Source organism: Cetorhinus maximus, chromosome 10, assembly GCF_964194155.1.
Source record: "Cetorhinus maximus chromosome 10, sCetMax3.hap1.1, whole genome shotgun sequence".
Classification (NCBI taxonomy): domain Eukaryota; kingdom Metazoa; phylum Chordata; class Chondrichthyes; order Lamniformes; family Cetorhinidae; genus Cetorhinus; species Cetorhinus maximus.
The window spans coordinates 60,154,220-60,298,398 of NC_135888.1; the positions used below are offsets into that span (position 1 = coordinate 60,154,220).

At 45.6% G+C, this 144,179-nt stretch overlaps 1 protein-coding gene across 2 annotated transcripts; it reads right to left on the reverse strand.

The window, feature by feature from the left end:
* Positions 1-54,375: 54,375 nt before the first annotated feature.
* LOC144685236 (matrix metalloproteinase-21-like) lies at positions 54,376-100,330 on the reverse strand. Of its 2 annotated transcripts, none has more exons than XM_078549670.1 (7): positions 100,177-100,330; positions 97,079-97,778; positions 87,441-87,580; positions 83,991-84,132; positions 80,682-80,957; positions 66,146-66,318; positions 54,376-54,544 (listed from the first exon to the last, which is right to left on the reverse strand). In XM_078549670.1, the coding sequence occupies exons 1-7, from the start codon at positions 100,324-100,326 to the stop codon at positions 54,500-54,502; spliced, it is 1,626 nt and encodes a 541-aa protein (XP_078405796.1). In that variant the 5' UTR covers positions 100,327-100,330; the 3' UTR covers positions 54,376-54,499. The 2 variants fall into 2 exon arrangements, with proteins under 2 accessions (XP_078405796.1, XP_078405795.1); XM_078549669.1 differs by lacking the exon at positions 54,376-54,544 and adding an exon at positions 58,599-59,833.
* Between the last annotated feature and the right edge of the window lie 43,849 nt (positions 100,331-144,179).

Below are 144,179 nucleotides of genomic sequence, written 5' to 3' on the forward strand. Positions count from 1 at the left end.
CAGATTAATGTGCGTGTGGATCCCCCTCGCTGGGCCGAGCAGTACTTCTGACAAGAGCAGGAATTGAAGAGGTTGTAGCGTGAGAAAGAACATTTTGGATATGACACACACACACCTGAAAACCGAGACAGTTTAATTCTCAGCATGTGTGTGTGTGTGAGGATTCACTTGTATGTGTGTGTGAGGATACGCGTGTGTGTGTCTGTGAGTATTCACGTGTGTGTGTATATGTGTGTGAGGATTTACGTGTGTGTGAGGATTATCTTGTGTGTGTGTGAGGATTTGCGTGTGTGTGTGAAGATTTACTTGCGTGTGTGTGTGAAGATTAACTTGTGTGTGAGTGAGGATTCATGTGTGTGTATCTGTGAGTATTCACTTGTGTGTGTGTGTGTGTGTGTGAGGATTCACGTGTGGTGTGTGAGGATTAACTTGTGTGTGTGATGATTCACTGATGTGTATGTGAGGATTCACTTGTGTGTGTGTGAGGATTCACTTTGTGTGTGAGAATACACTAGTGTGTGTGTGTGAGGATTAACTTGTGTGTGTGAGGATTCACTTGTGTGTGTGTGAGGATTCACTTGTGTGTGTGTGTGAGGATTCACCTTGTGTGTGAGGATTCACTTGTGTGTGTGTGAGGATTCGCGCATGTGTGTGAGGATTCACACGTGTGTGTGTGAGGAATCACTTAGGTGTGTGCGCAAGGATTCATGTGTGTGTGTGAGTAATCATTTGTGTGTTTGTGTGTGTGTGTGAGGATTCACTTGTGTGTGTGTGAGGATTCACTTTGTGTGTGAGGATACACTAGTGTGTGTGAGGATTCGCATGTGTGTGTGAGGATTCACTTGTGTGTGTGTGAGGATTCACGTGTGTGTGAGGATGCGCGCGTGTGTGTGTGTGAGGATTCGCGCATGTGTGTGAGGATTCGCGCGTGTGTGTGTGTGAGGAATCACTTAGGTGTGTGCGCAAGGATTCATGTGTGTGTGTGAGTAATCATTTGTGTGTTTGTGTGTGTGTGAGGATTCACGTGTGTGTGTGAGGATTCACTTGTGCGAGTCTGTGAGGATTCAGGTGTATGTATGAGGATTCACTTGTGTGTGTGTCTGTGAGGATTCATTTGTGTGTGTGAGGATTCACTTTATGTGTGTGTGAGGATTCGCGTGTGTGCGTGTGAGGATTAACTTGTGTGTGTGAGGATTAACTTGTGTGTGTGTGAGGATTCACGTGTGTGTGTGAGGATTTACTTGCGTGTGTGTGGGGATTCGCGTGTGTGTGTGAGGATTAATTTGTGCGTGTGTGAGGATTCACGTGTGCGTGAGGATTCACGTGCGTGTGTCTGTGAGTATTTACTTGTGTGTGTGTGAGGATTCACGTGTGTGTGTGTGTGTGAGGATTCACTTGTGTGTGTATGTGAGGATTAACTTGTGTGTGTATGTGAGGATTAACTTTGTGTGTGAGGATTTGCGTGTGTGTGTGAGGATTCACAAGTGTGTGTCTGTGAGTATTCGCTTGTGCATGTGTGAGGATTCACGTGTGTGTGTGAGGATTCACGTGTGTGTGTGTGAGGATTCACGTGTGTATGTGTGTGAGGATTCACGTGTGTGTGTGAGGATTCACATGTGTGTGTATGAGGATTCACTCGTGTGTGTGTGTGAGGATTCACGTGTGTGAGGATTCACGTGTGTGTGTGAGGATTCACCTATGTGTGTGTGAGGATTCACGTGTGTGTGTGAGGATTCACTCGTGTGTGTGTGTGAGGATTCACTTGTGTGTGTGAGGATTAAATTATGTGTGTGTGAGGATTTGCGTGTGTGTGTGAGGTTTTACTTGCGTGTGTGTGTGCGTGAGGATTAACTTTTGTGTGTGTGAGGATTTGCATGTGTGTGAGGATTCACTTGTGTGTGTGTGTGTGAGGATTAACATGTGTGTGTGAGGATTCACGTGTGTGTGAGGATTCACATGTGTGTGTCCGTGAGTATTCACGTGTGTGGTGAGGATTCATGTGTGTGTGTGAGGATTCACATGTGACGTGTGAGGATTCACATGTGTGTGTGCTGATTCACGTGTGGCATGTGAGGATTCACGTGTGTGTGTGAGGATTCACATGTGGCGTGTGAGGATTCACGTGTGTGTGCTGATTTACGTGTGGCATGTCAGGATTCACGTGTGTGTGTGAGGATTCACGTGTGTGTGTGTGTGAGGATTCGCGTGTGTGTGAGGATTCACTTGTGTGTGACTGTGAGGATTCACTTGTGTGTGTGTGTGTGTGTGTGTGAGGATTCGCGTGTGTGTGTGAGGACTTACGCGTGCGTGTGAGGATTCGCGTGTGTGTGTGTGAGGATTCACGTGTGTGTGTGAGGATTCATGTGTGTGTGAGGATTCACGTATGTGTGTGTGAGGATTCACTCGTGTGTGTGAGGATTTATGTGTGTGTGAGGATTCACATGTGTGTGTGAGGATTCACCTGTGTGTGTGAGGATTCACTCGTGTGTGTATGTGAGGATTTACGTGTGTGAGGATTCACTTGTGTGTGTGTGTGTGATGATAAACTTGTATGTGTGTGAGGATTAAATTGTGTGTATGTGAGGATTTGCCTGTGTGTGTGAAGATTTACTTGTGTGTGAGGGTTAACTTTTGTGTGTGTGAGGATTCGTGTGTGTGTGAGGATTCACATGCGTGTGTGTGAGGATTCACGTGTGTGTGAGGATTAACTTGTGTGTGTGTGTGAGGATTCACAAGTGTGTGTCTGAGTATTCACTTGTTTGTGTGTGAGGATTCACGTGTGTGTGTGAGGATTCACGTGTGTGTGTGAGGATTAACTTGTGTGTCTGAGGAATCGCGTGTGTGAGGATTCACGTGTATTTGTGTGAGGATTCACTCGTGTGTGTGAGGATTTACGTGTGTGTGAGGATTCACTTGTGTGTGTGTGTGAAGCTTAACTTGTGTGTGTGAGGATTAAATTGTGTGTGTGTGAGGATTTGCGTGTATGTGAGGATTTACCTGCGTATGTGTGTGTGAGAATTACCTTTTGTGTGTGTGAGGATTCGCATGTGTGTGAGGATTCACTCGTGTGTGTGAGGATTAAGTTGTGTGTGTGAGGATTCGCGTGTGTGTGAGGATTCACGTGTGTGTGTGAGGATTCACTTGTGCGAGTCTGTGAGGATTCACGTGTCTGTGTGTCTGTGAGGATTCACTTGCGTGTGTGTGAGGATTCACTTTGTATGTGTGTGTGAGGATTCGCGTCTGTGTGTGTGTGAGGATTCACTTGTGTGTGTGTGTGTGTGAGGATTCACGTATGTGTGAGGATTCGCTTGTGTGTGTGTGAGGATTCATTCGTGTGTGTGTGAGGATTTACGTGTGTGTAAGGATTCATGTGTGTGTGTGTGTGAGGATTCACGTGTGTGTGTGTGAGGATTCACGTGTGTGTGTGAGAATTCACTCGTGTGTGTGTGAGGATTTACGTGTGTGTGTAAGGATTCACGTGTGTATGTGTGTGAGGATTCACGTGTGTGTGTGTGAGGATTCACTTGTGTGTGTGTGAGGATTCACTCGTGTGTGTGTGTGAGGATTTACATGTGTGTGTGTGAGGATTCACGTGTGTGTGTGTGAGGATTCACGTGTGTGTGAGGATTCACTCGTGTGTGTGTGTGTGAGGATTTACGTGTGCGTGTGAGGATTCACGTGTGTGTGTGAGGATTAACTTTGTGTGTGAGGATTTGCGTGTGTGTGAGGATTCGCATTTGTGTGAGGATTCACGTGTGTGTGAGGATTAACTTGTGTGTGAGTGAGGATTTACGTGTGTGTGAGGATTCACGTGTATGTGTGTAAGGATTCACGTGTGTGTGTGTGAGGATTCACGTGTGTGTGTGAGGATTCACTCGTGTGTGCGTGAGGATTTACGTGTGTGTATGAGGATTCACTTGTGTGTGTGTGAGGATTAAATTGTGTGTGTGTGAGGAATTGCGTGTGTGTGAGGATTTACTTGCGCGTGTGTGAGAGGATTAACTTTTGTGTGTGTGAGGATTCGCGTGTGTGTGAGGATTCGCGTGTGTGTGAGAATTCACTTGTATGTGTGTGTGAGGATTAACTTGTGTGTGTGTGTGAGGATTCGTATGTGTGTGAGGATTCACATGTGTGTGTGTGAGGATTCACTTATATGTGTGTGGGGATTAATTTGTGTGTGTGTGTGAGGATTAACTTGTGTGTGTGAGAATTTGCGTGTGTGTGAGGATTCACAAATGTGTGTCTGTGAGTATTCACTTGTGTGTGTGTGAGGATTGACGTGTGTGTGTGTGAGGATTCACGTGTGTGTGTGTGTGTGAGGATTCACTCGTGTGAGGATTTACGTGTGTGTGTGAGGATTCACATGTGTGTGTGAGGATTTGCGTGTACGTGAGGATTTACTTGTGTATGTGTGTGTGAGGATTACCTTTTGCGTGTGACTGTGAGGATTCACTTGTGTGTGTGTGTGTGTGTGAGGATTCGCGTGTGTGTGTGAGGACTTACGTGTGCGTGTGAGGATTCGCGTGTGTGTGTGTGAGGATTCACGTGTGTGTGTGAGGATTCACGTGTGTGTGAGGATTCACGTATGTGTGTGTGAGGATTCACTCGTGTGTGTGAGGATTTATGTGTGTGTGAGGATTCACATGTGTGTGTGAGGATTCACCTGTGTGTGTGAGGATTCACTCGTGTGTGTATGTGAGGATTTACGCGTGTGAGGATTCACTTGTGTGTGTGTGTGTGTGTGATGATAAACTTGTATGTGTGTGAGGATTAAATTGTGTGTATGTGAGGATTTGCCTGTGTGTGTGAAGATTTACTTGTGTGTGAGGATTAACTTTTGTGTGTGTGAGGATTCGTGTGTGTGTGAGGATTCACATGCGTGTGTGTGAGGATTCACGTGTGTGTGAGGATTCACTTGTGTGTGTGTATGAGGATTAACTTGTGTGTGTGTGTGAGGATTAACTTGTGTGTGTGTGAGGATTTGCATGTGTGTGAGGATTCACAAGTGTGTGTCTGTGAGTATTCACTTGTTTGTGTGTGAGGATTCACGTGTGTGTGTGAGGATTCACGTGTGGGTGTGTGAGGATTCACGTGTGTGTGTGTGAGGATTCACATGTGTGTGTCAGGATTCACTCGTGTGTGTGAGGATTCACTCGTGTGTGTGTGAGGACTAACTTGTGTGTGTGAGGAATCGCGTGTGTGAGGATTCACGTATATTTGTGTGAGGATTCACTCGTGTGTGTGAGGATTTACGTGTGTGTGAGGATTCACTTGTGTGTGTGTGTGAAGATTAACTTGTGTGTGTGAAGATTAACTTGTGTGTGTGAGGATTTGCGTGTATGTGAGGATTTACCTGCGTATGTGTGTGTGAGAATTACCTTCTGTGTGTGTGAGGATTCGCATGTGTGTGAGGATTCACTCGTGTGTGTGAGGATTAAGTTGTGTGTGTGAGGATTCGCGTGTGTGTGAGGATTCACATGTGTGTGTGTGAGGATTCACTTGTGCGAGTCTGTGAGGATTCAAGTGTCTGTGTGTCTGTGAGGATTCACTTGCGTGTGTGTGAGGATTCACTTTGTATGTGTGTGTGAGGATTCGCGTCTGTGTGTGTGTGAGGATTCACGTGTGTGTGTGTGTGAGGATTCACGTATGTGTGAGGATTCGCTTGTGTATGTGTGAGGATTCACTCGTGTGTGTGTGAGGATTTACGTGTGTGTAAGGATTCATGTGTGTATGTGTGTGAGGATTCACGTGTGTGTGTGTGAGGATTCACGTGAGTGTGTGAGGATTCACTCGTGTGTGTGTGAGGATTTACGTGTGTGTGTGTGTGAGGATTCACGTGTGTGTGAGGATTCACGTGTGTGTGTGAGAATTCACTCGTGTGTGTGTGAGGATTTACGTGTGTGTGTAAGGATTCACGTGTGTATGTGTGTGAGGATTCACGTGTGTGTGTGTGTGATGATTCACGTGCGTGTGTGTGAGGATTCACTCGTGTGTGTGTGTGAGGATTTACATGTGTGTGTGTGAGGATTCACGTGTGTGTGTGTGTGAGGATTCACGTGTGTGTGAGGATTCACTCGTGTGTGTGTGTGTGTGTGAGGATTTACGTGTGCGTGTGAGGATTCACGTGTGTGTGTGAGGATTAACTTTGTGTGTGAGGATTCACGTGTGTGTGAGGATTCACGTGTGTGTGAGGATTCACGTGTGTGTGAGGATTAACTTGTGTGTGAATGAGGATTTAAGTGTGTGTGAGGATTCACGTGTGTGTGTGTAAGGATTCACGTGTGTGTGTGTGTGTGAGGATTCACGTGTGTGTGTGAGGATTCACTCGTGTGTGTGTGAGGATTTACGTGTGTGTATGAGGATTCACTTGTGTGTGTGTGAGGATTAAATTGTGTGTGTGTGAGGAATTGCGTGTGTGTGAGGATTTACTTGCGCGTGTGTGTGAGGATTAACTTTGTGTGTGAGGATTCGCGTGTGTGTGAGGATTCGCGTGTGTGTGAGAATTCACTTGTATGTGTGTGTGAGTATTAACTTGTGTGTGTGTGAGGATTCGTATGTGTGTGAGGATTCACATGTGTGTGTGTGAGGATTCACTTATATGTGTGTGGGGATTAATTTGTGTGTGTGTGTGAGGATTAACTTGTGTGTGTGAGAATTTGCGTGTGTGTGAGGATTCACAAATGTGTGTCTGTGAGTATTCACTTGTGTGTGTGTGAGGATTGACTTGTGGGTGTGAGGATTCACGTGTGGGTGTGTGAGGATTCACGTGTGTGTGTGTGAGGATTCAAGTGTGTGTGTGTATGAGGATTCACTCGTGTGTATAAGGATTCAATCGTGTGTGTGAGGATTTACGTGTGTGTGTGAGGATTCACGTGTGTATGTGTGTGAGGATTCACGTGTGTGTGTGTGAGGATTCACGTGTGTGTGTGTGTGAGGATTCACTCGTGTGTGAGGATTTACGTGTGTGTGTGAGGATTCACGTGTGTGTGTGAGGATTCACGTGTGTGTGTGTGAGGATTCACGTGTGTGTGTGAGGATTCACATGTATTTGTGTGAGGATTCACTCGTGTGTGTGAGGATTTACGTGTGTGTGTGAGGATTCACGTGTGTATGTGTGTGAGGATTCACGTGTGTGTGTGTGAGGATTCACGTGTGTGTGTGTGTGAGGATTCACTCGTGTGTGAGGATTTACGTGTGTGTGTGAGGATTCACATGTGTGTGTGAGGATTCACCTGTGTGTGTGAGGATTCACTCGTGTGTGTATGTGAGGATTTACGTGTGTGAGGATTCACTTGTGTGTGTGTGTGTGATGATAAACTTGTATGTGTGTGAGGATTAAATTGTGTGTATGTGAGGATTTGCCTGTGTGTGAAGATTTACTTGTGTGTGAGGGTTAACTTTTGTGTGTGTGAGGATTCGTGTGTGTGTGAGGATTCACATGCGTGTGTGTGAGGATTCACGTGTGTGTGAGGATTCACTTGTGTGTGTGTATGAGGATTAACTTGTGTGTGTGTGTGAGGATTAACTTGTGTGTGTGTGAGGATTTGCGTGTGTGTGAGGATTCACAAGTGTGTGTGTGAGGATTCACAAGTGTGTGTCTGAGTATTCACTTGTTTGTGTGTGAGGATTCACGTGTGTGTGTGAGGATTCACGTGTGTGTGTGAGGATTAACTTGTGTGTCTGAGGAATCGCGTGTGTGAGGATTCACGTGTATTTGTGTGAGGATTCACTCGTGTGTGTGAGGATTTACGTGTGTGTGAGGATTCACTTGTGTGTGTGTGTGAAGCTTAACTTGTGTGTGTGAGGATTAAACTGTGTGTGTGTGAGGATTTGCGTGTATGTGAGGATTTACCTGCGTATGTGTGTGTGAGAATTACCTTTTGTGTGTGTGAGGATTCGCATGTGTGTGAGGATTCACTCGTGTGTGTGAGGATTAAGTTGTGTGTGTGAGGATTCGCGTGTGTGTGAGGATTCACGTGTGTGTGTGAGGATTCACTTGTGCGAGTCTGTGAGGATTCACGTGTCTGTGTGTCTGTGAGGATTCACTTGCGTGTGTGTGAGGATTCACTTTGTATGTGTGTGTGAGGATTCGCGTCTGTGTGTGTGTGAGGATTCACTTGTGTGTGTGTGTGTGTGAGGATTCACGTATGTGTGAGGATTCGCTTGTGTATGTGTGAGGATTCATTCGTGTGTGTGTGAGGATTTACGTGTGTGTAAGGATTCATGTGTGTGTGTGTGTGAGGATTCACGTGTGTGTGTGTGAGGATTCACGTGTGTGTGTGAGAATTCACTCGTGTGTGTGTGAGGATTTACGTGTGTGTGTAAGGATTCACGTGTGTATGTGTGTGAGGATTCACGTGTGTGTGTGTGAGGATTCACTTGTGTGTGTGTGAGGATTCACTCGTGTGTGTGTGAGGATTTACATGTGTGTGTGTGAGGATTCACGTGTGTGTGTGTGAGGATTCACGTGTGTGTGAGGATTCACTCGTGTGTGTGTGTGTGAGGATTTACGTGTGCGTGTGAGGATTCACGTGTGTGCGTGAGGATTAACTTTGTGTGTGAGGATTTGCGTGTGTGTGAGGATTCACATTTGTGTGAGGATTCACGTGTGTGTGAGGATTAACTTGTGTGTGAGTGAGGATTTACGTGTGTGTGAGGATTCACGTGTATGTGTGTAAGGATTCACGTGTGTGTGTGAGGATTCACTCGTGTGTGCGTGAGGATTTACGTGTGTGTATGAGGATTCACTTGTGTGTGTGTGAGGATTAAATTGTGTGTGTGTGAGGAATTGCGTGTGTGTGAGCATTCGCGTGTGTGTGAGAATTCACTTGTATGTGTGTGTGAGGATTAACTTGTGTGTGTGTGTGAGGATTCGTATGTGTGTGAGGATTCACATGTGTGTGTGTGAGGATTCACTTATATGTGTGTGGGGATTAATTTGTGTGTGTGAGGATTAACTTGTGTGTGTGAGAATTTGCGTGTGTGTGAGGATTCACAAATGTGTGTCTGTGAGTATTCACTTGTGTGTGTGTGAGGATTGACGTGTGTGTGTGTGAGGATTCACGTGTGTGTGTGTGTGTGAGGATTCACTCGTGTGAGGATTTACGTGTGTGTGTGAGGATTCACGTGTGTGTGAGGATTTGCGTGTACGTGAGGATTTACTTGTGTATGTGTGTGTGAGGATTACCTTTTGTGTGTGACTGTGAGGATTCACTTGTGTGTGTGTGTGTGTGAGGATTCGCGTGTGTGTGTGAGGACTTACGTGTGCGTGTGAGGATTCGCGTGTGTGTGTGTGAGGATTCACGTGTGTGTGTGAGGATTCACGTGTGTGTGAGGATTCACGTATGTGTGTGTGAGGATTCACTCGTGTGTGTGAGGATTTATGTGTGTGTGTGAGGATTCACATGTGTGTGTGAGGATTCACCTGTGTGTGTGAGGATTCACTCGTGTGTGTATGTGAGGATTTACGTGTGTGAGGATTCACTTGTGTGTGTGTGTGTGTGTGATGATAAACTTGTATGTGTGTGAGGATTAAATTGTGTGTATGTGAGGATTTGCCTGTGTGTGTGAAGATTTACTTGTGTGTGAGGATTAACTTTTGTGTGTGTGAGGATTCGTGTGTGTGTGAGGATTCACATGTGTGTGTGTGAGGATTCACGTGTGTGTGAGGATTCACTTGTGTGTGTGTATGAGGATTAACTTGTGTGTGTGTGTGAGGATTAACTTGTGTGTGTGTGAGGATTTGCGTGTGTGTGAGGATTCACAAGTGTGTGTCTGTGAGTATTCACTTGTTTGTGTGTGAGGATTCACGTGTGTGTGTGAGGATTCACGTGTGGGTGTGTGAGGATTCACGTGTGTGTGTGTGAGGATTCACATGTGTGTGTCAGGATTCACTCGTGTGTGTGAGGATTCACTCGTGTGTGTGTGTGTGAGGATTAAATTGTGTGTGTGAGGAATCGCGTGTGTGAGGATTCACGTGTATTTGTGTGAGGATTCACTCGTGTGTGTGAGGATTTACGTGTGTGTGAGGATTCACTTGTGTGTGTGTGTGAGGATTTGCGTGTGTGTGTGAGGATTTGCGTGTGTGTGTGAGGATTCGCGTGTGTGTGAGGATTAAATTGTGTGTGTGTGAGGAATCGTGTGTGTGTGTGAGAATTAACTTGCGTGTGTGTGAGGATTCACGTGTGTGTGTGTGAGGATTCACGTGTGTGTGTGAGGATTCACGTGTGTGTGTGAGGATTCACTCGTGTGTGTGTGTGTGAGGATTCACGTGTGTGTGTGAGGATTCACGTGTGTGTGTGAGGATTCACTCGTGTGTGTGTGTGAGGATTTACGTGTGTGTGTGAGGATTAACTTGTGTGTGTGAGGAATCGCGTGTGTGAGGATTCAACTGTGTGTGTCTGTGAGGATTCACTTGTGTGTGTGAGGATTCACTTGTGTGTGTCTGTGAGGATTCACTTGTATGTGTGTGCGGATTCACTTGTGTGTGTGCCTGTGAGGATTCACTTGTGTGTATGAGGATTCACTTGAGTTGTGTGTGTGTTTGTGAGGATTTGCGTGTGTGTGTGTGAGGATTCACTTGTGTGTGTGTGTCTGTGAGGATTCGCGCGTGTGTGTGAGGATTCACGTGTGTGTGTGTATGAGCATTCACTTGTGTGTGTGTGTGAGGATTCACTTTGTGTGTGAGGACACTCTAGTGTGTGTGCATGTGTCTGTGAGGATTCACGTGTGTGTGCGTGAGGATTCACGTGTGTGTGTGTGAGGATTCGCGCGTGTGTGTGCGGAATCACTTAGGTGTGTGTGCAAGGATTCATGTGTGTGTGAGGATTCACTTGTGTGTGTGTGTGAGGATTCACGTGTGTGTGTGTGTGTATGTGTGTGAGTATTCACGTGTGTTTGAGGATTCACGTGTGTATGCGTGAAGATTCACTTGGGTGTATGTGGAGTGTGAGGATTCACTTATGTCTGTGAGGATTCACTTGTGTGTGTGTGTGTGAGGATTAGCATGTGTGTGAGGATTCACTTTGTGTGTGTGTGAGGATTCACGTGTGTGTGTGTGAGGATTCACTCGTGTGTGAGGATTTACGTGTGTGTGTGAGGATTCACGTGTGTGTGAGGATTCACGTGTGTGTGTGTGAGGATTCACGTGTGTGTGTGAGGATTCACGTGTGTGTGTGAGGATTAACTTGTGTGTGTGTGAGGATTAAATTGTGTGTGTGTGAGGATTCGCGTGTATGTGAGGATTTACTTGCGTATGTGTGTGTGAGGATTACCTTTTGTGTGTGTGAGGATTCGCGTGTGTGTGAGGATTCACTCGTGTGTGTGTGAGGATTCGCGTGTGTGTGAGGATTCACGTGTGTGTCTGTGAGTATTCACTTGTGTGTGTGTGAGGATTCACGTGTGTGTGTGTGAGGATTCACTTGTGTGTGTGAGAGGATTAAATTGTGTGTGTGAGAATTAACTTGCGTGTGTGTGAGGATTCACGTGTGTGTGTGTGAGGATTCACGTGTGTGTGAGGATTCACGTGTGTGTGTGAGGATTCACTCGTGTGTGTGTGTGTGAGGATTCACGTGTGTGTGTGTGAGGATTCACGTGTGTGTGTGAGGATTCACGTGTGTGTGTGAGGATTCACGTGTGTGTGTGAGGATTCACTCGTGTGTGTGTGTGTGAGGATTTATGTGTGTGTGTGAGGATTAACTTGTGTGTGTGAGGAATCGCGTGTGTGAGGATTCAACTGTGTGTGTCTGTGAGGATTCACTTGTGTGTGTGAGGATTCACTTGTGTGTGTCTGTGAGGATTCACTTGTATGTGTGTGCGGATTCACTTGTGTGTGTGCCTGTGAGGATTCACTTGTGTGTATGAGGATTCACTTGAGTTGTGTGTGTGTTTGTGAGGATTTGCGTGTGTGTGTGTGTGAGGATTCACTTGTGTGTGTGTGTCTGTGAGGATTCGCGCGTGTGTGTGAGGATTCACGTGTGTGTGTGTGTGAGCATTCACTTGTGTGTGTGTGTGAGGATTCACTTTGTGTGTGAGGATACACTAGTGTGTGTGCATGTGTCTGTGAGGATTCACTTGTGTGTGTGAGGATTCACGTGTGTGTGTGTGAGGATTCGCGCGTGTGTGTGCGGAATCACTTAGGTGTGTGTGCAAGGATTCATGTGTGTGTGAGGATTCACTTGTGTGTGTGTGTGAGGATTCACGTGTGTGTGTGTGTGTGTGTGTGTGTATGTGTGTGAGGATTCACATGTGTTTGAGGATTCACGTGTGTATGTGTGAAGATTCACTTGGGTGTATGTGGTGTGTGAGGATTCACTTATGTCTGTGAGGATTCACTTGTGTGTGTGTGTGAGGATTAGCATGTGTGTGAGGATTCACTTTGTGTGTGTGTGTGTGGATTCACTTGTGTGTGTGAGGAATCATGTGTGTGTGTGTGAGAATTAACTTGCGTGTGTGTGAGGATTTACGTGTGTGTGTGTGAGGATTCACGTGTGTGTGTGAGGATTCACGTGTGTGTGAGGATTCACTCGTGTGTGTGTGTGTGAGGATTCACGTGTGTGTGTGTGAGGATTCACGTGTGTGTGTGAGGATTCACGTGTGTGTGTGAGGATTCACGTGTGTGTGTGAGGGTTCACTCGTGTGTGTGTGTGAGGATTTACGTGTGTGTGTGAGGATTCACGTGTGTGTGTGAGGATTCACTCGTGTGTGTGTGTGAGGATTTACGTGTGTGTGTGAGGATTAACTTGTGTGTGTGAGGAATCGCGTGTGTGAGGATTCAACTGTGTGTGTCTGTGAGGATTAACTTGTGTGTGTGAGGATTCACTTGTGTGTGTCTGTGAGGATTCACTTGTATGTGTGTGCGGATTCACTTGTGTGTGTGCCTGTGAGGATTCACTTGTGTGTATGAGGATTCACTTGAGTTGTGTGTGTGTTTGTGAGGATTTGCGTGTGTGTGTGTGAGGATTCACTTGTGTGTGTGTGTCTGTGAGGATTCGCGCGTGTGTGTGAGGATTCACGTGTGTGTGTGTATGAGCATTCACTTGTGTGTGTGTGTGAGGATTCACTTTGTGTGTGAGGACACACTAGTGTGTGTGCATGTGTCTGTGAGGATTCACGTGTGTGTGTGTGAGGATTCACGTGTGTGTGTGTGAGGATTCGCGCGTGTCTGTGCGGAATCACTTAGGTGTGTGTGCAAGGATTCATGTGTGTGTGAGGATTCACTTGTGTGTGTGTTTGAGGATTCACGTGTGTATGCGTGAAGATTCACTTGGGTGTATGTGGAGTGTGAGGATTCACTTATGTCTGTGAGGATTCACTTTTGTGTGTGTGAGGATTAGCATGTGTGTGAGGATTCACTTTGTGTGTGTGTGAGGATTCACGTGTGTGTGTGTGTGAGGATTCACTCGTGTGTGAGGATTTACGTGTGTGTGTGAGGATTCACGTGTGTGTGAGGATTCACGTGTGTGTATGTGTGAGGATTCACGTGTGTGTGTGAGGATTCACGTGTGTGTGTGAGGATTAACTTGTGTGTGTATGAGGATTAAATTGTGTGTGTGTGAGGATTCGCGTGTATGTGAGGATTTACTTGCGTATGTGTGTGTGAGGATTACCTTTTGTGTGTGTGAGGATTCGCGTGTGTGTGAGGATTCACTCGTGTGTGTGTGAGGATTCGCGTGTGTGTGAGGATTCACGTGTGTGTCTGTGAGTATTCACTTGTGTGTGTGTGAGGATTCACGTGTGTGTGTGTGAGGATTCACTTGTGTGTGTGAGAGGATTAAATTGTGTGTGTGTGTGTGAGAATTAACTTGCGTGTGTGTGAGGATTCACGTGTGTGTGTGTGAGGATTCACGTGTGTGTGTGAGGATTCACGTGTGTGTGTGAGGATTCACTCGTGTGTGTGTGTGTGAGGATTCACGTGTGTGTGTGTGAGGATTCACGTGTGTGTGTGAGGATTCACGTGTGTGTGTGAGGATTCACGTGTGTGTGTGAGGATTCACTCGTGTGTGTGTGTGTGAGGATTTATGTGTGTGTGTGAGGATTAACTTGTGTGTGTGAGGAATCGCGTGTGTGAGGATTCAACTGTGTGTGTCTGTGAGGATTCACGTGTGTGTGAGGATTCACTTGTGTGTGTCTGTGAGGATTCACTTGTATGTGTGTGCGGATTCACTTGTGTGTGTGCCTGTGAGGATTCACTTGTGTGTATGAGGATTCACTTGAGTTGTGTGTGTGTTTGTGAGGATTTGCGTGTGTGTGTGTGTGAGGATTCACTTGTGTGTGTGTGTCTGTGAGGATTCGCGTGTGTGTGTGAGGATTCACGTGTGTGTGTGTGTGAGCATTCACTTGTGTGTGTGTGTGAGGATTCACTTTGTGTGTGAGGATACACTAGTGTGTGTGCATGTGTCTGTGAGGATTCACTTGTGTGTGTGAGGATTCACGTGTGTGTGTGTGAGGATTCGCGCGTGTGTGTGCGGAATCACTTAGGTGTGTGTGCAAGGATTCATGTGTGTGTGAGGATTCACTTGTGTGTGTGTGTGAGGATTCACGTGTGTGTGTGTGTGTGTGTGTGTATGTGTGTGAGGATTCACGTGTGTTTGAGGATTCACGTGTGTATGTGTGAAGATTCACTTGGGTGTATGTGGTGTGTGAGGATTCACTTATGTCTGTGAGGATTCACTTGTGTGTGTGTGTGAGGATTAGCATGTGTGTGAGGATTCACTTTGTGTGTGTGTGTGAGGATTCACTTGTGTGTGAGGATTCACTTTGTGTGTGTGTGAGGATTCACTTGTGCGTGTGTGTGGATTCACTTGTGTGTGTGAGGAATCATGTGTGTGTGTGTGAGAATTAACTTGCGTGTGTGTGAGGATTTACGTGTGTGTGTGTGAGGATTCACGTGTGTGTGTGAGGATTCACGTGTGTGTGAGGATTCACTCGTGTGTGTGTGTGTGAGGATTCACGTGTGTGTGTGTGAGGATTCACGTGTGTGTGTGAGGATTCACGTGTGTGTGTGAGGATTCACGTGTGTGTGTGAGGATTCACTCGTGTGTGTGTGTGAGGATTTACGTGTGTGTGTGAGGATTCACGTGTGTGTGTGAGGATTCACGTGTGTGTGTGAGGATTCACGTGTGTGTGTGAGGATTCACGTGTGTGTGTGAGGATTCACTCGTGTGTGTGTGTGAGGATTTACGTGTGTGTGTGAGGATTAACTTGTGTGTGTGAGGAATCGCGTGTGTGAGGATTCAACTGTGTGTGTCTGTGAGGATTCACTTGTGTGTGTGAGGATTCACTTGTGTGTGTCTGTGAGGATTCACTTGTATGTGTGTGCGGATTCACTTGTGTGTGTGCCTGTGAGGATTCACTTGTGTGTATGAGGATTCACTTGAGTTGTGTGTGTGTTTGTGAGGATTTGCGTGTGTGTGTGTGAGGATTCACTTGTGTGTGTGTGTCTGTGAGGATTCGCGCGTGTGTGTGAGGATTCACGTGTGTGTGTGTATGAGCATTCACTTGTGTGTGTGTGTGAGGATTCACTTTGTGTGTGAGGACACACTAGTGTGTGTGCATGTGTCTGTGAGGATTCACGTGTGTGTGTGTGAGGATTCACGTGTGTGTGTGTGAGGATTCGCGCGTGTGTGTGCGGAATCACTTAGGTGTGTGTGCAAGGATTCATGTGTGTGTGAGGATTCACTTGTGTGTGTGTGTGAGGATTCACGTGTGTGTGTGTGTGTGTGTGTGTATGTGTGTGAGGATTCACGTGTGTTTGAGGATTCACGTGTGTATGTGTGAAGATTCACTTGGGTGTATGTGGTGTGTGAGGATTCACTTATGTCTGTGAGGATTCACTTGTGTGTGTGTGTGAGGATTAGCATGTGTGTGAGGATTCACTTTGTGTGTGTGTGTGAGGATTCACTTGTGTGTGAGGATTCACTTTGTGTGTGTGTGAGGATTCACTTGTGCGTGTGTGTGGATTCACTTGTGTGTGTGAGGAATCATGTGTGTGTGTGTGAGAATTAACTTGCGTGTGTGTGAGGATTTACGTGTGTGTGTGTGAGGATTCACGTGTGTGTGTGAGGATTCACGTGTGTGTGAGGATTCACTCGTGTGTGTGTGTGTGAGGATTCACGTGTGTGTGTGTGAGGATTCACGTGTGTGTGTGAGGATTCACGTGTGTGTGTGAGGATTCACGTGTGTGTGTGAGGATTCACTCGTGTGTGTGTGTGAGGATTTACGTGTGTGTGTGAGGATTCACGTGTGTGTGTGAGGATTCACGTGTGTGTGTGAGGATTCACGTGTGTGTGTGAGGATTCACGTGTGTGTGTGAGGATTCACTCGTGTGTGTGTGTGAGGATTTACGTGTGTGTGTGAGGATTAACTTGTGTGTGTGAGGAATCGCGTGTGTGAGGATTCAACTGTGTGTGTCTGTGAGGATTCACTTGTGTGTGTGAGGATTCACTTGTGTGTGTCTGTGAGGATTCACTTGTATGTGTGTGCGGATTCACTTGTGTGTGTGCCTGTGAGGATTCACTTGTGTGTATGAGGATTCACTTGAGTTGTGTGTGTGTTTGTGAGGATTTGCGTGTGTGTGTGTGAGGATTCACTTGTGTGTGTGTGTCTGTGAGGATTCGCGCGTGTGTGTGAGGATTCACGTGTGTGTGTGTATGAGCATTCACTTGTGTGTGTGTGTGAGGATTCACTTTGTGTGTGAGGACACACTAGTGTGTGTGCATGTGTCTGTGAGGATTCACGTGTGTGTGTGTGAGGATTCACGTGTGTGTGTGTGAGGATTCGCGCGTGTGTGTGCGGAATCACTTAGGTGTGTGTGCAAGGATTCATGTGTGTGTGAGGATTCACTTGTGTGTGTGTGTGAGGATTCACGTGTGTGTGTGTGTGTATGTGTGTGAGGATTCACGTGTGTTTGAGGATTCACGTGTGTATGCGTGAAGATTCACTTGGGTGTATGTGGAGTGTGAGGATTCACTTATGTCTGTGAGGATTCACTTTTGTGTGTGTGAGGATTAGCATGTGTGTGAGGATTCACTTTGTGTGTGTGTGAGGATTCACGTGTGTGTGTGTGTGAGGATTCACTCGTGTGTGAGGATTTACGTGTGTGTGTGAGGATTCACGTGTGTGTGAGGAATCACGTGTGTGTGTGTGAGGATTCACGTGTGTGTGTGTGAGGATTCACGTGTGTGTGTGAGGATTCACGTGTGTGTGTGAGGATTCACTCGTGTGTGTGTGTGTGAGGATTCACGTGTGTGTGTGTGAGGATTCACGTGTGTGTGTGAGGATTCACGTGTGTGTGTGAGGATTCACGTGTGTGTGTGAGGATTCACTCGTGTGTGTGTGTGTGAGGATTAACTTGTGTGTGTGAGGAATCGCGTGTGTGAGGATTCAACTGTGTGTGTCTGTGAGGATTCACTTGTGTGTGTGAGGATTCACTTGTGTGTGTCTGTGAGGATTCACTTGTATGTGTGTGCGGATTCACTTGTGTGTGTGCCTGTGAGGATTCACTTGTGTGTATGAGGATTCACTTGAGTTGTGTGTGTGTTTGTGAGGATTTGCGTGTGTGTGTGTGTGAGGATTCACTTGTGTGTGTGTGTCTGTGAGGATTCGCGCGTGTGTGTGAGGATTCACGTGTGTGTGTGTGTGAGCATTCACTTGTGTGTGTGTGTGAGGATTCACTTTGTGTGTGAGGATACACTAGTGTGTGTGCATGTGTCTGTGAGGATTCACTTGTGTGTGTGAGGATTCACGTGTGTGTGTGTGAGGATTCGCGCGTGTGTGTGCGGAATCACTTAGGTGTGTGTGCAAGGATTCATGTGTGTGTGAGGATTCACTTGTGTGTGTGTGTGAGGATTCACGTGTGTGTGTGTGTATGTGTGTGTATGTGTGTGAGGATTCACGTGTGTTTGAGGATTCACGTGTGTATGTGTGAAGATTCACTTGGGTGTATGTGGTGTGTGAGGATTCACTTATGTCTGTGAGGATTCACTTGTGTGTGTGTGTGAGGATTAGCATGTGTGTGAGGATTCACTTTGTGTGTGTGTGTGAGGATTCACTTGTGTGTGAGGATTCACTTTGTGTGTGTGTGAGGATTCACTTGTGCGTGTGTGTGGATTCACTTGTGTGTGTGAGGAATCATGTGTGTGTGTGTGAGAATTAACTTGCGTGTGTGTGAGGATTTACGTGTGTGTGTGTGAGGATTCACGTGTGTGTGTGAGGATTCACGTGTGTGTGAGGATTCACTCGTGTGTGCGTGTGTGTGAGGATTCACGTGTGTGTGTGAGGATTCACGTGTGTGTGTGAGGATTCACGTGTGTGTGTGAGGATTCACTCGTGTGTGTGTGTGAGGATTTACGTGTGTGTGTGAGGATTCACGTGTGTGTGAGGATTCACCTGTGTGTGTGAGGATTCACTCGTGTGTGTATGTGAGGATTTACGTGTGTGAGGATTCACTTGTGTGTGTGTGTGTGTGATGATAAACTTGTATGTGTGTGAGGATTAAATTGTGTGTATGTGAGGATTTGCCTGTGTGTGTGAAGATTTACTTGTGTGTGAGGATTAACTTTTGTGTGTGTGAGGATTCGTGTGTGTGTGAGGATTCACATGCGTGTGTGTGAGGATTCACGTGTGTGTGAGGATTCACTTGTGTGTGTGTATGAGGATTAACTTGTGTGTGTGTGTGAGGATTAACTTGTGTGTGTGTGAGGATTTGCGTATGTGTGAGGATTCACAAGTGTGTTTCTGTGAGTATTCACTTGTTTGTGTGTGAGGATTCACGTGTGTGTGTGAGGATTCACGTGTGGGTGTGTGAGGATTCACGTGTGTGTGTGTGAGGATTCACATGTGTGTGTGAGGATTCACTCGTGTGTGTGTGTGTGAGGATTAACTTGTGTGTGTGAGGAATCGCGTGTGTGAGGATTCACGTGTATTTGTGTGAGGATTCACTCGTGTGTGTGAGGATTTACGTGTGTGTGAGGATTCACTTGTGTGTGTGTGTGAAGATTAACTTGTGTGTGTGAGGATTAAATTGTGTGTGTGAGGATTTGCGTGTATGTGAGGATTTACCTGCGTATGTGTGTGTGAGAATTACCTTCTGTGTGTGTGAGGATTTGCATGTGTGTGAGGATTCACTCGTGTGTGTGAGGATTAAGTTGTGTGTGTGAGGATTCGCGTGTGTGTGAGGATTCACGTGTGTGTGTGAGGATTCACTTGTGCGAGTCTGTGAGGATTCAAGTGTCTGTGTGTCTGTGAGGATTCACTTGCGTGTGTGTGAGGATTCACTTTGTATGTGTGTGTGAGGATTCGCGTCTGTGTGTGTGTGAGGATTCACGTGTGTGTGTGTGTGAGGATTCACGTATGTGTGAGGATTCGCTTGTGTATGTGTGAGGATTCACTCGTGTGTGTGTGAGGATTTACGTGTGTGTAAGGATTCATGTGTGTATGTGTGTGAGGATTCACGTGTGTGTGTGTGAGGATTCACGTGTGTGTGTGAGGATTCACTCGTGTGTGTGTGAGGATTTACGTGTGTGTGTGTGTGAGGATTCACGTGTGTGTGTGAGGATTCACGTGTGTGTGTGAGAATTCACTCGTGTGTGTGTGAGGATTTACGTGTGTGTGTGTAAGGATTCACGTGTGTATGTGTGTGAGGATTCACGTGTGTGTGTGTGATGATTCACATGCGTGTGTGTGAGGATTCACTCGTGTGTGTGTGTGAGGATTTACATGTGTGTGTGTGAGGATTCACGTGTGTGTGTGTGTGTGAGGATTCACGTGTGTGTGAGGATTCACTCGTGTGTGTGTGTGTGAGGATTTACGTGTGCGTGTGAGGATTCACGTGTGTGTGTGAGGATTAACTTTGTGTGTGAGGATTCACGTGTGTGTGAGGATTAACTTGTGTGTGAGTGAGGATTTAAGTGTGTGTGAGGATTCACGTGTGTGTGTAAGGATTCACGTGTGTGTGTGTGTGAGGATTCACGTGTGTGTGTGAGGATTCACTCGTGTGTGTGTGAGGATTTACGTGTGTGTATGAGGATTCACTTGTGTGTGTGTGAGGATTAAATTGTGTGTGTGTGAGGAATTGCGTGTGTGTGAGGATTTACTTGCGCGTGTGTGTGAGGATTAACTTTGTGTGTGAGGATTCGCGCGTGTGTGAGGATTCGCGTGTGTGTGAGAATTCACTTGTATGTGTGTGTGAGTATTAACTTGTGTGTGTGTGAGGATTCGTATGTGTGTGAGGATTCACATGTGTGTGTGTGAGGATTCACTTATATGTGTGTGGGGATTAATTTGTGTGTGTGTGTGAGGATTAACTTGTGTGTGTGAGAATTTGCGTGTGTGTGAGGATTCACAAATGTGTGTCTGTGAGTATTCACTTGTGTGTGTGTGAGGATTGACTTGTGGGTGTGAGGATTCACGTGTGGGTGTGTGAGGATTCACGTGTGTGTGTGTGAGGATTCAAGTGTGTGTGTGTATGAGGATTCACTCGTGTGTATAAGGATTCACTCGTGTGTGTGAGGATTTACGTGTGTGTGTGAGGATTCACGTGTGTGTGTGAGGATTCACGTGTGTATGTGTGTGAGGATTCACGTGTGTGTGTGTGAGGATTCACGTGTGTGTGTGTGAGGATTCACTCGTGTGTGAGGATTTACGTGTGTGTGTGAGGATTCACGTGTGTGTGTGTGAGGATTCACGTGTGTGTGTGAGGATTCACGTGTGTGTGTGAGGATTCACTCGTGTGTGTGTGTGTGAGGATTCACGTGTGTGTGTGTGAGGATTCACGTGTGTGTGTGAGGATTCACGTGTGTGTGTGAGGATTCACGTGTGTGTGTGAGGATTCACTCGTGTGTGTGTGTGTGAGGATTAACTTGTGTGTGTGAGGAATCGCGTGTGTGAGGATTCAACTGTGTGTGTCTGTGAGGATTCACTTGTGTGTGTGAGGATTCACTTGTGTGTGTCTGTGAGGATTCACTTGTATGTGTGTGCGGATTCACTTGTGTGTGTGCCTGTGAGGATTCACTTGTGTGTATGAGGATTCACTTGAGTTGTGTGTGTGTTTGTGAGGATTTGCGTGTGTGTGTGTGTGAGGATTCACTTGTGTGTGTGTGTCTGTGAGGATTCGCGCGTGTGTGTGAGGATTCACGTGTGTGTGTGTGTGAGCATTCACTTGTGTGTGTGTGTGAGGATTCACTTTGTGTGTGAGGATACACTAGTGTGTGTGCATGTGTCTGTGAGGATTCACTTGTGTGTGTGAGGATTCACGTGTGTGTGTGTGAGGATTCGCGCGTGTGTGTGCGGAATCACTTAGGTGTGTGTGCAAGGATTCATGTGTGTGTGAGGATTCACTTGTGTGTGTGTGTGAGGATTCACGTGTGTGTGTGTGTATGTGTGTGTATGTGTGTGAGGATTCACGTGTGTTTGAGGATTCACGTGTGTATGTGTGAAGATTCACTTGGGTGTATGTGGTGTGTGAGGATTCACTTATGTCTGTGAGGATTCACTTGTGTGTGTGTGTGAGGATTAGCATGTGTGTGAGGATTCACTTTGTGTGTGTGTGTGAGGATTCACTTGTGTGTGAGGATTCACTTTGTGTGTGTGTGAGGATTCACTTGTGCGTGTGTGTGGATTCACTTGTGTGTGTGAGGAATCATGTGTGTGTGTGTGAGAATTAACTTGCGTGTGTGTGAGGATTTACGTGTGTGTGTGTGAGGATTCACGTGTGTGTGTGAGGATTCACGTGTGTGTGAGGATTCACTCGTGTGTGCGTGTGTGTGAGGATTCACGTGTGTGTGTGAGGATTCACGTGTGTGTGTGAGGATTCACGTGTGTGTGTGAGGATTCACTCGTGTGTGTGTGTGAGGATTTACGTGTGTGTGTGAGGATTCACGTGTGTGTGAGGATTCACCTGTGTGTGTGAGGATTCACTCGTGTGTGTATGTGAGGATTTACGTGTGTGAGGATTCACTTGTGTGTGTGTGTGTGTGATGATAAACTTGTATGTGTGTGAGGATTAAATTGTGTGTATGTGAGGATTTGCCTGTGTGTGTGAAGATTTACTTGTGTGTGAGGATTAACTTTTGTGTGTGTGAGGATTCGTGTGTGTGTGAGGATTCACATGCGTGTGTGTGAGGATTCACGTGTGTGTGAGGATTCACTTGTGTGTGTGTATGAGGATTAACTTGTGTGTGTGTGTGAGGATTAACTTGTGTGTGTGTGAGGATTTGCGTATGTGTGAGGATTCACAAGTGTGTTTCTGTGAGTATTCACTTGTTTGTGTGTGAGGATTCACGTGTGTGTGTGAGGATTCACGTGTGGGTGTGTGAGGATTCACGTGTGTGTGTGTGAGGATTCACATGTGTGTGTGAGGATTCACTCGTGTGTGTGTGTGTGAGGATTAACTTGTGTGTGTGAGGAATCGCGTGTGTGAGGATTCACGTGTATTTGTGTGAGGATTCACTCGTGTGTGTGAGGATTTACGTGTGTGTGAGGATTCACTTGTGTGTGTGTGTGAAGATTAACTTGTGTGTGTGAGGATTAAATTGTGTGTGTGAGGATTTGCGTGTATGTGAGGATTTACCTGCGTATGTGTGTGTGAGAATTACCTTCTGTGTGTGTGAGGATTTGCATGTGTGTGAGGATTCACTCGTGTGTGTGAGGATTAAGTTGTGTGTGTGAGGATTCGCGTGTGTGTGAGGATTCACATGTGTGTGTGTGAGGATTCACTTGTGCGAGTCTGTGAGGATTCAAGTGTCTGTGTGTCTGTGAGGATTCACTTGCGTGTGTGTGAGGATTCACTTTGTATGTGTGTGTGAGGATTCGCGTCTGTGTGTGTGTGAGGATTCACGTGTGTGTGTGTGTGAGGATTCACGTATGTGTGAGGATTCGCTTGTGTATGTGTGAGGATTCACTCGTGTGTGTGTGAGGATTTACGTGTGTGTAAGGATTCATGTGTGTATGTGTGTGAGGATTCACGTGTGTGTGTGTGAGGATTCACGTGTGTGTGTGAGGATTCACTCGTGTGTGTGTGAGGATTTACGTGTGTGTGTGTGTGAGGATTCACGTGTGTGTGTGAGGATTCACGTGTGTGTGTGAGAATTCACTCGTGTGTGTGTGAGGATTTACGTGTGTGTGTGTAAGGATTCACGTGTGTATGTGTGTGAGGATTCACGTGTGTGTGTGTGATGATTCACATGCGTGTGTGTGAGGATTCACTCGTGTGTGTGTGTGAGGATTTACATGTGTGTGTGTGAGGATTCACGTGTGTGTGTGTGTGTGAGGATTCACGTGTGTGTGAGGATTCACTCGTGTGTGTGTGTGTGAGGATTTACGTGTGCGTGTGAGGATTCACGTGTGTGTGTGAGGATTAACTTTGTGTGTGAGGATTCACGTGTGTGTGAGGATTAACTTGTGTGTGAGTGAGGATTTAAGTGTGTGTGAGGATTCACGTGTGTGTGTAAGGATTCACGTGTGTGTGTGTGTGAGGATTCACGTGTGTGTGTGAGGATTCACTCGTGTGTGTGTGAGGATTTACGTGTGTGTATGAGGATTCACTTGTGTGTGTGTGAGGATTAAATTGTGTGTGTGTGAGGAATTGCGTGTGTGTGAGGATTTACTTGCGCGTGTGTGTGAGGATTAACTTTGTGTGTGAGGATTCGCGCGTGTGTGAGGATTCGCGTGTGTGTGAGAATTCACTTGTATGTGTGTGTGAGTATTAACTTGTGTGTGTGTGAGGATTCGTATGTGTGTGAGGATTCACATGTGTGTGTGTGAGGATTCACTTATATGTGTGTGGGGATTAATTTGTGTGTGTGTGTGAGGATTAACTTGTGTGTGTGAGAATTTGCGTGTGTGTGAGGATTCACAAATGTGTGTCTGTGAGTATTCACTTGTGTGTGTGTGAGGATTGACTTGTGGGTGTGAGGATTCACGTGTGGGTGTGTGAGGATTCACGTGTGTGTGTGTGAGGATTCAAGTGTGTGTGTGTATGAGGATTCACTCGTGTGTATAAGGATTCACTCGTGTGTGTGAGGATTTACGTGTGTGTGTGAGGATTCACGTGTGTGTGTGAGGATTCACGTGTGTATGTGTGTGAGGATTCACGTGTGTGTGTGTGAGGATTCACGTGTGTGTGTGTGAGGATTCACTCGTGTGTGAGGATTTACGTGTGTGTGTGAGGATTCACGTGTGTGTGTGAGGATTCACGTGTGTGTGTGTGAGGATTCACGTGTGTGTGTGAGGATTCACATGTATTTGTGTGAGGATTCACTCGTGTGTGTGAGGATTTACGTGTGTGTGTGAGGATTCATGTGTGTGTGTGAGGATTAACTTGTGTGTGTGAGGATTAAATTGCGTGTGTGTGAGGATTTGCGTGTATGTGAGGATTTACTTGCGTATGTGTGTGTGAGGATTACCTTTTTTGTGTGTGAGGATTCGCGTGTGTGTGAGGATTCACGTGTGTGTCTGTGAGTATTCACTTTTGTGTGTGTGAGGATTCACGTGTGTGTGTGTGAGGATTCACTTGTGTGTGTGAGAGGATTAAATTGTGTGTGTGTGAGGATTTGCGTGTGTGTGTGAGGATTCGCGTGTGTGTGTGAGGATTAAATTGTGTGTGTGTGAGGAATCGTGTGTGTGTGTGAGAATTAACTTGCGTGTGTGTGAGGATTCACGTGTGTGTGTGTGAGGATTCACGTGTGTGTGTGAGGATTCACGTGTGTGTGTGAGGATTCACTCGTGTGTGTGTGTGTGAGGATTCACGTGTGTGTGTGAGGATTCACGTGTGTGTGTGAGGATTCACGTGTGTGTGTGAGGATTCACTCGTGTGTGTGTTGAGGATTTACGTGTGTGTGTGAGGATTAACTTGTATGTGTGAGGAATCGCGTGTGTGAGGATTCAACTGTGTGTGTCTGTGAGGATTCACTTGTGTGTGTGAGGATTCACTTGTGTGTGTCTGTGAGGATTCACTTGTATGTGTGTGCGGATTCACTTGTGTGTGTGCCTGTGAGGATTCACTTGTGTGTATGAGGATTCACTTGAGTTGTGTGTGTGTTTGTGAGGATTTGCGTGTGTGTGTGTGAGGATTCACTTGTGTGTGTGTGTCTGTGAGGATTCGCGCGTGTGTGTGAGGATTCACGTGTGTGTGTGTATGAGCATTCACTTGTGTGTGTGTGTGAGGATTCACTTTGTGTGTGAGGACACACTAGTGTGTGTGCATGTGTCTGTGAGGATTCACGTGTGTGTGTGTGAGAATTCACTTGTATGTGTGTGTGAGTATTAACTTGTGTGTGTGTGAGGATTCGTATGTGTGTGAGGATTCACATGTGTGTGTGTGAGGATTCACTTATATGTGTGTGGGGATTAATTTGTGTGTGTGTGTGAGGATTAACTTGTGTGTGTGAGAATTTGCGTGTGTGTGAGGATTCACAAATGTGTGTCTGTGAGTATTCACTTGTGTGTGTGTGAGGATTGACTTGTGGGTGTGAGGATTCACGTGTGGGTGTGTGAGGATTCACGTGTGTGTGTGTGAGGATTCAAGTGTGTGTGTGTATGAGGATTCACTCGTGTGTATAAGGATTCACTCGTGTGTGTGAGGATTTACGTGTGTGTGTGAGGATTCACGTGTGTGTGTGAGGATTCACGTGTGTATGTGTGTGAGGATTCACGTGTGTGTGTGTGAGGATTCACGTGTGTGTGTGTGAGGATTCACTCGTGTGTGAGGATTTACGTGTGTGTGTGAGGATTCACGTGTGTGTGTGAGGATTCACGTGTGTGTGTGTGAGGATTCACGTGTGTGTGTGAGGATTCACATGTATTTGTGTGAGGATTCACTCGTGTGTGTGAGGATTTACATGTGTGTGTGAGGATTCATGTGTGTGTGTGAGGATTAACTTGTGTGTGTGAGGATTAAATTGCGTGTGTGTGAGGATTTGCGTGTATGTGAGGATTTACTTGCGTATGTGTGTGTGAGGATTACCTTTTGTGTGTGTGAGGATTCGCGTGTGTGTGAGGATTCACGTGTGTGTCTGTGAGTATTCACTTGTGTGTGTGTGAGGATTCACGTGTGTGTGTGTGAGGATTCACTTGTGTGTGTGAGAGGATTAAATTGTGTGTGTGTGAGGATTTGCGTGTGTGTGTGAGGATTCGCGTGTGTGTGTGAGGATTAAATTGTGTGTGTGTGAGGAATCATGTGTGTGTGTGTGAGAATTAACTTGCGTGTGTGTGAGGATTCACGTGTGTGTGTGTGAGGATTCACGTGTGTGTGTGAGGATTCACGTGTGTGTGTGAGGATTCACTCGTGTGTGTGTGTGTGAGGATTCACGTGTGTGTGTGAGGATTCACGTGTGTGTGTGAGGATTCACGTGTGTGTGTGAGGATTCACTCGTGTGTGTGTTGAGGATTTACGTGTGTGTGTGAGGATTAACTTGTATGTGTGAGGAATCGCGTGTGTGAGGATTCAACTGTGTGTGTCTGTGAGGATTCACTTGTGTGTGTGAGGATTCACTTGTGTGTGTCTGTGAGGATTCACTTGTATGTGTGTGCGGATTCACTTGTGTGTGTGCCTGTGAGGATTCACTTGTGTGTATGAGGATTCACTTGAGTTGTGTGTGTGTTTGTGAGGATTTGCGTGTGTGTGTGTGAGGATTCACTTGTGTGTGTGTGTCTGTGAGGATTCGCGCGTGTGTGTGAGGATTCACGTGTGTGTGTGTATGAACATTCACTTGTGTGTGTGTGTGAGGATTCACTTTGTGTGTGAGGACACACTAGTGTGTGTGCATGTGTCTGTGAGGATTCACGTGTGTGTGTGTGAGGATTCACGTGTGTGTGTGTGAGGATTCGCGCGTGTGTGTGCGGAATCACTTTGGTGTGTGTGCAAGGATTCATGTGTGTGTGAGGATTCACTTGTGTGTGTGTGTGAGGATTCACGTGTGTGTGTGTGTGTATGTGTGTGAGGATTCACGTGTGTTTGAGGATTCACGTGTGTATGTGTGAAGATTCACTTGGGTGTATGTGGAGTGTGAGGATTCACTTATGTCTGTGAGGATTCACTTGTGTGTGTGTGAGGATTAGCATGTGTGTGAGGATTCACTTTGTGTGTGTGTGAGGATTCACGTGTGTGTGTGTGTGAGGATTCACTCATGTGTGAGGATTTACATGTGTGTGTGAGGATTCACGTGTGTGTGAGGATTCACGCGTGTGTGTGTGAGGATTCACGTGTGTGTGTGAGGCTTCACGTGTGTGTGTGAGGATTAACTTGTGTGTGTGTGAGGATTAAATTGTGTGTGTGTGAGGATTTGCATGTATGTGAGGATTTACTTGCGTATGTGTGTGTGAGGATTACCTTTTGTGTGTGTGAGGATTCGCGTGTGTGTGAGGATTCACTCGTGTGTGTGTGAGGATTCGCGTGTGTGTGAGGATTCACGTGTGTGTCTGTGAGTATTCACTTGTGTGTGTGTGAGGATTCACGTGTGTGTGAGAGGATTAAATTGTGTGTGTGTGTGTGAGAATTAACTTGCGTGTGTGTGAGGATTCACGTGTGTGTGTGTGAGGATTCACGTGTGTGTGTGAGGATTCACGTGTGTGTGTGAGGATTCACTCGTGTGTGTGTGTGTGAGGATTCACATGTGTGTGTGTGAGGATTCACGTGTGTGTGTGAGGATTCACGTGTGTGTGTGAGGATTCACGTGTGTGTGTGAGGATTCACTCGTGTGTGTGTGTGTGAGGATTTATGTGTGTGTGTGAGGATTAACTTGTGTGTGTGAGGAATCGCGTGTGTGAGGATTCAACTGTGTGTGTCTGTGAGGATTCACTTGTGTGTGTGAGGATTCACTTGTGTGTGTCTGTGAGGATTCACTTGTATGTGTGTGCGGATTCACTTGTGTGTGTGCCTGTGAGGATTCACTTGTGTGTATGAGGATTCACTTGTGTGTGTGTTTGTGAGGATTTGCGTGTGTGTGTGTGTGTGAGGATTCACTTGTGTGTGTGTGTCTGTGAGGATTCGCGCGTGTGTGTGAGGATTCACGTGTGTGTGTGTGTGAGCATTCACTTGTGTGTGTGTGTGAGGATTCACTTTGTGTGTGAGGATACACTAGTGTGTGTGCATGTGTGTGTGAGGATTCACTTGTGTGTGTGTGTGAGGATTCACGTGTGTGTGTGTGTGTGTGTATGTGTGTGAGGATTCACGTGTGTTTGAGGATTCACGTGTGTATGTGTGAAGATTCACTTGGGTGTATGTGGTGTGTGAGGATTCACTTATGTCTGTGAGGATTCACTTGTGTGTGTGTGTGAGGATTAGCATGTGTGTGAGGATTCACTTTGTGTGTGTGTGTGAGGATTCACTTGTGTGTGAGGATTCACTTTGTGTGTGTGTGAGGATTCACTTCTGCGTGTGTGTGGATTCACTTGTGTGTGTGAGGAATCATGTGTGTGTGTGTGAGAATTAACTTGCGTGTGTGTGAGGATTTACGTGTGTGTGTGAGGATTCACGTGTGTGTGTGAGGATTCACGTGTGTGTGAGGATTCACTCGTGTGTGTGTGTGTGAGGATTCACGTGTGTGTGTGTGAGGATTCACGTGTGTGTGTGAGGATTCACGTGTGTGTGTGAGGATTCACGTGTGTGTGTGAGGATTCACGTGTGTGTGTGAGGATTCACTCGTGTGTGTGTGTGAGGATTTACGTGTGTGTGTGAGGATTAACTTGTGTGTATGAGGAATCGCGTGTGTGAGGATTCAACTGTGTGTGTCTGTGAGGATTCACTTGTGTGTGTGAGGATTCACTTGTGTGTGTCTGTGAGGATTCACATGTATGTGTGTGCGGATTCACTTGTGTGTGTGCCTGTGAGGATTCACTTGTGTGTATGAGGATTCACTTGAGTTGTGTGTGTGTTTGTGAGGATTTGCGTGTGTGTGTGTGTGAGGATTCACTTGTGTGTGTGTGTCTGTGAGGATTCGCGCGTGTGTGTGAGGATTCACATGTGTGTGTGTGTGAGCATTCACTTGTGTGTGTGTGTGAGGATTCACTTTGTGTGTGAGGATACACTAGTGTGTGTGCATGTGTCTGTGAGGATTCACTTGTGTGTGTGAGGATTCACGTGTGTGTGTGTGAGGATTTGCGCGTGTGTGTGCGGAATCACTTAGGTGTGTGTGCAAGGATTCATGTGTGTGTGTGTGTGTGTGTGTGTATGTGTGTGAGGATTCACGTGTGTTTGAGGATTCACGTGTGTATGTGTGAAGATTCACTTGGGTGTATGTGGTGTGTGAGGATTCACTTATGTCTGTGAGGATTCACTTGTGTGTGTGTGTGTGAGGATTAGCATGTGTGTGAGGATTCACTTTGTGTGTGTGTGTGAGGATTCACTTGTGTGTGAGGATTCACTTTGTGTGTGTGTGAGGATTCACTTGTGCGTGTGTGTGGATTCACTTGTGTGTGTGTGAGGATTCGCATGTGTGTGAGAGGATTCACGTGTTTGTGTGTGTGTGAGGATTCACTTGTGTGTGTGTGAGGATTCGCATGTGTGTGAGAGGATTCACGTGTTTGTATGTGTGTGAGGATTCACTTGTGTGTGAGGATTCACTTTGTGTGTGTGTGAGGATTCACTTGTGCGTGTGTGTGGATTCACTTGTGTGTGTGTGAGGATTCGCATGTGTGTGAGAGGATTCACGTGTTTGTGTGTGTGAGGGTTCACTTTGTGTATATAAGGATTCACGTGTATGTGAGAGGATTCACGTGTGTGTGCTTGTGAGGATTCATGTGTACGTGTGTGCAAAGATTCACTTGTGTATGTGGGAGGATTCACGTGTGTGTATCTGCATGTGTGTGAGGATTCACTTGTGTCTGTGTGTGTGTGTGCGGATTCATGTGTGTGTGTGTGTAGGTGTGTGTGAGGATTCATGTGTGTGTGTGTGTGCGCGAGAGGATTCAAGTGTTTGTGTGAGGATTCACTGTGTGTACGTGTGTGTTTGTGAGGATTCATTTCTGTGTGTGTGTGAGAGGATTCACGTGTGTATGTGTGTGAGGGTTCACTTGTGTGTATGTGTGAGGATTAATTTGAGTGTTTGTGAGGATTCACTGTGTGTGTGTGTATGAGGATTCACGTGTGTGTGTGAGGATTTACTTTGTATGTGTGTGTGAGGATTTACTTGTGTATGTGTGTGAGGATTCACTTGTGTGTGTGTGAGGATTCACTGTGTGTGAGGATTTATGTGTGTGTATGTAAAGATTCATGTGTGTGTGTGTGTGTGTGTGAGAGGATTCGCTTGTGTGTGTGTGAGGATTCACTTGTGTGTGTGAGAGCATTCCCTTGTGTGTGTGTGTGTGTAAGGATTCACTTCTGTGTACATGTATGAGGATTCTCGTGTGGATATGTTTGCGTGAGGATTCATGTGTGTGTGTGTAAGGATTCACGTGTGTGTGTGTGTGCGTGTGAGAGGATTCACTTGTGTGTGTGAGAGGATTCACTTGTGTGTGTGTAAGGATTCACTTCTGTGTACATGTGTATGAGGATTCGCGTGTGTATGTGTGTGTGTGAGGATTCACGTGTGTATGTGTAAGGATTCACCTGTGTGTGTGTGTGTGTTTGAGGATTCACTTGTGTGTGTGTGAGGATTCACTATGTGTGTGTCAGGATTCACTTGTGTGTGTGTGAGGATTCGCGTGTGTGTGAGAGGATCCATGTGTGTGTGTGAGGATTCACTTGTGTGTGTGTGAGGATTCACGTGTGTTTGAGGATTCATGTGTGTATGTGTGAAGATTCACTGTGTGTGCGTGTGTGTGCAGATTCACGTGTGTGTGTGTGCGAGAGAATTCATGTGTGTTTGTGTGAGGATTCACGTGTGTGTGTGCGTGTGAGAGGATTCACTTGTGTGTGTGAGAGGATTCACTTGTGTGTGTGTGTGTGTGTAAGGATTCACTTCTGTGTACATGTGTATGAGGATTCGCGTGTGTATGTGTGTGTGAGGATTCACGTGCGTATGTGTAAGGGTTCACCTGTGTGTGTGTGTGTTTGAGGATTCACTTGTGTGTGTGTGAGGATTCACTATGTGTGTGTGAGGATTCACTTGTGTGTGTGCGTGTGAGGATTCACGTGTGTGTGAGAGGATTCACATGTGTGTGTGTGAGGATTCACTTGTGTGTGTGAGGATTCACGTGTGTTTGAGGATTCATGTGTGTATGTGTGAAGATTCACTGTGTGTGCGTGTGTGTGTGCAGATTCACGTGTGTGTGTGTGTGCGAGAGAATTCATGTGTGTATGTGTGGGGATTCACTCTGTGTGTATGTGTGTGTGTATGTGTGGATTCACTTGGGTGTGTGTGAGGATTCACTTGGGTGTATGTGGTGTGTGAGGATTCACTTGTGTGTGTGTGTGTGTGTGAGGATTCACTTGTGTGTGTGAGGATTCACTTGTGTGTGTGCGGATTCACTTGTGTGTGTGTGTGAGGATTAGCATGTGTGTGAGGATTCACTTTGTGTGTGTGTGTGAGGATTCACTTGTGTGTGAGGATTCACTGTGTGTGTGAGGATTCACTTGTGCGTGTGTGAGGATTCACTTGTGTGTGTGAGGAATCATGTGTGTGTGTGTGAGAATTAACTTGCGTGTGAGGATTCACTTTGTGTGTGTGTGAGGATTCACTTGTGCGTGTGTGTGGATTCACTTGTGTGTGTGTGAGGATTCGCATGTGTGTGAGAGGATTCACGTGTTTGTGTGTGTGTGAGGATTCACTTGTGTGTGTGTGAGGATTCGCATGTGTGTGAGAGGATTCACGTGTTTGTATGTGTGTGAGGATTCACTTGTGTGTGAGGATTCACTTTGTGTGTGTGTGAGGATTCACTTGTGCGTGTGTGTGGATTCACTTGTGTGTGTGTGAGGATTCGCATGTGTGTGAGAGGATTCACGTGTTTGTGTGTGTGAGGGTTCACTTTGTGTATATAAGGATTCACGTGTATGTGAGAGGATTCACGTGTGTGTGCTTGTGAGGATTCATGTGTACGTGTGTGCAAAGATTCACTTGTGTATGTGGGAGGATTCACGTGTGTGTATCTGCATGTGTGTGAGGATTCACTTGTGTCTGTGTGTGTGTGTGCGGATTCATGTGTGTGTGTGTGTAGGTGTGTGTGAGGATTCATGTGTGTGTGTGTGTGCGCGAGAGGATTCAAGTGTTTGTGTGAGGATTCACTGTGTGTACGTGTGTGTTTGTGAGGATTCATTTCTGTGTGTGTGTGAGAGGATTCACGTGTGTATGTGTGTGAGGGTTCACTTGTGTGTATGTGTGAGGATTAATTTGAGTGTTTGTGAGGATTCACTGTGTGTGTGTGTATGAGGATTCACGTGTGTGTGTGAGGATTTACTTTGTATGTGTGTGTGAGGATTTACTTGTGTATGTGTGTGAGGATTCACTTGTGTGTGTGTGAGGATTCACTGTGTGTGAGGATTTATGTGTGTGTATGTAAAGATTCATGTGTGTGTGTGTGTGTGTGTGAGAGGATTCGCTTGTGTGTGTGTGAGGATTCACTTGTGTGTGTGAGAGCATTCCCTTGTGTGTGTGTGTGTGTAAGGATTCACTTCTGTGTACATGTATGAGGATTCTCGTGTGGATATGTTTGCGTGAGGATTCATGTGTGTGTGTGTAAGGATTCACGTGTGTGTGTGTGTGCGTGTGAGAGGATTCACTTGTGTGTGTGAGAGGATTCACTTGTGTGTGTGTAAGGATTCACTTCTGTGTACATGTGTATGAGGATTCGCGTGTGTATGTGTGTGTGTGAGGATTCACGTGTGTATGTGTAAGGATTCACCTGTGTGTGTGTGTGTGTTTGAGGATTCACTTGTGTGTGTGTGAGGATTCACTATGTGTGTGTCAGGATTCACTTGTGTGTGTGTGAGGATTCGCGTGTGTGTGAGAGGATCCATGTGTGTGTGTGAGGATTCACTTGTGTGTGTGTGAGGATTCACGTGTGTTTGAGGATTCATGTGTGTATGTGTGAAGATTCACTGTGTGTGCGTGTGTGTGCAGATTCACGTGTGTGTGTGTGCGAGAGAATTCATGTGTGTTTGTGTGAGGATTCACGTGTGTGTGTGCGTGTGAGAGGATTCACTTGTGTGTGTGAGAGGATTCACTTGTGTGTGTGTGTGTGTGTAAGGATTCACTTCTGTGTACATGTGTATGAGGATTCGCGTGTGTATGTGTGTGTGAGGATTCACGTGCGTATGTGTAAGGGTTCACCTGTGTGTGTGTGTGTTTGAGGATTCACTTGTGTGTGTGTGAGGATTCACTATGTGTGTGTGAGGATTCACTTGTGTGTGTGCGTGTGAGGATTCACGTGTGTGTGAGAGGATTCACATGTGTGTGTGTGAGGATTCACTTGTGTGTGTGAGGATTCACGTGTGTTTGAGGATTCATGTGTGTATGTGTGAAGATTCACTGTGTGTGCGTGTGTGTGTGCAGATTCACGTGTGTGTGTGTGTGCGAGAGAATTCATGTGTGTATGTGTGGGGATTCACTCTGTGTGTATGTGTGTGTGTATGTGTGGATTCACTTGGGTGTGTGTGAGGATTCACTTGGGTGTATGTGGTGTGTGAGGATTCACTTGTGTGTGTGTGTGTGTGTGAGGATTCACTTGTGTGTGTGAGGATTCACTTGTGTGTGTGCGGATTCACTTGTGTGTGTGTGTGAGGATTAGCATGTGTGTGAGGATTCACTTTGTGTGTGTGTGTGAGGATTCACTTGTGTGTGAGGATTCACTGTGTGTGTGAGGATTCACTTGTGCGTGTGTGAGGATTCACTTGTGTGTGTGAGGAATCATGTGTGTGTGTGTGAGAATTAACTTGCGTGTGTGTGAGGATTCACGTGTGTGTGAGGATTCACGTGTGTGTGTGAGGATTCACGTGTGTGTGAGGATTCACTCGTGTGTGTGTGTGTGAGGATTCACGTGTGTGTGTGTGAGGATTCACGTGTGTGTGTGAGGATTCACTCGTGTGTGTGTGTGAGGATTTACGTGTGTGTGTGAGGATTAACTTGTGTGTATGAGGAATCGCGTGTGTGAGGATTCAACTGTGTGTGTCTGTGAGGATTCACTTGTGTGTGTGAGGATTCACTTGTGTGTGTCTGTGAGGATTCACTTGTATGTGTGTGCGGATTCACTTGTGTGTGAGCCTGTGAGGATTCACTTGTGTGTATGAGGATTCACTTGAGTTGTGTGTGTGTTTGTGAGGATTTGCGTGTGTGTGTGTGAGGATTCACTTGTGTGTGTGTGTCTGTGAGGATTCGCGCGTGTGTGTGAGGATTCACGTGTGTGTGTGTGTGAGCATTCACTTGTGTGTGTGTGTGAGGATTCACTTTGTGTGTGAGGATACACTAGTGTGTGTGCATGTGTCTGTGAGGATTCACTTGTGTGTGTGAGGATTCACGTGTGTGTGTGTGAGGATTCGCGCGTGTGTGTGCGGAATCACTTAGGTGTGTGTGCAAGGATTCATGTGTGTGTGAGGATTCACTTGTGTGTGTGTGTGAGGATTCACGTGTGTGTGTGTGTGTGTGTGTGTGTGTGTGTATGTGTGTGAGGATTCACGTGTGTTTGAGGATTCACGTGTGTATGTGTGAAGATTCACTTGGGTGTATGTGGTGTGTGAGGATTCACTTATGTCTGTGAGGATTCACTTGTGTGTGTGTGTGTGAGGATTAGCATGTGTGTGAGGATTCACTTTGTGTGTGTGTGTGAGGATTCACTTGTGTGTGAGGATTCACTTTGTGTGTGTGAGGATTCACTTGTGCGTGTGTGTGGATTCACTTGTGTGTGTGTGAGGATTCGCATGTGTGTGAGAGGATTCACGTGTTTGTGTGTGTGTGAGGATTCACTTGTGTGTGTGTGAGGATTCGCATGTGTGTGAGAGGATTCACGTGTTTGTATGTGTGTGAGGACTCACTTGTGTGTGAGGATTCACTTTGTGTGTGTGTGAGGATTCACTTGTGCGTGTGTGTGGATTCACTTGTGTGTGTGTGAGGATTCGCATGTGTGTGAGAGGATTCACGTGTTTGTATGTGTGAGGGTTCACTTTGTGTATATAAGGATTCACGTGTGTGTGAGAGGATTCACGTGTGTGTGCTTGTGAGGATTCATGTGTACGTGTGTGCAAAGATTCACTTGTGGTGTATGTGGGAGGATTCACGTGTGTGTATCTGCGTGTGTGTGAGGATTCACTTGTGTCTGTGTGTGTGTGTGCGGATTCATGTGTGTGTGTGTGTAGGTGTGTGTGAGGATTCATGTGTGTGTGTGTGTGCGCGAGAGAATTCAAGTGTTTGTGTGTGAGGATTCACTGTGTGTACGTGTGTGTTTGTGAGGATTCATTTCTGTGTGTGTGTGAGAGGATTCACGTGTGTATGTGTGTGAGAGTTCACTTGTGTGTATGTGTGAGGATTAATTTGTGTGTTTGTGAGGATTCACTGTGTGTGTGTGTATGAGGATTCACGTGTGTGTGTGAGGATTTACTTTGTATGTGTGTGTGAGGATTTACTTGTGTATGTGTGTGAGGATTCACTTGTGTGTGTGTGAGGATTCACTGTGTGTGAGGATTTATGTGTGTGTATGTAAAGATTCATGTGTGTGTGTGTGAGAGGATTCGCTTGTGTGTGTGTGAGGATTCACTTGTGTGTGTGAGAGCATTCCCTTGTGTGTGTGTGTGTGTAAGGATTCACTTCTGTGTACATGTATGAGGATTCTCGTGTGGATATGTTTGCGTGAGGATTCATGTGTGTGTGTGTAAGGATTCACGTGTGTGTGTGTGTGCGTGTGCGTGTGAGAGGATTCACTTGTGTGTGTGAGAGGATTCACTTGTGTGTGTAAGGATTCACTTCTGTGTACATGTGTATGAGGATTCGCGTGTGTATGTGTGTGTGTGAGGATTCACGTGTGTATGTGTAAGGATTCACCTGTGTGTGTGTGTGTGTTTGAGGATTCACTTGTGTGTGTGAGAGGATTCACTTGTGTGTGTGTAAGGATTCACTTCTGTGTACATGTGTATGAGGATTCGCGTGTGTATGTGTGTGTGTGAGGATTCACGTGTGTATGTGTAAGGATTCACCTGTGTGTGTGTGTGTTTGAGGATTCACTTGTGTGTGTGTGAGGATTCACTATGTGTGTGTCAGGATTCACTTGTGTGTGTGTGAGGATTCGCGTGTGTGTGAGAGGATCCATGTGTGTGTGTGAGGATTCACTTGTGTGTGTATGAGGATTCACGTGTGTTTGAGGATTCATGTGTGTATGTGTGAAGATTCACTGTGTGTGCGTGTGTGTGCAGATTCACGTGTGTGTGTGTGCGAGAGAATTCATATGTGTTTGTGTGAGGATTCACGTGTGTGTGTGCGTGTGAGAGGATTCACTTGTGTGTGTGAGAGGATTCACTTGTGTGTGTGTGTGTGTGTAAGGATTCACTTCTGTGTACATGTGTATGAGGATTCGCGTGTGTATGTGTGTGTGAGGATTCACGTGCGTATGTGTAAGGATTCACCTGTGTGTGTGTGTGTTTGAGGATTCACTTGTGTGTGTGTGAGGATTCACTATGTGTGTGTGAGGATTCACTTGTGTGTGTGTGTGTGAGGATTCACGTGTGTGTGAGAGGATTCACATGTGTGTGTGTGAGGATTCACTTGTGTGTGTGAGGATTCACGTGTGTTTGAGGATTCATGTGTGTATGTGTGAAGATTCACTGTGTGTGCGTGTGTGTGTGCAGATTCACGTGTGTGTGTGTGTGCGAGAGAATTCATGTGTGTATGTGTGGGGATTCACTGTGTGTGTGTGTGTGTGTGTATGTGTGGATTCACTTGGGTGTGTGTGAGGATTCACTTGGGTGTATGTGGTGTGTGAGGATTCACTTGTGTGTGTGTGTGTGTGTGAGGATTCACTTGTGTGTGTGAGGATTCACTTGTGTGTGTGCGGATTCACTTGTGTGTGTGTGTGAGGATTAGCATGTGTGTGAGGATTCACTTTGTGTGTGTGTGTGAGGATTCACTTGTGTGTGAGGATTCACTGTGTGTGTGAGGATTCACTTGTGCGTGTGTGAGGATTCACTTGTGTGTGTGAGGAATCATGTGTGTGTGTGTGAGAATTAACTTGCGTGTGTGTGAGGATTCACGTGTGTGTGAGGATTCACGTGTGTGTGTGAGGATTCACGTGTGTGTGAGGATTCACTCGTGTGTGTGTGTGTGAGGATTCACGTGTGTGTGTGTGAGGATTCACGTGTGTGTGTGAGGATTCACTCGTGTGTGTGTGTGAGGATTTACGTGTGTGTGTGAGGATTAACTTGTGTGTATGAGGAATCGCGTGTGTGAGGATTCAACTGTGTGTGTCTGTGAGGATTCACTTGTGTGTGTGAGGATTCACTTGTGTGTGTCTGTGAGGATTCACTTGTATGTGTGTGCGGATTCACTTGTGTGTGTGCCTGTGAGGATTCACTTGTGTGTATGAGGATTCACTTGAGTTGTGTGTGTGTTTGTGAGGATTTGCGTGTGTGTGTGTGAGGATTCACTTGTGTGTGTGTGTCTGTGAGGATTCGCGCGTGTGTGTGAGGATTCACGTGTGTGTGTGTGTGAGCATTCACTTGTGTGTGTGTGTGAGGATTCACTTTGTGTGTGAGGATACACTAGTGTGTGTGCATGTGTCTGTGAGGATTCACTTGTGTGTGTGAGGATTCACGTGTGTGTGTGTGAGGATTCGCGCGTGTGTGTGCGGAATCACTTAGGTGTGTGTGCAAGGATTCATGTGTGTGTGAGGATTCACTTGTGTGTGTGTGTGAGGATTCACGTGTGTGTGTGTGTGTGTGTGTGTGTGTGTATGTGTGTGAGGATTCACGTGTGTTTGAGGATTCACGTGTGTATGTGTGAAGATTCACTTGGGTGTATGTGGTGTGTGAGGATTCACTTATGTCTGTGAGGATTCACTTGTGTGTGTGTGTGTGAGGATTAGCATGTGTGTGAGGATTCACTTTGTGTGTGTGTGTGAGGATTCACTTGTGTGTGAGGATTCACTTTGTGTGTGTGAGGATTCACTTGTGCGTGTGTGTGGATTCACTTGTATGTGTGTGAGGATTCGCATGTGTGTGAGAGGATTCACGTGTTTGTGTGTGTGTGAGGATTCACTTGTGTGTGTGTGAGGATTCGCATGTGTGTGAGAGGATTCACGTGTTTGTATGTGTGTGAGGACTCACTTGTGTGTGAGGATTCACTTTGTGTGTGTGTGAGGATTCACTTGTGCGTGTGTGTGGATTCACTTGTGTGTGTGTGAGGATTCGCATGTGTGTGAGAGGATTCACGTGTTTGTATGTGTGAGGGTTCACTTTGTGTATATAAGGATTCACGTGTGTGTGAGAGGATTCACGTGTGTGTGCTTGTGAGGATTCATGTGTACGTGTGTGCAAAGATTCACTTGTGGTGTATGTGGGAGGATTCACGTGTGTGTATCTGCGTGTGTGTGAGGATTCACTTGTGTCTGTGTGTGTGTGTGCGGATTCATGTGTGTGTGTGTGTAGGTGTGTGTGAGGATTCATGTGTGTGTGTGTGCGCGCGAGAGAATTCAAGTGTTTGTGTGTGAGGATTCACTGTGTGTACGTGTGTGTTTGTGAGGATTCATTTCTGTGTGTGTGTGAGAGGATTCACGTGTGTGTGTGTGTGAGAGTTCACTTGTGTGTATGTGTGAGGATTAATTTGTGTGTTTGTGAGGATTCACTGTGTGTGTGTGTATGAGGATTCACGTGTGTGTGTGAGGATTTACTTTGTATGTGTGTGTGAGGATTTACTTGTGTATGTGTGTGAGGATTCACTTGTGTGTGTGTGAGGATTCACTGTGTGTGAGGATTTATGTGTGTGTATGTAAAGATTCATGTGTGTGTGTGTGTGTGTGTGAGAGGATTCGCTTGTGTGTGTGTGAGGATTCACTTGTGTGTGTGAGAGCATTCCCTTGTGTGTGTGTGTGTGTAAGGATTCACTTCTGTGTACATGTATGAGGATTCTCGTGTGGATATGTTTGCGTGAGGATTCATGTGTGTGTGTGTAAGGATTCACGTGTGTGTGTGTGTGCGTGGGCGTGTGAGAGGATTCACTTGTGTGTGTGAGAGGATTCACTTGTGTGTGTGTAAGGATTCACTTCTGTGTACATGTGTATGAGGATTCGCGTGTGTATGTGTGTGTGTGAGGATTCACGTGTGTATGTGTAAGGATTCACCTGTGTGTGTGTGTGTGTTTGAGGATTCACTTGTGTGTGTGTGAGGATTCACTATGTGTGTGTCAGGATTCACTTGTGTGTGTGTGAGGATTCGCGTATGTGTGAGAGGATCCATGTGTGTGTGTGAGGATTCACTTGTGTGTGTGTGTGTGAGGATTCACGTGTGTTTGAGGATTCATGTGTGTATGTGTGAAGATTCACTGTGTGTGCGTGTGTGTGCAGATTCACGTGTGTGTGTGTGTGCGAGAGAATTCATGTGTGTTTGTGTGAGGATTCACGTGTGTGTGTGCGTGTGAGAGGATTCACTGTGTGTGAGAGGATTCACTTGTGTGTGTGTGTGTGTAAGGATTCACTTCTGTGTACATGTGTATGAGGATTCGCGTGTGTATGTGTGCGTGAGGATTCACGTGCGTATGTGTAAGGATTCACCTGTGTGTGTGTGTGTTTGAGGATTCACTTGTGTGTGTGTGAGGATTCACTTGTGTGTGTGTGAGGATTCGCGTGTGTGTGAGAGGATTCACGTGTGTGTGTGTGAGGATTCACTTGTGTGTGTGAGGATTCACGTGTGTTTGAGGATTCATGTGTGTATGTGTGAAGATTCACTGTGTGTGCGTGTGTGTGTGCAGATTCACGTGTGTGTGTGTGTGCGAGAGAATTCATGTGTGTATGTGTGAGGATTCACTGTGTGTGTGTATGTGTGGATTCACTTGGGTGTGTGTGAGGATTCACTTGGGTGTATGTGGTGTGTGAGGATTCACTTGTGTGTGTGTGTGTGTGTGTGTGTGTGAGGATTCACTTGTGTGTGTGAGGATTCACTTGTGTGTGTGAGGATTCACTTTGTGTGTGTGTGAGGACTCACTTGTGCGTGTGTGAGGATTCGTGTGTGTGTGAGAGGATTCACGTGTGTGTATGTGCGTGTGTGTGAGGATTCACTTGTGTCTGTGTGTGAGGATTCACTTGTTTGTGTGTGTGTGTGTAGGTGTGTGAGGATTCATGTGTGTGTGCGCGAGAGGATTCAAGTGTTTGTGTGTGAGGATTCACTGTATGTGCTTGTGTGTTTGTGAGGATTCATTTCTGTGTGTGTGCGAGAGGATTCACGTGTGTATGTGTGTGAGGATTCATTTGTGTATGTGTGAGGATTCACTGTGTGTGTGTGAGGATTCACTGTGTGTGTGTGAGGATTCACTGTGTGTGTGTGAGGATTCACATTGTGTGTATGAGGATTCACGTGTGTGTGTGAGGATTCACTTTGTGTGTGAGGATACACTAATGTGTGTGCATGTGTCTGTGAGGATTCACTTGTGTGTGTGAGGATTCACGTGTGTGTGTGTGTGTGAGGATTCGCGCGTGTGTGTGCGGAATCACTTAGGTGTGTGTGCAAGGATTCATGTGTGTGTGAGGATTCACTTGTGTGTGTGTGTGAGGATTCACGTGTGTGTGTGTGTGTGTGTGTGTGTGTGTGTATGTGTGTGAGGATTCACGTGTGTTTGAGGATTCACGTGTGTATGTGTGAAGATTCACTTGGGTGTATGTGGTGTGTGAGGATTCACTTATGTCTGTGAGGATTCACTTGTGTGTGTGTGTGTGAGGATTAGCATGTGTGTGAGGATTCACTTTGTGTGTGTGTGTGAGGATTCACTTGTGTGTGAGGATTCACTTTGTGTGTGTGAGGATTCACTTGTGCGTGTGTGTGGATTCACTTGTGTGTGTGTGAGGATTCGCATGTGTGTGAGAGGATTCACGTGTTTGTGTGTGTGTGAGGATTCACTTGTGTGTGTGTGAGGATTCGCATGTGTGTGAGAGGATTCACGTGTTTGTATGTGTGTGAGGACTCACTTGTGTGTGAGGATTCACTTTGTGTGTGTGTGAGGATTCACTTGTGCGTGTGTGTGGATTCACTTGTGTGTGTGTGAGGATTCGCATGTGTGTGAGAGGATTCACGTGTTTGTATGTGTGAGGGTTCACTTTGTGTATATAAGGATTCACGTGTGTGTGAGAGGATTCACGTGTGTGTGCTTGTGAGGATTCATGTGTACGTGTGTGCAAAGATTCACTTGTGGTGTATGTGGGAGGATTCACGTGTGTGTATCTGCGTGTGTGTGAGGATTCACTTGTGTCTGTGTGTGTGTGTGCGGATTCATGTGTGTGTGTGTGTAGGTGTGTGTGAGGATTCATGTGTGTGTGTGTGTGCGCGAGAGAATTCAAGTGTTTGTGTGTGAGGATTCACTGTGTGTACGTGTGTGTTTGTGAGGATTCATTTCTGTGTGTGTGTGAGAGGATTCACGTGTGTATGTGTGTGAGAGTTCACTTGTGTGTATGTGTGAGGATTAATTTGTGTGTTTGTGAGGATTCACTGTGTGTGTGTGTATGAGGATTCACGTGTGTGTGTGAGGATTTACTTTGTATGTGTGTGTGAGGATTTACTTGTGTATGTGTGTGAGGATTCACTTGTGTGTGTGTGAGGATTCACTGTGTGTGAGGATTTATGTGTGTGTATATAAAGATTCATGTGTGTGTGTGTGTGTGTGTGAGAGGATTCGCTTGTGTGTGTGTGAGGATTCACTTGTGTGTGTGAGAGCATTCCCTTGTGTGTGTGTGTGTGTAAGGATTCACTTCTGTGTACATGTATGAGGATTCTCGTGTGGATATGTTTGCGTGAGGATTCATGTGTGTGTGTGTAAGGATTCACGTGTGTGTGTGTGTGCATGTGAGAGGATTCACTTGTGTGTGTGAGAGGATTCACTTGTGTGTGTGTAAGGATTCACTTCTGTGTACATGTGTATGAGGATTCGCGTGTGTATGTGTGTGTGTGAGGATTCACGTGTGTATGTGTAAGGATTCACCTGTGTGTGTGTGTGTTTGAGGATTCACTTGTGTGTGTGTGAGGATTCACTATGTGTGTGTCAGGATTCACTTGTGTGTGTGTGAGGATTCGCGTGTGTGTGAGAGGATCCATGTGTGTGTGTGAGGATTCACTTGTGTGTGTGTGTGTGAGGATTCACGTGTGTTTGAGGATTCATGTGTGTATGTGTGAAGATTCACTGTGTGTGCGTGTGTGTGCAGATTCACGTGTGTGTGTGTGCGAGAGAATTCATGTGTGTTTGTGTGAGGATTCACGTGTGTGTGTGCGTGTGAGAGGATTCACTTGTGTGTGTGAGAGGATTCACTTGTGTGTGTGTGTGTGTAAGGATTCACTTCTGTGTACATGTGTATGAGGATTCGCGTGTGTATGTGTGCGTGAGGATTCACGTGCGTATGTGTAAGGATTCACCTGTGTGTGTGTGTGTTTGAGGATTCACTTGTGTGTGTGTGAGGATTCACTTGTGTGTGTGTGTGTGAGGATTCGCGTGTGTGTGAGAGGATTCACGTGTGTGTGTGTGAGGATTCACTTGTGTGTGTGAGGATTCACGTGTGTTTGAGGATTCATGTGTGTATTTGTGAAGATTCACTGTGTGTGCGTGTGTGTGTGCAGATTCACGTGTGTGTGTGTGTGCGAGAGAATTCATGTGTGTATGTGTGAGGATTCACTGTGTGTGTGTGTATGTGTGGATTCACTTGGGTGTGTGTGAGGATTCACTTGGGTGTATGTGGTGTGTGAGGATTCACTTGTGTGTGTGTGTGTGTGTGTGTGTGTGTGAGGATTCACTTGTGTGTGTGAGGATTCACTTGTGTGTGTGAGGATTCACTTTGTGTGTGTGTGAGGATTCACTTGTGCGTGTGTGAGGATTCGTGTGTGTGTGAGAGGATTCACGTGTTTGTGTGTGTGTGAGGACTCACGTGTGTGTGTGTGTGTGTAGATTCATGTGTGTGAGGATTCACTTTGTGTATATAAGGATTCACATGTGTGTGTGTGAGAGGATTCATGTGTGTGTGTTTGTGAGGATTCATGTGTACGTGTGTGCAAAGATTCACTAGTGTTGTATGTGAGAGGATTCACGTGTGTGTATGTGCGTGTGTGTGAGGATTCACTTGTGTCTGTGTGTGAGGATTCACTTGTTTGTGTGTGTGTGTGTAGGTGTGTGAGGATTCATGTGTGTGTGCGCGAGAGGATTCAAGTGTTTGTGTGTGAGGATTCACTGTATGTGCTTGTGTGTTTGTGAGGATTCATTTCTGTGTGTGTGCGAGAGGATTCACGTGTGTATGTGTGTGAGGATTCATTTGTGTATGTGTGAGGATTCACTGTGTGTGTGTGAGGATTCACTGTGTGTGTGTGAGGATTCACTGTGTGTGTGTGAGGATTCACATTGTGTGTATGAGGATTCACGTGTGTGTGTGAGGATTCACTTTGTGTGTGAGGATACACTAATGTGTGTGCATGTGTCTGTGAGGATTCACTTGTGTGTGTGAGGATTCACGTGTGTGTGTGTGTGTGAGGATTCGCGCGTGTGTGTGCGGAATCACTTAGGTGTGTGTGCAAGGATTCATGTGTGTGTGAGGATTCACTTGTGTGTGTGTGTGAGGATTCACGTGTGTGTGTGTGTGTGTGTGTGTGTGTGTGTATGTGTGTGAGGATTCACGTGTGTTTGAGGATTCACGTGTGTATGTGTGAAGATTCACTTGGGTGTATGTGGTGTGTGAGGATTCACTTATGTCTGTGAGGATTCACTTGTGTGTGTGTGTGTGAGGATTAGCATGTGTGTGAGGATTCACTTTGTGTGTGTGTGTGAGGATTCACTTGTGTGTGAGGATTCACTTTGTGTGTGTGTGAGGATTCACTTGTGCGTGTGTGTGGATTCACTTGTGTGTGTGTGAGGATTCGCATGTGTGTGAGAGGATTCACGTGTTTGTGTGTGTGTGAGGATTCACTTGTGTGTGTGTGAGGATTCGCATGTGTGTGAGAGGATTCACGTGTTTGTATGTGTGTGAGGATTCACTTGTGTGTGAGGATTCACTTTGTGTGTGTGTGAGGATTCACTTGTGCGTGTGTGTGGATTCACTTGTGTGTGTGTGAGGATTCGCATGTGTGTGAGAGGATTCACGTGTTTGTGTGTGTGAGGGTTCACTTTGTGTATATAAGGATTCACGTGTGTGTGAGAGGATTCACGTGTGTGTGCTTGTGAGGATTCATGTGTACGTGTGTGCAAAGATTCACTTGTGGTGTATGTGGGAGGATTCACGTGTGTGTATCTGCGTGTGTGTGAGGATTCACTTGTGTCTGTGTGTGTGTGTGCGGATTCATGTGTGTGTGTGTGTAGGTGTGTGTGAGGATTCATGTGTGTGTGTGTGTGCGCGAGAGGATTCAAGTGTTTGTGTGAGGATTCACTGTGTGTACGTGTGTGTTTGTGAGGATTCATTTCTGTGTGTGTGTGAGAGGATTCACGTGTGTATGTGTGTGAGAGTTCACTTGTGTGTATGTGTGAGGATTAATTTGTGTGTTTGTGAGGATTCACTGTGTGTGTGTGTATGAGGATTCACGTGTGTGTGTGAGGATTTACTTTGTATGTCTGTGTGAGGATTTACTTGTGTAAATGTGTGAGGATTCACTTGTGTGTGTGTGAGGATTCACTGTGCGTGAGGACTTATGTGTGTGTATGTAAAGATTCATGTGTGTGTGTGTGTGTGTGTGTGAGAGGATTCACTTGTGTGTGTGTGAGGATTCACTTGTGTGTGTGAGAGCATTCCCTTGTGTGTGTGTGTGTAAGGATTCACTTCTGTGTACATGTATGAGGATTCTCGTGTGGATATGTTTGCGTGAGGATTCATGTGTGTGTGTGTAAGGATTCACGTGTGTGTGTGTGTGCGTGTGCGTGTGAGAGGATTCACTTGTGTGTGTGAGAGGATTCACTTGTGTGTGTGTAAGGATTCACTTCTGTGTACATGTGTATGAGGATTCGCGTGTGTATGTGTGTGTGTGAGGATTCACGTGTGTATGTGTAAGGATTCACCTGTGTGTGTGTGTGTGTTTGAGGATTCACTTGTGTGTGTGTGAGGATTCACTATGTGTGTGTCAGGATTCACTTGTGTGTGTGTGAGGATTCGCGTGTGTGTGAGAGGATCCATGTGTGTGTGTGAGGATTCACTTGTGTGTGTGTGTGTGAGGATTCACGTGTGTTTGAGGATTCATGTGTGTATGTGTGAAGATTCACTGTGTGTGCGTGTGTGTGCAGATTCACGTGTGTGTGTGTGCGAGAGAATTCATGTGTGTTTGTGTGAGGATTCACGTGTGTGTGTGCGTGTGAGAGGATTCACTTGTGTGTGTGAGAGGATTCACTTGTGTGTGTGTGTGTGTGTGTAAGGATTCACTTCTGTGTACATGTGTATGAGGATTCGCGTGTGTATGTGTGTGTGAGGATTCACGTGCGTATGTGTAAGGATTCACCTGTGTGTGTGTGTGTTTGAGGATTCACTTGTGTGTGTGTGAGGATTCACTTGTGTGTGTGTGTGTGAGGATTCGCGTGTGTGTGAGAGGATTCACGTGTGTGTGTGTGAGGATTCACTATGTGTGTGTGAGGATTTACTTGTGTATGTGTGTGAGGATTCACTTGTGTGTGTGAGGATTCACTGTGTGTGAGGATTTATGTGTGTGTATGTAAAGATTCATGTGTGTGTGTGTGTGTGAGAGGATTCGCTTGTGTGTGTGTGAGGATTCACTTGTGTGTGTGAGAGCATTCCCTTGTGTGTGTGTGTGTGTAAGGATTCACTTCCGTGTACATGTATGAGGATTCTCGTGTGGATATGTTTGCGTGAGGATTCATGTGTGTGTGTGTAAGGATTCACGTGTGTGTGTGTGTGCGTGTGCGTGTGAGAGGATTCACTTGTGTGTGTGTAAGGATTCACTTGTGTGTGTGTAAGGATTCACTTCTGTGTACATGTGTATGAGGATTCGCGTGTGTATGTGTGTGTGTGAGGATTCACGTGTGTATGTGTAAGGATTCACCTGTGTGTGTGTGTGTGTTTGAGGATTCACTTGTGTGTGTGTGAGGATTCACTATGTGTGTGTCAGGATTCACTTGTGTGTGTGTGAGGATTCGCGTGTGTGTGAGAGGATCCATGTGTGTGTGTGAGGATTCACTTGTGTGTGTGTGTGTGAGGATTCACGTGTGTTTGAGGATTCATGTGTGTATGTGTGAAGATTCACTGTGTGTGCGTGTGTGTGCAGATTCACGTGTGTGTGTGTGCGAGAGAATTCATGTGTGTTTGTGTGAGGATTCACGTGTGTGTGTGCGTGTGAGAGGATTCACTTGTGTGTGTGAGAGGATTCACTTGTGTGTGTGTGTGTGTAAGGATTCACTTCTGTGTACATGTGTATGAGGATTCGCGTGTGTATGTGTGCGTGAGGATTCACGTGCGTATGTGTAAGGATTCACCTGTGTGTGTGTGTGTTTGAGGATTCACTTGTGTGTGTGTGAGGATTCACTTGTGTGTGTGTGTGTGAGGATTCGCGTGTGTGTGAGAGGATTCACGTGTGTGTGTGTGAGGATTCACTATGTGTGTGTGAGGATTCACTTTGTGTGTGTGTGAGGATTCGCGTGTGTGTGAGAGGATTCACGTGTGTGTGTGTGAGGATTCACTTGTGTGTGTGAGGATTCACGTGTGTTTGAGGATTCATGTGTGTATGTGTGAAGATTCACTGTGTGTGCGTGTGTGTGTGCAGATTCACGTGTGTGTGTGTGTGCGAGAGAATTCATGTGTGTATGTGTGAGGATTCACTGTGTGTGTGTATGTGTGGATTCACTTGGGTGTGTGTGAGGATTCACTTGGGTGTATGTGGTGTGTGAGGATTCACTTGTGTGTGTGTGTGTGTGTGTGTGTGTGTGAGGATTCACTTGTGTGTGTGAGGATTCACTTGTGTGTGTGAGGATTCACTTTGTGTGTGTGTGAGGACTCACTTGTGCGTGTGTGAGGATTCGTGTGTGTGTGAGAGGATTCACGTGTTTGTGTGTGTGTGAGGACTCACGTGTGTGTGTGTGTGTGTAGATTCATGTGTGTGAGGATTCACTTTGTGTATATAAGGATTCACATGTGTGTGTGTGAGAGGATTCATGTGTGTGTGTTTGTGAGGATTCATGTGTACGTGTGTGCAAAGATTCACTAGTGTTGTATGTGAGAGGATTCACGTGTGTGTATGTGCATGTGTGTGAGGATTCACTTGTGTCTGTGTGTGAGGATTCACTTGTTTGTGTGTGTGTGTGTAGGTGTGTGAGGATTCATGTGTGTGTGCGCGAGAGGATTCAAGTGTTTGTGTGTGAGGATTCACTGTATGTGCTTGTGTGTTTGTGAGGATTCATTTCTGTGTGTGTGCGAGAGGATTCACGTGTGTATGTGTGTGAGGATTCATTTGTGTATGTGTGAGGATTCACTGTGTGTGTGTGAGGATTCACTGTGTGTGTGTGAGGATTCACTGTGTGTGTGTGAGGATTCACATTGTGTGTATGAGGATTCACGTGTGTGTGTGAGGATTCACTTTGTGTGTGAGGATACACTAATGTGTGTGCATGTGTCTGTGAGGATTCACTTGTGTGTGTGAGGATTCACGTGTGTGTGTGTGTGAGGATTCGCGCGTGTGTGTGCGGAATCACTTAGGTGTGTGTGCAAGGATTCATGTGTGTGTGAGGATTCACTTGTGTGTGTGTGTGACGATTCACGTGTGTGTGTGTGTGTGTGTGTGTGTGTATGTGTGTGAGGATTCACGTGTGTTTGAGGATTCACGTGTGTATGTGTGAAGATTCACTTGGGTGTATGTGGTGTGTGAGGATTCACTTATGTCTGTGAGGATTCACTTGTGTGTGTGTGTGTGAGGATTAGCATGTGTGTGAGGATTCACTTTGTGTGTGTGTGTGAGGATTCACTTGTGTGTGAGGATTCACTTTGTGTGTGTGTGAGGATTCACTTGTGCGTGTGTGTGGATTCACTTGTGTGTGTGTGAGGATTCGCATGTGTGTGAGAGGATTCACGTGTTTGTGTGTGTGTGAGGATTCACTTGTGTGTGTGTGAGGATTCGCATGTGTGTGAGAGGATTCACGTGTTTGTATGTGTGTGAGGATTCACTTGTGTGTGAGGATTCACTTTGTGTGTGTGTGAGGATTCACTTGTGCGTGTGTGTGGATTCACTTGTGTGTGTGTGAGGATTCGCATGTGTGTGAGAGGATTCACGTGTTTGTGTGTGTGAGGGTTCACTTTGTGTATATAAGGATTCACGTGTGTGTGAGAGGATTCACGTGTGTGTGCTTGTGAGGATTCATGTGTACGTGTGTGCAAAGATTCACTTGTGGTGTATGTGGGAGGATTCACGTGTGTGTATCTGCGTGTGTGTGAGGATTCACTTGTGTCTGTGTGTGTGTGTGCGGATTCATGTGTGTGTGTGTGTAGGTGTGTGTGAGGATTCATGTGTGTGTGTGTGTGCGCGAGAGGATTCAAGTGTTTGTGTGAGGATTCACTGTGTGTACGTGTGTGTTTGTGAGGATTCATTTCTGTGTGTGTGTGAGAGGATTCACGTGTGTATGTGTGTGAGAGTTCACTTGTGTGTATGTGTGAGGATTAATTTGTGTGTTTGTGAGGATTCACTGTGTGTGTGTGTATGAGGATTCACGTGTGTGTGTGAGGATTTACTTTGTATGTGTGTGTGAGGATTTACTTGTGTATGTGTGTGAGGATTCACTTGTGTGTGTGTGAGGATTCACTGTGTGTGAGGATTTATGTGTGTGTATGTAAAGATTCATGTGTGTGTGTGTGTGTGTGTGAGAGGATTCGCTTGTGTGTGTGTGAGGATTCACTTGTGTGTGTGAGAGCATTCCCTTGTGTGTGTGTGTGTGTAAGGATTCACTTCTGTGTACATGTATGAGGATTCTCGTGTGGATATGTTTGCGTGAGGATTCATGTGTGTGTGTGTAAGGATTCACGTGTGTGTGTGTGTGCGTGTGAGAGGATTCACTTGTGTGTGTGAGAGGATTCACTTGTGTGTGTGTAAGGATTCACTTCTGTGTACATGTGTATGAGGATTCGTGTGTGTGTGAGGATTCACGTGTGTATGTGTAAGGATTCACCTGTGTGTGTGTGTGTTTGAGGATTCACTTGTGTGTGTGTGAGGATTCACTATGTGTGTGTCAGGATTCACTTGTGTGTGTGTGAGGATTCGCGTGTGTGTGAGAGGATCCATGTGTGTGTGTGAGGATTCACTTGTGTGTGTGTGTGTGAGGATTCACGTGTGTTTGAGGATTCATGTGTGTATGTGTGAAGATTCACTGTGTGTGCGTGTGTGTGCAGATTCACGTGTGTGTGTGTGTGCGAGAGAATTCATGTGTGTTTGTGTGAGGATTCACGTGTGTGTGTGCGTGTGAGAGGATTCACTTGTGTGTGTGAGAGGATTCACTTGTGTGTGTGTGTGTGTAAGGATTCACTTCTGTGTACATGTGTATGAGGATTCGCGTGTGTATGTGTGTGTGAGGATTCACGTGCGTATGTGTAAGGATTCACCTGTGTGTGTGTGTGTTTGAGGATTCACTTGTGTGTGTGTGAGGATTCACTATGTGTGTGTGAGGATTCACTTGTGTGTGTGTGTGTGTGTGAGGATTCGCGTGTGTGTGAGAGGATTCACGTGTGTGTGTGTGAGGATTCACTTGTGTGTGTGTGTGTGAGGATTCACGTGTGTTTGAGGATTCATGTGTGTATGTGTGAAGATTCACTGTGTGTGCGTGTGTGTGTGCAGATTCACGTGTGTGTGTGTGTGCGAGAGAATTCATGTGTGTATGTGTGAGGATTCACTGTGTGTGTGCGTGTGTATGTGTGGATTCACTTGGGTGTGTGTGAGGATTCACTTGGGTGTATGTGGTGTGTGAGGATTCACTTGTGTGTGTGTGTGTGTGTGAGGATTCACTTGTGTGTGTGAGGATTCACTTGTGTGTGTGAGGATTCACTTTGTGTGTGTGTGTGAGGATTCACTTGTGCGTGTGTGAGGATTCGTGTGTGTGTGTGAGAGGATTCACGTGTTTGTGTGTGTGTGAGGACTCACGTGTGTGTGTGTGTGTGTAGATTCATGTGTGTGAGGATTCACTTTGTGTATATAAGGATTCACATGTGTGTGTGTGAGAGGATTCACGTGTGTGTGTTTGTGAGGATTCATGTGTACGTGTGTGCAAAGATTCACTAGTGGTTTATGTGAGAGGATTCACGTGTGTGTATGTGCGTGTGTGTGAGGATTCACTTGTTTGTGTGTGTGTGTGTAGGTGTGTGAGGATTCATGTGTGTGTGCGCGAGAGGATTCAAGTGTTTGTGTGTGAGGATTCACTGTATGTGCGTGTGTGTTTGTGAGGATTCATTTCTGTGTGTGTGCGAGAGGATTCACGTGTGTATGTGTGTGAGGATTCATTTGTGTATGTGTGAGGATTCACTGTGTGTGTGTGAGGATTCACTGTGTGTGTGTGAGGATTCACTGTGTGTGTGTGAGGATTCACGTGTGTGTGTATGAGGATTCACGTGTGTGTGTGTGTGTGTGTGAGGATTCATGTGTGTGTGAGGATTCACTTTGTGTGTGAGGATTCACTTATGTGTGTATGTGTGTGAGGATTCACGTGTGTGTGTGTGTGAGGATTTACTTTGTGTGTGTGAGGAATCACTTGTGTATGTGTGTAAGGATTCACTGTGTGTGAGGATTTATGTGTGTGTATGTAAAGATTCATGTGTGTGTGTGTGAGAGGATTCGCTTGTGTGTGTGTGTGTGTAAGGATTCACTTCTGTGTACGTGTATGAGGATTCTCGTGTGGATGTGTTTGTGTGAGGATTCATGTGTGTGTGTGTAAGGATTCACGTGTGTGTGTGTGTGCATGCGAGAGGATTCACTTGTGTGTTTGAGAGGATTCACTTGTGTGTATGAAAGCATTCCCTTGTGTGTTTGTTTGTGTGTGTGTAAGGATTCACTTCTGTGTACATGTGTATGAGAATTCGCGTGTGTATGTGTGTGTGTGTGAGGATTCACGTGTGTATGTGTAAGGATTCACCTGTGTGTGTGTTTGAGGATTCACTTGTGTGTGTGCGTGTGAGGATTCATGTGTGTGTGTGTGTGAAGATTCACGTGTGTGAGGATTCACTTTGTGTGTGTGTGTGAGAATTCACTTGTGTGTGTGAGGATTCATTTGTGTGTGTGAGGATTCACTGTGTGTGAGGTTTCATGTGTGTGTGTGTAAAGCTTCACCTGTGTGTCTGTGTGTGAGAGAGGATTTGCTTGTGTATGTGTGTTTGAGGATTGAATTGTGTGTGTGAGAGCATTCCCTTGTGTGTGTGTGTGTAAGGATTCACTTCTGTGTACGTGTATGAGGATTCACGTGTGTATGTGTGTGTGAGGATTCATGTGTGGTGTGTAAGGATTCACGTGTGTGTGTGCGAGAGGATTCGCTTGTGTGTGTGTGTGAGGATTCACTTGTGTGTGTGAGGATTCACTGTGTGTGAGGATTCATGTGTGTGTGTAAAGCTTCACGTGTGTGTGAAAGGATTCGCTTGTGTGTGTGTGTGGATTCAGTTGTGTGTGTGAGAGCATTCCCTTATGTGTGTGTGTGTGTAAGGATTCACTTCTCTGTACGTGTATGAGGATTCACGTGTGTATGTGTGTGTGTGTGAGGATTTATGTGTGTATGTGTGTGTGAGGATTCATGTGTGCGTGTGTAAGGATTCACGTGTGTGTGTGTGAGAGGATTCACTTTGTGTGTGTGTAAGGATTCACTTCTGTGTACATGTGTTTGAGGATTCACGTGTGTATGTGTGTGAGGATTCACGTGTGTGTGTTTGAGATTCACTTGTATTGGTGTGTGAGGATTCATGTATGTGTGTGTGTATGTGTGAGGATTCACGTGTGTGTGTGTGTGAGGATTCATGTGTGTGTGTGTGTGTGTGTGTGTGAGGATTCACGTGTGTGTGTGGATTCACTTGTGTGTGTGAGGATTCACGTGTATGTGTTTGTGAGGATTCACGTGTATGTGTATGTGTTTGTGAGGATTTACGTGTGTGTGTGAGGATTCACTTGGCTGAGCTTGTCTGTGCTGGTTTTCAGTTCACTCCTCACTGAGAAGGAATTAGCCTTATGTGCATGCAGTACCTCCTAAGAGCCTACGGGCTGAAGAAGTTTTCATTAAGAATTGTTCGAAGCCAGCGAACAAAGGGAGGCTGAAGATCATTTAGTGAGAGAGAGAGAAGCTGATTAAACATCGATACCATGGTGATAACTCAATGGGTCAAGAGGAACGTGAAAGCAGACCTGGGGCCACTGGTGCTACATTATAAGATATGTTTAAACATGTCTTGCAATTAGAATCATACAGCATGGTATTAGACCATTCAGCCCACCATGCCTGTGCTGGCTCTTTGAAAAAGATTTCCAATTGGCCTACTTCCCCACGCTCTTTTCTCCATAGCCATGACACACTGTCCTTTTCAAGTATCTATCCAATCTCCTTTTGAAAGTTACTATTGAATCTGCTTCCACCACCAGTGCAATCCGGATCATCACAACGTAAAAAAAAAACTCCTCTCCCCTAGTTTTTTTTTGCCAATTACCTTAAATTTGTGCCCTCTGGTTACCTCTGGCCAGTGGAAACACCACCTCCATATTTACTCTTCATAGTCCTTCATAATTTTGAATACTTTTAATAAATCTTCTCTTAACCTTCTCTGCTCTGAGGAGAACAACTCCAATTTCTCCAGATAACTGAAACCTCTCATTCCCAGTACCACTCCAGCAAATTTATTTTGCATCCTTGCCAAGGCTTTGTTGCCTCGTTACAATTATGAGTTTTTTAAGATTATAATGTTTTGGGACTGTGTCTTTAAGAAAAAATGAAGGGGAACATGTGGCCTGCTCTGAAGTCTACCTGACAGTAAGCTTAGTTGGTTTGATTGTTAGAAATCAAAGGTTGTCCACATTGTGTCACTGGGAAGAAAGTGCATGGTGTTTATGAAACAATGGCAGCAGTCTGTGTGCTAAAGTGGAGAGGCTGTAGTTCTCCAAAGTCCCAAAACAGTGTTGAGAATGTTGGGTTGTAAACAGTTGTGCCTTAAACTGTCCATTTAGTTCCAAGATGGAATAGAGTTGAGCTCTCAAGGATAGCTAATCAGCACCTCTACTTGGATACTAGGCTCAAGTGATTCACATTGGCATGATAATCGGCTTTGAGATGGGAAAGGTATGGAAGAAGCTATTGCAATATTTGTGTTACAGGCTTTCCTAAATATCACTGAATATCACAGATAGGTTAATCTACCAGGATCCGGGAGAGAGAGAGCAGCTAGAGTCTCTATGACTCACCACAGCAGAATGTGGGTGGAAGCTCATGCTTGGATTAAAAAGACAAAATTTGTGAGGAGCTAAAATAAAGCTGGAAGATTTGCCTAGCTTGTGTTAGAGGGAGGATCTCCAGTAATACTCTTACCGTGAAGGACAGTTCTGGGCTTAGAAGTTATCAGGCTGAGAAAGGAAAAGAACAGAAGTAAACTCTTGGGAACTAAGAATCATTTTGTATCAATCCTGGGGGAATTGAATGTCTCATTAAATGACATATAATGTGTAGCTATGAAGGGTGTTTCTTCAGTTGTGGTAAAAATATGAAGGGGAGTATTCTGTTCTGTAGTTTAAATTATAAGTTGCCTACAAAGATAGTGTTTAGTTAATAGGGCTTTTAGTCTTTTGTTACAGTGAAATCTTGTCATGTCATCCTTTCAGCTATTAACTGGAAATTTGAATTTCTGTTTAAAAGTCTCTGTGGTGATCGTAACAATATTTTTCCTAAAGTGTGGTGCCCAGAATTGATTACATTACTCCAGCTGAGGCCCAACCAATAGTTAGGATAAAAAGGAGCACATTACAAGCTACATCACAGTTTCCAGAGAAAACATTTATAGGATTCTACGTCAGCCATACAATAAAGATCCAGAACGCATGACATTTATGTCACTTGTCAAAGATAAGAGTACATCGACCATCTACTCCACCCAGTTCCTGAACTCAAACAGTCTTTTTGCAGATTCAAATCTGGTTTGTTTTTCATCAATCTTCTCCCATCTTCCCTGTAGAGCAGGAGTTCCTTGTTGACACATATTTCCATGAGCACCATTTGCAACATTTAGCTCACCCAAGGGACTGTCATCCATATGTGAACCTAGAAAGGCTCTATGTCAGCAACCCATTTAGCTGTGAAGGGGGCCATCACAGTCAGGCCTGATAGTGTCCTCATCCAATGCGGTCATACAGGTATGCTTTCCCACTGAATAATGATTAGGAGCGAAAATGCTGAACACTTTCAGAGGAGCTATGAATTTGTCCGCTAAATAAATACATTACATTTTAACTGGAGTTAATTACCCAGCAGGTCAGAATGGCATTAAAATAAAACTATTTTCTGACATTGCAAGTCCCTAAACCTGTAAATTGTAGAATCTGGATGAAAAATAATTAAGAGAAAGAAAAAACATTGCACAAGGTATAAATATATTGATGATTCAAAAAATAAATATCCTAAATTCTTAGCAATTATGCATAACGTCATATTTAACAGAAGCCCTTGAAGGGATCCACAAACCTAATAGCACAGCCAAAGACTGATGAGAATCATTAGAACATTGGCCAACCAACCAAACCAAGTTCAACTAAAACTTCAATTTTTTTTAAACAAACAACAAAGTAATCATTTAATAATTTCTGTTCTCAACATCGATCCGTTTTGTACCCGCTACCCCACCCCTCCCCTCCTGTATCTGGGCCATGTCACACTCAGAGATTCCAAGTACTTTATCTACTTGTGCTTCTTGCTACAAGCTTAGCATCTGTGTGAAATTAACTTTGGCTTTGAGCCAACCTTAACTCCAGGTGTTTAAATTGTCCTGAAACGGTTTCCAGAGTGAAACAAGACTAACCTTTCCAAGGTAATTTCCCCTCAGTACGATATTAGGAGTGTAGGCTTAGATTTTGTATTCAAGTCACTGGACATCCAACCAGGATGCACCAAACCGAATTGCAAAGGAATTTGTCACAAACTTCTAGCTCAGAGTTGAGAGTGTTGCCAACTGAGCCACAGCTAATGTTGACAGTAGGGACTCTGTCCAAGGATGAGTGCCCTTGTTGGGTCAGGGGTGGCCAAAATAAGCTGGAATCAAAAGTAAACTAGTCCAGACGTGAATTGTGATTTTGCTGACATTAAGCTTTATATTTGATCGTTGTGGGTTTTGCCTATATCAAATAAGGACAAATTCCACTGCAATTCGGTTTGGTGCATCCTGATTGGGTGTACAATGATGATGGAGCCTCCTGTCCAATCAACAAATGAGACTTGGTTGTTATGGCTGCAGTGGTGGGAGAAAAGGCCAATCCTGGTCCTTCAGGTACAACTGTCTGTATCACATTGAGCGCCAGCTGACAGACATAAATGAGTGGCATTCCATAATTGATTATGTGATAAATTTTGATCAAATAATGGGTCAGAGCTGCCAAGGAGTGGCTATCACAGTCGGATTGGCATTCCGCTCCTTTTTACTTACCCAGGTTAGGAGCTGCATATTTTTCACCTGGACTTCCGACCTGGGCCTGGTGAGAAATGGGCAGCGTACCTGGTCCCCACGTTCTTCCAGTGCAGGGCAGCAGCGTTGGGGGAAGTGAAGCCACACCCTGCTTTTCCAGCATTAGTTGCTGTAAACCAGGTCAGTTTTAAGGGCCCTAGTGTGTTTAAATGCACTTTGAGAAGCCAGGGAGAAGGTTAAGTGTATTACATAAGTGGGTAGGATAGTAGGTAAGGGAGCAGTAGGGTGGGTTGGGGGGTGGGGGGGGCGGTGGGGGGGTGGGGGGGTGGTAGGATGGGTCGGGGGGGATGTAGGACGGAGCTGGGAGGTTGGGTGGTCAGCCAGTGGGTGGGGGGAGGTCAGGGGGGTTGGGAAGGTAGTCAGGGCGGCCTGGGGTGTATTCGGGGGAGGGGTGGGGGCTAATCGGGAGGATTGGGGAGAGGCATGAGGGTAGTTGGGCGATGGGGAGGTGGGGGGGGGTGGTTGGTTCATCAGGAGGGTAGTCAGGGGGTGGGGGTATTCAGGGGAGTGGGAAGGCAGTCAGGGGATGTTGGGTGGTCGGGGTGTAGTCGGGTGGTCAGGAGCTGGGTCGGGGGCTTGTGGAAGGCATAGTTGGGGGGTCCAGTGTGGGCGGGGGAGAGGGGAGGTGTTGGGGCAGGGTGTGTCAGTACCATAGTTATCCAGGAGACAGAAGTGATTTTAAACCTTCTAACTTTTACTGGTAACTATTCCGTTAAGAGAATCAGAACCACCCGAAGTCTCCAATTTAAATCGGAATATTGGATGGTTCCAGGTGCAGGGTAATTGCCCATCAGATGTTTAAACTTTCCGGGCAATTCCCGGGCAGTTCTTGCCGGGGGGAACTTCGGAGGGAATCCCCAGCGCATCTTCTGGGATACATCCGGAGATCGGAAGTTCTGGGGCTATTGAGTCCTAGCTGTATGAACAACGTGTAAAGGAAGCCAGTTTATGATGAAAAGCAAATCAAACTGCAGGTGTTGGCAATCTGAAAGGAAAGCAGAAAATGCTTGAAACACTCAAAAGGGAAATGAAAGTTTAAATGTGGATCCTTTACCAAAATGGAAGAGATTGGAGATGGTGAAGGGACGCGCATCAGTGAAGCAGCAGAAGAAGAAAGACTTGCATTTCTAGACTGCCTTATCATGGACACTCCAAAATGCTTTTCAGTCAACAAAGTGCTTTTGAAGTGTAATCACCGTTGTTAAGTGAGAATACCCTGTAGAGTGTGTAAATGTAAAACAGGAGAGGGATAAATGACTGACGTGCTAACAAAATGAGAGAGTAGGAGGTAGAATGAGAAATTTTAAAAACATTTCAAGAGAACTGTGAATGACTGAGGGGGTGGGGGTGGGGGAGGTCAAAGTGGTAGCAGGAAAAACTGGCAAAGTAGAGCAGACTCCAGTCACGAGCCTCAATCACAGATCAATACTAAGGATACAGGCTTCCTGGCACCAAGAAGAGTCCTGGCAGAGGGCTCCCATCACAAGCAACAATGTATCCCTTGATTCTACCCATCTCTCAGGCCATGAATGTGGATTTCAATGTAGTAGGGTTGACAACTCTCAATGATTGACTTGGATCTCTAGGGGTCAAAGACTAACCTGCTGCGAGGACAAAAATCAGAGGGGTATCAAAAAACAATTATGTGCTTTTTTAATTGTCTTTGAAACATGTTTATTCCTTGGCTATGAAAAAAAATTGGAGATGAGGGAAAGAAGGCTGTTTGACAGGGTGGGGTGGTTGGAGGTGTGATGAAACTTCCAGGAATGTGTCCAACCAGAATTGGCAACTTTACAATATAGTGAGGCAGGAGGAGGTGTGCACTTCTTTGGGGGAATACGAGGGGAGAGTTTAGAGACACTGGTCACGGCCCCATTGATAAAATAGGGAAGACACAAAAGGTTGGATGTTGGAAACTGGGTGGCATTGTGGCTGTCAACATTTATGGACCTTAGATTGGACCCAGCCTAGACTGAGGAAAACTCAGTAGATTACAATCTGAGGTCGAGGGGGGAGGGCTAGCAGCGAGGGTGGTAGGATTTTTTTTACAATAAGAGTGCACTTTTGAGGCCGGGACTTGGCATTTTACTGGGGCAGAATAGAGACCGCTGGCCCGAATGGGTCTAATTGTAACATTGAGAGCTACCACTGGTGATGGCAACAATTTCAAACAACTCAAGAGCAGTTCTCAAGAACAATCCTCCAGCAGTGAGATATGGAACTATGCCCATGGTTTCACTGCAATGAACTCCTGCTTTCAACTGTATTGTACTGGGCAGCCACCGTCTCACAGGAGGGAGAGCAAGCGAAGAACCTACAAGGAATGAACATTTTTGAACAGCAATCGTGGTTTCAGATGGTGGGGATTACTCAGGATCCAAACGGTATTCCACCTACTCGGCACTCCTCAAGCGAGGATAGGACACCACTGAGTCCTAGCTCTGGTAACATGGCACAACAAGGAGAGCCATGAACAGAGACAGGCCTACACAGGGCTACGAGCGATTCTTAAGGGTCATGCAAAGTGTACAGGACATCTGCAATTCTCATCCTCAAAAGTCTGTGGATGTTTTCAACAGTGCTCAAGACTGAGATTGCTAGATTTTTATTAGGATATCAAGGGATCTGGAGCAAAGTCAGATACATCGAGTTGAGAAGCAGATTAGCTCTGATCTAACTGAATAGCGGAGCAGACATGAACATGCTGAATGGTCTACTCCTGTTCCTATGTGACAGGGCTGGAGGCTGCATCCACCAACACCAATGACGTATCTTAGGGCTGAGATGAGGAGAAATTACTTCACTCAAAAGGTTGTGAATCTCTGGAATTCTCTGCCCCCGAGGGTTGTGGATGCTTGATCGTTGAATACATTTAAGGCTGGGAGAGACAGATTTTTGCTCTCTCAGCGAATCAAGGGATATGGGGAGCGGACGGGAAATGGAGTTGAAGCCCAAGATCAGCCATGATTGTATTGAATGGCAGAGCAGGCTCGATGGGCCATATGGTCTACTCCTGCTCCTATTTTTTGTGATCTTGAGTACACAGGCTAGCTCATTGAATTATATAACATGTATTTATATAGTGCCTTTAACATAGTAAACATCCTGTGGCACCTCACAGGAGCATAATCAACAAAACTTGACACTGAACCACCAATCAGGAGAACTGGCAGAGTGAGTGAGATCAGCAGCAACAATGGGGGCTATTTGAACGACACGGACTGTGGCAGTTCAGGAAGGTGGCTCAGCACCATCTACTCAGTTACAGACAAGCAAGAAACACTGGCCTTGCAGCCACACTCACATCCCATGAGTGAATAAAAAAAATCCCTCAAACACTGGTTCTCGATGCACATTCTACTTATAAATGGAAAAATGAAGGTATTTAAAAAATAAGTTTAAAATTGCCTTTTCCAGCGAGTTTATTGCCCTTGTTCTCGCCGTGGCCTGAAACATATGAGAAAATGTCCCTGCACGGTTGTGAGCAACAATCATGTGCCAACCTTCCAACTTTTGTATTTCTCAGTGTCCTGTGCCAACCTCCCAAATGCTGCCTGTGGAGTGATCACTGTTCTTGAGGGCTCTTTCGCAGCCTGGACTCCCCTTGTTAAACTTGAAGAGACCCAGAAATAGGGTAACGTGTTAAAACTGACAAAATACCACCCCCAGCCTACCATCCCTCTCTGTTTAACTGAAACTGTAATTGACAAAAGGCAGAAGTTATGTACAAAATGCATGTAGAATCCATTTAGTTAGCACCCCCCGGGCACAACTCTGCCTTCAGTGTCAGTACAGTCGCCTGCCAGGGTGACAATGCACCTCGAATGCACGATATGTGCAACCCTTAACTGGGCACCACACTGAGCATCGACAGGTGGATGTCACAGATGTCGAACCATCGCTCGGACACTCTTCTGCGGCCATGCAAACCCTTGGCTGGCAGCGCAGGATTGGCTTGGTGCTCCATTTCGCTCACCACCCTCCAGAAATGCTGATCCTTCATGAAGAAGAGTGCGCGGTGCGTGTAGGAGTAAAACGCGGCGTCCAGGTTTCCTACTGGATGGTCGCCAGCCACCGTTGGAGGGAAGAAGTCCACGATCTTTCTGGGAAACCCATTAACCTTCTGGTTAAGATCGATGGTGAAGGCCGTCACCTGTAGGAAAGTAACAGAAGGATAAATGTGTGGGACAAGCAGAATCAAACAGGCTGATTTTATTACATTGAGTTTGGGTTCACATTCAGTTCCCTTGAAGTCGAAGCACCCAGAGACCAGCACTACCCACTCATTTCCGGTTTGTCCTGTTTTTTGAAGGAGGTGTTTTATTGCTGGTGCATAAGCGTTAGCTATGGCCCCGTTGGTGACATTCTCAATCCTGGGTCAGAAGGTTGTTGGTTCACACCCCACTCCAGAGGCTTAAGCACACTGATCCCGATTTTTCAACCTGCGAATGGTAGCAATTTTGGGTTTACCCATCCATTCCTGACCTACTCCACCTTCCTCTAGTCAGGAAGCGTGGCAGGTTGTGACCTCGCACGCACATCCTCTGATGTCGGGGCCACCATTATAAAGGCTGAGAGGAGGTTTGAATTTCAAAATCAAAAGGGAAGCCGCTTAGGACTGCGATGAGGAGAAATACCTTCACTCAGAGGGTTGAGAATCTTTGGAATTCTCTACTTCAGGGGCAGAACCTTTACGCCTCGTGGTGGGGGCATGTGCCGGACCCGATCGGGTGTAAAACAGCGTGAGATGTCGGGCGAGTGTCCCGACATCATCCCGCATGCGCGCAATCTTCAGGTCAGCGGGTGCGCATGGGTGTTGGTGCTGTGCCCACCATCAATTAAGTGCCACTTAAGGCCATTAAAAACCCAATTGAACCCGATTTCACATTGCCCATGTGATTTTGTGCTCGTCGCACAGGCAAAACGGGCAGGCAGGCAAAACCTCATCCAAGGGCAGGATAAAAAGGGTCAGCAGCACTGCCATTGTGAGCTGTGAGGAGTTTAGGAGATAGTTTGCTGCTGGTGACTTATTTGAACTTGACAGCTTCATTCTGAACTTCATTCTTAGCATTTCTAGGCTTTATTTCAGGTCTCATTGGTGTCTCCAAGGCCCCAGGAGGATTTTGACCCTGTGGACCCTTCCAGGTATCAGACAGTCTTCTGTTACCATGGTAATGGAGACTGTGATATCTGCTGGTGGCATCTCCTCCTCCAAGGAAGAGAGGGACAGAACGGAGAGGAGGCCAGGTGTCCCAATGCAGCTTTCAGGGGAGTGACCTGTGGGAATTGAGGCACAGGCACAGGGCGGGCAGGGCCAACAAGAAATCCAAGGCAGAAGGTGCCACAGAAGACGCCAATATCCTGCTGCCAGGGTTTACAGGCGGCGTTGCAGGTACTTCAATATGTCCGAGGTGCAATGCCGAAGGAGGCTCCGCCTCTCCAGGGAGACTGTAAGATGATTGAGCCTGAGATCATCTCCGACTGTTTGGGTAGGAACCCCATGCCAGTGGCTCTGAAGGTCACAGTGGCCCTCAACTATGCCTCCGGCTCTTTCCAGGGCTCAGTGGGGGATCTGTGTGGAGTCTCCCAATCAGCTGTCCAAGTTGTGTCAAGCTGGTGACAGGAGCTCTGTTCAGGTGAGTAATGACATTCATTTCTGTAAGGATGAGGCCAGCCAGGCAGAGCGAGCCAGAAGGTTCGCAGGGTGTCATCGACTGCACACATGTGGCCATGAAGGTGCCAGTGGGTCAGCTGGGTGCCTTCGTCAACAGGGATTCCACTCGATGAACGTGCAGATAGTGTGTGACTACAGGATGCAGATTCTGCAAGTCTGTGCAAAGTACCCTGGCAGCTCCCATGATGCTTGCATCCTCAGACACTCCCAGGTGCCGAGACTCTTCAGTGCTACGGCCCAACTGGATGGATGGCTTCTGGGTGACAAAATCTATCCCCTGAAAAGGCGGCTCATGATGACTCTCCGCCACCGAAGAACAGAGGCAGAGCGGCGTTATAATAGGAGTCATGCCTCCACAAGGGCAGTGATAGAGAGGACCGTAGATCTTCTCAAGATGCGCTTCTGATGCCTGGACTGTTTAGGGGGAGCACCACAATACTCTCCAGAGCACTGAATGCTGTGCACTCCACAATCTGGCTCTGGCATGGAGGGACCCATTGGAGGAAGAGGATCTAGTTGCAGCTCCACAGGCCACAGAGGATGAATCCAGTCCTGAGTCAGAAGAGGAGGATGGTGAGGAGAACACTGAGGGCGTGGAGGCAGAGCTTGGTAACCTCCAAGGAGGCAGGGACACCAGGGACACACCTTGATCCAACGATCCTTCAGCTAGGCTGCCAAAGATCTGCTTCCACCTCATGCCAGGGCTGCCGCCTCCATCCCGGATGTCTGAATTTACCCTTTCATGTGAACCCAAAGTTCACTCAGTGCCTGTGCAATAAAGTTTAGAGCCACTCATGTCCAGCATTACATACTGGCGTACCCTGCACCAATAAAATACAAAGGTGAAGCAGATTCAGGCCATTACGACAAAAGAAAATTTAACTCATTTTGACAATCCAAAAAAATTAACAGAACCTTCTCTGATCTTCATTCCCCCAGACCAGTAAACATAAACAAAACATAACTGAACAGAAGATCACCCGTGACACGTCCCTCTTGTGCTTATGGTGCCTTAAACTTACGTTTGCGAGTGCTATGTCTCCCCCCACCCTGCCTCGCTGGCAGCAGCATTGGGGATAGCTGTTGACTCTGCTGTCCTGTTGGCCTTGATGACCTTGGCGGTCGTCCTCTGGCCCGTGGAGCCTGTGCTGGCCCCACCTGGGAGGGAGTGGCCAGTGCCACGGCTGGCATCTCCCCAGTCATTGCAGCCTCATCAGATGCCACAGTTCCGGCAGAGGGAGGGAGGAGCTGCGGCCATCATCCGGAGCGCTCTGAGTGGAGCCCCCAGAGACGACAAGCAGCTCATGTGCCAAAGTGATGCTGCTCTGGACCTCCCTGCGCACTGCTGATGAACGGGAACCTAGCTGGGATACCGGGTGCCTCATCTATCTCCCACACAGACACTGACCACCTGAGGTCATTGCCTGTGTGAGAGCTTGCAGGTCCGAGCGCAAATCCAGGAACCCCTCATTCTGTCTCTGGAGCTGCCTCTTCATGAGAGTCGCCACTCTCTCAATGGAGGAGGCAATGCGCTCGGCCATGAGGGTCAACGCAGTGCTAACCCTCCACATGGACTCTTCCACAACAGAGACCATGGCACGCATACCCTCATGGATCTCCACATGATGCTCCTGCACATCCCATTGGACATCCAGCATCTGCCGCCTAATGGACAACTCTAGAGGCTCATCATCTGCCTTCAACTCAGCATTGTCCTGGTCTAGTGTCCAGCAGTCCTCCAACTGCCGGCGTCCTGGGCTTGCTCCTCAAGCGAGTGTGAAGTGCCCTCACCACTGTGCTTTGATATTCTAGCCAAGGAACTAACGCCCATCGAGGTGCTGGTATCTGCGCTGGTGCCTGGTTCAGAGAGTGGGTGTGACACAGGTGCATGTGAAGCCTAGCGGTCCTCTGGCATCAGGGGTGGCTCTTCGGGGTCCTGAGTGTGTGCTGGCGAGTCTAAGGAAGAACAACAACATGTCATTAGTTTAAGTCATCACACTGTCATTGTGCAGGCCGGGCACCCTGGTGAGACAATGGAGATCTGCATCATGGTTCCATATCTTCCAATGATCAATGGGGGCTCCAGTTTTGAGCCTCCCATCAACTAAGAGACTGCAAAAGAATGTTTGCACTGCCCAAAACTCTCATCTCTCTGCACTGCACTCTTACCTTTGTCTGACACCCCAACCTCTCTGCGGCCAGTTGACCGAGGTGCATGGCACCTTTCCAGCTCCAAGGCATCCTGCTCGAATCTGGATGGGATTAGGAGGTTTGGGGGGGCCTCTGCCTGTCCGATACCTTGCAATGTTTTTATAGGTCGACTTCTCCTGAAAGGACAGAGGAGCTTTGATGAGTCCACTCTCTACCTGCAGCTCCATTGCAGCCTGGCCAACCCCACCTGAGGAACATCCAGCAGGGCACATCTGAGTCGTGGCCCTCGAGCTGCAAGGCACTCAGTCCAAGCAGCCAGGGCTCACCCCCTTGGCCAGTTCTGGCGTCATTGACAGTTGGCGCTCAAACTCTAGCACCCCTGAGATCCACAGGGGGACGGCCACACCTTAACACTTCAACACACTGATCCAGGCCAACGCAGTACTCACCCTCCCCGAGTGCAGCAGGTGGTTAAATGTTTTGCGGCACTGCACCCATGTGCACTGCACAATGTCATGGCTGCTGACCTGCATTGCCACCTCCTCCCATTCCCTCTTTGTGAGGTGCGGTGGCCTCCTCTTTCCATCTCTGGGGACAAGGGTGTCCCTTCCGACAGCCACCTCCTCCGGGAGGAACATGAAGCACTCATCCTGTGGGGGTGGGGGGGCCGAGTGCCCACCCGACCTGCCCTCCTGCCTGGCGTTTCCAGTTGCACTTGAGGCCATAACTTCAGTGCTCACAACGCTGCAAATATGTTCTTCTCTGGCAGCCTTCAAAGAGTTGCCTGTGTTGTTTTTAAACTGGCCACCGGGTCACTATTGGACCCGGCGGCCGACATGCCCCTGCCCCGCCCGCCCCTCTCCGACCATTGGGAAGATGTATTACACGCTGGGTGGGTCTTTACTGGCCAGCCAGCATGAAATTATGGTCACATGCCCGCTGGTCCCGCCTGCCCACCATGGGTAAACTTCAGGCCCCGAGGGCCGTGGAAGCTCAGCCATTGAGTATGTTTAAGGCAGAGATTTCTGATTAACAATAAGGTAAAGGGTTGTGGGGATAGTGTGGGTAAAAGGAATTTAAGTGTTTGATCAGCCATGATCATATTGAATGGCGGATCAAGCTCGATGGGCTTCTCCTGTTCCTATGTTGCTATCCCTCCATGCTATTTTCACTGTGATGGGAGGGATTTGGAGGCCTGTGGGAACTCCATGAGGTAAGTCAGTTTGTGAACCTTGGGGGAAGCCTGCTGAAGAGTCAGGAACCTTTCGACAGGAAATTTAAAAAGGTCTTGCCAGTGCCCTCTCATAACCCCCATTCACCCTCACACCCTCAAGCTCCCTCATATCCTAGAAAGGATGGCCAGATGCCCTCATTATGAATACTTGGCTGAGCTCCAAAAATAGCTAATGGACTCAGCTCAGCAAACAATGTTGACACAGCTTGATCAAGAGTGCTAGCTTTGTTTGATTGACAAGTTTATGAGGTTATGATAAGTTACTCTTTCTTTGATGTGTTTTCCAATGTCTGTGTGTTTACATAGACAAGACTAATAGGTATTAAGAGGACTAAAGCTTTTATTAATTCATAGTAATTAATGTCTATGTTTGAATGACACTTTTATGAGGTTCTAAGATGAGTAGTTTTTTAAAAAGTAGATTTTCAAAGCATGTTTGCTTATTTTGTCAGTTTCATGAGCATTTCAAAGACTTCCCAATACCTGATTTATTCTGTGCATAGTGGATACTGGAAGAGTAATTGTGGGGGATGCATGAGGTGCATGGCAGGGGCATGGGGGTGGAGGGGGCAAGGGAGCATGTAGAGGTTATGAGAGGGTATGGAAGGGGCATGGGGTATGGAGGGGTCATGAAGTGTATGAGGGGGCATGGAATGGGCATGAGGGTGAGGGAATGAGGGCTAGGGGGCCTCACAACCATGTAAAGAACCAAGGCAGGACTTCTAACCAGCTTATCTCCGCATCCGCCAGGCTCGGACGGTGACTTGGGCCTACCTAGGGAGGTGGCAGACCTGAACCTTGGCCAGCCACATCTCACAAATACTGTAGGAGTCGGAGAAGTTGATGGGTTCGGGATTTCAAATTTCCTAACACAGAGGGGAAGATCCAGTCCACAGTCTAGGCTGATACTCTGGTGCGCTATTGAAAGAGTGCTGCACTGCCAGAGGAGCATTAAACTGAATCCTGTTCTGCCCTCTCAGTTCGATGTAGAAGATCCCATGACACTGTTTCAAGTGTGAGAGGGGACTGAGAAAGGGGAGCATTAAACTGAGAGGATGGACAAACTGAGAGTCTGTGGGTGGGTCAGGCCATGTGAGTATGAGATCATAACCCTGAAAGGTTGGGGTAGGAGACCAGACGTTTGAGAAAAGGCTGAGAGAGCTTCAAGAGCTGAGCTAGAGAGAGTCTAGTGCAAGAGTAGGCCAGAGTCCTCTCTGGACTGAACTCCAATACAATCTATACCAATGACTCAAGTGGAAGGTGGCCTATTTGCACTGTCAACCTCCACAACCTACAGTCTTAGACTTATAAGTAAGTTATATATTCAACTTCTGAATGTTGACATGTAAAAATCACAGTTTATGCCTGTTGTGAACAAAGTGTATAAACATGACAGCCAAGCTTACCTCATTACCCCTGAAGAAATAAATGTTCCGGTCTCTTCTGTCAAAATAAGCTGTGTCTATTGGGCTGGGAGCACCAGGGAAGCCATCACTAATGAGCTTGGGATATCTGGTGCCATGTGCGTCTTGAGTAAAGGCCATATCGTTAATGGGGTCATAGTGCCAGTACTGCGTCCCTGAAAATCAGATGAGTAACATTAAAGACAATGAGGCTTAAAGTTCTTGCCCAGAGCCCAGGCTCCTCCTCGCCTCAATTGCACTGATACACCCACAACCTTGTTTTTCATTATAGGCCCGCGAGCCAGTGGTGGCTCCCATCAATGCTAAGTGTGGCACCTTGACCAGTGATGTAGTGCTGCCGGAGCGGAACTCTGCCAACTCCAACCAGGGCCCGGAGAGCAGAGTGCCACGGAGTGGAGCGCCGGGGTCCTGGGGAGGAGAGACTGGTTGTGAGGACTGGGGCCCCGGGGGGGAGCAGCTGGCTGCGAGGTCCAGAGCTTCGGGAAGGAGAGGCTGGCTGCAAGGTCTAGGAGTGAGCCTGTGCGGAACAGAGACCCAGGTCGTGGGGTGGGTTGGAGGGGTGGGAAGGAAGAGGCTGATGGCTGTGTGTGTGTGAGAGAGAGAGACTGTGTGTGAGTGTTTGTGTGTGTGTGTGGGAGTGAGAGAGTCAGTGACTGTGTGTGGGAGTGAGATATTGATTGTGTGTGTGGGAGTGAGAGTGTGTGTGTTTGTATGTGTGTGGGAGAGAGAGTGAGTAACTGTGTGTGTGTGTGGGGGTGAAAGAGTGATTGTGTGTGTGGGAGTGAGAGAGTGAGTGACTGTGTGTGTGCGGGTGAGAGAGTGAGTGACTATGTGTGTGTGTGGGAGCGAGACATTGAGTGAGTGTGCATGTGGGAGTGAGAGAGTGATTGTGTATGTTTGGGAGTGAGAGAGTGAGTGACTGTGTGTGTGGGAGTGAGAGAGTGAGTGAATATGTGTGGGAGTGAGTGTGTGTCTGTTAGTTTGAGAGAGTGAATGACTGTGTATGTGTGTGTGGGAGTGAGAGAGTGAGTGAGTATGCATGTGGAAGTGAGAGAGTAATTGTGTGTATGTGGGAGTGAGAGAATGAGTGACTGTGTGTGTGGGCGTGAGAGAGTGAGTGACTATGTGTATGTTTGGGAGTGAGAGTGAGTGACTGTGTGTGCGTTTGGGAGTGAGAGAGTGAGTGAATATGTGTGGGAGTGAGTGTGTGTCTGTCAGTTTGAGAGAGTGAGTGACTGTGTATGTGTGTGTGGGAGTGAGAGAGTGAATGAGTATGCATGTGGAAGTGAGAGAGTAATTGTGTGTGTGTGGGAGTGAGAGAATGAGTGACTGTGTGTGTGTGGGAGTGAGAGAATGAGTGGCTATGTGTATGTTTGGGAGTGAGAGAATGAGTGACTGTGTGTGTGTGGGAGTGAGAGTGAATGACTGTGTGTGTGTTTGTGAGTGAGAGAGTGAGTGAATATGTGTGGGAGTGAGTGTATGTCTTTTGGTTTGAGTGAGTGAGTGACTGTGTATGTGTGTGGGAGTGAGAGAGTGAGTGAGTGTGTGTGTGGGAGTGAGAGAATGAGTGACTGTGTGTATGTGGGAGTGAGAGAGTGAGTGCTTGTGTGTGTGTGTGGGAGTGAGAGAATGAGTGACTATGTGTGTGTGTGGGAGTGAGAGAGTGAGTGACTGTGTGTGTATGGGAGTGACAGAGTGAGTGACTGTGTGTATGTGGGAGTGAGATAATGAGTGACTGTGTGTGTGTGGGAGTGAGCAAGTGAGTGACTGTGTGGGAGTGAGTGTGTGTCTGTTGGTTTGAGAGAGTGAGTGACTGTGTGTGTGGGGGAGTAAGAGAGTGATTGACTGTGTGTATGTGGAAGTGAGAGAATGAGTGACTGTGTGTGTGTGGGAGTGACAGAGTGAGTGACTGTGTGTGTGTGGGAGTGAGATAATGAGTGACTGTGTGTGTGTGGGAGTGTGACAGTGAGTGACTGTGTGTTTGGGAGTGTGACAGTGAGTGACTGTGTGTGTGTTTGGGAGTGTGACAGTGAGTGACTGTGTGTGTGTTTGGGAGTGTGACAGTGAGTGACTGTGTGTGTATGTGGGAGTGAGAGAATGAGTGACTGTGTTTGTGTGGGAGTGAGATAATGAGTGACTGTGTTTGTGTGGGAGTGAGATAATGAGTGACTGTGTGTGTGTTTGGGAGTGTGACAGTGAGTGACTGTGTGTGTTTGGGAGTGTGACAGTGAGTGACTGTGTGTGTGTTTGGGAGTGAGAGAGTAAGTGAGTGTGTGTGTGGGAGTCTGTGTGTGGGAGTGAATGAGTTTGTGTGTGAGACGGATTGAGAGAATCAGTGTGAGTGTGTGTGGAAGCGAGTGAGTGAGAGTGTGTGGGAGTGAGGGAGTGAGTGAGTGTGTGTGGGAGTGAGGGAGTGAGTGAGAGTGTGTGTGTGTGGGAGTGAGTGAGTGTGTGTGTGTGGGAGTGAGTGAGAGTGTGTGTGTGTGTGGGAGTGAGGGAGTGAGTGAGAGTGTGTGGGAGTGAGGGAGTGAGGGAGTGAGTGAGAGTGTGTGTGTGTGTGGGAGTGAGAGAGTGAGTGAGTATGTGGGAGTGAGGGAGTGAGTGAGAGTGTGTGTGTGTGTGTGTGGGAGTGAGAGAGTGAGTGAGTGTGTGTGGGAGTGAGGGAGTGGGTGTATGTGTGTGTGTGTGTGTGTGTGTGGGAGTGAGGGAGTGAGTGAGAGTGTGTGGGAGTGAGGGAGTGAGTGAGAGTGTGTGGGAGTGAGGGAGTGAGTGAGAGTGTGTGGGACTGAGGGAGTGAGTGAGAGTGTGTGTGTGTGTGGGAGTGAGGGAGTGAGTGAGAGTGTGTGGGAGTGAGGGAGTGTGAGGGAGTGAGTGAGAGTGTGTGTGTGTGTGTGTGGGAGTGAGAGAGTGAGTGAGTGTGTGTGGGAGTGAGGGAGTGAGTGAGAGTGTGTGTGTGTGTGTGGGAGTGAGAGAGTGAGTGAGTGTGTGTGTGTGTGTGGGAGTGAGGGAGTGAGTGAGAGTGTGTGTGTGTGTGTGGGAGTGAGGGAGTGAGTGAGTGTGTGGGAGTGAGGGAGTGAGTGAGAGTGTGTGTGTGTGTGGGAGTGAGAGAGTGAGTGAGTGTGTGTAGGAGTGAGGGAGTGAGTGAGAGTGTGTGTGTGTGGGAGTGAGAGAGTGAGTGAGTGTGTGTGGGAGTGAGTGAGAGTGTGTGTGTGTGTGGGAGTGAGGGAGCGAGTGAGAGTGTGTGTGTGTGTGGGACTGAGAGAGTGAGTGAGTGTGTGTGTGTGTGTGTGGGAGTGGGAGAGTGAGTGAGTATGTGTAGGAGTGAGGGAGTGAGTGAGAGTGTGTGTGTGTGTGGGAGTGAGGGAGTGAGTGAGAGTGTGTGTTTATGTGAGATGGAGAGCATGAGTGAGTGTGTGTATGTGGGAGTGAGTAAGTGTGTGTATGTTTGGGACTGAGGGAGTGAGTAAGTGTGTGTGGGAGTGAGAGAGTGAGTGCAGGTGTGTGTGTGGGAGTGAGTGAGCGTGTATGTGTGGGAGTGAGAGAGTGAGTGTGTATGTGTTGGGGGGATTGAGAGAGTGAGTGTGTGTATGTGTGCTTGGGAATGAGAGAGTGTGTGTGGGAGTGAGTGAGTCAGTGTGTGTGTGGTATTGAGGGAGTGAGTGTGTGTATGTGGGAGTGAGAGTGTGTGTGTGGGAGTGAGAGAGTGATTGTGTGCCTGTGAGTGCGAGAGAGTGAGTGAGTGTGTATGCGTGTGTGGGGGAGTGAGAGTGATTGTGTATCAGAGTCAGAAAGTGTGTGTGTGTGGGGGACTGAGAAGAGTGTGTTTGTGTTTGTGTGTGTGTGTGTGTGCGCGCACGTGGGAGTGAGAGAGTGAGTGAGTGTGTATGTGTGTGCAAGTGAGAGAGTGTGTGTTTGTGTGTGTGGGAGTGAATTGTGTGTGTGTGTGGGATTGAGAGAGTGAGTGAGTGTGTGTGAGTGAATGTGTGTTTCTGGGAGTGAATGAATGTGTGTGTGGGATTTAGAGAGTGAGTGAGTGTGTACATGTGTGGGAGTGAGTGTGTGTCTGTGGGAGTGAGAGAATGAGTGAGTGTGTGTGGGAGTGGGAGTGAGAGTGTGTGGTAGTGAGTGTGTGTGTGTGTGTGGGAGTGTGTGTGTGTGGGAGTGAGTGTGTGCATGTGTGAGAGTGAGTTAGTGTGTGTGTGTGTGTGGGAGTGTGTGTGTGTGGGAGTGAGTGTGTGCATGTGTGAGAGTGAGTTAGTGTGTGTGCGTGTGTATGAGTCCCGTTTATATCCAGGAAATGGGCCGGCTCCTTCAGGAATGAGCAGATCCTGACAGCGGCCTCCAACCGAGGAGCACCACCTGGCTTTACTATGCAGTTGGCTACTGGAAGTGTTCAAGGGGCAGCCGCCCTCGCAGGAGGATGTGGCGTACAGGGGTGCGACACCAGCTCACTGGGAGAGAGAAGCCCATTCGGCAGGTAAATCCCTCACCCTAGCCCTGAGAGAAGACCAAGTCATTCCACTTCAGGCCTGTATTCCCCCAGAAAGAACAATTTATTCTGCTTTTTGATTAATGTTCTTTCTACCTTTGTCTTATCGCAAGTGGGAGCGAATCAGGCAATGGCCTCTATTATAGTAGTCGATGTGGCTCTCACATTGCAGGTTTTTTCCTAAAGTGGCCCTTGCTTGGAAAATAGTGAAGATTACTGATCTACAAGATGCATTGCAGGAACTCACCAAGCCTCCTTAGACAGCATCTTCTAAACCCATGACCACTACCACCTAGAAGGACAAGGGCAGCAGATAGATGGGAACACCACCACCAGGAAATTCCCCTTCAAGCCACTCACCATCCTGACTTGGAAATATATCCCCATTCCTTCACTGTCGCTGGGTCAAAATCCTGGAACTCCCTTCCTAACCACACTGTGGGTGTACCTTACACCACATGGACTACAGCGGCTCAAGAAGGCAGCTCACCACCATTTTCTCAAGAGCAATTATGGATGGGCAACACAAATGCTAGCCTAGCCAACGATGCACACATCCCATGAATGAATAAAAAAAATTGATGCAGCCAAAATGAAGGTGCCATGTGCATGTCCCACTGAAGCTTCATCCATATAAATAAGAAGACTGATGACTCAATAACATAGGACCATTAGGAACAGGAGTAGGCCTTTTGGTCCCTTGAGCCTTCTGCTATTCAATCAAATCATGGCTGATCTGCACCTCAAATCCATTTACTCGCCTTAACTCCATATCTCTTGATACCCTTATCAACCCTAAGGGTAAGGTTGAGCGGGGGGGGTGTGGGGGGCGGTAGTGGGTGGAAGATCATTCAGTTTAGCACAACCCTTTGTGTGAAAAGTGCTCCCTGATTTCATTCCTAAACAGTTTAGCTCCAAATTTAAAATTATGTCCCCACGTTTTGGCTTCCCCCACCAGAGAAAATGAATTCTCTGTATAAAATTCTTTTAAAATCTTAAACCCCTCGATCTTCAATACTCAAGGGAACGAAGCCAATTTTATGCGACTTGCCCTCATAACTTAACCCTCTAAACCCTGGTATCAATCTGCACTGTGACCCGTCCAAGGCCGACATAGCCTTCCTGAGGTGCAGTGCCCAGAAATCCAGATGGAGTCTGACCAAGGCTCTCGTATAACTGAGGCATCACTTCCTTTCTTTGCATTTTGGCCTCCTTGTGATAAAGACCAACAATCCATTAGCCTTTTTAATTCCTTTTTGTACCTGTCTCTTAACAGTCTTTCTGGGACAAAAAACAGGTTTTGCACACAAAACGCGCTACCGACAGTGGGATAATTTCTGTTTACAGCATAAAGATGCACTGTTTAACAGAAGAGTGATCACACCCTGTTTCTATTGTTTGCTGTCTTGCTTTCTAGGTCTCACTGGGTGTGTGTGTGCGTGTAAGTAAGGGAAAAGTAAGGTGTCGCAACCCAAAGTTTACTAAAAGAAAGACTTACATTTATATATGACCTTCAGGGGGTGATGGTTGTGTAGCGGTCATGTCACTAAGCTAGTAATCCAGAGGTCCAGGCTAATGGCCTGGGAACATGGGTTCAAGCCTCACCATGGCAGTTGGTGGAATTTAAATTTAACTAATAAATCTGGAACATGAAGCCAGTCTCAGTGATGGTGACCACGACAACTATTATTAATTGTCATATGGACACATCCGGCTCACTAATGTCCTTTAAGGAAGGAAATCTGCCACCCTTACCTGGCCTGGCCTACGTGTGACTCCAGGCCCACAGCAGTGTGATTGACTCTTAACTTCCCTCTAAAATGTTCAGTTCAAGGGCAATTAGGGATGGGCAACAAATGCTGGATTTGACAGCGACTCCCACATCCCATGAAAGAATAAAGGGGAAAAGAAACCTTTTTGAAGTGTGCTCACTATTGCAGGAAATGCTTCAGCTAATTAGTACACAAGGTCCCACAAACTGATAACGACCACATAATCTTTTAGTGTTGCTGGCTGAGGTGTAAAGTTGGCCAGGATTTCCCTGTTTTTTTCCTCAACATTGGGCAAGAAGTCCAAAAGTAAAAAAACAGTCCGGCCCAGTACTCTTATTTCCCAGTTTTTCCTGTTTTTCCCTTGTGGGAGACCTTTTACATCCACCTAAGTGAGCAGACTGGGTCTGGTTTAACATCTCATCTGACTGAAGAAAATACAGAGGGAGGTAGGTAAATAAAAAAAAATTAACTGGCAACATAAGAAAGATTATTAAAAAACCCCCAGAAATCAGAGATAATAAGCAGAAGAAAGAGAGATCAGGAATCATAGGATTCATAGCCAGCAATGGCATGGGTAATCTGTTAATGTCGTACACATTTCCCGTAACACTTTTCCTCTCACACTTTGTTGAACATGTCCTATTGTTTTAAAACAGCATCTCCTCAAACTCACAATGAGCAACAACAAGGGAGATCTGTTAGCAATTGTCTGGGTTTCGAAATGCAATCATGTATTAAAAGTTCTATCTGGCATGCTGTAGTCATATGACCTCTGCCATGGGGGACAGGCTGCAGGCAGCCATGTTACACTCAGTTCAAACAAAGACATTGTACCAGGGGCACTGTAGTCTTTGGGCTCATAACAGTAATACCTTAAAAGTATAAAAGGCTGAGGTCAGAGTAGGAACTGGACAGAGAATTAAAATGACAAGTGTCCGGAAGACTGAATCTTAGAATACTTTCGTAGAATCTTACAAGGCAGAAGGAGGCCATTCAGTCCATTGTGCCTTCGATAGCTGTTTGAAAGGGTAATCCAATTAGTCCTGCTCCTTTGCTCTTTTCCCATAGCCCTGCAAATCTTTTCCTTTTTAAGTATACATCCAGTTGGTAATTCTCCTCTGCCTTCTCCACATCCCTGACATCCTTCCTAAAATGTGGTGTCCAGAGCTGAACACTCCAACTGAGGCCTAACCACTGATTTCAAAGCCTTGCTTTTCTACTTTATGCCTCCATTTATAACATCCTGCAAAATTTTTGTGTGCACCTTCCTTTCCATAACTCTTCTTGGTGACATTTCTCAGTTACACGGTTATCCTTTAAAACAGTGATTCTTACAATGAGACAAATTTTCACTTTTCACCTTCTGTACCTGACTCTTACACTTGCAAAACAATATTAGTTTGCATATTTCTCCACACACCTGTTAACAAACTCCTAATTACCTGTCAGTCAAACAAAGGCAGGGATCAGATTTATAACTGGCCCTGGCATTTATTTCAATATAACATTGTATTTATGTCTAGCCCAAAGGGGGACACACCTACAATCTATTTTGTATGTTGGGATCTTCCTCTCTTCTATCTTAAAGGAGTGGAGGGGACACCAGGGACTTTAAGTGGCCATTCTTCAGATGCAAATCTAGATAATCAGACATGGTGGTTATTTGACTGTAGGCCAAATGAGTTTAACCTTGTCCTCAGGTGTTATTCTCAGGCACACACTTCTCAACAAGAGACACTCACTTTGCTTTGAGTACAAGCTGTGGCTCAATGATAGTGTTCTTGCCTCAATGGGATCAGAAACTTGTGGGTTCAAGCCCCAGTTCAGTATGTAATTCAGACTGATTCTTCAGTGTAGGATTAATGGAGGTGTGCTGCTTTTCTGGTTGAAATGTTAACCTGAGGTATTGCCTGTCTTCTCAAGGTCCCTGGGCATTATTTTGAAGAAGAGCAGGGGAATTACTCCAAGGGTGAATTTTACGGTCCCCGTCGCAATGAGTGAGCAATTTAAAAGTCCATTGACTTTGGCAGGAGTGTAAAATCCTGCTAGAGTAAATTCCGCCCCAAGTATGTTGCACAAGTTTCCCAACGAACACCCAAAACAGATTCTCTGGTCATTATCACATTGCTGTTTGTGGGACCTTGCTGTGTGCAAATATCTGCCTCATTTCCTACCTTACAACCTTGATTGCAGTGTAAAAGGGTACTTCATTGGATGGCAGGCACTTTGTGACATCCTGAGATTATGAAAAATGCTTTATAAATGCAAGTTCTTGGATGATGATGGGGAGCTGAAACCAAGACTGCTTATTTTGACTTTGATCCCCCAGTGGAGCTGAGGCTAATGATAGCATCCTATTGAATTTCACTAACCCAGCTCAGCCTGCGGAATGGAGTGTGGGATCTTTCCAGTCTGAATAATTCAATTTCACATCTGGCAAAGCATTTACCATTAAGGCAATGAGGACAGGGGGAATTGTAATCATCCTTTTCAGCTAAACCTTCCTCTAGGAGCACCTAGAGGAGAGTGCAAGAGGAGGGCCCTGGGACAGGCAGTTAGCAGCACTTAGAGGAGAGTGTGAGAGAAGGACCCTGGGACAGGCAGTCAGCAGCACCTAGAGGAGAGTGCAAGAGGAGGACCCCAAGCCAGGCAGTCAGCAGCACCTAGCACCTAACATCACAGGAGAAACATAAGTTCATTGGTAGTGAGAAACTGCAATTAGGGAGTGTCATCAAGTAGCTGAGAATTAGAAAAACACACTCTTTTAAAAGGGACTACTTATATTTAAGTAAGAAACACAAGCAATAGGGAAATAAAGTTAAGTTGAGGCCAGGTAAAATAAAGTTGCATGAGTAAACCAAAGTAAAATAAACTTGACGCAAGGGAAGCAAATTGAAGCCATGGTAGGACAACTTGGTCATGTGGAATGCATGTCCTGTAATATGTGGGAAATTGTGGACGCTATCAGTGTCCTAGATGACCACGTGTGCAGGAAGTATCATCAACTGCAGAACCTTGAGCTCCAGGTTTCGGAACTCACACCATGGCTGGAGTCATTGTGGTGCATCCACGAGGCTGAAAGCTACGTGGATAGCACGCTCAGAGAGGAGGTCAAACCACAGCTTAGGAGTCTGAAGACAGAAATGGAATGGGTGACCACCAGGCAGTCCAGGAAAAGTGGGCAGGCAGCGCAGGAGTCCCCTGGAGTCCCGCTCACTAGTCGGTTTTCCATTTTGGATACCGGTGAGGGTGTTGGTTCCTTGGAGGAGCGCAGTCAGAGCCAGGTTTGTGCCACCACAGGCAGCTGTGCTGTACAGGAGGGGAGAAAGAAGAGGGGAAAAGCAGTAGTAATAGGGGATTCATTAGTTAGGGGAACAGACAAGTGTTTCTGTGGCTGTAGGCATGACCCCAGGATGGTACGTTGCCTCCCTGGTGCCAGGGTCAAGGATGTCACAGAGTGGTTGCGGACATTCTTCTGGGGGAGGGTGATTAGCAAGAGGTCCACTTTGGTACCAATGACTTAGGTAGGAAAGGGGATGAGGTTCTGAAAGCAGACTTTAGGAAACTAGGAAGGAGATTGAAAAGCAGGACCTCTAAAGCAGTAATTTCAGGATTACTCCCAGTCCCACGTGGAAGCGACTATAGGAATAGGAGAATTGAGCAATTAAACATGTGGCTGGAAAGCTGATGTAGGAGGGAGGGCATCAGATTTCTGAGGCATTGGATTGGTTCTGGGGAAGGTGGGACCTGTACAAGCTGGATGGCCTACACCTGAACAGGACTGGGACGATTGTCCTCACAGGGAGATTTGCTAATGCTTTTGGGGTGGGGTGGAGTGGTTTAAACTAGATTGGCGGGGGAATGGGAACCTGAGGACAAATTCAGAGCAGGGAATGGGAGATGGAGAATTAGTGAGTGACTCTGAAAGACAGAAGCAGCACAGGTTAAAAAGTCTACAGCACAAGAATTTGGCAGAGTTAAAAAGTACATTTGTAAATGCAAGGAGCATAGTAAATAAAGCCGATGAGCTGAGGGCACAGGTAGACACATAGCAGCATGTTATCATTGCTATAACTGAAACTTGGCTTAAGGAGGGGCAAAAATGGGCAGCTCAACTTCCCTGAATATAGAATTTTCAGACAGGTTAGGGAGGAGGATAAAAAAGGTAGGGGTGTAGCATTATTGGTTAAAGAATCAATTACAGATATGATATACTAAATGAAGCATCAAATGAGGCCATATGGATTAAGCTCAGAAATAAAAAAGGGGCAGCCACACTGCTAGGAATATATTATGGACCCGCATATAGTGGAAGAGAGTTAGAAAAGCAAATATGTAGACAGATTTCTGAGGCAAAATCAATAGGTCAGTAATCGTTGGGGACTTCAGCTACCCTAATATCAACTGAGATACGAACAGTATGAAGGGCACAGAGGGCACAAAATTGTTGAACTGTGTTCAAGAGAACTTTTTTAGCCAGCACATAACAAGCCCAACGAGAGGGCACACAATTCTAGATTTAATCTTAAGAAATGAAGCTGGGCAAGTGGCTGTAGTAGCAGTAAGGGATCATTTTGGAGATAGTGACCATTTTTGAGTTGATTTAGCATCATTATGGAAAAGGAGAAAAATAGAACAGGAGTAAAAGTTCTAAATTGGGGGAAGATAAATTTTAAAAAGCTGAGAGGTGAGCTGGCGAGAGTGGACTGGATGCAGCAATTAGAAAGAAAATATGTGTTGAATCAGTGGGAAGCATTCAAAGGCGAGATCCTATAGGCACAGTGTAGACATGTCCCCACAAAGAAAAAGGGTGGTACTGCCAAATATAGAGCCCCCTAGGTATCCAGAAGCATACAGGCCATGATAAAGCAGAAAAAGAAAGCTTATGACAGTCACAGAAGACTTAATACTATAGAAAGCCTAGAGGAGTATAGAAAGTACGGGGTTAAGTAGGAATGGAAATTAGGAAAGCAAAGAGAGGATACGTAAAAATATTGGGAGGTAAAATCAAAGAAAATCCTAAGATATAGGTGAGGTTCCAGAGGATTGGAAGTCCGCAAACGTTGTACCATTATTTAAAAAGAGTGCGAGGGATAGGCCAGAAAATTATCGGCCGGTCAGTCTGACTTTGGTGGTAGGCAAATTATTGGAAACAATTAGAAACATAGAACATAGAAAAATAGGAGCAGGAGTAGGTCATTCAGCCTTTCGAGCCTCCTCCGCCATTCAATATGATCATGGCCGATGCTCTATCTCAATGCCATATTCCCGTTCTCTCCTCACATCCCATGATGCCTTTAGAGTCTGGAAATCTATCTATTTCCTTCTTAAATATATTAAGTGGCTTGGCCTCCACAGCCTCTTGTGGTAAAGAATTGCACAGGTTCACCATGCTGAGTGAAGAAGTTTCTCCTCATCTCAGTCCTAAATGGTCTACTCTGTATCCTGAGATTTTGACCCCTTGTTTTATACCTCCAGCCATAGGAAACATCATTCCCTGCATCCAGTCCGTCCAGCCCTGTCACAATTTTGTACGTCTCAATGAGGTTCCCCCTCATTCTTCTAAACTCCAGTGAATACAGGCCTAGTCGGCCCAATCTCCTCAGATGACAATCCTGCCATCCCAGGAATCAGTCTGGTGAACCTTCGCTGCACTGCCTCTATGGGTAAGGAGACCAAAACTGCACACAATACTCCAAATATGGTTTAACCAAGGCCCTGTATAGCTGCTGTAAGACATCCTTGCTCCTGTATTCAAGACTTCTCGCAATGAGGGCCAACATACCATTTGCCTTCTTAACTGCTTGCTGCACCTACATGCTTACTTTCAGTGACTGATGTACAAGGACACCCAGGTTCCTTTGTACATCAACATTTCCCAATCTATCACCATTTAAATAAAACTCAGGCATTCTGTTTTTCCTACTGAAGTGGATTACATCACACTTATCCATGTTATACTGCAACTGTCATGTATTTGCCCACTCACTCAGCTTGTCTAAATCACTTTTAAGCCTCTTAACGTCCTCCTCACCACTCACATTCCCACCTAGTTTTGTGTTGTCAGCAAACTTGGAAATGTTATATTTAGTTCCCTCATCCAAATCATTGATATATATTGCGAATAGCTGGGGCCCAAGCATTGATCCCTGCGGTACCCCACTAGTCACTGCCTGCCATTCCAAAATAGACCCATTTATTCCTACTCTCTGTTTTCTGTCTGCTAACCAATTCTCAATCCATGCCAATATACTACCCTCGTTGCCCTGTGCTTTAATTTTGCACACTAACCTCTTATGTGGAACTTTATCAAAAGCTTTCTGAAAATTCAAATACACCAGATCCACTGGCTCTCCCGTATCTATTCTGCTAGTTACATCCTCAAAAAACTCCAGTAGGTTTGTCAAACAGGATTTCTCTTTTATAAACCCATGTTGACTTTGTCTAATTCCGCTGATATTTTTTAAGTGTCCTGTTATCACATCCTTTATAATAAACTCTAGCATTTTCCCTACCACTGATATTAGGCTAACCTGCTTTGTTTCTCCCTCCTTTTTTTAAATAATGGGGTTACATTTGCCACCCTCCAATCTGCTGGGACTATTCCAGAATCTACAGGATTTTGGAAGATGACAACCAATGCAACCACTATTTCCAAGGCCACCTCCTTTAGTACCCTGGGATGTAGATAATCAGGCCCTGGGGATTTATTGGCTTTCAGTTCCATTAATTTCTCCAGCACTATTGTTTTAGTAATACTAATGTCCTTCAATTCCTCCTTCTCACTAGACCTTTGGTTCCCTAGTATTTCTGGGATGTTATTTGTGTCTTCTTCCGTGAGGACAGAACTAAAGTAGTTGTTTAATTGCTCTGCCATATCCTTGTTCTGAGAGACAGGATAAACTGTCACTTAGAAAGGCACCAATTGATCAGCATGGTTTTGTTAGGGGAAGATCGTGTCTTACTAATTTAAAGAATTTTCTGAGCAAGTAACATGGAGGATTGATGAGGGTAGTGCAATGGATGTTGTCTACATGGACTTTAGTAAGGCATTTGACAAGGTCCCACATGGTAGACTGGTTAGGAAAGTGAGATCTCATGGGATACAGGGGAAGGTGGCAGGTTGGATCCAAAATTGGCTTATTGACAGGAAACAAAGGGTAATGGTCAATGGGTGTTTTTGCGAATGGAAAACGGTTTCCAATGGGTGTTCCACTCAGTGTTGAGGCCCTTGCTGTTTGTTGTATATGTTAATGATTTAGACTTAAATGTGGGAGGCATGCTTGGGAAATTTGCAGATGACACAAAAATTGGCTATGCAGTTGATAGTGAAGAGGATAGCTGTCGACTCCAGAATGATATCAATGGTTTGGTTGAATGGGCAGAGAAGCGGCAAATGGAATTAAACCCAGAAAAGTGTGAGGTGATGCATTTGGGGAGGGCAAATAAAGCAAGGGGATACTCAATAAACAGGAAGTTATTGAGAGGGGTTGAGGAAGTGAGAGACGTTGGGGTGCATGTCCACAGGTCCTTGAAGGTGGCTGGACAGGTGGACAAGATGGTCAAGAAAGCATATGGAATGCTTTCCTTTATTGGGCAAAGCATTGAATACAAAAGCAGGGATATAATGATGGAATTATATAAAATGCTGGTTAGGCCACAGCTGGAATTTTATGTACAGTTCTGGTCACCACGTTATAGGAAGGACATAATTGCTCTGGAGAGAGTGCAGAGGAGATTTACAAGAATGTTGCCAGGGCTTGAAAGTTACAGCTATGAGGAGAGATTGAATAGGCTGGGGTTGTTTTCCTTAGAACAGAGGAGACTAAGGGGTGATCTAATTGAGGTATACAAAATTAGGAGGGTCCTAGAAAGGGTAGACAGGAAATAATTGTTTCCCCTAGCTAAGGGGTCAATTACCAGGGGGCATAGATTTAAAGTGACGGGTAGAAGGATTAGAGGGGACATGAGGAAAAACTTTTTCATCCAGAGGATGGTGGGTGTTGGAATTCACTGCCTACGTTGGTGGTTGAGGTTGGAATGCTCAACTCATTTAAAAGGTGCCTGGATCTGCTTCTCAAGTGCTGTAACCTGCAAGGCTACAGACCAGGTGCTGGAAAATGGGATTAAAATAAGCGGCTAATTTAGTTTTTCTCTTTTTGATCAGCGCAGACACAAATGGCCTGACACTGAATGGCCTCTTTCTGCACCGTAACTTTTCTATGGTTCTACAAACAGTGACCAAAGTGTATCTTACCTTTGAAGAAATACTGTGCATCTCTCTTCTCCTCAAGATTGCCGCTCCATGTCCAGATATGAACAAATGCATCTATATCTGAATCAGGGAGATTGCGCCATCCTGCAGAGATAGGAATTGGATCTCCATAACGTGTTCTGTTGCTTCTGTTCTCATACATCCAGTACCAGCTCTTCCTGAAGAAGTATGTATTGAAGTGGTAAGTTACAGTGCCATCAGAATTCTCACGCTGATAGACCCAGTCAAAAACCGTGCTGAAAGCACCTTCACAAACACCTGCGAATTAAAGGAGGAAGAATTTGTTACCAATGCTGACTGCGTGGAACTAACTTGGATACCCCTCACTGAAAGCATTTCATGCCACTCCTTTGTGAAGACGAGGTCCCATGTAAGCTCATTGCTCACAGCTTGTAAAGTGTCAGTCGAAGAAATTCTCAGAGGAGCTGCTTGGTAAAAGCAAGAATACAAGTGTGTTTCTTAAGGTTTTTTCCTGGTCAGTACTTTTAGTAAGATTGTCTATTTTAAACATTAAACATTCACTCCCTCCACCACTAGTGCACAGTAGCAGCAGTGTGTACCATCTACAAGATGCACTGCAGCAACTCACTCAGGCTCCTTCGATGGCACCTTCCAAACCCACAGCCTCAACCACCTAGTAGGACAAGGGGAACAGATACATGGCAACACCACCACCTGCAAGTTCCCCTCCAAGCCACTCACCACCTTGGCTTGGAAATATATCGCCGTTCCTTCGCTGTCGCTGGGTCAAAATCCTAGAACTCCCTCCCTAACAGTGCTGTGGGTGTACCTACACCACATGGACTGCAGTGGTTCAAGAAAGCAGCTCACCACCACCTTCTCAAGGGAAATTAGGGATGGGAAATAAATGCTGGCCTAGCCAACGATGCCCACATCTCTTGAAGAAATAACATTATTTTTATTATCCATTCTTGGGAAGCTGGCTTCCCTAGTTTTAAAATAGACAATCTCACTAAAAGTACTGGTCAGGAAAAAAATCTTCAGAAACACACTTGTATTCTTGCTGTTATCAAGCAGCTTTTTTGGGATTCTACCATACCTACATTTTACACATTGTTATGATCCCAGCTGATGTTACTACTGGGCAAGCCAGACCGCAGGGTGGAACCTGGCTTGATAGGCTCTAACTTTCATTGTTTGTTTAGGTATGTGGAGAGTGGCTACCAAATAGAGTCACAGGAGTCAGCTGATGAACTTATAACAAAAGAAAACAAACATTTATTAAACAAGAAAAGATTAACTATATTACAATACCCCTTTACCCAGAACTATACCTTTGCAGATATACAGATTTGTAAGGATAACACAAGTTACAAAAGCTATCTTATACTCTAATATCCACTGAAAGTACACAGTCCATGTAAACCAATCAGCGACCTGTGGTCAGACACACCACACTCTGAAACCTCAAACAGATGTTATGGATCTCTCATCAACTCCCTCCAGACACTTGTCACACTGTGAGCCAACCGGTCTCACTGAATTCCATCTTTCACATGAGGGCTTCCAATCTCCACTCTCCAAGAACTCGCTTTAGAATCTTCTCCCAAACCAACACTTTCTCTCAGACGCCTTCCGTAAGGGTTCACCTCCAGGGTTTTGATCTCTCCTCCCGATGTTCCTTTCCCCTGGATCACCACATGCATTCAAGCTTTCTTTTATGCACTCTCTCTCACTGACTCAGCTCTGCCAACAGAACACCACTGTTTCACATGCCCATAGTAAAGCGTTACAGACCTTCGGCTGTCCATTTGGATCTCCTGGCTTCTCACAAGCCTACATTGCTTTAATCTGCTTCCTGTAGCTTTCTCCCTTTAAGCTTGGAGTCTTTCTCTGCTCCTCACTCTTAACCTCACTTAACAGGACCTTTTCCAGGTTCCTGTCCTTGTCCTTTGTCTAGACTGCCCTTTTGGGACCTTTCCTATTTCACTCCCTGGATTTGGGGACTTTCTTCTTCTGTTCTTTGGGGAAACTTGTTTCCTCTGCAGTTCCCTCTCCTGTCCTGCCTCTGCTGGCCAACGCTTCTAACTTCACTTTGGGACTTGCTATATGTCCCCTCTCTTATGCTGCTTCTTCTGGCAACTCCTTTCAACTTTAGAGCACACTGACTAACTGCACTCAAACTGCTTTCAGTTTCTTTGTGTCTATGTGGGGCCTCTCTCTCTCTCTGGACTCCTGTTGCTAGGCAACAGCACAGCTTTTTCAACCTGTTTGTTTTAACTCCCCTTCAAGAGTCATAAAATCTCATTAAAATGCAGGCATCTTTTAAAGTGAAACTAAAACTCAGGTTTCATCCCTTTAACCCACAAATACAGAAATTCAAATTAACCTTCATTCCTAACATGCACAAATACAAATATAACTTACTTAAACTATCTCTAGATCCTAACAACACTGTTAGCAATGAGCTTATGTGCGACCTCATTTTTACAAAGAGGTGATATGAAATGCTTTCGGTGGTGAGGCATCCAAATTGAGATGCCCTGAGAAGATAATAGAGATGGTCTTTCTTTTTTAACTTCTGTGAATTTCAGTGCTGGTGTGATGCCAAGTATGTAGGTCGTATGTCTTAACAACTGGTGGATCGTACCAAACAGCACATCACTTTGGCTGTTCGCAATAGGCAAACTACTGACTGTGCCCAACCAGCCTGTGCCTGCAAAGCTCAAAACATTATGTCCAACATTAGGTGTGATTCAATGATTGGACAGCACTTGTTGATTGTGCTAAGAATTACACTGACAACCAATTTAGGATTATCAGTCAGGCTTGCAGTGTGGCTCACTTACGTGTGCTAGAAGCTATGTATACACAGAGCCCTGTTCTTTGGAAACAGAAAGAGCATGTCTGTGCATTGTGCCTTTTACAACTAAACAAAAGCTTGGGGGACAGCCATTCCCTAGTTCATTTCTCCATGGCAATACCTTGACCAATCAGAGTTGACCTGCCTGGTTTGAATTTAAACAAAAGCTTGGATATTTACTGTTCCCTGGTGCATTCTCATGGCAATAAATTCTCTAACAATCAGAGTCCCTTGCCAACCAATCAGTACTCTCTTCTCATGCAGTATAAATTGTTGTTTCCTCTACAATTGGTATTCTTGTGAATTTGTCCTGATGAGAGCAAGACAAAAGCTTCAACAGCATGTCTCTTTTTTCAGCAATACTCTGAACGTATCTCTCAATTTAACTCCTCTATTTCTCCTCTTCAGGGCATGGAATAGTACCCTTATGTCATACCAGGATGCATGCTTCCAGTGCCTGTTCTTACCATATAAGCGCTGTACAGCCTTTCTGTCTAACCAGCCGAGCTCAAAGTTTTCACTTTGGGTGTTGTAATTGGGGTGCATGACAGAGCCTGTTCGAAGGAGATGGGACAAACCAAGGGCATGGCCAATTTCGTGGACAGCAACCTGAAAGAGAAGGATGCAAGGAAGTAGTCCGTAAGCCCAAGCCACAACAAGGAGGTCATTTTCTTGGTGACAATGCCTTTCGGTAATTTAAAAGGAGTAAGGTAATACAATGAGGTTTACTTAAAGGTGCAGTATCCCTTTTCCTCTTGCTTTTGTGGAAGTTCATTGAATTGTTCAATAAAGTGAAGACGCATTATCCCTTTCATGAACTGCTGCATTGATCTAATCTTGGCTGTTTGATTGTAACTTTTTTATTCAACTAATCTGCTCCTAATCCATACCAAAGTAATTTCCAAGAACATTAGGATTTCTCTTTTCTGATATTGAACAGAGATTATTGCATTTGTGTGAACAATTACTACAATTATAGATAATTGAGAGGTCCAGGTGATACCATGAGACTGAAGCTTGAGCACCTTTGAGTTGTCACCTGACTCCAAATATTACATTACGACTTCAAAGATTGTTTTGTCTCTGCTGTACCACTTTATTTTAATGGCTTAGCAGTTCTCTGACCTTCCCCAAACTGGATCTAATCAGTAGCTATTCAACCAGAGAGAGCATTGGGCCGGAGCCCAATCTTATTCTTGCTTGACATCTACACGTGCACGTTTTAGTGGGGTCTCCCTGGGAGGTGACCTGGAGCACTGGCTGATATTCATTTTCTCTCTCTCTCTCCCCTTCCCTAAGCCAGAGAGATATCTGTAGGCTGGTAACTTACTGACTTGCCGATCGGTTAATGCCAATTCCACAAAGTGGAAATTGAAGCTGGGGAAAAGTTGGAGATGTGATAGGTTTTGAGCAAGGTGTGGGTGGAACAAGGACAAAAGGAAGGCCTGTGATCAGGTGGACAACAGGAAAGATTGTCTGACAGAAGAGTTAGTCCTCCAGGGTGAAAGGGAATGGCGACAAGGCAAGTAAAGAAACAAAGAAACAAAAGCTGTGCCTAGAGCAGGTGTGCTGCTGTCTGAAAAAAATAAAGAAGGTTAAAAAACGAAGCCTGCAAATAAAATGAAACGAAATGGGGCAGAGATTACGGTCTGAAATTGTTGAACTCAATGTTGAGTCCAGAAGGCGTAAAGTGCCTCATAGAAAGATGAGGTGCTGTTCCTCAAGTTTACGATGAGCTTCACTGGAACAGTGCAGCAGGCCAAGGGCAGTGATGTCAGCGTGAAAGCAATGTTGAGAACTAAAATGACAGGCCACTGGAAGCTCAAGGTCGTGTTGGCAGATTAAACAGTGATGTTCTGCAAAGTGGTCACCCAGTCTGCATTTGGTCTCCCCAAAGTAGAGGAGGCAACATTGTGAGCAGCGAATGCAGTAGACTAGATTGAAAGAAGTATACATAAATTGCTGCTTCAACTGGAAGGAGTGTTTTAGCCTTGGAGAGTATGGAAAAAGGAGGTAAAAGGGCAGGTGTTACGTCTCCTGGGTTTGCATGGAAAGGTGCCATGGGATGGGACAGGGGTGTTGGGGGTGACTGAGGATTGGACCAGGGTATCATGGAGAGAACGGTCCCTTTGGAAAGCTGACAGGGAAGGGAGGGGGAAGATGTGTTTGGTGGTGGCATCAAACTGGAGGTGGCAGAAATGGCAGAAAATGGTTCTTCATTTTGCCCTTGTCCCACTCACCCCTTTCCATATGGAAAGTTTACAGCTGACAATGCCCTTGTAGCTGCTTCCACTCTGCAGCTGTAACTTAGCTGGAGGCATGGTAGCGTTAGTTGGAATGTCTAACATAGTTACAGCAGAAGAACAGAGTGGCTCCAAGGACATTCCTGGCCTTTGGTTTGGATGTTGTTTGAGGAGAAGATGAAGGCTTTTCTGGAAGCACCAGCCATCATGATCAAAAATAGACTTGCAATCCCAATGGCTCCATCATTAATTCCATCTTAAGACAATAATTCTCCACCATAATAGCAACTTTTGAAAGGGGATTAGATATACATTTGGAAAGGAAAAAAAGTGCAGGTTTATAGGGACAGAGTCGGAGACTGGGAATAATTGGATAGCTCTTTCACGAATTAGCATAGGCATGATGGGCCGAATAGCCTCTTTCTGTGCAGTAAGATTCTTGGGGGTCAATTTTTGACAGTGCGTTCAGGTGATAAGAACCTCTGAGGTGGCTGAGATGTATCAACTGATACATCAGTTTAGCCTGCATTTTAGCACAAGATACCATCTTGGTAAAGGAGTTGAAGCCTGTACTAGAATGGCTGCCTGGAGGGACCAATTGCCACTTAAAATGCTAGATAGTCCTCAGTAAGGAATCTGCTTGGCATTTAGTGGTTCTAATGACCTCTTGTAACAGTGACCAGTTGATTGGGACTAAACAATTGCTGCTTGAGCTGTGAAGAGGGCCTCTGAAACACAATGGAAGACTTTCTGAGACACTTTGTCAAAACTGCACCAAGACTTGAACAACATTCATTCTGTAAATTCGCTGAAGACATTGGCTATAAAGAGTTTAGTGCTGTGCTACTCTAACTTATTGGACACGTTATAGGAGAAAGGGAGTACTTGGTTATTGGTATCTTTCTAGTGGTCCCCCTTGGTCTGGATGGGAAATAGGAGGACTTGAAGTTAGGCAAACAGCACCAGCTGCTGCAGGAGGGGCAGGAAGGCGGGTGGCATCTTTCCGTACTGCGGGTTAAACCCTCCTCTGGGCCTCCTCCACCTGGACCTGCAGTACTGCATTCGAGAGCCTTTGCACCGTCCCTCTGTCCCTGAGCCTTCCTACAATGTGCCGCCAAATGCCAGCCAAAGAACTCCACACCTTCGATGGAAGTAGCTGCGAATATTTAATATTTCATATCTTCATCTCCCTGAGGCAGCTCTGTGTCTCAGGGAGCTTTTCCTGCATGCACCTGCTCGCATGCACAAACTTGCATGCTCACCCTCCTCCTCCCCCCGCCCCCCCTGCACACACAGGCAGTGCAGAGCGCTGCAGCTCACGAGCGTGAAATTGCTGTCCGGCCCCTATCGTGGGCGGTGGTCGGCTTCCCGACTGCTCCCACCCGCCCCCGCCGAACCCGCCCGACGAGGGCAAAATTCTGCCCCGGGTTTCTGGTTTAGCATTTCCAGGCAAGTTCAAATTTTGGTAATTAGGACCAAAATTATGTTCTAAATCCAGACTTTCAAACAAATGTGTCTTATTAGCATAACACCCATTCAGTGTCTGCTTTCAACCTTTGGCCAAAATTGGCCAAAATTCCCCCTATGATCCGAAGGCATATTACTCCTTTGATTATGTAGGGAGAGGGAGGGAGAGAGAGAGAGGATTGCAGCTTTAAAAAACAAAAGAAATACCGTAAGGAGGCTAATGCCCTGACCGTTGTTGGCAACAACAAAATGTTCAGCATCGTCAAAATGGATATCGGCCAAATACCAGGCATGGGCAAAGATCTGTCCCGTCCCATCAAAGTCCTGAGAACAGCCAAGGTGTTGCCCTGGAACATAAGCACAAATCTATCTGGTTAAGCTGTGGTTTCCAAACTTTATTATGTAGGGACGCTCTACTGCTCCTGTTAAGTATTCACACACCCCAGGAGATCCTCGGTTCAAAGCCCGATAAGTCAAAGCAAAACAGTGAGAACATTGCAGAAAATGTGTTTTCCTTTGGTCAATGAGTGTACAGCATGAAAATAATGGCCCAGGACAAGAAATCTCCATGTATTGCCAAGTGGGACAAGAAAATCTATTCAATGTTGCCCACTCGTTTTGTATTTCCTGAGCTACCTCAACAGGACCCACTGACCCTCCTGATTTAGTACCATATGCGAATGTAACCACATTGCATTGGAATCCAAGTCACTGACATAAATTAAGAGTCACGGGGTAGAATTTTATGGCCCTGCCGGGGGCGTGGGCCGGAAAATACGGCAAGCTGTTCAAAAGCCCATTAACTTTGGTGGGACTGGAAAATCTCACTGGCGGGATGGGCCGTAAAAGTCCGCCCAAGGTCTCCGTACATTTCTTCTGACTCACCCTCCTCACCACTCAGCAACCATACAAATGGGCAAAGGGCTCCCAGCTAAAGGTGTTAATGTGATGGGAAGAAAGAACAGAGATCATTGAAGATCTAGTTTGCTGAGTGATTGAGGAGTGTAAGGATAAATGAAGTTTATTGGAAATTAGATGGAAGATAATGTTTCCTGAGCTGCTGGGACCTTGGGAATCTCATTCTGAGAACACACAATGTGCGATGTTGAGAAATTACTATCTAACCTGACTAAATCATTTTCTCTTTTTGCTTGTCCATCAGCCATCCTTCCATCCATCCACCCATGCAAGCACATCGCGGGTATAATGCGGGGGGTGGGGGGGGGGGTGGGGGGGTGGTGTTGTCTGCGGCTTCATGAAAAGCAGGGATTTAGCTTTAGGACAATGATGCATCTGGGCCATTTCCTAACAGAGGAGGTTGCATATTTGTTCCTAAGCGACCAGCTGTGTGATGTGCTGTGTTCCCCCACCCATTCTCTTTGTTAATACAGCCCTCCCCTGGTATACTTTGTAAGGAAGGATGAGGTTATTTTTAATAAGTTTCCCTAATCCTGGCTTGGGCTATTTCTTCTTTTCACACTCACTTGCATTGGGACAAAGGCCTCTACTGCTCAGGTACTAGCCCCCTAAGCTACAGAAGATCCTCTGCAGGCTGAGGATGCCAGAACTTCTAGCATGGGGTCTCTACACCCAAACCTTTGCCCAACAGTGTGTGTGCAAATTAAGGGGAAGACAGAGGTTCCACCTTTGCCAGGCTCCTCCTGTCTAAGGCTGAGACTAGATAAAGTTTAAGCTGGTCTCCAGCTGGAGCTATGCGGAGGTCTACGGGAACACCTGCATTATTTGAACCTTGGAAGGTCCATCAAATATATTCTATTTGTCTCACTTCAGTTGTCCATCCCACTTAAAATGAGATATTAAAACCAAGGAATTCTCTGGGAATATAAAATGATTGAGGGAGCTTCCTAATTTTTTTTTTATTATTCACTCATGGGATGTGGGCATCACTAACTAGGCCAGCATTTATTGCCCATCCCTAATTGCCCTTGAGAAGGTGGTGGTGAGCTGCCTTCTTGAACCTTCATACAGTCCATGTGGTGTAGGTGCACCTTCAGCGCCATTAGGGAGGGATTTCTAGGATTTTAACCCAGTGACAGTGAAGGAACAGCGATATATTTCCAAGTCAGGATGGTGAGTGACTCGGGGGAGAACTTGCAGGTGCTGGTGTTCCCATGTGGCTGCTGCCCTTGTCCTTCTAGTTGGTAGTGGTCGTGGGTTTGGAAGGTGCTGCCTAAAAAGCCTTGGTAAGTTTCTGCAGTGCATCTTGTAGATGGTGCACACTGCTGCTACAGTGCTTCGGTGGTGGAGGGTGTGAATGTTTGTGGATGGAGTGACAATCAAGCGGGCTGCATTGTCCTGGATGGTGTCAAGCATCTTGAGTGTTGTTGGAGCCGCACTCATCCAGGCAAGTGGGAAGTATTCCATCACACTCCTGACCTGTACCTTGTAGGTGGTGGACAGGCTTTGGGGAGTGGTAGTACAAACCTAGGCCTAGACATTCAGGTGCAGATGATAGATTCTCTGCACCTGAATGGTGAGCTCTGAGGTTCCCTAGATGTTGGGCCTCAGATCTCATTGTAATGAAGCCTGTTGGCGAAGTGTTGTGTAATATCAACCTGCTCTGCAGTAAATAGGTGAGAGTTATAATTTCTGACATCAGGTGAGACCTGGATCAGGAGTCCAGGGATTGCGGAGGAATGGGAGAGCAGGCTGGGGGATCAGATCAGGGTTTGCTACTAGGGAAGCTTGGGAGCAAGGAGCAGTAATGATTGTGGGTCATGGATCTCGATTGTGAACAAAGGGAACTGGGATTCAGGATCAGAATCGGGGTAAATTGGGGGTTGGGATTTGGGGGGTGGTGTTTGTTGGAGGCACCGGATCAGGTTAGATCAGAGGTAGGTGCTGTGAGCAGCTGTGATGGAAGTAGAGTGGCAACAATGGTGGGGGGTGGGGGGGGCGGTGGCGGAAAACTTGTACTTTAAGGTGAGGTCAGAAGGAACACTCCTCCTCCACCTGGTTTCAGAGTCAGGTAGGCTACTCACTTTCCTTGTTGTCAGGCGATCCAGAGGGCTCCTTTCCCTGAGTAAAGCCCACAATAGTACTGGCCACTGCAGGGCAAACCAACTGCAGGGAGTGGACCTCAAGTGGGCATTAACCCTTTATTTGTATATGAAAATGGCTAAGTTGCTGATCGAAAGGCTGGTTATTTTCCTTTCCATTCTTGGCGGATGTCACACTTCCAACTGGAAATTTGCGGGTCCTTCCTGTTCACTATTTTGGGAGCTTAGTAGACCAGTTAATGCCTGACAAACGATGATGTGTGGACAAATTTATAAAACCATAGAGGAAACATAATGGCAATTGTCCTTTCTATCCTTGGAGCATCACTCACTTATACCTTAGCAGAAGAATAACAGATCATGTTTCTGTCTTTATAAAAATCCCACCCTCTGATTCACTGTTAGCTGTCCTAATGGAGTTTTATAAAAGTTGTGACAGCATCTGTCACAATTTGAATATCTAAAGTATGAAAGGCGATACTTGGATAATTTCCACAATAAATATTTCTATACAAATATTGGCTAGGACACCAGGGAAAACTCCTTAGCTCTTACTCAAAGTAGTGCCATAGATCTTTGACATACACTTGTGAAGGCAGACAGGCCTGCGATTTAATGTCTCTTCCAAAAGACAGCACCTCTGATAGTGCAGCGCTCCCTCAGTGCTGTATTGGCAAGTCAGCCTGGATTAAGTGACACTTACTTGGAGTGGGACCTGTGTCCCAAACTACTGACTTAATGGTGAGAGTGCTATCAGTAAGCAATGGCTAATACACGTGGTGTGGGTGAACTATGAGCCACCCCGAAGATTTAACAAAAGATTTAGTGTTCATCAATGTTAGGGATTCGGATCATGGAAAATAATAATTTCCATTCTGAAAGGCATTCACAACCATTTAAGCCGGCAGAGATTGACACCAGATCAGGGACAGGTGACCAAATTCATGGTCAAAGAGATAGGTTTTAAGGAATTTATTTAAAGAAGAGAGAGAAGTTGAGAGATTTAGAAATTTAGGAAGAGAATTCCAGGGTTTAGGATTTAAACAATTTTCCCATGATTAAGCCAATTAGAAATGTCTCAAAATGTTTGACACACAGTACATTATGTTGAAGTGCAGTGACTCTTGTTATGTGGCATGATACTTGCTATTTTGCAGCATTGCACAGACATCAATCAGATAGCTGAGCAGTTAATCTATTTTTGCTGGTGTGAAGGAGGAATGTTCCCCTCAGTGTCAAGTATCAGCAGCAAGCAAGCACTAGCAGGCCATGTAAAGAAAAATCCGTGCTTTCTGGTTGAATCATAGGGCAATATTCCTAAATGCATCAATGCTATAATTTCTCCTTTCGGGCCATCTGAGTGCCCTTGCTAATTTAATGAATTTGATAATGTTGAACTTGATGGCAATAATAGTGAACATGAGGGGAATATTGTGCTGCAGGTCTTCTGCTCACTACAGACTGCCCAAAATTATTAGGAAGGCGGTGGCATCACTTGGGCAGCATTGTGGAAGTTTCTGGAGGTTAACAGCAGAGGCAGAGGAAGTCAAGAGATATCGGGATAGAGTGGGAAGAGGTATTTAGTGTAGTTAGAGGCTCGTGTGGTGTATAAACATAAACCAATTGGACCAAATGGCTTGTTTCTGTGTTGTAATTCTATGTAAATATAAAATCTCATTATTTCTAAGTTTGCTGTTTTTTTCCCCCTCATCTCTACTAAAGCAACGTAGAATGAATTAGGGGGTTTCTGCTGAATTTCACAGCATGAGAGAGATTTTCCTCCACTATCCCATTCAAAATGGGACAGTAACTGTGAGAAACCGACCACGACTGCTAGCAGATCCTGACGGCCTTTCCACCCATGTTACTGACACTTAGTGGGGTCATGGTGGAGAACCAGCGGTGGTAATCTTTCTGAAACACCCCATCCCCACCCCTCTTGGACAGAGAAGGCAATGGCCACCTCTCCCTCCATTTTGTTGCATTGAAGTTGGATCATGAGAAATCTCGCTGAGGTATATGAATTATAAAATGGCGTCAATAAAAGTAAATACACATCAATATTTCAAGGAAGCATAGGTGAAAATCAGAAAAAATATATTTAGAACAGAGAGTGGCTGATTCTTCTGAATCTTCATTCCTTGCGAGCAGAGGGCAAACAAGAGAGTAAGATTATTACGCTCAATCTCCATTCTCTTATGATGCCACAGGATTTTCAGGACTTTTCCAAGAAAGTGTCATCTTGGCCCCATGAGATGGGGCAAGGCAGTTCCTGGGCTCCTGCATCCTTCTAGAGTTATGGTCACAGGGTATCCGGGTGGAGGGATGCATTATGAGTCAGGCTTTACCTTGCACTGTGAGCTGCCCCTCAAACCAGAGGACCTGAAGGAGCTGGCAGCAGGTCAAAGTTTTGATGTTGTCTTCACTTTGCAAATGGATCTTCAGGCCTTGTGGTCTTCTGGTTCATGTTCTTCAGTACAGCCAGTATGCCCCTAGGCCGGTAGCTTGAAATGTTTCTATCTCCACAATCTCATCGGGCCCTAAAACCCCTTGTAATACCCTACAATCGTCCGCCTCTGACTTCTTGTGAAACCCCCCTTTCTCCCCACCATTGACGGCTGTGCCTTCAGCTATCTGTACCCCATGCCCTGCATTTCCCTCTCGAAACCCTTTTATTATTCCTCTTTCAAGACCCTCCTTACAAACAACCCCTTTGTCCAAGCTATCCTAATGTTCCTTTCTTTGGCTCCACGTCAATTTTCCTTTTGGATTATGCCTCTACAAAGGGCTTTTGGAAGCTTTTCTTTATCGAAGGTGCAATAAACTGCAATTTGCTGTTATTCACCACAGTAAGATTCCAATTCAGTTGTAAACTTTTCATTGTCTGACTGTGATTAAGAAGAAACTCTGTACAGGAGAATAATCTCTTTTAAGGTGTTAATGGAATTTGTGCAGGGTAGATTGATTACCATATGCCTGTTCTCTGCAGGTGCAAAGATTGAGTCTGTGTGCCTTGAATGTGCCGGTCATCCTTTCTCTTTGAATACCACCCTTTTTTGTTCTAAGTCTCCCTATTGTACGATGCTACATGAGGTAGAAGTAAAGAGGCTTGGTTTTAGGATCAAACACATTACAGGTTAATTTTGGCTTGTGATTAGGGGAGTTGTGGAGCTTATTCAGTTCTACAGAAAGCTGGTTCTGCCATTAGTTCTGCCCCTTTTGTTGATTGTTCATTCCCACACCAACTATTCAGTCTCAAGCCAGTTGAGGGGGGGTCAGCAGAGAGGGGTGTTAAATTGTGGGGAGCAGGTCACCGTGAGGAAAGACAGGACAGGAAAACAAAATTATTTAAAAGCTTCTTTTTAAATTCAGACCTCAGGATGCCTTGTATCAGTGAGCCAAGCTCGGCTCTCCATTAAAGGATGATTATTGCATAAACACCCAGAGCAGATTCGCAGATGTTTGTCTGAACTGAAAGCCTACTGTAAATACAGCTACAATTTCTTATCTGGGCGGTGACATTCTTCAACCTGGGCAGCTCTGTAGGGACCAGTTATGTTAGCTTTCCCAAATGGATAAAACCTGCTTCGATGGAAATATTTGTCAGGTCCATTTCTGTCCAACAGCCGCCAGAGTTAACAGGGACCTGGCATCTTTCCCAATCTGGCTGCAATCCAGTGCTGAACCTCTAATCCTCTTGTTGAGACAGAGTCAGGGTGTACCTGACAGAGGAGGGTGTCTGTCTGTCCCAACTCAGCTTAATAGAAGCCGGCCAAATTAACATTCACCTTTAAGGAAAAGCCTATCCTCCATGGCTGACACGGAAAACAGCACATTCCCACAGTGTGCTCATTGAACCCTTTGGCAATATTCAATCTTTCAGGGAAGCAGATCTTTGACTAAGCCAGATTTATGGAATGTATGTAAGTAGTTGTTTTTATTCAGTTCAGAAGATGTGCAGGTATTGGTTAAAAAAAAGGCTTGCACCATACAGAAGGCAATCCTAATAAGGCTGTGGCAGTGAAGGAGTTAATCTGGCCTATATAGTTCAATAATATAGGCTTACAAGAATTGTCAGGGACTATCAGTCATGTATTATAAAGTGCTTTGAGAACTCTATGCCTCAAAAGGATTGCAAGGTGGAGTCAACACATTCTAAAAGTGGTTGTTGGTAATTATCTCTCATATTTCTTTGTTCATTCTTTCTTTTTTCTCCCCTTTTATCCTTTCACGTCACCTCCAGTCGTTCGAGCTGTAAAACAAGCTTTTAATGAGGTTGACTGGCACAAATGAAAGGTAGCAGCTTGCAGGCAGTGTGAGCAGTCTGCGCACCTGCAGCCAGTGACGCTCTCTAAATCTGGGAGGACCCTCCAGTGGGGTACTGAGGGAGCTCAACGCTCTTTGGAGGTGCTGTCTTTCGGATGAAATGTTAAACTGAAGCCCCAACTGAACTCTCAGTTGGCTGTAAGTGATCCCATGACAATATTTCAGAGGGGCAGGTGAATTCACCCCTAAATCCTGGTCAATATATGTTAATCCTCTCACGAACAGCATTAAAAACAGATTATCTGGTCATATGTCCCATTGCTATGTGTGTGGGCTTACTGTGCACAAATTGGCTGACAGGCTCCCTGCATTACAACAGTGACTACACTTCATTGGCTGCAAAGCACTTTGGAATGCTGTGAGATAGTGAAAAATCTTACATAAAGGCAAATCCTGTTTGAGGGATAAATTTTGATCAGGGATTTCCTACTCACATGCAAGTTCCTTTCTGGGTTGGCAATATGGAAGGTGATATTCTTCAAGAGTTTCATTTTAGAGAGGAAACCTTTATTGAGGTATTATTCATGACATGACATTTATGGGGGGATAAATATATTGCTATTCCATGTAACGATATTCATTCTGATATTAGAAGTTCATCTCCATGACAATCGTCACCTTTTAGAAGCAATTCACTGCTTGAGGGTTCCTGAGACTTTCCAATGTAAAAGGTTCAACATTACGCAAAAGTTAATTACCTCTGATGCTGCACATGGAACATACTTGTGATGTCTAACTGTTAATCTAGGCTAAAAACAAAAAACTACTGAGGATGCTGGAAATCCAAAACAAAAACAGAATTACCTGGAAAAACTCAGCAGGTCTGGCAGCATCGGTGGAGAAGAAAAGAGTTGGCGTTTCGAGTCCACATGACCCTTCAACAGAACGGTTCTGTTGAAGGGTCATGTGGACTCGAAACGTCAACTCTTTTCTTCTCCACCGATGCTGCCAGACCTGCTGAGTTTTTCCAGGTAATTCTGTTTTTGTTTTTGTTAATCTAGGCTGTCCCTTTAAAACCATTGTTCAAATGCTCCCTCTGGGAATTCAGTTTATTGTAGCTGGTTGCATTTCTCTATGATCCTTTACAGGTCAGTAATCTGCTTGTAAATCTCAGGCAGCAGGTCAGAAGAAGCCAAGATGAAAAGCCCTGGCCTTTCACTCTTTCTGATAAAGTTTGCAACAAAGTGTGATATCTGGTATCCAATAGACAAATGTTAGACGCAAGACTATTATCAAAGCACAATTATTATTATGCAGCATAAAAAGGTTGTTTCAATGGCTATTTATATCTGTATTTGATTATAATCCTATGCACTTTCACACCGTCATTATATTTTGGCAGAGTGCCATGGAACAAGTACTCATCATGTGCCAAATTACAGGCACTGGGTAGGGCAACGGATTAGACACTGGGTTTACACCTTGAGTTGGAATCTAGCCCAAATTGAGGTGATAACATTCTCCTTTGCCAGTAAGAGTCCTGCATCAAATGAGTTATACAGCCAACACTAATTGTACACTTTACCTTAAGGAGGTGACAGAATGGCAAGTGTGGGAAATGTTGAACTGTTACTAACTGGTGCTCTTTTGAGACATTTTATAAGGGTAAAGGGATCTTTGCCTTGCATTGAGCTACATGCACTTACCGTTGATCAGGAAATGTCCCATTCCCCACTACTGCTACCCCTCAGCTTTAACAAGTATAAGAAACACAATTGCATCAACACTGAAAAAGGACAGCACCAAGGGGCCAATAGGAACCCCAAAGCTTCCGGGGAGTTGCCTGCTGCCTGCGCACGTACACACACACACACCAACACACAGCTCATAGGTCAATTGCATCCCCACTCCCACCTACACAAGATCCCTGCCCTGCATCTGTTTAAATTGGAAGTGGGCAGGTTGGAGATGGGTTGGGGAGTCAGGATTCAGATTTTTAACATTTTAACCTGCTAACTGATCTGAACTTGCTGTTTTTTAAGAGTTAAAATGGCCCTGCCCCCGCCAGTGTGACTTATTCAGCTACTCTGGACAATAGATTCCAATTATGGGGCATTACAGTTGGGCTAAATGCGTGGAGTTCTCTGATTCTTGTACCCTTCTACTCTCCTCGCCTGATGGCTATTCATGCTGGGGTGCAAATACCATGAGTGCTCACTGCCCTCCACTGCCGTATCCAAGTGGCCATTGTTCTTAAGTGAACCTTGGTGGTAAGGGTCAGTGGGCAGGATGTAAATGCCTTGTGGTCCAGCCCCCTCCTGTACACAATCAATGCTTACACATACACCCTCTCCAGCAAGGGTTAATACATAACACTGACGAAGAGGCCTCAGTATTTCCCCCCAACCCGCCCTCCTCCCTAGCCCAGGAATTCTGATACTACTTGCAGTTTCCATGTAACTCTTTGACTTAGAGTAGATGGCTCCAATCAGAGGTTCACTCTGGGACACCCTAATGACTTACAAGCTCACACGCCAGTTTGTGTATGTTTAGTTTTACCTGTTCCGAAGCCCAGCTTAATGTCAATGTCAGCAGGGAGAGAAGCCAAGTCCTCCTCAAACTCCAGCGGCGTCACCTCACTCCACATGCGGAAGGCCAGCCTCAGGATATTCTTCTGCTCCTCGACACTCATTTGGATGGTGAAGGCCTCATCCATCAGGCGCCATTTTAGCTTTCTCTTTGAGAAGGCCAGACTGCTGGCAGCTCCTCCGAGAGCATCCAAGCTGCCTCGCTTCCTCCTGGCGTGCTCCACCAGACGGTCGAGGAAGCGCTTCCTCCGGATGGATTCTGGCCCTGTGGCTAGCCGGGTGGTGTTCGAGTCGCTGCTGGTTCTGTCAGAAGACGTGCTATCCGACTCGTTGTGTGACGTCGCATTTATGAGGGAGCTGTTCTCCAGCAGCATCTTATCAGGCACACCGCAACGAGGTAGGTTCATTACACTGAGCGTGGCATTGTCCAGGATTCCAGTGGGACTCAAGCCATTGGCTTTCTGGAACTCCTTGAGGTTTTGAAGGTAAGAAGTGTTGTTGTTGGGCTGATTCAGATGATCCTTTGTGACAGAATCTCCAGAAATTCCTTCAGTCATGATCTGAGGCACATCTCGGGGAGCTGGGTTTTCCTCTGGAGAAGCCGAGTCCTTCCCTGACACTTGATGTTCCCAATCGACAGGATCGCCCCAGCCAAATTTTTTTAAATATTCCTGTGAGGAACGTTTTAACAATAAATGTTTTTAACTCCCCTTTAGGTGATTTAAAAAAAAAAGAAAATTATCTCGGAGACTAATGGAGATGGCGACGAATACATATCAGAAATAAACTTAACCAGGCATCCTTTCCATGTTACATGGGACACAATGCCCTTCACACTCAAATTTCCAGCACATTCTGCAGTTATGTTCCAGGGATGCTAAACCTGGGGTATTTCTGAGGGATGTGAGAAGGCTCTTATTTAAGCTCATATTCTTTGCTTTCTTTTTTTGTGGCAACTGGAAGAGATAACTTGTTGAGTGTGGAAGAAAGCTTTCTACCAAGCCCAAATCATCCATAGCTCTAGTGCAACCTGCCTCTCATGGTCTCTACATTGTCCATTTAGTCTCTTGAGCAAACTGCTGCATAGTAGTCCCTGATTCTCAAAGGTTATCAAGTAAAATTTATCCATCCTCAAAGTGTCTAACAGTCTCGGTGCCTTCACAGGAACAGGCATAGACCATAGAGCTGCTTGGGCCTGCTCTGCCATTTAATTAGTTCATAGCTGATGAGTACCTCAGTCTGTTGACCTTCCCTAGCTCCATATCCCTGATGCCCTTAACCAACAAAAACATCCCAGCATTCACCTTTCAGATTTCTAGCACCTGAGAGAAGACATATGTCCCTTTATCATTCTGATCTCCAGTCCCAGCAGTGCCAGAGCCATTGTGTTCCACAGACCGTCACACCCATTCCCAATCGCTTTAACCTCCACTCTCATTCCGAACCTGATATTCATTCCGGAAGTAAATGAGCAACAATTGATTTTGATCAGAGGCTATTCAACAGAATAGAGGAAGTTCTACTCTGCAGCTAATCTCTTATACCTGACATGAGAGAACTAATGTTTCAAGTCCATATGACTCTTCTTCAGAGCTCTGAAGAGTCATACGGACTCGAAATATTAACTCTGTCTTTCTCTCCGCAGATGCTGTCAGACCTGCTGAGTTTTTCCAGCATTTTTTGTTTTTGTTTCAGATTTCCAGCAACCACAGTATTTTGCCTTTATACGATATGAGAGAACTAATTCTGGTCACTGCACTGAGGTACTCTATGCCTAATCACGAATATCCCTAAATTTGACAAGCATCAAAGTTCACTCAAAAAACTGCAAAACATCTAGTTAACTCTTGTTTTCATCTTTGAATAGTTCTATGATGTGTCAAGGTCACTGGAGCTAGTGTGTAACTTCAAAGACCAATCCTTAGGTACCACCACTGCTTTAGCGAGATAGTCTTAACTAGAGTTGCCCTGTGCCATAGAGTTCAGGAAGATCTCAGCTGCATTGCTCGGTAGAGCCTTAATGAGACCCTGTTTGGACCCTGCACCATAGGGAGGATATATTTGCCTTGAAGGAGACACAGCACATATTCACCAGAATGATACTGAGGCTTAGGGGGCTAAATTGTGAGAACAAGTTGCTTGAAGTCCCTTGAGTTTAGAAGATTGAGGGGGTGACGAGGGGTTTAAATTGTTAATAGATATTTCCTCCTAATCTAGGGACATAAACTGGTGAGTCAGAACAAATAAACATTAGGTACAGAATGGGGGGAAAAGTTGCTAAGCTCCCTTAGCGGCTCAGTTGGCAATAGCAAGTGCACATCTAATCCATCCTCGGAAAGACTGCTTGCCAGCTTAGATGCTATCACTGGGAGGTTTAGTGGAGCCACTGTTGGTCGGAGGATGGGCAAGGTCAGTTAGGGATCTGATTGTCATCTGTTGCCTTCTTGTAGAAATTATATGGACTTTGAAGACAGAATCGGGTTTCAGCATTGACTGATTTGGCAAGGGACTTGCGGGGTGCTGTTCCTTGTGAAACCACAGCCTGACTGGAGAGCAGGGGGCGCAGAGCTTACATTACAGCCTACCGCCTTTTTAAATGAATGGGGTTTTCACTCCTACACGTTTTGCTGCAGAGTTTACACGATCACAAATAAACGGCAGGGTAAGGGTCACAGAGGGCTCAGTGCTGCAGGACTATCACCCGCCAATCGTTACCAGCAAGTTGCAGCCCAGGTGTCTTATATAAGGCGAAGTATTTCCACTTTGCATCAAGCGCAGTATAACTTCAGCCCCAGCACCAGTTGCTCACAACCCCAGAATTCCGAATCTAAACGAAGAAAAATAAATCTACATGCTGGAAATGGGTCGATGCATTTGCCGACAAACTCAGTCAAACCAGGAGGCCAGCAAGTGACGGTACAAAACTAAAATTAAAAGGACAAATATCCGGCTGTCAGGTATAGCACTTTGCAGCTGACAATACACTTTTAAACGGACGATCCGAGTTTAGCATCCTCCCATCCTCCCCATATAAACCAGGGTTGGGAGGAGTGGTTTCTTCTCTCTCACCTCTGCTGTTTGGGCGGTGAGGACGCGGGGAGCCCGGTGCTTGTTCAGTTGAGTGTCAGAGTGATCCCTTCTGTTGAAGACCGGCTCCCCTCCGCCAGGCATCAGCGCAGGGAATGCGGCCGCAAGTACCAGGAAGATGGGCAGCTGCATCCTTCTGGCCTCAGCGCCCTCTGTGTCTGTGACTCGTGGAGAATTTCCGCCGGCAGCTGGTCTGCAGGCTGACTTTTTAAGAATGAATTCCCCCCTCCCTCCCAGTGACGTTTAGTCACAGCACACCCACAGTCCCGCACTAACACAGAGAGGCAGCGACGATTACAACTTTCAGGCTTAGGAGGAAAAAAAAACCCTTTAAAAGAAACTCTTCCCACTTCTTTCTTCAAGGAAGAAACACAATATGTTTACTTTCAGGACATTTTTTGGTTAATTCTTTCTGTTTGAATCCATCAAATTGCAACTGGATATTTTAAAATGATGTGTGGAGGTCTTGTGGCGCAGCGGTAGCACCCTCTGGGCCAGAACTCTGGGTTGAAGTCCCACTCGAGGACTTGACGGCCACAGAAGGTGTGTTCATAATGTGTCCAAAAGCAGGCTGATTATCAGCCTGTAAATCCTCCCAATACCGCCTAATGGAAGCAGTAAGAGTGGAAGAGCTGCCTGGTCAGCCATACTGCAAAAGGCAATGGCAAACTACTACAGGACTGGAGGAAGCATATAGTTGTCAATGCCATCTTGGGGCACAGTACCTGGAGGAGGATATAATGTGCAAACACTTGTTGCCCAGTAATTACATACCCATTGACATCTGTAATAACTTGCTCTTACATGGAACCTTTAGTGAATGGTTCATATGGGTGGGTGGAGATGTATAAGAAGAGGAGCTCAAGTAGGAACAGTCGAAAAAGGCTTTAAGGGAGATCCTGAACCTGGGGAGATGTAGTAGAGGGATTTAGAAAGTGACCACTTTCTAATCACTTTTCAGGAGGAGTTTGTGTGGGGAGGTGACATTGCTGAAGACTACCATTGCTAGTAGGATAGAGGATATTCACAGACTAGAGGGAGAAAACGCAGATGTCCAGAAGAGATTAAACTGAGACATAGGACGGAATTTTACAGCCGTACAGGCAGGGGCGGGACCAAAACATGCGGCGAGCCATTCAAAATGCCATTGACTTCAGCGGGACTGTATTATCCTACCGCTGTAAAATTCCATCCATAGATCTGGAAGGAGGTCGCAAAGGTAGGAAGCAGTGAAAATGTGTGGAGATTAGAAGATGAGGAGAAAGATTTTGAGGAGTTGTCAAGGGGGAAGATGACAAGGGTGATCAGTGAGTGGGCTTGGTGCAGTATTGGGCAGCTATGTTAGTATTCGGTGTGAATTGGATTCGAGTCAATCCCTTCCCACCTTTAAAATAGCCATAGTCTTTAAAAAGTGCCTTTAGCACTGTGATTCCAGGACTGATTTCGATGGAACAGTAGTGTTAAGCTTTGAACAGCTTTCTTTTAATCTTTGAAATGTGATTGAGTATCCTTACATCAGGCAATTACACAAATAGAGATTAACATTGTTTGAAAACAAAGTTATTTAAATCTCAATGGAGCCACAATATGCTGGAGCAGACCATCTCATGGTGTGCCAAGTTAAACATTTTCCTGCACCCTTCAGCCATACCTGCTTTACTCTGCAACTTGCTGGAAATACAAGCTGAGAACAACATGGCCAGGGCACTAGGACATATGGGACAGTGAACGACAGGACCAACGGTCTATCTCCTTAATCAATGAGATTAAGTTATTGAAAAATAGAAGGACTGAGAAAGAAACTGAATTGTAAGTGGCTGAATTCAACGGCAAATCAGGTACAAAAACAATATTAAGTGAAGAAAAGAAACATTGAATTAAGAGAGAGAGAAAGAAAAAGAAACAGAAAAGAAAAACATAATTTTCCCGCAAGTTAAAAAATTTACATTTTTAAAATCTCCAACAATAATCACAACCTGAAGGAATGAGGCTCCACACTTTATTTGTTCATTTACTAGTCCGGAGAGATTGATTGGCAGTCATTAACAATTATCATGTCTTTAAAAAGGATACTTATGCTGTTAAAGATTAGACTTAATTTTCTATGGCATGTTTAATGGGCAATTTATTGGAAAGGTAAGGGTAAGATGCCATTTTCATGAAGCTTACATAGGCACAGTATGCATTGTCCAGTATCTTGTGGAAATTCGCAATTCACAGGGCATCTCCTCCTCACCACAAGTTGCTGTCGATTTGTGCATCAATAGTGGTGAGTCTCATTGACACAACATTAGTTCCTCAGCAAATTCTGGCCCACCAATTATGAATAGGGAAGCAACATAAGCTGTTGCACTTTCGGCAAAGTTATAATGGCAGAACAGGAGAAGCATCAAGAAAATTCCAGGCCAACATCTGCAGAGAGTCTCTGAGAGCAAGACCTTATTTATGGAGCTTCCCCCTGAATTGCACCAATAGTGGCCATGAGATTCCCTCCTCAAATAAAGAGACACAAGACAAAGACATGGGCAGAATTCACTAGTTTACAATAAATGTAGATCAGATTTCAGATGGAACTCCAAAAGTCAATGTTTCGAGTCCAATATCACCCTTCTTCAGAACTTCATACTGAGTTCCAAAGAAGCCATATTTGTGAGAAATTGATATTATTTTAAAAAATATTTTTGGGGAATATTGTGTTATTCTGTGAAAAAGGCTGTGTGTGTCTGTATGTGTGTATAATTTAATTAAAGTGGACAGAGATTAATAGGAGACAGGTTATTTGGGAGGTTTAAAACATGAAAAGGATAGAGGCGTTGTGTTTGAGGTACAAGTGAACAGATTAGATCCAACATTTGCATTTTTAGATAAGTTGAGTGTTTGAATGTCAAAGAGAAGTCAGGGGTACAAAGAAACATGTTTGCATCTTGGAGCATCATAGGTAAGTAGAAGTGGGGATATTATATTTTATTGACCCAAAAGCAAAGACAAAATGAAAACATAAAAGATCTTATATTTGGAAGGATTTGAGTTTCAAAGAGGTGTGAGAACAATGGAACCTGAGATGAAAGGGAAATAAAAAGTATTTTAGAATTACTTTGGAGAGTTTAGGGTAGTTGTAGCTGTTTGAGCTGTAGCTGTTGAGCTGGAGCTGTATGATGTAGCTGCTGAGCCGTGTCTCTGGGCTGAGAGAAGATGCAGTTTGAATCAACCATTTGTTCAGTCAAGCCAGAAAACTCGAGGGCTGCAAAAATAAGTTTTATTCTGAAGTTTGGGTTTCCACAGCAGAGTGGAAGAGAGTTACAGGTCATGTGGAATGGCTTTATTAATGTTACAGCAGTTTGCCTTGGGTAATATTACTGGATTTTTATAGTTCAGCATCTATAAAAAAACTCAGCCCAACAGGCTTTCTTGCGTTTAAACACAAAAGAGGTTAGTGTTTATTGAGCAAAAAGCCTACCGAGGTAAAGATATAAAAATATTTTTAAAGAGGTAAACACACATCTTGACCGTCGCAACACACAAACAAGCATGCAAACTTATGTTATACAGTAGAGGAGATTAACGTTTGGCCAAATTTAAGAGTCAATGATAAAAGGCAAAAAAAAGTTCACTGATTATGAGTCCTTTTGCTGTTTTTCGTGGCTGAGGCAGTTCTTTAAATATTGGTCCTTATTTTTCTTTGGAAATGTTGCTTTTGAATTTTGAAGTCTTCTTCTGAGTTTCTGTTGTCCCCAGTATGATATAAGCAGGCAGAATGCAATTTAGTTGAAAGAGATAGGAAGGTATGCAGCCTTATTGCTGCCTTCAGCTGTTTCTTCTCTAGACTGCTTTAAAAGCAACCAGGATGCTGTAATAAAAGATATTTCAAAATGGTGATTCTGATCACATGACCTCTCTCTCTTCATAATGATTTGAGTATTCCACAGAAGGAAATTGATTATCTCATGTCTGGACAGACCTTGGCTATTGTGTTGTGGCTTAGGTGATTAATATTTTTAATGTTCCAGCCATCACTTCTGCATGGCCAATTCTTCCCTGAGCTTGGACAAACATATCAACACCTTCAACATAGCCATCATCTCTGTAGACTTCCTGCCTCTATCTGATGCCATGGAATGTAGTTTTATAGTAATCCAAATGGTGATGACCAGTTACAAGTTTTAGCCCATTTTTGAAGTAATTCTTGACATCAGCAGATGTGAAATTCCTTAGGAGGTTTGCCTGGGCATGTCCTAATTGTAATTCACATTGGAAACTTTCAAATTGTAATAGAAGACGTATCAGGTGACCTGTGGGAGCCATCTTAAGTCGGCGCCTTTGCTTGACAAAAGTCCTTTTAAAGAGGTTCAATATATACCTGGCCAGCCAATGAAATTAAAGATTAATATCCCACATGCACACAACACATTGTTGTGACAGCCTCTTAAAGGAGCATGAATGGTCTGCTGAAAATGCTATTTTATCCCAATCTTCAAAAATGGCATTGGAAATTTGACACAGAGCCACATAGGCAGATATTTTATAAATGGAAAGCTCTAATTATAAATAGGAACTCAGGAAGGCACTGGTTGCTATTAGGAAGTAATGACTAGGCACTGGCACTGGTCCTGTCAAATATATCAGGAGGAATTTTCTGCTCCTGTTGGCGGCAGGCATGTTTGGCAGCTTGAGTGGATAATAAGGCAAGAAGGCCAAAAATCGGTTTTACACTGTCGTAAAACCAATTTGTGATTGTCCGCTCCACCCGTCAATGGCGGGATGCATTTCCCACCACACACCAGGAACCTAATTTCAATACTTTAGCATTTCATTATAAGCCCTGCTTCCCAGAATCATCCCCTCGCCAACCCCACGTTGGATCATCAGGGCAGATCAGAGTAATTGCACACCAACGTGTTTCACAACTGTACATAAGCAATGTGCACCTAGTGAGCTACATTTCACTCAGGATTTTGAGGTTTGTTTGCCTACCTTGCTTCAGGCAGCAATCAGGTCATCAGTGAAAGGCTTTGCAGGCAGTACCACGTCACTTTTGGGGCGCTCATGGGTGGATCTCTACTTACCAGACCAACGATGAGGCAGGAGTGGCTTTTTAACGGCTGCCGGTCTAGGATTGCTTGGGGAAGGGGGGAGAAGTGGCCTCAGGCAAGGGAAGAGGCTGCAAGGCGAGGGCTCTGGTGGGAATAGCCCAGGGTGTATTTGGGGGCACATGTTGACCTGTGCAAGTGGCCTCAAGATAGTGAGGCTGAGGGGGCAGTCTTCAGAGGGGATAAGGCCTGATGGAAATGTGAGGGTGTGTGTGAGAGTGGGTGGTGATGTCCCTTGAGCTGGCAGTGAGTGAGATGCCAGTGAACTTGTGATGGGCTTGTGAGTGTGTGTGTTTAGAGTGATGAGATGGTTGCCTTACCCTGGTGGCACGGATGAGATCATTCATCCTCTTTCTGCACTGGATGGTCAACCTCTTCTGTGCAGCATTGGCAATGACCGCCACTGCCACTGCCTCCCAAACCAGAGTGGTGAGATTGCTGGATGTCCTGCGGCCAGAGCGTGTGTAGAGGACATCACGATGGGCCTCCAAAAGGCACACCATTGACGGGTCACTGAACTCGCCTTGGCTTTCAGGGCCATGTCTTCACTAGAGCAGTCCTGGGCTGTAAGCATTGAGAACTGTGTGCATGTTTGCAGTTTAGATATGGCACCTGAAGTGAGGAAATGGTAAGGTAACAGCATACGGGCCTTTCAGAGGCCGCCCGCCTATGAGACAGCCTGTTTCCTGTGGCTGTGTAATTATGAGGTGGGCAGTGGACGATTCAACGTGAAAACCTGCCATTGCAGCCCCGCCGTCTTTTTTCATGCCCGCTACTGCACTTTGTGCAATTCTGGGGTGATTCCTCCCACTGTCATGAGTGACAGGCTGAGATTTTGCTCCTGAGGATGAACAGGGTAAGAAGTGACAGCTGGCTGAAGGAATGGCCCTAGCACCCAGAGAAGTGGCCGGGCAGGGGTTTAGACAGGGCCTGTGCTAAGGGCAGGAGAGGGAGAAGGACAGGTGAAGATGCATGGCAAGGAACACTGAAAAGGACAGAACTCCCTTTCTCATCCAGATTCTCTGCAGTCCTTTGGGCTCGGAAGTGTTCTTGGTTGCTGGTCTTCAACAGCAGACAAAAGGTCTTGAGACTGTTGGCCTGACCTGCAAGTCTCCAGTATAGTGGTTGAGAGAGAGTGTAAAATGTACTCAAATACATAACTTATGACTTGCATAACATCATTTAAATTAAATCAATTTGATCTTAACATTTCACACCAAATCAATCAGAATCCCGAATCCCATCTCTCATCACAACATAGGGCTGAATATTGCACTGCATTTCGGTGGGCGGGACATGTACCTGGAAATGGGTGGCTCGCCAACTTCTGCCCTCGCCATCGTCTTCTACTGTGAAATATGACAATGATCCAATTAATGGCCGCCAGGTGGATTTGCAGCCCATGTCATTGCTTGAGTGTCGTTGCCCTGTCCATTTGGAAATGGAGGGTGGGATGTCCAGTGGTCGAAGTTGCAGGCTGTGACTTGGAAGGAGGTCACAGCCACTAATTTAAAGGGGCACCTGTGATTTACTGGAGCTGGAAAGGAGCAGGAACTTTTTGAATTTTGCAAGATTGACAAGCATTGGCTGAAGTCAGTTTTATTAAACTGAATAAGGTGTGAAATTCCTCAGAGGGTTAGAATTAAGTGGTTTTGGCAGGGAGCACACACATCATAGATGGCCGAGAGAGGGGAGTGAGGGGAAAGGGAGGGAAGAAGGTGTCGACCCACCCCATGTTTTGATGATGACTCCCTCCGAGGCTCCTCCAGACTGTGACCGCCGGGTGTGAGGTTTTAATGTCAGCAGACAGGAAGAAAAGGACTCCCACAATGACCTGAGCTGCCTGGATGGAGGTGACTGCAGAGGTCAGCAGCATTGGTGTACTGCCTCAAAGTTGGAGGAAGTGCCAGAAGAGGTTAAATGACCTGCTGAGGTCTGGAAGGTTGAGTAAGTCTGCACTCTGTTATCAGTGTACACAGTAGGTATAGGGAAGGCTCGATAAGGGTTGGGCCTTGTGAGTACCTCAGAAGTTGAAGGCAGCATTATGCACAAATGAAATTGGCCTTTGTGGAGGTGTCGTTGTGGTTCTGGTGGGGGGGTCTTAGAATTGAGGATGTTACCCAGTGTATTGCCTGCCAATCATTGTGCAGACTATGCAACCCTCACAGCGCTTGGATGCGTGATGAAATTATTGCCTCTGAGACTGAGCATCATTACACTGTCACACCTCATTTCAGGAGAAGCATGCTCACAATGCCTGGGAGAGAAACAGGGCTGGAGATGGCGTACCTGATCTGGAAACCCTCATGTTGCTGGAGGAGGAGGAGGTTCTTCTGGTGTCCTCAACAGAATGGAGCCACTCAATTGACAGAGGCAAAATTGGAGGAAGGCCTTGGGGTGGTGAGATTGCAAGGGACATTCTCCAAATTTGGGGCAGAGGTGGGGAGAGGGCTAGGGAGAGGGTGTATGACGCCTGGCATGCTTACATGAATTGTAAATTTGTGGTTTATGCGTTCAAAGGTTGGAATACTTCTTGGTAGAAACCTAAAGAGGATGGTATAAGTAGTTTAATGGTTGAAAGGTGTCATATCTCATAATCCATACAGTGCTAATGTTGTTGAATCTTGTGTCCTTACACACCTGCGGTGACAGAAGCTCCTCCTGCAACTCAGCAGGAGTCTTCTAATGTGGCAGGGCCCTCAAGGCCTCAGCCACACAGATGGTACCTGCCAAAGTCATCCAAGGCAAGAGGACAAACAGATCAGCAGCTTCTCTCCAGCACAGCAGCAAGTGAGGGGGAAACACTCCGTCGCAGCACATGGAAACTAATTAAGCAAACTCCACAGGAGTCATAAAGCAGGTCACATGGGTGCATTGTGCTCATGTGTTACTTAGAGGAGCCATTGTCCATTTGTTCATAAATCATCATTTATTAGTCATCATGCAGAGGTTGAGTTAATCTTTAATTGATATGAAATGACAGGAGAAAAGAACCATGCATTTTCAACTGTGATGGTTGGTCAAGATGCAACAATGCACAAGGGATTGAGATGATGATTGCGCTGACAGGACTCTCAAAGATATTGCCGTGTGGGTGGAATGACATTGAGACACAGGGAGTATGCGCAACTCAGAGACCAAGAATGCCTGACCTACTGTAACCTCTGCATTATTAAGGCCTCCCATGTGTCACGGCCATCCATTTGCTCCCGTGCAGGCCTTTACAGCTCCCCGGGGTGATCTTCATCTCCCCTTTGACCTCATCATCTGAGGAATGCCCACTCTCTTGTGTCTCCTCTTGCTCCAGGACATCTCCCCTCTGAATGGCGAGGTTATACAGTGCACAGCATACAGATGAGATGAGAGTGATTGCCCTTGACATCAAGGTCGCATTTGACCGAATGTGGTATCAAGGAGCCCTAGCAAAACTGGAGTCAATGGGAATACTGTCCGCTCGTTTGGAGTCATACCTAGCACAAAGGAAGATGGTTGTGGTTGTTGGAGGTCAATCACCTCAGTTCCAGGACATCACTGCAAGAGTTCCTCTAGGTAATGACTGAGCCCAGCCATCTTCAGCTGCTTCATCAATCACCTTTCTTCCATCATAAGGTCAGAAGTGGGGATGTTCGGTGATGATTGCACAATGTTCAGCACAATTCACGACTCCTCAGATACAGAAACAGTCCATGTCCAAATGCAGCAAGACCTGGACAATATCCAGGCTTGGGCTGACAAGTGGCAAGTAACATTCACGGCACACAAGTGCCTGGCAATGACCATCTCCAACAAGAGAGAATCTAACCATCGCCCCTTGACGTTCAGTGGCATTACCATCACTGAATCCCCCTCTATCAACATCCAGGGTGTTACCACTGACCAAGAACTGGACTGGACTAGCCATATAAATACTGTGGTGACAAGAACAGGTCAGAGTCTAGGAATTGTGTGATGAGTAACTCACCTCCTGACTCCCCAAAGCCTGTCCACCATCTACAAGGCACAAATCAGGTGTGTGATGGAATTGTCCCCACTTGCCTGGATGAGTGCAGCTCCCACAACACTGAAAAAGCTGGACACCATCCAGGACCAAGCAGCCCACTTGATTGGCACCACATCCACAAACATTCACTCCCTGCACCACTGATGCACAGCAGCAGCAGTGTGTACCATCTACAAGGTGCACTGCAGGAATTTACCAAGGCTAATTAGACAGCACCTTCCAAACCCACAACCACCACCATCTAGAAGGATGAGGGCAACAGATAGATGGGAACACCACTAACTGGAAGTTCCCCTCCAAGTAACTCACCATCCTAACTTGGAACAATAAATGGGCAATAAATGCTGGCCCAGCAAGCAAAGCCCACGTTCTGTGAATGACGTGAATGAATTAAAAAAAACTCAATGTCCATCAGTGAAACTCTGGATGAAGCAAGCTGCAATGCTCCTCCTGATCTATCCAGGCATCAGAACCTGATCTCCAGCAGCCCAATTGTCTGCTTGACAATGGCCCTGGTGGTCCCGTGGTTGTTGTGAGAGCTCCCCTTCGCGTCTGTTCTGAGGGCCCTCACTAGCATCATGAGCCACTTCTTCAAAGGGTAGCCCTTGTCACTCAGAAGCCAACTATCCAGGGCATCAGGTCCATTGAACATACCTGGCATCTGGGAGCTCCGGAGAATGTACCAGTCATGCCTGCTGCCCAGATACCTGGTGCATACCTGCATAATTCATTAATTGTGGTCACATACCAACTGGACATTTAAAGAATGATAGCCCTTCCTCTCAATGAATGTACAGAGCTAGCCTGCTGGAGTCTTTATGGTGATGTGAGTGCAGTCTATTGCTCCCTGAACCCTGGGGAAACCTACCATCACCACAAAGCCTCTGGTTCGTTCAAGTTGTGGTGGTCCTTGGGGAATGCAATGCACTGACCTGCCCTTTGGAACATTGCATCTGTAAGGACCTTTCTTAATGCAGTGGTGAGCAACAGGCTGTGTAATGCCACTGAGGTCTCCACAGGCAGCCTGAAAGGATCCACTGGCAAAGAAATTCAGCACCACAGTCACCTTTACAGCCACTGACATTGGCTGACCACCCACACAGTTAGAAGCTAACCCACCCCCACCACTCCCCTCCCCCTCACCAGAATCTCACAGAGAGTGGTCATTGTGGCTCTGGAGAGCCTGAGTCTCTTCCGGCACTGTGTCTGGGACATTTAACTGTAACTCATTCTCTGCTGATGCATTCAGTTGGCAGTATAAGTCCTTCCTCTGCTCCACTGTGTTGCTGCATCCTGCCTCCATCAGCTACTTGCTCCAATGCAGGCCCCTCATGCACCATCCTGCCCATGACCATCTGACCTCCTCCCTCTCCTTCTCACTGTCCCCCCCCCTCCTCCTCACTGAAGATGTGTCTCCCACAGAGACCATTAACACCATCTTCTTAAAAACAGAGGGCTGAGGAGCAGATGAGGCAGTAACTGCACATTTCTGCAGGCTCATTCAAGCCTTAAAACAACAAAGTTATACCCTGGAACCATACCTTCCAATAGTGAGTGATAACAGCACTCACAGCAACCTGAACGACTGAGCTCCAACAAAGAACCCAGCTGCTGCCTTTAAACCTGCCTTTACTGTCATTCAGTGCATAAAACGAGTTCCGCACGCCGGCATGCTTCACATTCTCTAATCCTATTATTGCAGTCAGTTGCACCTTTAATAAGCTTAACTATCTAATTGTCAACAGTTTGAATATGGTGGGTGTACTCCCAATTTCTAGAGGTGTCAGCTGTGGCTCAGTTCATAGCACCCTCGCCTTTGAATCAGAGGGTTGTGGGTTCATGTCCCACTCCCGGAAACCAAGAACTGTGATTGTACTCGAAAGAGTTGCAATCTGTGACTGTTGATAACTCGAAAGAGTTTCAAAATTGTGCCATGGGAATTTTTTAATATGAGCCGCCTCGGGGACATGCCCTCCGTGCCATTTGGCACGGTGCGGAGGGGTTTTCTGTATGGACTGCTGCTGCACACCTTCCATTTTCTCGCCCGGACACGCCCTGGCGTGCCTTGTTGCCGTCCGGCGGCGGAGGCCCCCGATGGGAGGCCCTCTACGGAGGTGTTCTCCCTCTTTCTATCGGGGACCTGGGTTGGAGGGTGTTGCATGCAGCAGTCCCCTATAATCGTAAAATGTGTAGGTTCACGGACTCCCAAGACACCTGCTCTTTTTGCGGTCTTGTGGAGTCCGTGGACCACGTGTATATAGGGTGTCTTAGGCTGCACTCCCTTTTTAGTTATTTAAAAAATCTTTTGTTACTGTTTTGGTTGCACTTCAGTCCCACGCTCCTGATCTACGGACACCCGGTGCCGAAGGGGGTCGGAAAGGAGGAGGACCTCCTCGTGAACCTGCTCCTAGGCTTGGCCAAGTTGGCCATCAACAGGTCCAGGCAGCGGGCGATCGACGGGGGAGTCCCGCCCGATTGTTTGTCCCTCTTCCGCGGCTACGTTCGCGGCCGGATGTCCCTGGAAAGGGAGCATGCGGTGTCTGCCGGCACCATCGAGGCCTTCCGTGCCCGGTGGGCACCACGGGGACTGGGGTGTTTTGTTGACCCCTTTAATCACATCTTAGTTTGATGTTTGTAAGGTTCCTTTAAAGTTTTTCCTTGATTTTACAGCTGACCTGACTTAGGGGCTGTGCTTGATTTCTCCCTTGTTTTTTGTTAATTTAGTTTATTGTTTTGACTCAAAAGAGTTACTCCCAATTTCTAGAGGTGTCAGCTGTGGCTCAGTTCATAGCACCCTCGCCTTTGAATCAGAAGGTTGTGGGTTCATGTCCCACTCCTGGAAACCAAGAACTGTGAATGTACTCGAAAGAGTTACAATCTGTGACTGTTGATAACTCAAAAGAGTTACTCCCAATTTCTAGAGGTGTCAGCTGTGGCTCAGTTCATAGCACCCTCGCCTTTGAATCAGAAGGTTGTGGGTTCATGTCCCACTCCCGGAAACCAAGAACTGTGAATGTACTCGAAAAGAGTTACATTCTGTGACTGTTGATAACTCGAAAGAGTTACTCCCAATTTCTAGGGGTGTCAGCTGTGGCTCAGTTCATAGCACCCTTGCCTTTGAATCAGAAGGTTGTGGGTTCATGTCCCACTCCTGGAAAAACCAAGAACTGTGAATGTACTCGAAAGAGTTACATGCGATCTGTTGATAACTTGAAAGAGTTACTCCCAATTTCTAGGGCCGCCAGCCTAGCGTATTATTGTGTTCCGGTGTGATGACGTCAGGAATGTGACCCAACATCATTGCGCCTAACAATAGGTCAGTACGGGTGAGATACAGGCCCATTTTTGCTGGGTAAAATTTGGCCCACAGTTTGTTGCTTGTATAAGATCAGCTCCACGGACACACGATTCCTGTTCCATCTGTTCAAACTTGGTTGGGAATGCGGTTCCTCATACTTTCTCGCCGTACACCGGTTTGTCTACTTGAAACATGCCAAGTTAGTTAAAAATAAACGGCAGCTTCCCATCCACACCCTCCACAAGAACATTGTACTGCATGTTATTTATTTTTGTTTAGCAGGGAATGATTTAGGATACTTGCCTTCGCTGTGCGCTCTGATTGCTATTTCTGTTGTCCTACGGTGATATTCCACACCTTGACTGTTGTATTTGAAAACAATTCCCAGATACCTGAAAATCTATTCAGCCTGCTGCCATACAGTGTCAATACTCCGAAGCAGATGCAATGACTTTCCTTTGCAATGCAGTCATGTGTTTAACAACAGCTCAGCTGGTGAGTGCACCATCCATTGTGGGGAAGAATGAAAGAAAGAACTCGCATTTATACAGCACCTTTCATATCATCCACCACAATTTACAGCCAATTAAGTATATCTTTTAAAGTGTTGTAACTATAGTAATGTAGGAAACTTGGGCAGCCAATTTGCACACAGTAAGATCCCACAAGCAGCAATATGACCAGATAACGGCCTGGATTTTCTGGCCCCATCATGGCGGGACCTTCCGCGGGAGATTCGGTGGCCCAGCCAAAAATCCATTGACTTTCGGTGGGACCGGACAATCCCAGTGGCGCTCACTCCCAACATCTTTTGGTAACATTGGTTAGCGAATAAATATTAAGCAGGACACCAGCGAGCATTCATAGGAACATAGGAGCAGCGGAAGGCCATTCAGCCCTTTGAGCCTGTGCTGCCATTCAATAAAATCTTGGCTGTTAAACTGTGGTCTCAACTCCACTCTCCAGTCTGCCCCCTACTCTTATGCTCTTTTTCAAACAGTGCTGTGAGATCTTTTATATCCACCTATAGGGTGGGCATGTAGGGAGTGGTGGTTGCATAGTGGTAATGGCACTGGACTAGTAAACCAGAGACAGGGGGGTATGGGTTCAAATCCCACCACGGCAGCTGATGGAATTTAAAATTAATTAATAAAATCAGGAATTAAAAGATAGTCGCAGCAGCAGCATTGTTGTTGTTACAATTGTTGTAAAAACCCATATGGTTCACTTAAGGAAATCTGCTGTCCTTCCTTGTCCTAGCCTACATTTGACTCCAGAAATGTGGTTGACTCTTAACTGCCCTCTGAAATAGCCCAGCAAGCCACTCAGTTCAAGGGCAATTAGGGATGGGCAACAAATGCTGCCAAATCCCATGAAAGAATAAGAAAAAACCTGAGAGGGCACATGGGGCTTTGGTTTAACAATGTATCCAAAAAGTAACACCTCTGACAGTGCTGCACTGAAGTGTCAGCATAAGATTATGTGCTCAAGTCTCTGGAGTGCACTTTGAGCCCACAACCTCCTGACTCAGAGGCTAGAGTGTTGACACTGAGCCATAACTTACCTGTAACTGAGGCATACAAACCGGAAGGTCCCAGTTCGGATCACTGTCTTCTATGCTCAGGCAGCTGAGCTCACCCAGGCAGAGGCTGGGACACTGTTTCAGGGTTCCTGGGCTGAGGAGGGAAAACTAGTCAGGATTCCTATTCAGTGGTCCTTTCTGAATAACATGTGAGCTTTGGTGAGTTTGGGATTGGCCCATGAAGCCCTCCTTTCAGCTGCCTTCTGAAACAGGTATGCAGCTGAAAGAAAACTTTGCATCTAGACAACTTTATTCCAATTTTCAGAAATGTCTCAAACTGCTACACATCAAATCAATGAATTTGAAGTGTGGTAAGTGTCGATATGTAGACAAATGCAGCAGTCATTTTGCATACAGCCAAGCCCCAAAAGAACAAGGGGACATATGACCAGTTGACCTGCAATTAGCTAGGACACGATAGAAAATCTCTGCTCTTTTTCAAATAATGTTATGAAGATGTAGATGGACAATGATTTAAAATTTCAACATAAGAGAATAAGAAATAGGAGCAGGAGAAGGCCCTCCAGTCCCTATAGCATGCTCTGCCATTCAACAAGATCATAGTTGATCTGATCTTGGCCTCAACTGCACTTCCTTGCCTAATCTGCACAACCCTTGTCTCCCCTATAGTTCAAGCGTTTTGTCTATCTTAGCCTTGAATAGGTTCAAATGCAATGCTTCCTCACAATGGAGTGCTCAAGGCCCCAACTCTCCCACCCACAGGTAAAAGTCTAACTGATGTTGACATGATAAGTATGCCAGTTGCTTCGGTGAGGCCTGCATAGAGTGGCTAAGGTCATGAACTCAACCAGAAATAGTGATGTAGTGGTACTGTCACTGGACTTGTCATCCAGAAGCCCAGGCTAGTTCTCTGCTGGGGAAATGGGTTCAAATCCCACACGGCCACTGGTGGAATTTAAACTCCATTAATTAATAAAATCTGGAATTGGAAATTGGTCTCAGTAATGGTGACTGTGGGACTATCATTGATTGTTGTAAAAACCGATCTGGTTCACTAATGTCGGAAATCTGGCCTGCCTGTAACTCCAGATCCACAACAATGTGGTTGACTCTGAGCAAGCCACTTGGTTCAAGGGCTATTAGGGATGGGCAACAAGTGCTGGCCTTGCCAATGACACCCACATCCCATGAAAGAATAAAGAAAAAAGATTGGGAGTGTAGCTTTTATGCTTTCATCCCATATCAATTCATGAAAATAATTCTTATTTTCAAGACTCTTTGTGAGTATAATTGAGCTCTTTTTAATTTGTCAATATGTAAAAATGAAGCAGCTATTTTTAGCTTTTTGTTTCCATTTCCCAAGTGGGACAGTAGAGGGAACCATACTGAGGAGTCCTTGGATAGCAGTGTGAAACATAATCACCCTTGACATGATTGATTGTTCCTCTTACATGGTATTGCCTCATTGCTAAAATAACAAAGAAATTAATTTTACATTTATATGTTTATTCAGTTAATATCAGGAATGCACCCAGTCTTTAGATGGTGCTGTGCTGTAAAGATACGGACATGGAAGTAATTTGCATTTATATAGCGCCTTTCAGGATTTCAGGACATCCCAAAGCCAATGAGTATTTTTGGAATGTCACCATTGTTGTAATGTAGGAAACAAAAGAGCCAATTTGTGCACAGAAGGCTCACACAAACAGATCAGATCATCCATCTAGTGATGTTGGCTTCGGTATAATCATTGGTCAGGGCACCGGAGAGAAATTTTCTGCTCTTCATCAGATAGCACCTTAGGATCTTTTACGTGCTTCTAGGTAAGCTTATGTCTCATCTGAAAGACCGCATCTCTGTCAGCTTAGTTTATGCTCTGAAATCTTCTCGCTTGGAGGTGAGAGTGCTACCACTGAGCTAAGGCTGACACCTTGGAAAACAGTAGGTGTTACATAGCCTTTATCCACATGTGTCCTTCTGTGAGCTGAATTGTGTTGGTATTTTACAGTACAGTGTTGTTTTTCTTACTTGCTATCTGAAAAGCAAACTTAAAAATATTCCCCATGGCTTTGCTCCCAATCGATTGGCTGATGTTGTTTTATTAGGGCATAGACACTATATAAAACAATATGTTATTCTGCTGTAAAGCTGCCTTTATTTGGCCTAATCTTACCTGAAGACAAAGTTGGGAGCAGCAGCCGACCTGGGCGCGCTCAAGTTTGAAAAAGTGTGAAAAAAAATCAAACTGTCCCATCAGAGGAAGGCCATGAGTTGATTGGCTGGTGAGTATTGTAGCTTTGTTTCCCCTTCTTCAAAGTCGGGGAATTAGTCTAAGGAGATAGGAAAATTAAAACTTTTTTTTTGGAAAATAAGGGTTAAGTAAAACATTTAAGTTAACTTTCATATATTTAAGTGACATCAGCAGATGTTAGTAGCTGGTGAGTCTTTCTTTTTGAAGTATTACGTTTTATTATCTAATAGATAGAGGAATGGCAGGGTAGCTCCGACCTCAAGTACTCAATCTGTTCCATTTGGGAACTCCAGGACGCTTCCCGTGTCCTAGATAACCATTTTTGTAGGATATGTCCGTCAGCCGCAGCAGCTCGAGCTTAAGTTTAAGAGGATGATGGGAAAGAGGGAATGGTGACCTGCAGGCAGTCAGGAAGAAACAGGCAGGTAGTGCAGGAGCCCCCTGAGCACATCTCACTCTCCAATCAGTATTCAGATCTGAATACTGATGAGAGCAATGGTTCATCTGGGGAGTGCAGCCAGGATTAACTTGCTGGATGGATGGACGGATGGATGGATGGATGAACATTTCTTCCCAATTTTCCTGAAGGTGCTATTTTGTGATGGGATATAGTTCTAAGGGAGCTGACTACCTTTGATATTATACCCAAGTACCAATCTTCATGCACTAGAGCAGAGTTAAAGATAAAAGTCATGTCATTTAATAAAACATTATTTGGAAGTAACTGGAAGAATGCTTAGTATTTTTCTACTTCACCTTTTGCGTGTTCATCGAGTAAACATTAAAAAATGGTTGCTCTGGATGCTGGATGTGCAGTTGTGATTGGACCTTATTGCCACTTGGTTAGCACATTTATATGAGCAATGCTGTAGAAACAGCAATATATAGGGATAGAGAACACAAATTGCAGCAAGTCTTGAAGGGCTGCTAGTGGGATATGGTACTGTTTTCGGTGGAGGTTAATTGTTGCTTAAAGGAGATGGCTGAAGGAGCAGCAAGTAGTATCCACTTTGCTGTGGATAGCCCAGAGGTTATGTTGAAAAAGATGTCTCTCAGAGAAGTGGCCATATTTAACGCAGTATGGCACCTTCCTAATGGAACATGAGGCTTGTAGAGAATACATTCACACATGTCCATGGGATTTGGGAAAAAAATGCCCACACAAAGTTCTTAGGATGGAAGAAGAGTGCTGAGGTAGTTAGGTAAATAGAGATGAGATACAAGTCAGCCATGAGATACTACAATGGAGGAACAGGCTCGAGGGGTTGAATGACATGGTCCTGCTCCCATAGCTTCAAAAGTGTAATAACTTTGGCAGGGAGATGGGCTGTGCATGCCTGGTTTTTAGCATTCTTTTGAAATCTGCAGGGATCGGGCAGAGTGCCAGTGTGGCAGTGGGGCACAAGACAATGACCATGGGACCTGGTGTGGCATGCAAAACTGAGCCCACATGAACAGTTTTTAGTCAGGAGCTGGAGCGGCAGCAGAAGGTCACTAGCTCCGTGCACTGGCGCCTAGGGAGGTCCATGGGAACAGATGAAGAGGAGAGTCAGCTCCATGCAGCAGAAGTGCTACCATTAGTTCCATGCTACTGAGGGGATTGGGGCTCAGAGAAGCCCTGGGAGCCATTGATAGCTTGGTGCAGCCGGAAGTTACATACGAACATGCGAATATACCAACATGGAGCAGGAGTAGGCTGCTCAGCTCTTCAAGCCTGCTCCACCATTCAATAGGATCATGGCTGATCTGATTGTAACCTCCCACCTATCCCTGATAACCTTTCACCCCCTTGTTAATCAGGAATATATCTAGCTCTGCTTTAAAAATATTCAAAGTCTCTGCTTCACAGGAAGAAAGTTCAAAAGACTCACGACCCTCTGAGTGAAAAGAATTCTTCTCATCTCTGTCTTAAATGCGTGACCCTTAATTTTTAAACCATGATCCCCAGTTCTAGGTTCTCCCATAAGAGGAAACATCCGCTCCACATCCACTCTGTCAAGACCCCTCAGCATCATCTTAAAGGTTTCGATCAAGTCGCCTCTCACTCTTCTAAACTCCAGTGGATACAAGCCTAACCTGAACAACCTTTCCTCAAAAGACAACCCGCCCAATCCTCGTATTAACCTAGTAAACTTTCACTGAACTGCTTCTTATGCATTTACATCTTTCCTTAAATACTGTACATAGTACTCCAGATGTGGTCTTGCCATCGTGCCCTTTGCAACTGAAGCATAACATCCCTACTTTTGTATTCAATTTTCCTCACAGTAAATGATAACATTCTGTTAGCTTTCCTAATTACTTGCTGTATCTGCATACAAGTCTTTCATGATTCATGCACTAGGACACCCAGATCCCTCTGAATTTCAGAGTTCTGCAATTTCTCACCATTTAGATAATATGTGTCTTTTAAATTCTTCCTTCCAAAATGGACAATTTCAAATTTTCCCACATTATACTCTATTTCCAGGTCTTTGCCCACTCACTGAACCTCTCATTATCACTTTGTAGCCTCCTTACGTCCCCTTCACAACTTACTTCCCAACCTATCTTTGTGTTGTCAGCAAATTTAGCAACCATTCCTTCTGTCCCTTCATCCAAGTCATTTATATAAATTGTAAGAAGCTGAGGGCTCAGCACTGATCCCTGTGGCACACCACTCGTCACACCCTGCATCCAGAAAATGACCCATTTATAGCTACCCTCTGTTCCCTGTTAGCTAACCGATCTTCTAGCTATGCCAATATGTTACCCCCTACACCATGAGCTTTTATTTTCTGCAATAATCTTTGATGTGGCACCTTAAAAAATGCCTGCTGGAAAAATAAGTACAGGAGCTGGGGCTCAGGGAAGCCCTGGAGCAACTGATAGCTCCATCCTGTTTTAGATTTGGAGCTCAGGGAAGCCCAGGAGGTGTGGTATTCTACTCAGAGCAGCTAGAGAGCTGTGACCATGCTTGTGATTAGATGCTGGGTGCAGCCTTGTGACTCCAGTATGAGGGAGTCTTGGGAAAAGAGAATGAGCAATTGGGAGGTGATCAATCATTGGAGTAGTCTGAGCTGGAGCTGCTGTTGAGGGAACTCAGGGTCTAGATCCTCAAAGGAGAAGAGTTTAAATCCCTGATGAAGTCAGAATTTTAAAGGATTTTGGTGACACATAGCATCACTGATGTCTGGGTGATTTTCTGAGAAATTTGACCTGTCTTGGTTGCATCTACTATTTAATGTTCAGTTTGTGATGTGTTCAACCACATTTTACCTGTTAATTTACATTTACCTCATGTTAATGTTGCTTTTTAGAGCCTAAGATAGAGAGCAATGACTGTTTGCTTTGTTGACTCTTGTATAGTAAAAGTTCTCGGTTTAAAACCATGGAATCTTGTGGCTTTATTTGCTTAGTAAGTAACTTGGATTTCAAATTCCATCTACTTTTTAAAAAAAATAAATGATTGATTCCTAACTGGATCATAACAAGATAAAAGCAAAACACTGCAGATGATCAAAATCTGAATCAAAAACAGAAAATTCTGGAAAAACTCAGGAGGTCTGACAGCATCTTTGGAGCAAGAAACAGAGTTGACGTTTTGAGTCTGTATGACCTTTCTTCAGAGCTATAAGAGAAGTAGAAATGTGATGAAATTTATACTGTTTAAGGGAGGTGGAGCAGGTGAAGCTGGATAGAATGGGACAAGTACAGACATGTGGGCATGAGAACAGGACGGTGTGTTGAAATGGCAAGCAACAGGAAGGTCGGGTCATGCTCGTGGACAGACCAAAGGTGTTCCGCAAAGTGGTCACTCAGTCTGCGTATGGTCTCTCCAATGTAGAGGAGACTACATTGGGAGCAGCGAATACAGTAGACCAAATTGAAGGTGGTGCAAGTGAAGTGCTGCTTCACCTGAAAGGAGTGTTTGGGGCGTTGGATGGTGAGGAGGTAAAAGGGCAGGTGTTGTACTAACTTCTGTGATTGCATAGGAAGGTGCCGTGGGAAGGGGATGAGGCACTGGGGGTGATGGAGGAGTTGACCAGGGTGTCCTGGAGGGAATGGTCCCTGTGGGATGCTGACAGGGGGAGTGAGGGGAAGATGTGTTTGGTGGTGGCATCATGCTGGAGTTGATGGAAATGGCGGAGGATGATCCTTTGAATGTGGAGGCTGGTGGGGTGAAAAGTGAGGATAAGGGGGACCCTATCATGGTTCTTGGAGGGAAAGGAAGATGTGAGGGCAGAGGCATGGGAGATGGGTTGGACATGGTTAAGGGCCTTGTCAACCATAGTGGGTGGGAAATCTCAGTTAAGGAAGAAGGAAGACATGTCAGAAGTGCCGTTTTGGAAAGTGGCATCAGCGGAACAGATGCGACAGAGGTGAAGGAACTGAGAGAATGGGATGGAGCCCTTACAGGAAGCACGGTGTGAGAAACTGTAGTTGAGGTAGCTGTGGGAGTCGGTGGGCTTTCAATGAATATTGGTGGACAGTCTATCACCAGAAATGGAGACAGAGAGGTCAAGGAAGGGAAGGCAAGTATTGGAAGTGGACCATGTGAAGGTGATGGAGGGGTGGGAATTAGAAGCAAAACTGATAAATTTTTTGAGGTCCAGATGAGAGCATGAAGCAGCAACAAAACGGTCATTGATATACCGAAAAAAGAGTTGTGGGAGGGGGCCTGAGTAGGACTGGAACAAGGAATGTTCCACATACCCCATAAAGAGACAGGCAAATCTGGGGCCCATGTGGGTACCCATAGCCATACCTCTCTATGTCACAAGTTTAAGGAGAAATTGTTCAGTGAGAGAAAAAGTTCAGCCAGACGGAGGAGAATGGTGGTGGATGGGGATTGTTCGGGCCTCTGTTCAAGGAAGAAGTGGAGACCCCTCAGACCATCCTGGTGGGGTTTGGAGGTGTAGAGAGATTGGACGTCCAGGGAACTGGAAATTGTTGATATGACATAGGGCATCAGAGGAATCATGGATGTAGGTGGGAAGAGACTAGACAAAGGGAGAAAGTACGGAGTCAAGTTAGGAAGAAATGAGTTCCATGGAGCAGGAACAGGCTGACATGATCAGTCTGCCGGGACAGTCCTGTTTGTGGATTTTGGGAAGGAAGTAGAAGTGGGACGTCTGGGGTTGGGAGACTATGAGGTTGGAAGCAGTGCAGGGAAGATCTCCAGAGGAGATGAGGTCAGTGACAGTTCTGGAAACAATGGCTTGATGTTCAGTGGTGGGGTCATGGTCCAGGGGTAGGTAGGAAGAAGTGTCTAAGAGTTGGCGCTCAGTCTCTGCAAGGTAGAGGTCAGTGCACCAGACAACAGCAGCACCACCCTTGTCGGCAGGTTTGATAACAAAGTCAGGGTTGGACCTGAGAGAACGGAATGCGGCAAGTTCAGAAGGAGACAGGTTAGAGTGGGTGAGAGGAGCAGAGAAATTGAGACGACCGATGTCACACCGACAGTTCTCAATGGAAAGATCAAGAGCAGGTAAGAGGCCAGAGAAAAGAGTCCAGGTGGAGGGAGAATACTGGAGGCGGGTAAAAGGATCCGTTGAATGGGGAGAGGACTTCTGCCTAAGTGAGCACGGAGATGAAGGCGACACAAGAAGAGTTCAGCATCTTGCCGAGCCCGGAATTCAATGAGGTGAGGGCGTAAGGGTATGAAACTGAGTCCTTTGCTGAGTACAGAACGTTCAGCATCAGAGAGGGGAAGGTCAGAGGGTATGGTGAATACATGGTAAGGGCTGGGATTAGAAGACGGGATGGGATCAGAGGGATGGGAAGGGGTGGAGGGTCCTGGATAGACATTGGTATCAATAAGTTGTTGGAGCTTGTGTTCCTTAGCACCTGAAAGGAAGAGAAAAAGTTTCTTGTTAAGTCGCCAGATGACACGAAAAATAAAATGAAACTGGGGACAAGGACAGCTTTGAGATAGAGTGAGGTAGTGCTGCTGGAGGGAGAGATCGAGTGTGTTCATGTGGTGGCACATGGCACTGAGTGTGGATCTCAGGATGCGGTGAGAACTGCAGTCCGAGGAATGTTGTATGTCCCAGAGATACCTGTAATCCTGGGTGGATTCAAAACACGAGGGCCATTTCAACACACCATCCTGCTCTCATGCCCACATGTCCATCCTTGACCTGCTGCAATGTTTCAGTGAAACCCAGCGCAAACTAGGGGAACAGCACCTCATCTTCCAATTAGGCACTTTACAGTCTTCTGGACTTAACATTGAGAAACAACTTCAGACCACCTTCCTCCATCCGCACACCCTTTTTATCCCTTTTTTCAAAATACATTTTTATTTTTTATCTACTTATTTTTATTTTTTATAATTATTTAAAATTTATTTTTATTCATTTATTCATTGTTTTATCCCCCCTTTTTATCTTATTCTCAATACTTTTTCCCCCACCCCACCCCCACAAGGGCCATCTGTCACTTGTTCATGTTGTTCTTTTCAGAGTGCTTACCCTTGTCCTGCTATTATCACATTCTTCTTTCTTATCTTTGCCACTATCAGCACCTTTTTCAGCCCTTACCACTACCATTAACATTCCTTTTGTCCTTTTGTCCATGACATCTCTGTCAATCTCTCCTTTACCCCCACCTATTGCTGGCTTTCTATCCAGCTTCACCTGCTCCACCACCTTCCTCCTTAAACAGTATAAATTTCATCACATTTCTACTTCTCTTTAGTTCTGAAGATGAGTTGTACAGACTCGAAACATCAACTCTGTTTCTCTCTCCACAGATGCTGTCAGACCTGCTGAGATTTTCCAGCATTTTCTGTTTTTGATTTGGATCATAACAAGATTGGGGGTCTAGTCTGGGAAAAAAAAACTGGCACATTTATGGAGAAAAAGCAGGATTGTGGGACTAACTGGTGGCTTTTTAAAAGAGCTGACACAGGCATGATAGACCAATTGTCTCCTCCTGTGATGTATGATGCTATGATACAATGTGCTCGGGTGGTAAGAGAAGTTGGAGTCATTCAAATCCATTATGTGATCTTCTATCGATTGTTCATTCTGCGATGCTGGGGATAGTTGAAATGTATTTATCGTTCTGAAGAACACTCACACATGAACCTGCAAATGCAGTTTACTCATGTCTTTACTTGACTGTACTTCAGTGAGTGGATACAGAGGAAAGGTGGGGAAGTGGTGTTGAGGTGCAGATCAGCTATGATCTAATTGTGTGGCAGAAAAGTCTTGAAGAGCTGAATGGTCTACTCCTGTTCCTAATGATCCATTGTTCATGTAATCATACCTGCCAAAATAGTGAAGTTCTAGTATGATGGTATCAGTGTTATGCTTTGCGTTCAGGCAGTTAACACCCCATGTCATACATTAATCAAAGAATGGAAACTTAACTCATGTACAAGACAAGAACTTTCTCTTTCCTGTTTCAGATTGAATGAGGGAATGCATGAGGGAAACAGGCAAAGCCTTGAGCCTGGTGGGCCATGTTGATCTTAATGGCACGTCCTCGTTTAAATAATCCATTGCAGGCTCCTCATAGCTGACCAAGTTGACAGCCTGGCCAGTGGTTGGGAGCACAAGCAGCTGGAAGGGCACAACGGCTGGAGATCCGGGGGTTGGTTCCCAGCAGCGAGTAAAGCTCTAGGTGGCCATTGATAGTGCTGGGGTGGTGGGAGAGGGAGGGGTTCTGAAGAGGTCAAAATTACGTCTTCAGTCAGCGAGAAAGCAGGGCCACACTTAAATATTTGCTTTTCTTGCCAGGGGAGCAAGTTTAACAGTATCAGTCAAAAGAGTTTCACAACTGGAAATGTGATTCCTTTGTGGCCGTGACAATCATGAAACATCTTCCAGACTCAGACTATTGTGTTTCCTCATTGCTAAACCATTAGAGAATTCATTGTAGAATCTGGATTGATGTATTTGTCATATAGAAAACACCATCCTAACTCTATCAAAGATGATGGATGATTCTACATTCTGTTGTCGTACTTGCATGTCAAAGGGAAAGATATCCTTATAACCCAGGCATCCTTTTGGTGTCCAATGTTCTATTTTCCATACATTTAATGTGGGTTAGAGGCCATTAAAAGTTCTTTGAAAAATTATCTTAAGAATTTTACAGAAGAGTTTCAAGAATTTTAGAAAATCTCACATTTGCTTGGAACAGTCAAAATGGATTCATTATTTGTTAACTGGATACTTTACATGCAGGGCATCTGAACCAATGCATGAGGGGGGAATGCAAGCTTAATGGGATCTCTCAAGGAAAGATGTCCCAATAGTGCCCCATATGCATCATATAGATAGCCCAGGGGTGCATGCTGCCAAGTCTTGGCTGTAGACTTGTCCCACAATCACTGTTCACCCATGACAAATCCTCACATCATCTTCCATACCTTGGCATAGCTCATACCTCAGGAGGGCCCAGAGCCAAGATGGAGAGTTTCAAACCTTGTCACAGCTTCCAAAGTCCATAGTACCTCAGCTCAATACAACATGGCCAAGCTGTGTGACCCAGTCACTGACATCCTGATTGGGCATATATCTGTCATGTTGCATGTGCTCTTTCAAGGGGTTATGGTAGCATTGCAGTTACGCACTAGTAATCGAGAGAATTTAAATTCATAATCTCCTCAGGGCAGTTTGACAATTTGAAATCAGTAAATAAAAAGATGGTATCATCTCTCATGTCCTTTAGGGAAGGAAATCTACTATTTTTACCTGGTCTGGCCTATACGTGATTCCATGAAATGTCAGCGATGGCATCCTGGGAATGAATTGTTAAAATAAATTCCAGCACCTCTAGATTACTTTGCATGAGCAACCAATCACAGCCTGGAGAAATCCCTCCCTTTGCCAAACCCTTTTCCATTCTCTTTGCCTTTTGTTCCATGACATTTTTGTCATTTAATCTCCCCTGCCCACTCTTCTATCCCTTCCCTTTTGTTCCTTCCCCCTCCTTCCCCACTTTCTTTGGCATATAACCCATCACGTTTCTACCCTCTGGTTCTGAAGAAGAGTCGTATTCAACTCAAAATGTTAACTTTATTTCTCTCTCCACAGATGCTGCAAGACTTGTTGAGCATTTCCAGAACTTCCTATTTTAATTCTGGAGTAAACTCTTCCTAGGTAATGAAGGCCTATCGGCCTAAATATCCCTTCCCTCCGAGGTGGATAGTAGCTCTGACGAGGAAACCAGACGGGTTAGTACTGGCTGCTTCAGAGAGGCTGACCTCTCTCAATGTCATGACCCCTCTTGTCCATTTGTTTCCCAGTAAAAGGGGTGATTCCAGAAGGAATTCACCTTTCACCAGTAGATGCTTTTGCTGAATCAGTTGTGGTGAAAATGGCTTGAACGGTAGGTGGTAAAAAAGGGAAAATGCATTTGAGCAAAAGGGGTAAAAAAGACAAAGTTAAATGGAAAAAGCACCCGAAGTAATGCAACAAAAGTAAACCAAAATAAGTGGGGGACTGGGGCAGAGAAAAAGCTCACAATCGCTTGCTAAGCTAAGGGACACACAAAGTATCAAAGAGGCAACATTCTTCACATCAAAGAGCCTTGACTCTCCATCGGTTATACAGCAACAAATAAGCACAAGGAAGCTCTGCCTTCATCCATTGATCTATTGCCTGGAGGGTTCATCCAGCAGTATAAGCATCCAGATCCCCAGGACTATCCCCTCAAATGGCACTATTCAAGGTACAGGGGAATTCTTCTGGTGGCGTGGCCTATTTTCATTCCTCAATCAACACCTAAAAACCTATAATCTAGTCAGTAATTTCATTGCTATTTGTGGGATCTGGTTATGTACAAATGAGCTGCTGCATTTTCCTATGTAACAACAATATAGGCATCCTATACACTTCAAATAAAGTTCTTAATTGACTGTAAAACGCTTTGAGATGCTGTCATGTCATGAAAGGCACCACAGAAATGCAAGCTTTTCCTACAGTGTCACGCTGCTCACAGAGTTTGCTCATGGAAAGACTAAGTTTAAACCATTTTGTTTATTGCAATCTACTTCCTTTGACAAAGGAATAGTGTGAGAGGAATCTCTGCTGGGACTTCATTCCTCACAGATGCTTCTAACTGACCCTGTTGCAAGTGCTGCGGTGAAACAACAACAACTTACATTTGTTTAGCAAGATTTAGCATGGAAAAATATTGCAAGGCATTTCAAAGAGGTGTAGATTGAACAGAGACCGAACCAAAGAAGGGAAATTTTAAGGAGCTGTGAGCAAAAACACAAGGAGGTGGGTTTTAAAGGGGGCTTTATAAGGGAAGAGTAAAGTGGAGGGACTTAGACAGGGAATTCCAGTCAGTGGGACCTATGCAGCTGAAGGCATTACTGCCAATGGTGGGTCAAAGGGAGGCAGTATACACTAGAATAAGAGACAAATCTAAAAAGTAGCGCCCAGGAGAAAATTAATGGGTTAGAAATTCACCTTGGGCAGTGATACAAATGGGTGGCATTGGATCAGCTGCAAGTTATACACAGTTTGATTTTCAGTTCCACTCACCGCAATTGAACTGAATATTAGGTGCACTTTTTGTGGCTAATCCAATATCACCAGTTTGGGGCCACTGCCTGAGATGAATTCCTACCCTCTATCTCTTAGACTTGTCATTGGGAGTTCAGTAGATTGCAATGGTGGGTAGTCACTTGCATTGTGGAAAACACCCAGTTTTGTAATTATATAGGTTCTCCTTCTAGACGTGGGTTGTATCTTGAGAGCGTATTCTGAGTTATTGGTGACAGGACTGCCATTGGTCGTAATGGCAAGATCAATTTGAGGCGAGGTAGAACATAATAGTCATATTGAGTCATACGGACTCGAAACGTTAACTGTGTTCCTCTCCGCAAATGCTGTCAGACCTGCTGAGTTTTTCCAGGTATCTTTATTTGTGTTTTGGATTTCCAGCATCTGCAGTTTTTTGCTTTTATAACAGTAAGGTATACTGATCTAAGTAATTTTTCCTCTAGCACAATGATATGAAGTTGTAATGTGAACCTTATGATAATACTGACACTCAAGTATTACAAATTCATGTTGGCAACATGGAGTGAGTCCAATAACTTAGATTGAGGAGGTTTAATTGCAGACAGCAGCCTTTAGATATACCACTCTATAGCACTGCTTAGTGCCTGCCAGTCGATGTTCTTCATTCTCTATCCCCATTTATCATAACTTCTCTTTATGAAATGCCATGTTAATTCTGATCGGCATGTTCAAGATGAATGCTCTGGGCACTTTTTCTTTCACCACATTCCTGCCGCACCTGTCTCTTGGAACTCAGTCAAAAATATTAGAGGATATTTACAAAGCAAACTCAACTTATGAAAGAAACTTAGATTTGGAATGCATATGGATCAGAGTGTTATTCCCATCCAATACATGACATGGGGGGAACTGTTCTAACATAATGTGGGCTTGTAAGGTCCTTAAGTGGATTTTCTTAAAGGCCAACGTTGAGAAACGTTTGAAAACTGTAATTGTATGTAATAGGTTTATTGATTTCCAAGGTCCAAACATTTAATCCCTACACTAACCCCTTCCCCTGAACAGTATTTAAGAAAATACTTGTCATCTGCTAAGCAATTACTTCCTCGATTATGGCCTCCAACCTCTTCTCTATTTTGTCCTACTCTATTTTATCAATGCTACAATCAATGCTTCCATGAACTTCCCTATGGTCCAAGGATGCCCTCCACACATTTTCCTCCCCTCCAGATTTTCACGTATTAAAACAGAGTACCTGCATTTTCTCCCCTCTAACAAATTCCTTATTCAAAACTGGGAAGCTACTTAAATTCCTCTGTATTCCTTTCTTTCTGAGAAAGGATGAAATAACTCTCAATTATCTAGCATATTTCACAACTTCGGAATGCCCCAAAGCACTTCACAGCCAATGAAGTACTGTTTCGAAATACAGTCACTGTGGTAAACTCAGGGAGCTGAGCCATCGTCTTGGTCTCTCAATAATAAAACAAGAGGCATCCATCACCCCATTAACTTATGAATCAGTCCATCAGTTAGCTTGCCCAGGAGACTGAATTCAAAATGTGCCCAGTCCTACTCTCAATCATTTGATACAAGAGATATTTCTCTTCATAAATCATACATGTTTATAAGTAAATAGCATTGGTGTCTGAATACATTCCCGAAGAGGTTGACTTCAGCGAAGCGAGGCAGAAAAAAAATTGTTATTTTTGAGACAAGGATTCTAAATTCAGCTCGAAGTTGACAACAGCGCTTTATGTGAACATGAAACTAGAGGGAGATTTGCACAAAGCAATTTTGCACTGGCAGCAATGGGACAAATGACAGAACAGTTGGCCTTATGGGTGTTGGTTGAGGGGCAAGTGCTATAACCAGAGCTCCTTGCCTTTCTTTCAAATAGTGCTTTGGGACCTTTTAAATTCACCTGAGAGAGCAGACAGGGCCTCAGTTTAATACCTCAACCAAGAGCAGCACCTCCAACAATGCAGCACTTAAGTATCATCTCAGATTATGTGCTCAAGGCTCTGGAATGGGACTAGAACCTACAACCTTCTGAATCAACAGGGTGAATGCCACCCACTGTGCCAAGGCTCACGATATAGTTGACACACTTTGAAGTGCCAAGGTTGCTGTCACCTAATCAATACTTGCTGATACACTTCCATCGCTTTGATTTCTTACAGCCTTGGTGATGATCTTCCCTGTAGGCCTTGATCTTTCACTTTGGCTTCTCAATAACAGAATGAGAATGGACCATCCGTCCAGTTATTCATGAATTGATCCATCAGTTAACTCTTCCAGGAGAACTGGTCAAAATCTGTTCACTCCTGTGCTTAAATATTTCCCACAAGATATTTCTCTTCAAAAATAGTGGACATCTATATCACATTACTCATAAAATGATATGTGTCTGATTATATTCACTAAGAGGTTGATTTCTGTGAAATGAGGCAGAATAGTAATCATTTGACAAGGATTCTCAGTTTAGCTGGAAGTTAAGAGCACTACTTTATGTGGACATGAAACTGGGGAGATTCTGAACAAAACATCTTCCAGTTAAAGGGAGAAAGAATTGACCTTTGGCATTTCATTAAGAATCAGTATTAAGGAAGGGCTTGAAGTCTATTTGTGTGAAAATAATGCGTTAGTTCCAGTTCTCTAACTGGGACCTTATACCTACAGTGAGTGAGGTGGGGTGGGGGGCACCAAAATGTAGCACTCGCAAACGTAAGTTTAAGGCACAATGAGCACAAGAGGAGCTGCTCACAGGTGATCTTCTGTTGTGTGATGTTTTTCTATTTTAGCTGGTCTGAGGTTGAAGACCAGAGAAGATTTTGTTAATTTGTTTGGGCTGTCAACATAAGATAAATTTTCTATTGTTGTAATGGCCTGAGTATGCTTCACCATTTTTATTCAGTGTGGTGCCTGGTACGCCAGTATGTAATGCTGGACGTGGGTGTCTCGAAATTTTATTGCACAGGCACTGAGTGGACTTTGGGGTCAAAGGAAAGGGTCATTTCAGACATCTGGGATGGGGGTGGCAGCCCTGGCATGAGGTGGTAGCACTTATTTGGCTGCCTAGCTGAAGGATCGTTGGACCAAGGCATCCCTGGTGTCCCTGACTCCCTGGCGATTACTGAGGTCTGCCTCCACGCCCTCAGTGCTTTCCTCATCGTGCTCCTTTTCTGACTCATTACTGGATTCATCATCTGTGGCCTGTGCAGCTGCGTCAAGATCCTCTTCCTCCATTGCGTCCCCCCTTGTCAGTGCCAAATTGTGGAGAGCGTAGCATGTGATCACTATCAGTGACACCCACTCTGGGAGGTGTTCTGGTGCTCTCCCTGAATGGTCCAGGCATCGGAAGTGAATCTTCAGAAGACCTATGGTCCTCTCTATCACTGCCCTTGTAGAGGCATGGCTCCTGTGACACCGCTGCTCGGCCTCTGTTCTTGGGTTGTGGAGAGGCGTCATGGGCCACCTTTTCAAGGGATAGTGCTTGTCACCCAGCAGCCATTCATCCAGTTGAGCAGGAGCACTGAGGAGCCTTGGTACCCCGTAGTGTCTCAGGATGTACATGTCATGGGAGCTGCCTGGGTACCTTGCACAGGCTTGCAAAATCTGCATCCTGTGGTCACACACTATCTGCACGTTCATGGAGTGGAAGCCCTTCCTGTTGACAAAGGCACCCGGCTGACCCGCTGGCGCCTTGATGGTCACATGTGTGCAGTCTATTGTACCCTGGATGCAGGGGAAGCCAGTAATCACTGCAAAGCCTCTGGCTTGCTCTGCCTGGCTGGCCTCGTCCATATGGAAATGAAGGAAAGTCAATACTCGCCTGAACAGAGCTTCTGTCACCAGCTTGACGCAACTGTGGACAGCTGATTGGGAGACTCCACAAAGATCCCCCACTGACTCCTGGAAAGAGCCGGAGGCATAGAAGTTGAGGGCCACTGTGACCTTCAGAGCCACTGGCATGGGGTGTCCACCCACACAGCCGGAGCTGATCTCAGGCGCGATCCTGATGGAGGTCACTGTCTCCCTTGAGAGGCGGAGCCTCCCTCGGCATTGCACCTCAGACATATTGAGGTGGCTGCATCACTGCCTGTAAACCCTGGCAGCAGGATCGTTGCATCTTCTGTGGCCCCTTTCGCCTTGGACTACCTGCTGGCCCTGCACCCCTTGTGCCTGTGCTCTCTTCTCACAGGTCACTCCCCTGGAAGCTGCATATGGACACCTGGCCTCCTCTCCCTTCTGCCCCTCTCTTCCCCTTCAGAGGAAGTGCCTCCAGTAGAGACCACAATCCCCATTACCAGGGTACAGAAGACTGTCTGATACCTGGAAGGGTCCACATGGTCCAAATTCTCTGAGGTTGTTGGAGACACCAAGAAGACCTGAAATGAAGCCTGGAAATGCTAACAATGAAACCCCGAACAGAGATGAAGCTGCCACATACCAATAAGTCACCAGCAGCAAACTATCTACCAAACTCCTCACTACTCACACTGGCAATGCTGCTGATCCTTTTTAACCCGCCCGTGGATAAGGTTTTTGAAACTGTCGGCTGGCCGCCTGCCCTTTTGCGATTTCGTGCTCATCGCACGGGCAGTGAAAAATTGGCATCAATTAACTTTTTAATGGCCTTAAGTGGCCTCTTAATGGCGGGCGTGGCTCTATCTCCTGTGTGCGCCCGCCGAGCAAAATATTGCGCGAGTGTGCGATGACATCGGGATGCTCACCCGACATCATCGCGCGTTAGTTTACACTCGATGGGGTGCGTGCCCGCACGCCAAGTGAAAACATCTGCCCCATAACTTTCTGACTTAGAGGAAGGTGTGCGACCCACTGAGACACAACTGAAACCTGCAAGGCCCTAACGCTTAAAGCTTTAAAGTATGAATGATTAAACGAGGGGATAACTTTGCAACTTAGTACCAGTAGAGAGAAGGCCTCTGTGGAGGAATACCCTTATATTGTTGGTGGAGCTGAGTTTTGTAACAACACTCCCATGGTTGGATAACCTAACAGTTTACTGTGATCCACTGATGAAGAATGAGCTACTAGGAAGGAATATTAGTGGGACTCTGGTGTTCATGGATGGAACTATATCCCTTGAAACGCCAACACCTTTTAGGTGGGATTGGAGTTGGGTGTGGGGTGTGGAATATGAGAGCAAGCATGCAAATAAGTAATATTTGTCTCCATGTGATTTTTCAATGGGTGGACAATTTGTCCAACGAGGTTCATTGCCAACATTCTAGGAATCAAATTTGCAGTGCTAACTCTACATAAAAGATGGTAAACATTAAAGATGTGCTTGGATGCAATGCAAGTATCCAGCGAGGTCAGGGGACGGTGGATTCTGGCTGCCTGGAATTCCAAACTATGAATAAGTCCATCCAGAGAAAACAGACAGATACTAATTGATGAGGAGATGTTACATGAAGTGACTGGTCCTGAACAAACATCGCGGTTGATGAGAATCTGAAGCTTAGTCCGACATTTCTTAAGTTATTTTGCCAGATTCGTTCCCACCCCCCCCACCCCTTCGAGGCTCGAACTCTCGCTGGGGTACGGTTCCTTGGAGATTCATTGTCCCCTTTCCCCTTACATGCTTTCTCTTTTTATGTGAGTTTCAACAGAGAATGCTGACGGGCTATTCAACTACAGGTGGCATCCTGCCACTCTCATGTTACGTCCACACTTTCCAACACAGCGGGGGAGGATGGGGTATCACCAGATAGCAATCAGGAGCAGCAATCCTGGTGACATTTCTCCTACTTGATGGTGAGGGGGGAGGGATGGTGGGCGTCTAAGGCTAATTCAGTAGCAGTTGAAATCAGTTCACTCAGCAGAGGCTGAAAATGGAACCAAGTCCATACTTGTCATTTTAAAAAATTCATTCATGGGAAATGGGCGTTGCTGGCTGGGCCAGCATTTATTGCCCATCCTTAATTGCCCTTGAGAAGTTGGTGTTGAGCTGCCTTCTTGAACCGCTGCAGTCCATGTGGTGTAGGTACACCCACAGTGCTGTTAGAGAGAGAGTCCCAGGATTTTGATCCAGTGACAGTGAAGGGATGGCGATATATTTCCAAGTCAGGATGGTGCGTGGCTTGGAAGGGAACTTCTAAGTGGTGGTGTTCCCATCTATCTGCTACTCTTGTCCTTCTAGATGGTAGTGGTCGTAGGTTTGGAAGGAGGCTTAGTGAGTTCCTGCAGTGCATCTTGTAGATGGTACACACTGCTGCTACTGTGCATCAGTGGTAGAGGGAGTGAAATTTGTGGATGGGGTGCCAATCAAGTGGGCATGCTTTGTCCTGGATGGTGCCAAGCTTCTTGAGTGTCTGTGCTATGAAAAGTGGAGCATTTATTAACCCAACTGTTGGGTAAGTCCAGCACCATACATTCATCACATTTCACTGCCATTTCATTCTTTGGATTTGGGATGGCCCTACAAAGACAAAATGTAAGTATTTTCTTTCCAACTATTATCTTCGACAAATTAACCCCTCTGTTGGGGTTAGCAGTGGATCAGCGCCTCTAGATCAGAAGGTTGTAGCATGAGTATCACTCTAGGGTCTTGAACACAAGGGTTTGTATTGTGAACTATCAGCAAATGCTATCATTACCCCTCTGAAACAGGCCACAAATTCAGGATTTAGAGCAAGCGCAGCTGAAGGTGGAAATCCTGAAGTGACGGCCTGTCATTCACTGCTCTGCAGCAGGTCTCACAGGGCAGTACCACCCTGAACAGACAATCATTGAAATCAGCTGATGTGGTGAGATCTTCGGCCCCTCAACTCTCATGTCCCTGTTAAGTCCTATTAAAAAGTTACACACTGATCAACCAGGCAATCTGAACAATAACTATCGCTGGACAATAGACTTGGCTTTGGACAAATAACCTCATTGTGGAGTGTTGTTAAATGTCAACATTCAGATTAATTACCGGATTTTTAAACCTAAATTATTTAAGTAATAATTTTTTAAAAGGTTTTTTTGTGATATTTCAGCTTCTAGGGCATTTTTCCACTGGGTGGGGTTTCTGGCCCTACCACAGGAGAAGTCAGCAAGAAACGCCTCACAACTGATCATGGCTGCCCCACAGTCCTTTATGAAGGTGATACTCCCACCCCTGACTCGGGTAGATGCCCCGCCTGAGAGACCTGCAGTCCCAGCAGCGCCACTGGGAGAAGTGGCTACTGCTGGCACTACAAGCAGAACCCAGAGTCAAAGTGCCAGAGCCTCAGGAATCAGGTAAGTGTGTGGTCTCGTAGTGGGGAGGAGAGGCCTGGAGGTTGGGAGGTGAAGAGGGAGGGGGTAATGAAATGAAGGGCAGGTGGGGAGGGAGCAACTGGGGGTGGGGGGTGGGGTGTGGGTGCAGACCTTTGGGTCTTGAAAGGACAGAGCCAGCAATGGAGGCATCCTGCGCTCCTGCCCAAGGCCTGAGTAGGATAACTTGCCGGGCTTCCACCATGTCCATGAACCCTTCCTGTCAGCCTCAAAATTGAGACCAAGGTAAAAAGCAGCCCTTGTTACGGGCCTCAATTGAGGCATGGATGGGCGGCTGCCCTCATCCTCTCCCACCCTACGTAAAATTATGGACTGCTCAGGGATGATTGGTAGGGTGGCAAGAAGGTCACCCAGGGAATTTTATGGGCCCCTCTGCCTGCAAACCCACCGACAGGGGCCTGTAATATTCTGCCTCTATCTCCGTCCCCTGTGTATGATCCAATCTTTATTTTCTCTATCTAAAATTTTTGAAAAATGGTTTGATTCTAGTGCTTTCCATTTCCTGGTTCGCTGTCTGTGAGAATTCTTTAATGTGATTGGCTGCTTGGGCAGCTTGATGACATCACTGCAGCTGCACACTGGGAATTCCCATGAAAGAATTCTGCAATCCATTGCACGTCAAGAGAGGTGAAGTTCTCACTACAGAGATCGCTATATTTCTCAGTGGGAACTTCTTCAAGATCAACCTCGAATGCCTTTGCTTCACTACTGATTGCAAAATCCAGGTCATAATCAAGGCTAATACTCCAATGGGGCACTGAGGGAGTGCTGCACTGACAACGGTGCTATACTTCAGATGAAATGTTAAACTGAGGCCCTGTCTGCCACGCCAGATGGATGTAAAAGATCCCATGGTACTGTTTCAAAGAGGAGGAGCAGAGTTTGTCCAGTGTGCTTGGCCAATATTTATCCCTCAATCAATACCATTAAAAACAGGTTATCTGGTCAAATATCTTGTTACTGTTTGTGGGACCTTGCTGTGTGTAAATTGACTGCTGCATTTGCATAACATGTCAAAAGTAATTCTGTGAAGTGTTTTAGGACATCTTGAGGATGTGAAAGGTGTTATATAAACGTAGGGTCTTTCTCTCTTATAAACAAGACACTCAGCTTTCCCAGGAGGAGTGGCATGTGACCCGCATGTAATTATGGAAGTATTTTGGCACAAAATATATAAATAGATCACTGGAAAAAGTAAATGTGCAATGTGCTGACAAGAGAAAACAAAATAACTCCAAGTTTAGCCCATTACTAAGGCAGAAAGGAAAATAAACGGCCCACGTTTCTTTTGAAATACCTATTAGTTATTGCAGGCTCTCTCTGCCTCATGTACTTCACACGGTTTAACATTCGTGGGGTGAGTGAGTGCATTCTGCACTGTGTCAATAAGAGCCCTACTTCGCCTGCCAGTTGGAGTTAGTGCAGTAACCTCACCTGACAAGACCCTGAAGCTTGTTAAACCAGATGCTTCTGCTCTGCTACAAAAATGTTTGGCAAAAAAATTGAACAGGAGCCAACAGAAAAAAATAAAATAATTTTCATAATTATTCTTAGAACTAACTATGTTTGAAAAAGGGGCCCACACTGTTGCTCTGCCTCTTCCGTGTTTATTTTGCAGCTCTCTCTCCTCCTCCTCCTCTCCCGATGGTGCTTGCTTGGGCTGGGATACAGTTCATGGGCACTGGACAATTTTTGATGGCCTGCCCTAGTAGCTATTCTCTACGCTTGAGCCTGCACCCTGAGTATTATCAGGCTATTTGACTGCAGGAGGATTCACAGCAGAACCCAATCCTATTCTTTGAAGCAGTGGGCACATGTTATAGTTATCGGAAAAGGAAACATGCACCTGCTTTTCTACCCTATGCCTATTCTAAGGAAAGTTGATGATAATTATAGCACACTCACAGGTGGCCACAAAGAATTGGGCCAACTCCGAACAGAAAATAACTCAAAACTGCCACTCTGCTCTTCTGTGTGTTTATCTACTAAACCAACATGGAACCCACTCCAAAGAATTTACCTTTTGCAACGTCCTAACGCTCCAAAGCACTTTTACAGTCAATTAAGTACTTTTGAAGTGGAGCTGGGAAAATTCTGCCCAGATTTGCTGGATCACAAGTTCAGTGACATAAACACCACGCTGTTGTACTCCAACCCCTGCGTTCAATCAACTACTTTTTAACTCTAATTGCCACTGTTAGGCTGCCAAACCTGACAGCTTATTTCAACATAGTGAGATCTCATAAGGAGCGAATGAAATGAATAACCAATTAATCAGATCTGCTGGTGTTAATTAAGGGAGGAGTGCTGACCAAGTCATTGGGAGAACCTTCCTGTTCTTCTTTGAATAGTGCCAATGGACAGCTGGAGACTTTGGGTTTAGTATTTCATTAATAATGCAGCACCTTCTTGACACTGCAACCAAGGATCAGTCTTGATTATGTGTTCTAGCCCTGGAGTTAAGCTGAATGAAGACCTGGCTTAATCAATGAATTGATAAATACGTGGATGAATAGACCAATAAATCAGTTGGATATATGGATCGATCAATTGATATATAGATCAATGCATGGACAGTTAGATTAATTGTGCCTTCCAGTTAAAGGGACTACAATATCAGATTTCTCTCTTGGGCCCTTGTGAAGCAGTTTACTAGAATATCTATGGAGACCAACAAAACAAACTTTTGACATGTAAAATTCAATGAGCATTTGTAATTTTGAATTATCTTAGTCAAATATGTATTTTTTAATTAAAAGCATTTATTTAGTTATAAAGGATGCCATTAAGTTATGGCAACTCAGAAAGCACAGCCTGAGGCAATCATACCCAAAAGTTATTTGTTATATTGGCAGGGAGGATTTTTTAAAAAAGCATATGTAGTTTGGCAAAAAGAAAATATTATAAAATTCTTCCTGTGAGACCGCTTTGTCCTGCAGTATTCGCTTATCCAGTTTCAGCATTGTGTCAATCCTTTCGCATTCAGATGGAGAAACATCCCTGCAGCCATTTTATAAGGATCCTCCCAGACAGTAAGTGTGCAGGCTGGCTCCCTGAGTTTACTGGCTCCCATGGCTGAAATCCACTCCCATACCCTGATGGAAAACTTGTGGAGCCCCATTAATGGTGTATGGGGATGAAGAAACAGAGGAATAGGTATAGGTCCTGCAGCCCCTCGAGCCTGATCTGCCATTCCGTTAGATCGTGGCTGACCTGTGCCACAACTTCATTTACCCGCTTTTGTTCTGTATCCCTTGGTACTCATATGCAACAAAAATCTATTGATCCCAGTCTTAAAAACTCCAATTCACCCCCAGAATTCATCGTCCTTTGATGGAGCATTCCAGATCATGAGTAGCCTTTGTGTGACAAAGTGTTGATCTCCCTCTGGTTACTCTCTGAATGGTCTCGCTCTAATTTTAGAATTATACCCCCTTGTTCTTGATACACCCACCAGACAGACAGTTTCTCTTTGTTTGCAAGGCTTTGTTATTTTAAGCATCTTCATGATGCCTAGGGTTATTAACTCCGGTTGGACCTTTTCCTTGAGGTTTCATCACATGATCACCAATCGCCAACCATCCCGCCCAGACAAATAGTACTTGATCCTATTCCAATATTTTTATAATTAAGGGATGAAATCATTCAGAGAAAATTAAGGGATCAAACAATTTTTTTCATGCCAATATGATTTTTTCTCCTTGGTTGCTCACAGCAGTGTCCTGTAGTTTAGACTTTACTTTGTGCCAATCGTATGCCAGAACTCTGTCCAAATCAGAAAGCTTTTATTGACTGCTGTAAGCCATGACATAAGCTACATGTGTCTGTCAGGTAGTTAATTAGACATTCTTTAATAAGTATTGCTATACCATAAAGAAGAAGGAACTTCTGTTATAAGAGCCAATGCCATTTTTGAAAAAAAAAAGAATATATTCATAGTTACAATCACGAATGGGCCTTATTTTTGCTCAGTTCTCATATTTATCAATCTGGCCTTCCTCAGATGCTACTGGCACTGTTTTGAAGGAATTCATGAAGGACTAATGGTTAGATGGCTCCGTCGGTATGATTAATGGCCTTCTACTTACATGCAACTTTTCGACTGTTGGCCTTAGACCTATTGGTGGTTTAGCACTTGATATCAATTATATACATTGTCATCACCTAGTCAATACCTGTTCTCAGTCATGCAAAGATTGAGTTCAATGTTAAGGGTCTGCTGCTTGTGGCTGATTGATCCTATTCAAAGTGAACCAACTTTGCTTAAGTTTCATGGAGCAGCTTGTGTTTGAATGGAATATAGAGAAAGAAAGAAAGAACTATCTTGAATTTATGTAGCATCTTTCACAACCCCGGGACACCCCAAAACACTTTACAGCCAAAGGAGCCCCACTTTTGAAGTGCACTCACTGTTGTAATTTGGAGATTGTGGCACACTTTTGTACAAAGCAAGGTGCCACACACAGCAATGGGATAATGGGCCAGAATGTACCATAGCGAAGCATCCTATGCAGTGGGGGAAAAAGAGCAACTGGGAGCTGAATGAAGAGGGCAACTAACAGGATATCAATAAGAAGGAATGAAACCGGACGGACTACCCAGCATTGACCTAGGCACCAGAAACCACAATGGCAAACCCAGCCCTGTTGACTCTGCAAAGTCCTCCTTACTAACATCTGGGGGCTAGTGCCAAAATTGGGAGAGCTGTCTCACAGACTAGTTAAGCAACAGCCTGACATAATCATACTCACAGAATCATACCTTACAGATAATGCCCCAGACACCACCGTCACCATCCCTGAGTATGCCCTGTCCCACCGGCAAGACAGATCCAGCAGAGGTGGCGGCACAGTGGTATACAGTCTGGAGGGAGTTGCCCTGGGAGTCCTCAACATTGACTCTGGACCCCATGAATTCTCATGGCATCAGGTCAAACATGGGCAAGGTAACCTCCTGCTGATTACCACATACTGCCTTCCCTCAGCTGATGAATCAGTGCTCCTCCATGTTGAACACCACTTGGAGAAAGCACTGAGGTTGGCAAGGGCACAGAATGTACTCTGGCTGGGGGACTTCAATGTCCATCACCAAAAGTGGCTCGGTAGCACCACTACTGACTGGGCTGGCTGAGTCCTAAAGGGCATAGCTGCTAGACTGGGCCTGCGGCAGGTAGTGAGGGAACCAACAAGAAGGAAAAACATACTTGACCTCATCCCATCAACCTGCCTGCCACAAATGCATCTGCCCATGACAGTATTGGTAGGAGTGACCACTGCACAGTCCTTGTGGAGATAAGAAGTCCCATCTTCACATTGAGGATACCCTCCATCGTGTTATGTGGCACTACCATTATGCGAAAAGGGATAGATTTTGAACAGCTCTAACAACTCAAGACTGGGCATCCATGAGGCTCTGTGGGCCAACAGCAGCAGTAAAATTATACTCAAACACAACCTGTAACCTAATGGCCCGGCATATACTCCACTCTACCATTACCATCAAGCCAGGGATCAGCCCTGGTTCAATGAAGAGTGCAGGAAGGCATGCCGGGAGCAGTACCAGGCATAACTAAAAATGAGGTGTTAACCTGGTGAAGCTACAATACAGGACTACTTGTGTGCCAAACAGTATAAGTAGCAAGTGATACACAGAGCAAAGCAATTCCACAACCAACGGATCAGATCTAAGCTCTGCAGTTCTGCCACATCCAGTCATGAATGGTGGACAATTAAATAATTCACTGGGTGAGGAGCCTCCACAAATATCCACATCCTCAATGACGGGGAAGCCCAGCACATCAGTGCAAAAGATAAAGCTGAAGCATTTGCAAGAATCTTCAACCCGAAGTGCCGAGTGCATGATCCTCCGGAGGTCCCCAGCATCACAGATACCAGTCTTCAGCCAATTCGATTCACTCCACGTGATATCAAGAAACAACTGAAGGCACTGGACAGTGCAAAATCAAGGGGCCCTGACAATATTTCAGCAATAGTACTGAAGACTTGTGCTCCAGAACTTGCCGTGCCCCTAGCCAAGCTGCTCCAGTACATCTACAACACTGGCATCTACCCAGCAATGTGGAAAATTGCCCAGGTGTGTTCTGTACACAAAAAGCAGGACAGATCCAACCTGGGGCAATTACCATCCCATCAGCCTACTTTCGTTTATCAGTAAAGTGATGGAAGGGGTGGTCAACAGTGCTATCAAGCGACACCTCCTTAGCAATAACCTGCTCACTGCTCAGTTTGGGTTCCGCGAGGGTCACTCAGCTCCTGACCTTATTACAGCCTTGGTTCAAACTTGGACAAAAGAGCTGAACTGCTGAGGTGAGGTGAGAGTTACTGCCCTTGACAACAAGGCAGCATTTGGCCAAGTGTGACATCAAGGGGCCCTTGCAAAACTGGAGTCAATGGGAATCAGGGGAAAACACTCTATTGTGTGCACATACTGAGCACACAGGAAGAAGGTTGTGGTTGTCGGAGGTCAATCATCTCGGTTCCAGGACATCATTGCAGGGTAGTGTCTTAGGCCCAACCATCTTCAGCTGCTTCATCAATGACCGTCCTTCCATCATAAGATCAGAAGTGGAGATGTTCGCAGATGATTGCACAATGTTCAGCACCATTCGCGACTCCCTTGATGTTCAATGGCATTAGCATCACTCAATCCCCCAGTATCAACATCCTAGAGGTTACTATTGACCAGAAACTGAACTGGACTAGCCATATAAATACTGTGACTATAAGGGCTATAAAGCCTCTGACCTGGAGGCTAGGAATCCTGTGGCGAGTAACTCATCTCCTGACTCCCCAAAGCCTGTCTACCATCTACAAGGCACAAGTCAGGAGTGTGATGGAATACTCCCCACTTGCCTGGATGAGTGCAGTTCCCACAACACTCAAGAAGCTTGACACCATCCAGGACAAAGCAACCCACTTGATTGTCACTCCATCCGCAAACATTCACTCTCTCCACCACTGAAGAACTGTAGCAGCAGTGTATGCCTTCTACAAGATGCACTGCAGCAATTGACCAAGGCTCCTTGAACAGCACCTTCCAAACCCATGACCACTACCATCTAGAAATACAAAGGCAGCAGATGCTTGGGAACAAACCACTGCAAATTCCTATCCAGGCCACACACCATCCTGACTTGGAAATATATCGCTGTTCCTTCACTGTTGCTGGATCAAAATCCTGGAACTCCCTCCCTAACAGCACTGTGGGTGTACCTACACCACAAGGACTGCAGCAATTCAAGAAGGCAGCTCACCACCACCTTCTCAAGGGAAATTAGGGATGAGCAATAAATGCTGGCCTAACCAATGATGTCCACATCCCATGAATGAATAAAAATAAAATCTCCTTCCCCAATGAGATTTAAGCATTGGGAAATAAACATAGGAAAGAGTAGAGGAGGGTGAATTAAAGGGGTTGATTTCAATGTGAAATCAGGTAGAGAAAGAGAAATATTGGATAATGAGAGCGAGAACGACATAGGAAAAGTAAGAAAAATATGTAAACATTTATAATTTGGCGCTTGTAAAATCTCACCAAAAGAATTCTAAACCTGATGCAAGGAGACTCCACATTTGTAATAGTTAATTTTTGCTGTCAGAGAGGTTGATTAGTTATTATTTATCATGTTGCTAAAAGGGTGCTTGCGTTTGTCATGACAAGAGTTAACATTCGAGTTTAACAGATGGTTGAAGAGAAAATTCAGTAAATCCCTAATACAGATTGGGAGGCTAAAGGTGAATACTGTTTTCACAAAACTAGTGGTGGAGTGCCACAATGCAATCAGCAACCTTTGGATATTCATCTTTAACTGTGCAGTTACTTGTCACCTCACAATGCTGTTCAATTTAGTCATAAACGTTGACAAGCGTCATTAACTTCACCATCATTTTGACAAGCAAGTTGTGGCCTTCTGTTTTAATGATGTTAGGTGAGGGATGAATATTGCCCAGGACCCTAGAGAGAACTCCACTCTTCTTTTTCAAATGGAGCTATTGGATCTTTTAATGTCTACTTGAGAGGGCAGACTGGCCTTGGTTTAATGTCTCCTCTGCAAGAGGGCACCTCCAACAGCCCAGCAGCTCCTCAGCACAGCTCCTAACCTCTGCAGTGGAACTTGAACCCAGGAGCTTCTGACTCGAGATGTAAATGCACTACCTAGGCTGACACCTGAGGGATAGTTCTGGGTTGATTCTGACCAAATTCATTTGATGCTGGTAATCACTTTCATCCTATGGGTCTTGGCTGGATTAAGCCCAAAATGTACATTGAATTAGACATCAGCATTTCACAGAGATAATCTCTCCCTCCTGTTACCTTCTCTCTTCCTCGGAAGTTCAAACTTCCGACGGGCAATTACCCTGCACTGGGAGCCTTCCAAAATTTCAATTTGAATCAGAGATTTTGGATGATTCCGAATCTCATAGCAGAATAGTTACTCAGGAAATGTTAGAAGAATTAAAACCACTTCTAGTTTCTGGGTAACTAGAGTGCTAATCCCCACTGGACAACTCAACTACCTGCCTGACTACCCCCCACACCTCTGACTACCCCCACCTCCCCGACTACCCTCCTGGCCTCCTGACTATCCCCCCACTCCTTGACTACCCTCACATCCCTGATGACCCTCCCACATTCAAGAACCCCTACCCCCCTGACTACCCTCCTGACACTCTCAACTACCCTCAACTACTCTCTCCACCCATTGGCTACCTTCCCAACACTGACTATCCCCCCACCCGACAGACCATCCGACCTCCGATCTATCGTAACCCCCTGTCGCATTTTACCATCCCTGACTCACCGTTCGACCCCTCCGACTCATTCTACCCCTTTCCTCTGACATATCGTACCCCTCTTCCACCAACCCATCCTCCTGCCCTCGCCACCTGCTGACCAATTCCCCCAACCCATCCTACCCCTCTCTGACCCATCCTACCTCTCTCCCCATTGACCCATCCTACCCCCCTCCTCCGACACATCCTACCACCTCCCCCCCACAACCACACCCCCACCAACCCATCCTACGCCCCTCCCCACCCCCTGACCCATTTCCCACAACCCAACCCACCCACCCTCCGACCCATCTTACACATCCTACACCCCCGGCCCCCCACCCCCTCTTCCTACCCATTAACCTTATACACTAACGTTCTCCCCGACTTCTGAGAGTGGCTTGGACCTTTAAACTTACTGCTTTACAGCAGCTAATGCCGTATATAGGGGGCATTTCATCACTTCCCCCGATGTTGCTGATATGCACTGGAAAGAGCCCGGAGCTGCTGTACTGCACATTTTTCACTAGGCCTGAGTCAGAAGTCGGGTGAGAAATGTGAGCTCCAGACCTGGGTAAGTAAAAATGAGCAGAGTGACAATCCAACTGTGATTGCCACTCCACGGAAGCTCTGGCCCTATTGTAAAATTAATTTAAATGACTGCTAGTAGCAAATGGCTGCGGAGAAGACCAGAGGGAACCATACACTCTGACTCCAATGCTGAGTACAATTACGCTGAATATCAAAACCTGAGGGTGTGAATGGCTGCTTTTCTATTTTAGTTTAAATTGAGGACCTCAATTCTTCCTGTAATGCAATTTGTGTAAATAATAAATAAATCAGTAATTCAAAATGTGGAATGAATTTAAAGATAATTGATAAAATCTAATTATAATTTCTACCAGCAGAAAATATCTAGTTATCATTTCTTATTGAATTCTCTCCGAAGTAATTAATAGCACTGCATAAGTATATCTTAATCATTCGTTCTTCATCATTAAATAGCAACATGGAGTACACCAACCTTAAGCAGCTTTTAGCAAATATATACCAGAAGCTGTATAACAGCCTTCTGAATCTTAGGCTGCACCCTGATTTCAATGAATAATCTCAACAGGATTTTAATGTTTGTAAACAGCTTTTACTCTCATAGTTTCTTTCATCATCCACACCTTATGCTCACTTCATTCTCGTGTTTAATTTCCATACCTTTCACTATGAACACATTTGTCTCGTTTAGAATGAATTCTCCCAC

Bases quoted from the DNA above. Each gene is read 5' to 3' on its own strand.
- LOC144685236 (XM_078549669.1), bottom strand. From the start codon at position 100,326: ATGCAGCTGCCCATCTTCCTGGTACTTGCGGCCGCATTCCCTGCGCTG. The intron at 84,133-87,440 runs GTATTTCTTTTG...CTTCTCTTTCAG, and splicing joins AGGGCATTAGCCTCCTTACG to GTTGCTGTCCACGAAATTGG. The intron at 66,319-80,681 runs GTAAGATACACT...TCTGATTTTCAG, and splicing joins TGCACAGTATTTCTTCAAAG to GGACGCAGTACTGGCACTAT.